This window comes from Hyaena hyaena, unplaced genomic scaffold, assembly GCF_003009895.1.
Source record: "Hyaena hyaena isolate Hyena2069 unplaced genomic scaffold, ASM300989v1 scaffold_2102, whole genome shotgun sequence".
NCBI classification, from domain to species: Eukaryota; Metazoa; Chordata; class Mammalia; order Carnivora; family Hyaenidae; genus Hyaena; species Hyaena hyaena.
In genome coordinates, this window is record NW_024082734.1 from 1 (window position 1) to 104,784 (window position 104,784).

General features: G+C 41.1%; 2 protein-coding genes across 5 annotated transcripts; both read left to right on the forward strand.

Annotated features, from left to right (window-relative positions):
• The first annotated feature begins 23,361 nt into the window (after nt 1-23,361).
• Nucleotides 23,362-48,007, forward strand: FMO1 (flavin containing dimethylaniline monoxygenase 1). Its single transcript, XM_039225374.1, has 8 exons — nt 23,362-23,493; nt 33,657-33,845; nt 37,080-37,242; nt 40,567-40,709; nt 42,905-43,104; nt 43,942-44,297; nt 44,821-44,893; nt 47,146-48,007. The coding sequence occupies exons 1-8, from the start codon at nt 23,362-23,364 to the stop codon at nt 47,486-47,488; spliced, it is 1,599 nt and encodes a 532-aa protein (XP_039081305.1). The 3' UTR covers nt 47,489-48,007.
• An 8,876-nt stretch (nt 48,008-56,883) lies between these two features.
• On the forward strand, nt 56,884-100,261 carry FMO4 (flavin containing dimethylaniline monoxygenase 4). 4 transcript variants are annotated; one of them, XM_039225370.1, is made up of 10 exons: nt 56,884-57,076; nt 59,041-59,180; nt 68,245-68,385; nt 70,376-70,564; nt 71,813-71,975; nt 91,711-91,853; nt 93,082-93,281; nt 94,600-94,952; nt 97,380-97,449; nt 99,639-100,261. In XM_039225370.1, exons 3-10 carry the CDS (start codon nt 68,254-68,256, stop codon nt 100,048-100,050), a joined length of 1,662 nt encoding a protein of 553 aa, XP_039081301.1. In that variant the 5' UTR covers nt 56,884-57,076; nt 59,041-59,180; nt 68,245-68,253; the 3' UTR covers nt 100,051-100,261. The 4 variants fall into 4 exon arrangements, with proteins under 4 accessions (XP_039081301.1, XP_039081302.1, XP_039081303.1 ...); XM_039225371.1 differs by having other exon boundaries at nt 68,248-68,385; XM_039225372.1 differs by having other exon boundaries at nt 59,045-59,180.
• The last annotated feature ends 4,523 nt before the right edge of the window (nt 100,262-104,784 follow it).

The window sequence follows — 104,784 nt, forward strand, 5'->3', positions numbered from 1 at the left end:
GGCAATGAGAAACAATGAAATCTGGCCATGTGTAGCCACATGGATGGACCTTGAGGGTGTTATGCTGAGCGAAATAAGTCAGGCAGAGAAGGACAAATATCATATGTGTGCATGTATAGGAGGATTAGGAGGAACTTAACAGAGGACCAAGGGGGAGAAGAAGGGCGGAAATGGTGGGAGAAAGGGAGAGAGGCAAACCATGAGAGACTCTTGAATGCTGACAAAAACTGAGGACTGATGGATGTGGGGGGGAGGAGTGATGGGCATGGAGGAGGGCACTTGTGGGGTTGGGCACTGGGTGTTATGTGGAAACTAATTTGACAATGAACTATTTGTAAAAAAAAAAAAAAGTGGAGAATTTTCAAAGTAACAAATACAGAGATAGAATAATAATAAAGATCTGCAATTATCCTTTTTAAAATATTAGAAAGTTCAGAGAATTTCAATTGTCATGAAGCTGAGTATGTATTATCCTTTCCTGGAATCATGAGAGAATAGGTGAGAAGGAAAAGATCTAAGACTCCTGGTTTTACCTAGATGATGTTTATAAATTCCTCTGAATACATGCAAATCAAAAGACCCATGGTCTTCTGCACATCAGCTCCAAATTAACTCTTAATACATTAAGAAATTCAATCTCACAGATCCTTACAAAGTTATTAAAGGTCTTGAAAATTTCTAAGTATCTTTATAGCCTCTTGCATTCCTCCCTGACCCCAGAGTTTAATTCGGCTCAACCAAAACTCACTGAATACTTAGCCTTTTGCTGAAACCTGGTGGAACAGAAAGCAATATAATTTTTATTATTTGAGAGAGAGAGAGAGAGAGAGAGAGAGAGCAGACAATTGGGGAAAAGGGGCAGCGGGAGAGAGAATCTTAAGCAGGCTCCACACTCAACATGAAGCCCATTGATTCCATGACCCTGAAATCATGACCTGAGCTGAAATCAAGAGTCAGATGCTCAATTTAGTCACGCAGGCACCCCTAGAGAGCAATTTAAACAGATCATTTCTACATACTAAGACAAATGCTTTGGTAGAGGAATGCGTGGAGGGTATGAGAAGAAGATAAAGAGTGTTTAGCAGCAAGAGAGTGGGATAAAGGAGGGCATGTGGTCAAGGAAAACTTCCTAGATGACCAGGTTTCTCAGGTGCAGAAAAGGGAATCACTTGAGCCAGATCACAGAGGCATGATGGATATGGAGAATTACCAGCTGTTTGTTGTTTCCAGAATCTGACATATGAGGCAGAGAGGGGTGAGAGATTATTCTTTCTGGAGAAGAGCCCAGGACACAGGAGCCTTGAAGGGCATGCTCAGAATGTTACAATATAAAACATAGAACAGCTCTTTCCAAATCTTGCTACATGTAAAATCATAAGCCTTCCTGTTCTTCAGGCTCACATTCCTTCTCCAGCCACTTCCCTTACTCCCTCCACCTCAGAGTTCACGCAGTAGCCTGTGCTCCCCTTATGGGCAGCATCACATAGCACTCAAGAAGAGCAGCACACCCCAAAGTTCAGCAACACAGCAGCCCTGACTGGCCTAACAGGGGTAAATGGCCAGAGTTTAATGGTAGGAATCAACTACTAGATAAATAAGGATATTGAACCAAACCCACTACTCAAACCAGTCTTTTGTTTCTAGGTTTGTGTACCTTGCCCTCGGAGAGAACTATGACGGCAGACATTATCGAGAGGAGTGAAAAAAGAATAGATCTGTAAGAATTTGTTTCTACTTCTTTACATAGAACAGTGTTTCTCAAAGTATAGCGATCTGACTACCCACTAGAACCACCTAGCTGTCTCGTAAACACTTCCTGGGTCATGGCCTGGACCAACTGAAGCAAAACCTCTGGATGAGACTGGAAATCTGTATTTCTATGTTCTCCTTAAGTAATTCTTATACCTATTAGTTGAAGAACCAGCTACATAAAGCTAGACCTTTTACCAAATCAGGACACTTTTCCTGGACTTAATTTTATTCCAGCTTTGTGTGATTCCAGTGTTCAATTCTATATCTTCTCAGGCTGCTCATTCTCTGTCGTTAGAGAGGCAGTGATGGTGATGATGGCCTGAGTGTCTCTTGAAGGTTAGCTATGGGGTGTACTATCAAACAAATTTTAAAAGCGGTTGGTGTGAAGTGAAAGTTCAAAGAAGCATGCTTTGTGAAAATGTAGAATGGGGTTTGATAGTGATCAAGCACCCTTGGACAGTTGACTTGGTAGAACATCACACATAGGGGTTTTCTCATGGCCAAATTCTAATTAATCTAACATTTACTGTGCATCTATTATATGCCAGCAAGTTTGCCAAGTACTTTAATAATTTAACAAGCAAATATTAAGAATTTTTTTCTGTGCAAGACACTGAGCTCAGTTTTCATCTTCATGAATCTTTGCAGCAATCCTGATTAGTTTGTACTTGCCTGGAGAAATGAAGCTACTCACTAAGGGTCAAGTAATAACCTTGTTTATAAACCTTGTCACCTTCCTAGAACTTCCATAACTTCATGCCTATTTCTTTCACGGCCTACTCTCCATCTGAGATTTGGGCCTTCTCATAGGATAAGCTCACACCTTCCACCGGAGATTTATTCAAAACTCATTTATTCATTCACTCATCCCTTCTTTCTTTCAACAGCTATCAGACATCTACTTAGTCCTTATGTAATTTATAACATTTTGTGAATCTGCCCTCTTTATATTCTTCATTAAGGTTTGGGAAAAGTCAGAGCCAGACACTGCAGACCAATTACATCGACTACTTGGATGAGCTCGCTTCAGAGATAGGTGCAAAGCCAGATCTCCTGTCTCTCCTGCTTAAAGATCCCACATTGGCTGTGAAGCTTTATTTCGGACCCTGCAACTCCTACCAGTACCGCCTCACTGGGCCCGGGCAGTGGAAAGGAGCCCGAAGTGCCATCGTCACCCAGAAACAGAGGATACTGAAACCTTTAAAGACACGGGCACTAACAGCTTCATCTAATTCCCCAGTTCCCTTCTTGTTGAAAATCCTGGCACTTCTTGCTATTGTTTTGGCCTTTTTTTTCCAGCTTCAGTGGTTCTAATCTGTCAGAGTAAAGATTCTGACTTTACTGTCAGTCAGCTCTTCTTTAAAAAAAAAAAAACTAAAAGAAAAAATATTAAATCTAGATTCTATGTATCAGAGTTGAGAGGAACAGAGATATGGTTGTAGAGAATTAGCAGAATTAGGTCCATGTAAAATACAAAAATGGCATCATGAAATTTCTTTGCCATTCCACCCTTTCCTCAAGTTCACCAGACTCTCCAAAAAAAAAAAAAACAAATAACACTGGCTGTGTACATAGTGCTGCCAGCCTTTACATAACAGAGTTGTATGAAAACAACAAAAACACACAGAATGAAAAGCAATCCCCACGGTTTAAAACATGGGAAAATTTCAACAGTGACTAATTTAAGCCCCTGCGAGATGCTTTTACTAGTCTTCTTACCAAGACTGTATTTGGCAACAAAGTCCTTGCATGTTAGGTCATGCTCCATTTGTTTAGTGGGGAGTCACTCAAAAATCCTGGAGACAAAAAATGAGAGGATAGACTCAAAAAACGACACCAATTATGTGACAGATTTCTAGTGCCTCCTGTTGAAAGCTAAGCCAATAGCCACATTTCTAATATTTTGACATAAACACTGCTGTAAAAATAAAAATAAACATGCCAAAATAGCTATATACATATTTAGTACTTATCATTGAGCAGACATTGTTCTAGATGCACATTATAGTATTAATTTCATTTAATTCTCATCATATTTTTGTTAGATGGGTGGGGCTATCATACTCATTTTTCAGATAATGGAACTGAGACTCAAAGCATTGGGGTAACGTGCCCAAGACCACACAGCTGATCTTGTCGTGGAGCTGGGATTTGAACCCAGTTTTGCTTGACTCTAGAACTGCAGATCATAACATTTCTGCAGAATCTACTTATTTACAAAAACCTTTATTAATGATAAAGTACTTATTAAAGGTTAATTTTATTTATAATCATATATATGTTGTTTTTGGAGGAATTTAACACAGATAATAGCACTCTTTTTGCAAATATGATCAATTAATTTTATTTTGAGAGAGAGGGAGAGGATACAAGTGGGGAAGAAGAGGAATAGGGGGAGAGAGAATCCTAAGCAAGCTCCATGCTTAGCTTGGAGCCCAATGTGGGGCTCAGTCCCACAACTGTGAGATCATGACCTGAGCTGAAATCAAGGGTCAGATGTTCAACCAACTGAACCATCCAGGAACCCTCCATTAATTTTATTCATAATATTTGGTTTATAGTCCGGCTCGATCTAAAAAGCATTTGAAGGAATTAACAGTGAAAGACATTTGAAATGGACAAGAACATTTCAAATAGTCACTGACATTTTGAAAAATAAGCATCAAAGAAGTATATGCCCCAAGTAGATGAAAAGCATTATAATGATTGAGTCTTGTATATAGCTCTAACTTTATAAAACGAAACAATATGTAATTTCCGTCATCTGACGAAAGGAAGCATACCAGTTTGTTAGGAGACACATTTCCTTGGAACTGAAATCTAAAAAAATACACAAGCAATTCAATGTCAATGGACTTTGAGCAACATAATAAACATCCAGTTTATCTGTTCACAACAGCCATTCTTTCCATGAAGTGTACTTTGGGAGATAAACTATGACCTAAACCCAGACCAACAACTTTTGAAGAAGGAAAAGGTTAGAGATTATAGGGTTAGGCAAATGTCTCTTCTTACTCTTCCAAAGCCTTTGTGGACACTGTTCTTTACTTGGGCCTGGATTTATTTCTGAAGTGCCTCAAGCAATGTAATGGCAATCTCTATCAGTGGGACCTTTATTTCTTTAAAGTCCATTGAAATAGCACCAGCATTTAAATGAAACTTTTGTTTTATTGCTCCTATAAGCAGTTTCCTTTGAAAAAAATTGCAGATGGTATGTACACTTCTTGATTAAAAAATGATTGTTTTGCATATATTGTTTTGCAAGCCATTATATCATTAATAATAAGAGAAGGTATAGGAAGCCTTTATAGCAAGAGTAGGTGAACTACTTCCTGTGGGTTAAATCCTGTGCACTACCTATTTCTATAAATAAAGTTTTATTGGAACACAGTCACACATACATTTATGGTCTGTGGGCACTAGCAAGCTACAATGGCAGAGTTGAGCAGTTGTGATAGAGACAATGTGACTTACGAACACTAAAATGTTTACTATCTGGCCCTTTACAGAGAAAGTTTGCCAATTTCTTCATTGCCATTATTTTTCATAACTTGCCTCATTCATCACTACCACTACCAGGGAAGTAACTATGGTTATTATCTTACTTTTACATTGGAATAAATTGAAGAACAAGTGTCACACTGATATTTAACAATTTGGTATTGAGATATAGCGGGAGGTTTTATGTGGTGAAAATAGCTCCATTAGGACAAAATTATTATTAAATGTATAACCTTGAAAATTTTAGAAAGAGGATGATCTCTTGAAATCTTTCCTAATATTCTGAGATTTTAATTCTTTTTTTTAATGTTTCTTTGTTTTTGAGAGAGAGAGAGAGAGAGCATAAGTGGGAAAGGGACAGAGAGAGAGGGAGACAGAATCCAAAGCAGGCTCCAGGCTCTGAGCTGTCAGCATAGAGCCTGACGCAGGGCTCGAACTCACAAACCATGAGATCATGACCTGAGCTGAAGTCAGACACAACCGACTGAGCCACCCATGTGCCCTTATTCTGAAATATTTTTTAAAACATAGTTTATTTCCAGAGTCTGAGATTGACTAAGGAATATTCATCCGAGTTTATTCTTCTGCCTCTATACATCCTGAAACAGGAAACTATCCCAGACAAACCACCTAGGATAGTTTGTTCCAAACTACAACCCACAGACTATCTCAGGGAGTTTATAGAATTGCGGGCTTTTGGAGGAGGAGTTAAGATGACAGGGAAATAGAGGGACCCTAAGCTTGATTCAGCCTTCTAACACAGCTAGATAGTTATCAAATCATTCCAAATACTCAAGAGATCAATTGGAGGTCTGAGAGAACAAAGCTGGAAGTCTACAAGTAGAAAAGCCACCACATTTTGGAAGGTAGGGGGTGTTGAGAGTTGATTTGGGAGAGATATAACTGGAGATACACCAGTGGGGAGACAGCCCTGCTCATGGAGACTACCACAAAGTATTATAAGCAGCAGAGAACAAAATCTGAATTTTTAGATGTTCACTACCATGAGGGACATGCCTGACTTAAAGGTGTTCAGGTGGCAAAATAGAGCAAAGTCCCAAGAGTGACAGTATGAACTGAGGATCCCCTGGGTCACAAAAAGAATGGGTGGCTCTAACTCACTGTGCTGTTCCCAGGCATAGGAGCAGGGACTCTGCTGAGGTCAGCTAGCTAGGGTGCCAGTTTTCTGCTCTGTTTTGTCATAAACTCTGAACCACTGCATGATCATGCGATCACCTTCCTAGCACAGGCTGGCAAACAGCAAGTGTGGCAAGGCCCTGCCCCCAGAGGAACAGCACTGGTCCAAGCTGCAAATGTTCCCAAAATTTGGAGTTTTGAAACTCAGTCATGCGCCTGAGATTTGGGGAAAAAAAAAAAAAAAGCCCAAACATGGGCAGGGACACAAGAGAGGTGACTGATTGCTCTTCTGTGAGGGTTCCCCCGAAGAGTGGGGGGCACGAACTTTCAGCTCCAGGGCTAAAGAATGGGGCATCACCATATTCATCCCATCCATCAGCACGGAAAGTCTTCAGGGAGCATTCGGCACCACTTGGTGGAGGCCTAAGTTACTTACACCAAGCCTCTCCCACCCTGTGCCTTGGAGGAGATGCATTTCTACTGAAACAAGACAGAATGAGAATAAGCACAGCAGTCCTCTCCCCCAAAAGACCAACACAAGCAACTCACTCACATCAAGTCTACTGATCATACTGTGCTGCAAGCTTCAATTCTAGGGGAAGTAGGATCTCACTTCCTTTTTATTTTTATTCTCTATTTTATTATTTTTTTCACTTATATTCTTATTCTTTTAATTCCTCTAGTTATGTATTATTATTATTTTAATTTTTATTTATATATTTAAATTTTTTGTTTCTTTTCCTTTAATTTTATTTTATGTACCTATTTTGGGGGGGGAGGGTGGGGGCAATATAGATTCTTTCAAAAAGCAGACCAAAACACAGTCAGGATCTAGATTTTTTACTTTTTTTCCTTGGTTTTTTTTTTTTTTTTTTGGTTTTGTTTTCTTTCTTTCTTTTCTAGACAAAACAATGAAATAGAAAATTCATCCCAAAAGAAGGAACAAGAAATGGATCTCATGGCCAGAGATTTAACCAATACAGATATAAGATGTCTGAACTATAATTTAAAACAATGATTATAAGGATAATAGATGGGCTGGAAAAAAGCATAGAAAACACTAGAGAATCCCTTTCTTCAGAGATAAAAGAACTAAAATCTAGTCAGGCTAAAATTAAAAATGCTCTAACTGAAAATGCAAACCCATAAAGAGGTCATAAAAACAAGGATGGATGAAACAGAGGAGTGAATCAGTGACATAGAAGATAAAATTATGGAAAAGAATGGTACTGAAAAGAAGAAAACAAAGGTAATCAACCATGAAGGCAGTCTTAGGGAACTCAGCAACTTGTTAAATGGAATAACATTTGTTTCATAGGAGTCCAAAAATATCAAGAGAGAGAAAAGGGGACAGAAGGTTATTCAAACAAATTATCACTAAAACTTTCCTAATCTGGGAAAGGACAGACATCATAATCCAAGAAGCAGAAAGAATTCCCATTCAAGTCATCAAAAGCCAACCATCGCCAAGGTATATCCTAATCACATTTACAAAATACACAGACAAGGAAAGAATCCTGAAAGCAGCAAGGGAAAATAGTTCTTAACCTACAAGGGGAGATAGATCAGGTTCACTGCAGATCTGTCCACAGAATCTTGGCAGGCAAGAAGGGAATGGTAGGATATATTCAACGTGCTGAATGGGAAAAATGTGCAGCCCAGAATTCTTTCCCAGCAAACCTGTCATTCAAAATAGGAAGAGAGATAAAGAGTTTCCCAGACAAAAAAATTAAAATTAAAATTAAATAAAAAATAAAGGAGTTTGTAACAACCAAACCAGCCTTGTAAAAGATTTTTTTCTTTTAATTTTTAATGTTTTATTTATTTCTGAGAGAGAGAGAGAGAGAGAGAGAGAGAGAGAGACAGCATGAGCGGGGAGGGTCAGAGAGAGAGGGAGATACAGAATCCAAAACCAGCTCCCGCCTCTGAGCTGGCAGTCAGCACAGAGCCCGACGTGGGGCTCGAACCCACGAACTGTGAGATCATGACCTGAGCCGAAGTCGGATGCTCAACCGACTGAGCTACCCAGGCGCCCCCAGCCTTGTAAAAGATTTTAAGGGGAACTCGTTGAGTAGAGGGAAAAAAAGACCAAAAGCAACAAAGACTAGAAAGGACCAGAGAACATCACAAAAAACACCAACTTTACAGGTAACACAGTAGCACTAAATTCTTATCTTTCAGCAATCACTCGGAATATGAATGGACTAAATGCTCAAAAGACACAATGTATCAGAATGGATTTTTAAAAAAATCTATATGCTGCCTACAAGAGATTCATTTTACTTTTTAAATTCTTTTTAATGTTTATTATTTATGTGTCAGAGAGAGACAGAGACAGAACATGAGTGGGGGAGAGGAAGAGAAAGAGGGAGACACAGAACCTGAAGCAGGTGTCAGGCTTCCAGATGTCAGCACAGAGCCTGATACAGGGCTTGAACTCATGGACTGTGAAATCAATGCTGAGTGTGGAGCCTTCTTAGGATTCTCTCTCTCTCTCTCTCTCTCTCTCTCTCTCCCCCTCTGTCTCTTGTCCTGCTTGTGGGCTCTGTCATTCTCTAAAATTAAAAAAAAGTACTACCCAAAGCAATCTACACATTTAATGCAATCTCCATCAAAATACCACCAGCATTTTTATCAGAGCTGAAACAAACACTCTTAAAATTTGTATGGAACCGCAAAAGTCTCCAAATAGCCAAAGCAATTCATAAAAAGCAAAACAAAACTGGAGGCATCACGATTCCCAATTTCAAACAATATTACAAAGCTGTAGTCATCAGGACAATATGGTACTGGCACAAAAACAGACACATAGATCAATGGAACAGAATAGAGAACTCAGAAGTGGGCCCACAACTATATGGTCAACTAATCTTTGACAAAGCAGGAAAGAATATCTGATGAAAAGAAAATAGTCTCTTCAACAAAAGGTGTTGGGAAAACAGGATGGTGATATGCAGAAGAATGAAACTTGTACCATACACAAAAATAAATACAAAATGATGAAAAACCTAAATCAGAGACAGGAAACCAACAAAATCCTAGAGAAGAACACAGGCAGCATCCTCTTTGACCTTGTCCACCAGTTGATGAATGGATAAAGAAGATATTAATCAGCTATCAAAAAGAATGAAATCTTGCATTTTGCATTGACATGGATGGAGTTAGAGTGTACTATGCTAAGCGAAATAAGTCAGTAAGAGAAAAATACCGTATGATTTCACTCATAGGTGGGATTTAGGAAACAAAACGATGAACACATGGAGGGAGGATATTAGAGGAAAACAAACCACAAGAGACTCTTAACAATAGAAAGCAATCTGAGGGTTGATGGGGGGTTTGGGCTAGATGGGTGATGGGTATTAGAAGAGCCTTTGTTATAATGAGTCTGGGTGTTATGGAAGTGATGAATCACTGGATTCTACTCCTGAAACCCATATTGCAAGAATGTTAATTAACTAAAGTTTAAATAAAAAGTAAAAAAAAAAAAAAGTACAGATTCTTAAATATGCAAAATTCAGACCTGCTGGAATCTTCAGTGTTTCTTTAAAAAAAAATTTAACGCTTCTTTATTTTTGAGACAGAGCATGAGTGGGGAAGGGGCAGAGAGAGAGGGAGACACAGAATCAGAAGCAGGCTCCAGGCTTTGAGCTGTCAGTACAGAGCCCCACGCGGGGCTCGAACCCACAAACTGCGAGATCATGACCTGAGCGAAGCCAGACACTTAACCGACTGACCCACCCAGGAGCCTCTAGAATCTTCAGTCTTAACAAACTCACTAGAAGATTTTTGTGCACATTAAATTTAAAAACCATTGGCTTGAGGTGTCTCAAAAAAACAACCACCAAAAAAAACTACTTTCCAAGATTATTCCCTGACTTTCTCCACTCCTCAGAGTCCAATCCTCCCTTCAGATCAGCCCTGGTGCTTCTTGTTACAGTCTACAATGTTCTTCTCCTATAAAGAATATTAACTGGTTACCACCCTCCTCCTAAATCTCTCCCTGTGATGGTCCATTTACTATCCTGTCATTTGAACTGCCCTTCTCTCAATGATAGCTACTTGGTTTTTCCTAGCAAAATCCAAGTATGTCCCATTTGCTCTTAACAAAAAAATTAAGATATTTTAAAAACTCTTGGGCCATGACATTTAACAAAATTTCAAAGGCTTAACCCAGCAAGAATCCAGCTTTCGTGTTACAGTGAAGATGGCAAAGGAAAAGTCCTTCGTTATAACATCCCTTCACCCTGGAAGATGCCGCTAAGGACCCACAACCCCCAGTGCAGAGCTATTGGCTATTTCCTGGAGGCAGAATATGTTTACACAGAACATAACTCACTTTCCTGTCCATTCTGCCTTATGACCAGATTATGGGTCAATGAGACTTTTTAAAAAAGGTTTCTGGGGGGGCACCTGGGTGGCTCAGTTGGTTAAGGATCTGACTTCGGCTCAAATCATGGCCTCAGGGTTCATGAGTTCAAGCCCCACATCAGGATCTCTGCTGTCAGTGCAGAGCCTGCTTCGGATCCTCTGTACCCCTCTTTCTCTGCCCCTCCCTCTTCTTGCCCGCTCTGTCTCTCTCTCTGGAAGAGTTATCAGAGAGCAATGCAGGTGTGACTCTGAATGACAGAGGGAGGGAAGGAGCCTTGGGTAGAAGCCTCCCTGACTGCTGTGCAAAGATGTAGCAGAGCCCCTGGGGAGCCCTCCAGCCATTGAAGAACCCTGACTATGCCATGCGATCTGCTGCAGTCTCTCTGCCACACTCTGTCTGGCTGACAGCAACTCATGGAAAGGTGTCTGAGCACAAGTACAGCAATGTGTCTCGGGTACAGCAGCGAAAGCACCTGGGTCAATTATGCAGCCTGTCGTTAGAGATCCATGAAGCACGTGCTCAGGTTCATAACATTGTTTTTGGGGTTTTTTTAATTAATCAAATTATAGGGTTTTTTTAATGTTTTATTTATTTCTAGGAGAGAGAGAGAGACAGCGTGAGCAGGGGAGGGTCAGAGAGAAAGGGAGTCATAGACTGAAACAGGCTCCAGGCTCTGAGCTGGCAGTCAGCACAGAGCCCGACGCGGGGCTCGAACCCACGAACCATGAGAAAAGTCGGACGCTCAACCGACTAAGCCACCCAGGCGCCCCTCAAATTATAGGTTTTAAATCAATGTACCTTAGTTATCTGTTTTCTCCATGGCCAACTTTAAGACATAAGGGTGTCTTCCCCTTAATCCAAAGCTTCCAGTTTGCCCAAAGCCCAGACCTGAAGGTGTGTGAGAGGACACCAACACAGGGGTACTGCAGGGTCTTCCTTTCCTGCTGACACTGTGCTCCTTTCTCAGACACCTGTGAGTGGCTCCTCATCACCTCCTTTGTCAGTCAGGATTCTCCACGTTAGCTGGAACCTACTTTCCAGCCTTACCTCCCACCAGTATGCCCCCATACCTGCTCTCCACCGAACCACCACCTCACTGGTCTAAAAGGTCTGCTTCCACTATCCACTATGGCCTTCCAGCCCCCAACAGCTGAGATACACCCTCCCTGAAGCGCCAGTTCAAATGGTGCTTCCCGTCAAGTTTCCTCAGTCCCTCCACCAGAATACTCTCCTCTGCCTCACTATTACCAAACCACTTTGTTTGCATTCTGTGACAATGCTTATGCTCTTGCCTTCTACTCTTGCATTACTTTTGTAGTCCTTAGAAAACTCATCTCAGCTTTCTGGGGCTTAGTTTTCTCATCTGAACATAAAAGAGGGGTCAGGTCTCTTCATATGTGTACGTCTAATAAGAGGATATAAAAGTGTACTGATGTCTATGTTAATAAATATTATATTAATTTAGATATTAAGGAATCTGAATGAAAATGGGAGTTGCATCTGTTTGAAAAATAGATACATCTGCACAAGTGTCTGGGGGGAAGAAAGAGTGACTTGAGGTTTGGGGCAGAATGGGGTTCTTCAGGAGAAAAAAGAAATGTTCAAGTTACTGAAAAGAGGAAGGAAGGAAAGAAAATATGAGCAAAAGGGAAGAATAGAGCCAGTGAGATAGCAGAATGTGATGGAAGGTGCAGTGTAACCTCTCCCTGAAAATTCGGTAAGGTCATTAAACACAGCAATTCTGGTGGAGGTGGGCTCTTTGTGGAATACGTGAGTTAAGCTCTGTACTTACACTGGTATAGGACAGAACAGTAACAGCATAGTCAGGGTTAATGCAGGCAGAGAGAAGGCAGAAAGGAAGCAGAAATCTGTGGAAGATCATGACACTGGGGACATGTGACTAGGGACAGGGTGACCTCCATCTGTTATGCAAGGTACATATATTATATTTCAAATAAGTTCTCAGGTCACCTAAGCCTTAGGGGAAAAAAATGTGTAAAACCACAGAAGACCCCACTTAGAGTCCTTATGCCTATAGCACTCATAACATCATTGGGCAAGCATGGTTCATTCACTGAGTGGATGTTAAGTGTCCACCCTATGTCAGGCATCATGCTGTCTGAGAATACCAAGATGAACAAGAAAAGCCAATGCCAACTCTGGAGGTTTAGATGGTTGACTTCTGGAGCACTTATAAAGCACTTTCATAACAATTATCTCACCCAATCGTCACCACAACCTAGTGTGTTAGGCCAACAAGGATGATTGCCCTTCATCCCACTATATTGTTCTAAATATGTCACCATGAAACTAGTTCCCATTAACTACAAACTCCTTGAGCAGTTATAGGATAGACCCTCTCGTGAGATGACAGTTTCTAACTCACTACTGCAGACTTTCTCCTCCAAATTCCCATCGAGCTGCAAAGACATTTAAGGGAAGTCTGAAAAAGTAGTTGCCCTTTGTTCTGGTTCTTACATGGTGGAGACTTGAGTCACCAATTCACCAGTGTTGGCAGAGAAAAGACCCATTCCACGTTAAATACTTGACCTTCAGTAGGCATGGCACCTTCTCCACCTGCCCTTTCAGTACTACTATTCTGCGGGTGTGTTCTCACAAAAAGAAAAATAATAACCTCAACACAAAAGGGACATAGGGAATTACCCACTCTTAAGAATATCAATCAATCAACCAATCAATTACCATCAAGAAAGACACCTGTGGAGCCTCTTGATGTTTTCTTCTGGGGGAGTGGGAGCAATGAGGAGTAGGCATTTGTGGTTGTCTTAACTTTCATTTTTAGAGAGAGAAAGAAAAAAATTGCACGGGTGGGTCTAATTTACAACCTGAACTAAAGCTAAGTAAATTCTATTCTCTTTCAACTCTGGGATTTTCTGGCTCTAGTTCTACATCAGAGCAGGTTGGGGAGGAAAGATGGGGAGGCTTCAGAAGATGATTTAGAAATACAGTGAAGAAGCCAGAAACATCCCTCTAGTGCATCCATCAGTAGAAGCTAGGTATGGTACACTACCAACCAATCCCCAAATCTCAAAATCTTGAAATAAGACAGAGTCTTCCTCTTTCATGTTATGTAGCCACTAGGGGCCAGGCTTTGCTCATATAGTCCCCCAGATATTCAGGCTAATGGAACAGACCAGTTGAAAGTAGCTATTGCCATAGTGAAGGAAAAGAATGTGCTCTTGCAATTAACATCTCTGAGCCCAGAAAGGACATATGTCACTTTGGCTCACAGTTCACCTACCAGAACTAGTCACATGTTCCCAGCCAAACACTAAGAGACCAAGAAGTTCTACCCTACCATGCACCCAGAAGGCAGAACGTCCAAAATATTTCCTAAAAAGCATTATTGTCTACCAATCTGGTTTCTTAGGGTTCAAAAAAAAGGGCCTGGATAGCTTTCTCCATTCCATGGCCTCAAGCACAGCTAATTTAGCCCTAAAAATGGCAGAAAGTAAAGATGTCACTGAAAGCCAGTTACCGCTACACACACACACACACACACACACACACACACACACAGAGAGAGAGAGAGAGAGAGAAATATTACTCAGTCATGAAAAAGAACGAAATCTTACGGCACCTGGGTGGCTCAGTTGGTGAAGCATCTGACTTCAGCTCAGATCATGATCTCATGGTTTGTGAGTTCAAGCCCTGCATTGCTCTTTTTGCCATCAGCACTGAGCCAGCTTCAGATCCTCTGTCCCCCTCTCTCTGTGCCTTCCCCCCCTTTTTCTCTCCCTCAAAAGTAAATAAACATTTTTTTTTTAAAGAACGAAATCTCGCCATTTACAATGATGCAGATGGAGCTAGACAAATATATGATTTCGGTCATATGTGAAATTTAGGAAACGAAACAGATGAACATATGAGAAGAGGGGGAAAAAGAAAGAGAGAAGCAAACCATAAGACAGTCTTTTTGTTCTTAATGCTTATTTATTTTTGAGATAGAAAGAGACAGAGTGCAAGCAGGGAGAGGCAGAGGGAGAGGGAGACACAGAGTCCAAAGCAGGCTCCAGGCTCTGAGCTGTCATCCCAGAGCATGATGTGGGGCTTGAACCCACAAAACACGGGATCATGACCTGATCCAAAGTCAGAAGCTTAACTGACTGAGCCATCCAGGTGCCCCTAACCATAAGACAGTTTTAATGATAGAGAACAAACTGAGGGGCTGATGGAGGGAGGTGGAAGGGGGGTGGACGAAATGGGTAATGGGCATTAAGGAGGGCACTTGTTATGATTAGCAGTGGGTCTTGTATATAAGTGATGAATCACTAAATTTTACTCCTAAAACCAATATTACAGTATATGTGAATTAATTAGAACTTAATTAAACTTGGGGGGGGGAAGGTAAGTGCCTCAATACTGGGGTTTGGAACACTAATTGTGGCCCTAGTTCTCAAGGTGTCCCTGACTCAATGTCAAAGATACTCCAGTTTTTAAAACCATTCTTGAACTAATAATAATTTTGAAGGCTTACTTTCTGGGTAAAAACTAAGCTTTGAAATAATTCAAATATCATCTTCACAGCTGCAGGAACTCAACACAGCTAACAACACTGTCTCCATGCCGAGTCTTAAATTAGCCAGAGCAAAGGCAAACTGAATGAGCCAGCAACAGACTGGGTGATACACAAGGCCCTCTAGATACAGAACTAAAGTGTGTGGTTATACCATAATGAAAATCAAGAAAAAGAGATTTATTCTTCCAGAACCTTCCCTCTGCTTCAATCTTACCAATCTGTCCTGATGTTTACTCTCAGTGTCTGTGGGAGTAATTTCAATATTATAAGTCAATAATCGAGACACTTTATCTGACCTGGCAATGATGTCATTATCACCTTCATTGCAGCCACCCAATGTTTACGATGTACAAGACTCTCTGCAAGAATTATCCCCATCTAATCCCCACCACAACCATCTGAGCTAGGTATTATTATGCCTTAAGGGCATATTATATTTATTTTAACTGAGTAAACTAAAGCTTTAAAAAGTTATATAATTTTCCCGAGATTATTCTGATAATAACTAGTGAAGATAGTACTTGAACCCAGGACCTGTGACTCCAAAGGTCATGATATGTTCACATATTTGTTCTATTTCCCAAATGTCTGGGCAATCATCTGTACTTAAAAAGGCTTTAAAAAATGAATTTAACAATGTGGGTGATGTATGGTTTAAAAATAACTATGTGAGGGGCACTTGGGTGACTCAGTTGGCTAAGCGTCCGACTCTTGGTTTCTGCTCAGGTCATGAGCTCATGGTTCGTGAGTTCTACTCCCACACTGGGCTCTGTGCTGACAGCATGGAGGCTGCTTGGGATTCTGTCTCCCCCCCTTCCCATCCCTTCCCTGCTTGCTCTCTTTCTCTCTCTCAAAACTAAATACATAAACATTAAAAATAATAATAACAAATAAATAAAAATAATGTGAAATGCATCAAAATTTTAAAAGTGAATCTTTGGTATAGCAGCCATTGACATGATTGTCTTACTTTATTTTCTCCCTTTGAAGAGTGAAATTGATGAGCAGAGAAGATACCACTGTGACTCCCTAAGTTACTTTCTATTTTGCAGGGTCAAGTGTGAGCCTTACGGGCATATCACGCACCAGGCAATGTTTTTCTCTTAGCATGATTATTACCATTAATCAAGTTAACAATGACTGACCTTAGGTCCCAAATTCTGCATAACATTTCTTATCTCTTAGACCCAGTTTATTCAGTGTGCTGGCCCTGCTAGGCCAACACTGGCTCGTCCTTATCCATTTCAGTTTCTGTGAGCTCTGGAGTCCAAACTGTGGTGGGGACTGTCGGGATTCCAAGTACATTAAAGTAAATACATGAAGTAAGTAACCAGATACAATCTCCGGTTTCTTTGAATTAGGGAGGTGGGGCCCAGAATTTTTCTGTTTTGTATTGTGCTTCAGGACAGAATCACCTCCCATTTCGCACAAGGTGGGAAAGATAAGAAACCCCCCTCTGGCATCTAATCTGTGCTAGTGTGTTGTCCTTTTTTTTTTTTTTTTTACAAATAGTTTATTGTCAAGTTGGTTTCCATATAACACCCAGTGCCCAACCCCACAAGTGCCCTCCTCCATGCCCATCTCCCCCCTCCCCCCGACACACACACGCATGAGTCCTCAGTTTGTTCTCAGCATTCAAGAGTCTCTCATGGCTTGCCTCTCTCCCTTCCCCCATCATTTCTCCCCTTCTTCTCCCCCACGGTCCTCCGTTAAGTTCCTCCTAATCCTCCTATACGTGCAAACATATGATATTTGTCCTTCTCTGCCTGACTTATTTCACTCAGCATAACACCCTCAAGGTCCATCCATGTGGCTACACATGGCCAGATTTCCTTGTTTCTCATTGCCATGTAGTATTCCATGGTATAGATAAACCACATCTTCTTGATCCATTCATCCATTGATGGGCACTTAGGCTCTTTCCATGTTTTAGCTATTGTGGAGAGTGCTGCTATGAACGTTGGGGTACATGTGCTCCTATGCCTCAGCATTTCTGTGCTATTGCTGGGTCATAGGGGAGTTCTAGTGTTAGTTTCCTGAGGAACTTCCACACTGTTTTCCAGAGGGGCTGCACCAGTTTACATTCCCACCAACAGTGTAGGAGGGTGCCTGTTTCTCCACATCCTCGCCAGCATCTAGAGTTCTCTGATTTGCTCATTTTAGCCACTCTGACTGGCGTGAGGTGGTATCTCAGTGTGGTTTTGATTTGTAGTTCCCTGATGAGGAGGGATGCTGAGCATCGTTTCATGTGTTTTTTGGCCATCTGGACGTCCTCTTTGGAGAAGTGTCTGTTCATATCTTCTCCACCGCAGCAACTTTTTACTTGACACATCCCCAAAAGCAAGGGAATCAAGAGCAAAAATAAACTATTGGGACCTCATCAAGATTAAAAGCTTCTGCACAGCAAAGGAGACAACCCACAAAACTAATAGGCAACCAATGGAATGGGAAATAGTTGCAAATGACATATCAGATAAAGGGTTAATATCCAAAATCTATAAGGAACTCACCAAACTCCACACCTGGAAAACAAACAACCCAGTGAAGAAATAGTGTGTTGTCCTTTTTCCCCGTTGTTAAAAGTGCTCCATTCTATGCATTCTGAGAAAGTTTCTGAGTTTCTATTGTCAGATCTCTCTTGTTCATCTCAGTCCTGGATGAATTCTGTAATTTTCAAAGGGTTTGGAATTCTTTCATAGATATCCAGCTTAATGTCATCTGACTTAAAGACGGTGAAACTGAGTCTCAGTCTTTCAATATTTCTTCATTTCTCCTCCAGCTTAGGGAACCTCTGTTGCCTTGTAACTGACGAAATAAATTTAAATCCTAGCCGAATTTTTCTTATGTAGTTAGAATGGGCTTGAGGAAGCGAGAAACAGGTGTTGGAATATAGGAATCACAGAACCAGGGACTGCATAGGAATCACAGAGCTCGGCGGGACTGCTCTGACTTCATTTTCTTACCAGTTTATGCTCATTTGTTCTATGGGGCTAAGTAGACACCCTCACCCCCTCCCCTAACTGCCATCCCTCCAGCTAAGTCTACTATCTCATATTAATGTTGAAATGTATAGCCCACTTAAGGATATTATATCACAGGGTACCTGGATGGTTCAGTCAGTTAAGGGTCTGACTTCAGCTCAGGTCATGATCTCATGGTTCATGAGTCTGAGCCCCACATCAGGCTGTCTGCTGTCAGCACAGAGCCTGCTTCGGATCCTCTGTCCCCTTCTTTTTCTGCCCCTCCCCCACTCATGTGAGCACGCACGCGTGCACGTATGCTCTCTCTCAAAAATAAAATAAACATTTTAAAAAAGGGTATTGTATCACTATGCACTCATGCTAATACCCAAGCACTTTCTGTGTAGTACTTGTTTTTTTAAACTTTGCAACTGCCAAAAACCCAGCTTTGCAAAAATATGACATCGTTTAAAGTAACACAGCCCTAACACAACCCAACTATCCATTAGCTTTGCTCAGTATTCAACAAACATGTACTTTCCTGGATATTTTAAAATAATTCACAGCAACCTCTGCACACCATTTGGGGAATGGCAGGCCCAGCCTTGTGTTCTGATATTAGGTCCCAGTAAATATTTGCTCAATTAATTATTTTATTAAAAAGGATGTATGATGATAAATTTATTCATTTTACCCACCAGGAAATCAACTCATTGCCAAGTATTTTATGCAACTACTAGTACAGACCAAGTGTGTCACTCACTATAGAAAATAAGAGAAGGAGGGCACCTGGGTGGTTCAGTCGATTAAGCGTCTGACTTCATTCAGCTCAGGTCATGATCACACAGTTTGTGAGTTCAAGCCCTACATCAGGTTTGTACTGACATCATGGAGCCTGGAACCTGCTTCGAATTCTGTGTCCCCCTCTTTCTTCTCCTCCCTTGCTCATACTCTATTTCAAAAATAAATAGACATTAAAAAATTTTTTTTTAAAAAAGAGAGAAGAGAAAGAGGATCACTTGGGTGGCTCAGTTGGTCGAGTGTCCAACTCTTGGTTTCGGCTCAGGTCATGATCTCAGGATTTGTGAGTTCAAGCCCCACGATAGGCTCTGTACTGAAAGCACGGAGCCTTCTTGGGATACTCTCTCTCCCTCCCTTCCACACTCACTCTTTCTCTCTCTCAAAATAAATAAACAAACTTTAATTTTTTAAAAAAGGAAGAGAAAGGGAAAATAAGAAATGAGTCAAAGAAAATGCCCTACTTTAGGGAAATGTATAGCCTTAAACAGAGAGAAGATTAACAAACCTAATCCAGTGATCAACACCGTGATAGTCTCCTCTTTTGGGGAACATGCTATTTCCTGTAGGTACAAAGCTCATTAAGGAGCTGAACAGTTGTAGAGGCATCCATGGACCATCTCTGGCTGCTACTTGCTGCCCCTGTGTCTTGAAGCTCGTTTCCTTCCCTCTTCTGCCCACTAGCATTCTATGCAAACTTCAAAACTTGAAGCAACTAGTGTTCCTCAGTATGGCTATCCTACCACCACAAAGTCACACTATGAGCCTCTTCCTTCATGCCCTTATTGCAGTGTGGACATAAGACATATCTCTGTCTCAGCACGTGACACAGAATATTGTAATGATCTATCATTCTGACTTTCTCGCCAGAGTGATAGCTACTCTAACGAAGGCATCACACCTTATTCATCTTTTGTACTCCCAATACCTTGCCTAGGACTTAGGATCATAGAAGCCCCTCCCTGAGTGTTTGATGGCTAAACTAATCCATGAATAAATCATGGAGTCTGAGTTGACAGAATCCTAAAGGCCATTTGACTCCACCCTCTACATTACCTACTATTCTCCTACTTACAATATTTGCAAAATAATCATCTTACAGACTGTCTGCACAAATATCAGAGCCTGAAATGCTGGAAAGTGCTTATATTGAGCTAAAATTTGCCTTCGTATAATGTCTTCAGTTCCACCATTGGCCATAAATCTAATCCTTTTGTTTGAAGTGATCCTTCAAATGTTTATGGGGAAAGGTTTACAGTACTAAGTCAGGCCCTTGGAGTAAAAGTTGATATGGTTATCCTTTTTTGCAAAGTGAGCCCAAGGCATTTGATTTCCTTGCCCAAGGCCTTCACAGTGACCTCACAAAGAGCCAGGTCCCTGGAGTGGACAGTTGGAGTGGATGCATTTCTCCTCCTCCACTTCCTCCTCCTTCTAAAATTTATTATTGAAATATATGTGATGGGTGCCTTTCTTCTTATAGAACCAGCTTGGTGCTTTCATTCAGCAACATGTACCTGAAGCTACAACCTCATAGTCAAAAAAACATACACACTGGTTCTTGCCATACCAGAAGCCCATTTTTCCTCCCTGGGTCACTGCCCTGGAAACATGGTAGGATATCCACAGTCTAGTCTTCCTCTCTCTGAGGAAGGTAGAGCGCCACCTGCTGACCTCTAGTTTCAGTTGGAGCCACGCTAGGAAAATTGCCCCACCTTTCTTCTCAGTCCAGTGAAGGGCTGCAAAGGGCTCTGTGTTCTCTCCTCCCAGAAGGAAACTGCCTTGTTTCCTGTCTCCTGCTGAGGGCATGAGTATCATCCCGTTATAATCAGACCTGCTATCTTTACAGAGCCAGCATCCTTCTTCACACAGCCACAGGCATCATAGTGACATATGCAATTCCTCTCTTTATTCCTAGAGTCAATTTTCCCATAAAAGTGGATACTCGTGGGGCTCCCTGGGCGGCTTCGTTGGTTGAGCATCCGACTCTTGATTTTGGCTCAGGTCATGATCTCACAGTTCACACGATAGAGTCCTATGTCACGCGCTGTGAGGAGCATGGAGCCTGCCTCAGATCCTCTCTCTCTCCCTCCGCCCCTACCTCACCCCGCCCCAGCTTGTGTGCCCATGTGAGCTCTCTCTCTCTCTCAAACAAAATAACAAAATCTTTTTAAAACGTGGACATTCTTCATTGAATGTCTACTATGTCCCACAAAAAAGAAGAGCATTATGCCCTGCTTTACAAATGAGGAAAGTGAGGCCCAGGGGTGCATTTTCCTATACACCAAGCTGATAGACCAGGAATTTGAAACAGATGTGTCTGGTCCCAACACCCATATTCATTTCATCAGCTGCCCCTCGAAATATAGGGTCATTTTATTTCTCTAGGACACAAGGCGAGGAAAATTGTAAGACGTTGTGAGTGGGTGGTATCCATTAGGATCTAGAGTGTGACTTACCCTAAAGGGGATCTACTAGCTCTCTCCCAGTAAACGAGAGCTAGTAGCTTCAGAGAAGAAACTAGCCCTATGACACCTTTACATAACACCTGATAATAAATGGGTCTTTCCATCTCATTCTATAACTATTTCTTGAGCGTCTGTTGTATTCTTTTCCAAGTACTTCCCTGGCCACTGGGGCCACAGCAGACAGTAAAGCAGATGATGTCTCTATAGTTGAGCTATTTCTCTCAGGATCCCAATCCTAAAAAACAAAAGATGCATATCCAGTTTGTGGAAAGAGCTCATCTGTGCAGCAAGAAAATAGCAAATGTTCAGGAAAACAATGCCTTTGGGGGCACTTCTTGCATCGACTCTGTGACCCAGGTGCTTTCAAAACTCACTAACATGAGGAGATACAATTCTCACAAAAACGTATTAGGGAACAACTCTAAAATCATGTGATTTAGTGTTAAGCAAGTACAAACCAGCCAAAATATATAGGAATTAAAAGAGCAGATGCTTACTGATGGGAAAGGCAGAGGAGGACATCAATTTGGGGAAATGGCTTTATAGTTATAATAGCTTATCTTTATTCCTGTTATGTGCCAGGAACACTTCTAAGTCAACTGACATGTGTTGACTCACTTGATCCTCACCAAACACTGCAAAGAAACTACCACTATTTCCTCAATTTTTATAATGCACAGAGGAGTGAAATGACTTGCCCAAGATCACATGGCAGTAACTGAGAGCTGAGCTTTAACCCCCAGCGATCTGGTCCAGAGCCTGGTTGCTTAACCAATATACTATATACTATAGTATACTATAGCTTAACCAATATACTATATATATACAATATACTATATTGCCTCTCAGCATTCTTGCACAGCCTGGGGACAGATGAACTTCTACCTGTGCCAGTGGGGACAGGGCCGTGTTCTCTGTGCTGCATCAGTCTCTGATGGGGAGAGGAGGGATGACTGTCCATACAGCCTCCCTGGCAGCACCCTCTCCCTTCCACTGGCAGCCGTCCATTGGCTGCAGCTAGAAGGATGGGCAGCTGAGCTGGGGCCCTGCAGCATGCTTGGGTCTGGGACTCTCCCAGGCAGCACTGCCGTGGCCACAGATCATAGCTTCTAGTCCCAACTTGGCTTTACCACTGCCACGTGGCTTTGTCTCATGCCACTGCTAATCAGACCTCCAGCTTCATATGTTTATTTTAAAAATGTGTTTGGGACACCTGGTTGGCCAGTCGGTTAGGCTTCTGACTCTTGAGTTCAGCTCAGGTCATGATCTCATGATTTGTGAGATGGAGCCCCACATCGGGCTCTGTGATGACACTTAGGATTCTCTCTCTCTCTCTCTCTGTGTGTGTGTGTGTGTGTGTGTGTGTGTGTCCCTCCCCTGCTCATGTTCTCTCTCTCTCTCTCTGAAAATAAATACATAAACTCAAAAACAACAACATGTTTGACAAGGTTATTGTTTCTGGCATGCCCTTCTGTGCCCTTCTGGGGCCCATGAGGGGAAGCAGGAGGCAGCAGCCCCAACCCAAATGCAAAACTCTACACAAAAGGGTTCAATTTCAGCCCTCTGCCAGAAGCCACCGTCTTGGCAACAACTGTACTAACATCAGACATGCGCTCCGAATGAGAGGTGGGGAATTGTCAAGCACAGGGTGAAACCAGGGACCTGAACACTTGTCTTCTTGCATTCATGTCACCAGAGACCAGCTACAGAGGATTCAAACAGAGCAAATTCCCTAACCTCCCCCATTCTTTTTCCTGGTTGGCGAGGGCAGCCAAGATGGGGTGGGGCTTTCACTTGTGAATAAAAGGCTCTGTTTTGCTTTCCCGGACACAGGGAAGCATGGCCAAGAGAGTTGCAATCGTGGGAGCAGGGGCCAGTGGCCTGGCCTCCATCAAGTGCTGCCTGGAGGAAGGCCTGGAGCCCACATGCTTTGAGAGGAGTGACGACCTTGGGGGGCTGTGGAGGTTCACCGTGAGTAGGGGTCTCAGCAGCTGTGCAATGTGTCTATTGGATGAGGCTGGGTGGTGTGAAGATGGGTTGAATTTCTCCCACACCGCTGGCTGCTCTGGGGCGGGAAGAGGGGTTAGAAGCATCTGCTGAACAGGGGCCAGGAGGGTTGATGAAATTGATAAAAGAAAAAAGCAGGACACAGTGTGAGCTCAGGTGAGGAGTGCATAAGTGACCCTACAAGCTTTATCTAAAGCCAAGAAGAAGAAAGATGCCCACAAAGGACAGGAAAGGATGGAATGGCTAGGGCAGGCCAGGAAAGCCCAGAACAAGGGGAGTGGGGGCAAGGGGTCTCTAGGGCTTGGGGGCCAATGTATGAACCCAGCAGCGTGGGGATATCAGCCTCTGCCTGCAAGACAGAGCTGCTCACCTGCTTATTTTCCAAGTCCTGCTCCACCTAATGGGACACAGGGCTAGCAGGATGAGGAGTTCTATATGCAAGGTGCTGCTGTCCAGCCAATCCCCATCTCTGCCAAGAACAGTCAGAAGTAAAGCATGTGAGTTAGGAGACTTTTTTGTTCCCTGAGCAAAAGAAAGGAATATCCTCAAGTCTCAGCAGGGCTACAGTCCAGACTGGAGAGGAGAATGGGGTAAGGAAGGAGAAGAGAGGACTCTACAGCCCACCTTTGACTTGCCCGGGCCAAAGGGGATCTCAGGGGCACTGCTGGGGCCACTGAAACCCTTTGAGTCCCATGCTGGGCCAGGAAAGCATTTGCATTAGAGCTCCCAAGGCTCCTCCTGGCCCTCCTTCTCTTTAAACATGCTGAGGAGAAAGCTGTCAGGAATAGTGGAAAGGTGCAAGGTGTCAGATATCAGGGCCTCAGAGCTCGTAATGGGCTAAGAAAAAGATGTGGCACTCTATTCTAGAAGAATGGAATTTGGAACTGGCATAAAGTCCACTCATTCTCTAACTGGGTAAGCAGAGCTCCCAAAAGGTCAAGGCTGCTGGTTAGCTGCCATTCCCCTAGCATAGGTCAGCTTGGCCCACATAAAGAACTGCAGGTGTCGAAATGTGACCATCAGTACATAGAAACCTCCCCCAAATGCACTAGGTGAAAGAGCACATCTGTTCCCATGTCTCAAAAAGCATACATTCCAATAGGCCAGCAGAAACTAGCATGGGTATTACATGCTGTAACTCTCCCCTCCTGTGACCACTGAAGACCTTGGGAATCAAGCACGATACACTTCCCCTGATAAGCCTCAGGATCCTTCTTAACACATACTCAGGATACATAGTAGTACGAATCTACTGCAGCTGGGAGTTGGCTTGCACAATGAAACTTCCCAGTTAAAAGAGTAAATAGCAGAATTTCAGTCAAAGCAAAGGTGAGTCCAGAAAAAAACAAAGTCCAGAGACCTGGGGATTATGGACCAAAAAAATGCACCTGAGGGGTGCCTGGGTGGCTCAGTTGGTTAAGCATCCAACTTCGGTTCAGGTCATGATCTTGCAGTGCGTGGATAGATAGCTTGGAGCCTGGAGCCCATTTCAGATTCTGTATCTCCCCCTCTCTCTGATCCTCCCCTGCTCATGCTGTCTCTCTCTCTCTCTCTCTCTCTCTCTCTCAGAAATAAATAAATAAATAAATATAAATAAATAAATAAATAAATAAAATTTTTAAAATGCAGGGGCGCCTGGGTGGCTTAGTCGGTTGAGCGTCCGACTTCGGCTCAGGTCATGATCTCGCGGTTCGTGGGTTCGAGCCCCGCGTCGGGCTCTGTGCTGACTGCCAGCTCAGAGCCTGGAGCCTGCTTCAGAGTCTGTGTCTCCCTCTCTCTCTGACCCTCCCCTGCTCACGCTGTCTCTCTCTCTCTCCCTCTCTCCTAGAAATAAATAAAAGTATTTAAAAAAAAAATTTTTTTAAATGCATCTGACATAGGTCACAGACACTTAATTATTAACATGTAAAATCACTGCTCTAAGAATCAAGAGACATGAGTTCCAGCTGTGCCCAACTGGCCATGTGACTTGGGCAGGTCAAACACCTATGCAAGAGCTCCATGGGAGACACAAAAATGAGAAAGATACACCCTACCGCCAGGTTACTGCCAGGGTAATGGGAAGAGAGTAGGATCCCACGAGTTAGAAATAGCACTGTAAGTATTTAACTGAGGTCAGGATTATACCCACTGGAGGGAAGTTAGGGAAGGCTTCATGGTGGAGATGGTGTGTGATGGACTTGGAAGGATTTCAACAGGCAGATGAGACCGAGTGGGAGATTACAGGGAGGAAACCAGTAAAGAAAAGCAGGCTTGGAAAATAAAAATAGCTCATCGGTGTCTGTGGTGCGTGTAAGAGAGATAATGGGAGGGGACAAGGGTGGCTGAATTTTCTGGCAAGGGATTGTTTAGAAAGCATTCGATAATGAGGAACGCAGTTAAGGAGGTATCTTCTTGTTATTCTATTGCTTTGCTTTTGTTTGCACGAGAGGAAGACCGTAACATGTTAACAAGCAAAGAGAAGCTACCTGAATCAGGGAGGTGGGGGTGAGCTATTGATTACTTGAGCCCAAACTGACACAAGGTCCTGACAGAAAAGGGAAGGAGTGTAGTTGTAGGCCCAGCAGAAGAGTTTGCCTCAAAAGGTGGAGAGGATTCAATTCTGTCAGGAAAATACTGCATCTGAGGGTGAAGAAGGAGTGGGAGTGGGGAAGGGAGTGGAGAAGTAAGAAGATAGAGAGGGTCATGAAAATTTATTGTGAAGCACATGACATCAAAGGAGGGCAAGGAGGATAATCCAACGGTAGTAGCCCAAGTAACAAGTCATTCCAGCCCCATTGCTTCATTTCTTCAATTAGAACACAGAACCAGTTTGAAAAATAAATAAAATCTAGGCTGCGGGGAGCTGGGAAAACCACCCCACTTCATGCAGCAGTACTCTATCGACACAGTGGCCTCTTGAGATAACTGTACCACCTTGAGATTTCTCTACAGCTTGAGAGAAAATCTCTAAACTAAGGTGCTATTAAAGGGACCTTTCAGCTCCAACATACTATGAGACACCTGAGTCTTTCTAGATACATCCCATTCTCCTCCTACCTCAGCATGCACACACACGCACACAAAGGCTTGGTTAGAGGTGTCTCTGCACTCAAAGCATGTGGCCAACTCAAAACTTGCAAATTGAAGTGTCTGCTTTAGGGCATGGGGACTCTCGATTTCAGCTCAGGTCATGATCCCAGGGTTGTGGGATTGAGCCCCACTTCAGGCTCCACGCTGATCATGGAGTCTGTCTGGGATTCTTTATTTTTCTCCCTCTGCCCCTCTCCCCTGCTCTGTCTCTCTAAGATATTAATTAATAATTAATTGATTGATTAATTAAATTTTAAAAGTAAAATTAAAAAGTGTCTGCTCAACCAAGGGCTGTGCTGACCCACCAAGCATAAATGGACAAGTCATTGGCAGAAATCCAAGAAAAACACATCTAGAGACTGCTTCCGTTTCCAAATAAGGAGACACTTCAGGATTATACAGATTAGAAATCACTGCACTTAATTAGACCCTCAGACACATGTGACTCTGGCCTCTTCCAACTACCACAGCCTTAAGCAAAGAGGAAACAGACAAAGGTTGGAATGAAAAAGAAAGGGCATCATTCCAGGGCGCCTGGATGGCCTAGTCAGTTAAGCGTCCGACTTTCGCTCAGGTCATGATCCCGTGGTTCGTGGGTTCGAGCCCCGTGTCGGGCTCTGGGCTGACTGCCAGCTCAGAGCCTGGAGCCTGTTTCAGAGTCTGTGACTCCCTCTCTCTCTGACCCTCCCCTGCTCACGCTGTCTCTCTCTCTCTCTCTCTCTCTCCTAGAAATAAATAAAACATTAAAAAAAAAGAAAAGAAAAGAAAGGGCATCATTCCTTGAGGTGGGAGAGAGGGGGCAATCGTTAAAAAGAGATAAATTGGTAAGAGTTGGATACATTGGTAAAGAGCCCACTTCTGTCCACTGACTCAAGTCGGGGCAGGAGGGATATATGGAAAGTCTATCTTACAACCAACTCTCTTAGGCTCTTGAGAGGGAAGGTAGGCTTAGGGCAGTATCCTTATATGTTGATTACCTCAATCATAAAGTAATTTTGAAGAAATAAAGTGTGAGAAATTGTCTCATCGCTCAAAATGAATTTTACTATTACAGAATTTTAGTATAGGAAGGGATCTTAGGCCTAAGAGATAGCCTTCCTGAAAAGCCACACTGATATCATCCAGAGGAAATTACACTATACTGGTAGAAACACAATCGGCTTCATCCTTCACATCCCTGACACATATTCCAGGGCCTAATAACCCGCTCTGGAATGATGTTCTGGCCTCCAGTGAGACTCCAACTCTCACTAGGGAGAGGAGGAGACAAAGAAAAATGGATTCTGGCTGCTCAAGGGAGAGGAAAAGAAGGCAGTAATTGTTCTTGGAGAACAAGAGGTGTGAATGTCCCGTACAGAGAGAATGTCTCTATTTAGGAGTGCCTTTTATTATCATTTTACATTTATTTTTAAAATGAGACAGCAGAGACCTCTAACCTGTCACAGCTTTCTTCCCATTGCCTATAATCTTCTCTGAAGGACACAAAGTTTGAGAAAGTAAATCTCCATAACAATTATAGGGGAATAATATGAGTAACAGTTAACATTTATTGAGCGCTTACCAGACTCTGTCCTAAACACATGGCAGCTATCATTTCAGTTTATCCTAGGGGATACACATTATTATTCCTATTTATAGCTGAGGAAACTGACTCTTGATTTCAGCTGAGGTCATGACCTCACAGATCCTGAGTTCAAGTCCACATCCAGCTCTGCATTGACAGTGGGGAGCCTAATTGGGATTCCCTTTCTCCATAGCTCTCTGCCCCTCCCCTGCTTTTGTGGGCTCTCTCTGTCTTTCTCAAAAATAAAAGAACTTTAAAAAAAGAATAAGAAAATTCCCAAGGTAACCCAGCTAAACCTATAGAACTTAAAGTTGAACCCAGTTGGTCTGAGTCTGGGTCTGTGCTGTTAAGAACTATACTTCATGCATGTCCAGAGTCTGGCTCAAGAATGAAGGCATGCAAATTCTGGATAGTTCATGGAGTCCTACCCAAGTGTCTTAGCAGATGACTGTGACCTTTCTATTCATTATATTGCAGGACCAAAGTGGACCAGGAAGTCAGAACCCCTCCATGCATGCTTTTAGCCTTTACTCTCTGTCTCCTTCCATCCCTCCTCCCCTCCCACTCACTCTTCCCTTCAAGACAAAAACCTTTCCCCTACGTGGCCCCACCAATTCATGAGGCATGTGACTTGGAGCACCAGGGCAATTGGCAGACCCACACAGGGATAATGTCAAGAGTGCCTACTACAGCTGGAGGTCCCAACAGACCCTGGGAATCCCTGGGGCTCTTGCTCACCAAGGCAAACACAGGAGGGGAGGGGTCAGGAGCCACTTTCAGAAGTACTCTGTACTTTCCCAGGAGGAACAATCAATGGGAACAAAGAAAAGAGCAAAGAGGTGGTTTTGGATTCCACCCCAAGGGCTGTTTCCACTCTAAACTATAGTTCCTCCTCAGCTAACATCTGTGATACATTATTTCAAGATAGGCTTCAGGTTTTCCTGGAATGCTTCCTTCTCCTTGCCAATTATCTCCCAGGGTTTTACAAAGCAGGGTTTTCATTGGGATTTTTTTTAATTTATATTTCTTTGTTCATCTGTTCTAAGGTCCCATTAATACACGGTTCCTGGCTTATCCAACTCCACTGAGCCCCATTATTCTCTGCTATTTAAACATGTCATTCCAACACATCGAAAAAAATTTTCAACCATTTTTATGGAAATCATTACATGTATTATGAACATCTCTTCCCCTATTAAATAGTATATATTCCTAACTTAGCCTTTTATTATTGTTAACTACAAATTGACAGTGTTAACCAAGTATTATTCATTATGTGATGCTTTCAGATGCCAGAGAAAAGTGAGAGAGCTTTGGCCTACTTGACCCCAAAACATTCATAACTGATGTTTCTCTTGTTATACTATAATTTCTTCCCCTACTGTTTGCTTTCACTTCTCCATATTACATCTCTGTATAGCTGTTCCTATTCTCTTTTTTCCTAGAACCCAGAGGACACTCACTTGTAATTAAATCAAAGCAACACTAAATTTTGCTCTAATACCTGGCTTCAATTTTAAAGCTCTACTATTCGATAAAGTAGCCAGCAGCTGCATATTACTATGGAATTGGTTGATGGGACTAAAAAATTGAATTTTTATTTCATTTCATTGTACTTAATTTTAATTTAAAACAATACTCAGTTCAGTTACTTGAGTGTTTTTAAGCATGTTTATTAACAATCTGGATATGTGAATCCTCTTTTTCAATAAAAATTTATCATTTGAATTGAGAAGTATAAAATATACACTAAGAGGCACCTGGGTGGCTCAGTCAGTTGAGCATCTGACTCTTGATTTTAGCTCAGGCATGATCCCAGGGTCATGGGATCAAGTCCTACATAGGGCTCCACACTGAGCATGGAGGTTGTTTGTGGTTCTCTCTCACTCTCCTACTGCCCCTGCTGTCTCTCTCTTTCTCTCTCTAAAAATAAAATGAATCTTTAAAAAATTATTTAAATAAATAAAAAATAAAAATAAATCTTTAAATAAATAAACTATAAAATATGCACTGAATTTGAAAGACTTGCTATGAGTAAAAGGATGTAATATACCTCATTAGTAATTTTATAGTGATTACATGTTGAAAGTATAAAATTTAATATGTATTGACTTAAATAATGCTGTTAAAATTCATTTCACCTGGTTCTTTCTACTTTGTTAAATATGACTGCTAGAAAATTTTAAAGTGCTTAAGTGGCCTCCACCAAATTCCTGTTGGGTAGGATTGCTCTAAAGCCTTGTTACTCAAATTATGATCTGTGGCCCAACAGTATCTGCAGGGGAATTTGCTCGAAATACACAATCTTGGGCTCACTCAGACCTACTAAATCAGTATCTACATGTCAATAAGATTCCCCAGGTGATTTTTATTTAATGTTTGTTTTTGTTTTTATATTGAGAGAGAGAGAAAGCCTGGAAAGGGCAAAGAGAGAGAGAGAGAGAGAGAGAGAGAGAGAGAGAGAGAGAGAGAATCCCAAACATGCTCTGTGCTGTCTGCAACCTCAGTGGACTGTGAGATCATGACCTGAACCGAAATCAAGAGTCTGATGTTTTACCAACTGAGCCACCCAGGTGACCCTCCCCACGTGATTCTTGACAAGATTTTAAGGAGCACTGATCGAGAGAACTGTGCTTCTCAAACTATGGAGAAAAAATCAGTTGTTTTGATGTTTAATCTCCAATCAAGCATATACAATTACATTTCTGAGATATAGTCAAAATGAACTATGAAAACAACAAAAATGAAGCAAAGAAAAATGTCAAAATATAATTTCAAACTTCACATGGAGCCAAAAGACAAAAAAAATTCAGCAAATGTCATTAAACCAATAAAGAAAACAGTTTCCAAAAGTGGACCCATTTTTCTTTGAATGTGTATATGTATGCAATTAATATAGAAAATCACTATTACACTTCTAGCTTTTTGCCAAGGAAACATTATGTATGAGAGAGCAGGTACACTCTTACTATGTACTGGCCATTTTAATATTTAAAGTTTTAATGTGATCATTAAACTGGCTTCTTGTTATTTTATCTAATCTGGATTGGAGGGATAACCATGTTCTTCTCAAGGGATAGTGTATATCTAAACTATTTCTAAGTTTTGCTTAATTTCACTCATAAGTAGAGAAACACGTCTCACAAAGGCACATTGATTGGAATGGAAGAAGAAATTTTAAAGTGATATCAGTAAGTTCCGGAAATTCTTATAACTGCTATCTAAAATGAAGCAAGTAGGGCTGTGTTTTCCAAAATTATCTTCAATCCTTTATCAGTGGCCAGTTCTGATAATTTATTCTTTAAGGTTATAACGAACCATCAGTTATATTTCTTTATTCTTTTTAAAGCTTCTTTTTTTTAAGTTTATTTATTTTGAGAGAGAAGCAGGGGGTGGCAGAGGGAGAGACAGAGAGAGAAACCCAAGCAGGCTCCACACTGTCAATGCAGAGCCCGACCCAGGCTTTAACTCATGAACTCCTGAAATCATCAAGAGTCAGGCACTTAACCAACTGAGCCACCCACATGCCCCCAGTTATCTTTCAATAAAGGAAACTAATGTTAATTTTTATGCATTTCTGGATAACAGTTCTCAAACTAATCTTAAAACATCAGTAATCCATGACTAGTACACACCTCAAACCCCACACCACTCATCACACGAGTTAATACAAACCTGAGACTGATCTAAGTCCCATCCAACACATAGAAGTCCACACGCTTGGATAGTTGACAATGTTGAAGTAGTGCTATCAAAGTTTCCAGATCCTTATTCTCAACTTCTGTACTTGTCATAGAGTGTTAACAAATAATCCAGTTCCATGTTGCTCTACCGAGCAATACGTCTTTGAGTAACACTGCTTTAGATCTTCCTGCAGAATAAAAGATCAGGATTTAAACAGTTGTCTTTCTCAGAAGCCTTTTAGATTCCAGTTTTCTAGATTTATTCCACCTAAAAGAGACCGACAGAGGTGAGGCCACAGACAAGCAAGATACAGCTTTCTCCTTAGTTGACGAGATCAGTAACATTAATTCAAACCACAAAGACATGTTTATAATTTTCTTCCTTTCTACCTTTCCCTTGGAGGGAACGAAATGAGCCCTTCTCCATAGGTGACGCTTATGTTCATCTTTCCACTTGTTCACACAAAGAAAATAATTTTTGTTTGGCAGAGAAAAAAAAGGAACTGTAGATATCCAAAATGGCAAATAATATTAAAATACTAAGGACCATGTTCCCATTAAATTAGAACAATCCTCCATAATATATCCAAAACACAGAGGCAATGTGTATTAAAGACTAAATACACCAAACTGCCTATTACTCAACCTGGTGGTAGTTATGTGAGACACTGACATTTGCTAGTTATTCATGTCAAAACTGGGGATGGGAAGTTAGTGTTTCACTAAAGCACACAGTTGTCCATTCTGAAAACCTCTGACACTCTTCTTCTCTCAGGTCCTAAATACAAACAGCTTCCCTATGCTGTGCATTCTGAGTTACTACTGCCTCACAAATCCCACCTCTCTGTTTCAACTGCCATGGCCTCGGCTCAGGCTGCCATTAGCAAACAAGTGTACTTGTATTTTAGACTCTTCACTGGTCTCCTTCCTTCTTTTCCAGATTTCTATTTCTTTTGTAGAACTGGAGTTATCTTTCCAAAATTTAATATAAATCACTTGTACATAAAAACTCAGAAGACTGCCATAACCTTCCTATAAAATCCAAATTCCTTAACTTTAGATGCAGACTCCTTCAGTAATCTGAACCCTCTTCTCCATGATCCTTTCAACAACACCCTGTGAAACCAAACAACCTAATAATTGTCCATCATCCAGATAGTACTTCCTGGCATTGGTCTATTTCCATATTTTCCTACATTTTGCAGTGATGCCATATGAATCTGGACAGATGAGTTCATCCTGCATTTATTTGTTAACATGTAATGAATTAAATTGTAATTCTGATCATAAAATTAAGTGTTTGGTGTTTACCTATCTCAAGTGCAGGATAACAAATCCCATTAGAAAGGGTTACCTTGGGAGGCTCCTGGGGGGCTCAGTTAGTTAAGCAACTGACTCAATTTTATCTCAAACTGATCTTATGGTTCATGAGTTCAAGCCCCACCTTAAGCTCTGTTTGGGATTCCATCTCTCCCTCTCTCTCTGCCCTTCCCCCATTTCAAAATAAATAAATAAACTTAAAGAAACAAACAAAAAAGAAATGGTAATCTTGGGGTGCCTGGGTGGCTTAGTTAAGCATCCAACTCTTGATCTCAGCTCAGGTCCTGATCTCAGGGTCATGAGTTCAAGCTCCGTGCTTTTAAAAAAAAATTTAAAAAAAGAAAGAAAAGAAAAAGAAAAAGAAAAAATAAAGCGTAACCTTAATCTTTGTCAATGTTTGAAATGTCTAAAAATCAAGATCCATTTCATGTGTGTGCGTGCACATGTGCAAATGCAAACACACTCATGTGCATGTACCATTTGTACAGGAACATGTTGAAGAAGGCAGAGCCAGCCTCTACAGGTCTGTGGTTTCCAACAGCTGCAAGGAGATGTCTTGTTACTCAGACTTTCCCTTCCCAGAAGATTATCCAAACTATGTGCCAAATTCTCAATTCCTGCAATATCTCAAAATGTATGCAAACCAGTTCAACCTTCTGAAATACATTCAATTCAAGGTAAGACACAAAAGATCAGTTGGTAGTCGGAAAGTATTTCCTACCTATTTCCTATTTCTCTCCACAGCCTAGCCCTTGGCTCTGCAGATGAGATCATGAACTGGCAAGATTGTTCCCATCTGACTGGATTCCTTTTCCCTTTGTACTCACAATCCTCTCCCCGCCCCCCCCCCCCCAGTAAATCTGGAGGTGGAGGTGAATGCTTTCTGTAAGGAGTCACATGAATAAATTTTTAGTTTGCAATAATTCCACCCAAGTACCCAAAGGGAACTAAAAATATCAGACCACATTCTCAGTTCGGAACATATGCATGCACTAGTGACATTGGTGACTCCTACCAGTACCTAGGCACTCTCTTCTTGATTATCCCTCTATAGGAATAAGTATGTGCAGTGGCCTACACATAAGAGAACCCCACACTCTGAAGGAAATCTTTTCTAGATATCCTTGGGAATAGAAAGACCTCTGAATATCATTCTTTATAGAAGCCTTACCACCTCCCTTCCCATTTCTGAGAACAAAGACAGAAAGAAGGTAGAAGGATGGGGATGAACATGTCTTCTTTCTTTTGTTTCCCTTTTTTTTCCCCTCTCCAAGAAACATGAAAAATCCATGTGTTTTCTCTCTCTTCTTTTCCCCTCTCTCTGCTATGGATGGGAATGGTAAGGAATGACCAACATTATTAGCAAATGAGATGCATATTCACAACCTTAAAAGTACTGACCTAAATTATACCACTATCTTGAAGAGATATCTGCACCCCCATGTTCACTGCAGCATTATTTACAATAATCAAAACATGGAAACAATCTGAGTGTCCATCGATGGGCACATGCATAAAGAATGCATAAGGAAAATGTGGCGCGCGCGCGCGCGCGCACACACACACACACACACACACACACGAATGGTATTCAGCCATAAGAAAAAGGAAATCTTGCCATTTGCAACAACGTGGATGGACCTTTAAGGTATTATACTAGATGAAATAAGTCAGACAAAGACAAAAACTATATGATCTCACTTGTATGTGAAATCTAAAACAATAAAACAAACAAACCTCATATAAACAGAACAGATTGCTGGTTACCAGGGGTGAAGAGTAGAGGTCAGGGAAATGGGTTAAGGTGATCTAAAGGTCCAGACTTCCAGTTATAAGCTAAATCAGTTCCAGGGATATGATACACAGCATGCTGAATATAACTAACTGTATTGTGTTGTATATTTGAAAGTTGCTAAAAGAATAGATTTTATAAGTTCTGATCACAAGAAAAAGAATTATAAATATATGAAGTGATGGATGTGAGCTAAACTTATTGTTCATTGTCATTATTTTGCAGTATATACATATACCAGATAATTATGTCATATACCTTAAACTGATACAATGTTATATGCCAATTATAACTTTTCTCCATAAAACTGGAGAACAGCTTTAAAAACTACTTGTAAAGAGTATTTTACCCCAATCCCTTATCTTGCAGGGGACACAGTAAAATTGAAACAGTATCATAGGGAATGGATGTAATCCACAGAAGTAGTTTTATGTATCAGAGCTCCTGAACCTGAAGCATTTCCTTTATTAGGTGCTGCCCCAAGTCTGCTTTAAAATAATTGAAATTTTGTAATGTTTTATTATTTATTTTTGAGAGACAGACAGACAGAGTGCAAGCAGAGGAGGGGCAGAGAGAGAGGGAGACACAGAACCTGAAGCTGGCTCCAGGCTCTGAGCTGTCAGCAAAGAACCATATGAGGAGCTCAAAGTCACAAACCGCGAGATCATGACCTGAGCTAAAGTCGAATGCTTAACCAACTGGGCCACCCAGGTGCCCCTTGAAAAAACATTTTTAAAGCTCGATGTTCACCAAAGTCTTGAAGTGCACACACAAGCAGCTGTTTATACGAGATTTTTTCCCTCTCTGTGCATTCCAAGTTTTTAAGTATTAACATTTCTTACTTTTAAGTTAAAAATAAACTCTACTTTGAAATTAATTTTAATTAACTGAAACTTTATATTTAAACAAAAAGGAAGAGTCCCTAATACAAATGTTGAAATCCAATAAGCACTTCAAACATTATAAACCAAATTGTTAACCCATGAGGTAAGACTTGAGACACCGGTCTTCTCTGAAAATTTAAAAGAAAGGCAGCAAAGTCTCTTGGCCAGTGAAGCATTTATGCTTTTAAATTTGACTTTTGGGGTGCCTGGATGGCTAAGGCAATTAAGTGCCCAATTCTGATTTTGGCTTAGATCATGATCTTATGATTTGTGAAATCAAGCCCCACATTGGGTTCTGTGCTGATAGTGAGGAGTTTGCTTGGGATTCTCTCTCTCTCTCTTTCTGCCCCTCCCCTGTGCACACAGTCTCTCTCTGTGCTTCTCAAAATAAATAAATAAGTAAATAAATTTGACTTGTAAATTCATTTTATATATTTTCTGAATCAGAACATAGCACCCATAAACATGTACATACTTGATTAAAACAAAAAACAGACTGAAATTTAGACTACTCCCAGAAGGTTTAGGCCATAAAATTAGTACTTTTCAATAGCCATCAAGATCTGGAACAATTTTAGCAGCATATGCTACAGGGCCTTTCATAAGGTAAAATACTTGGGACCAAATTTGTATTTCCAATTTATATTATCCATGTCTTTATTAAAGCACAGCTTTATGAGAGATATACATAACAGAAAAAAGAAAATGAAGAAGACTTCAGAAGACCATGATTCTTGGTTCTATCACTTACTATGAGAATTTGAACAAATCACTCAAAATTTTTGGATCTCATCAACTTCTCTTATATAACCCTCTACAACTCTTAGAATACATCCATCCAGGGGTGCCTGGGTGGCTTAGTCAGTTAAGCGTCCAACTTCAGCTGGGGTCGTGATCTCACAGTTGGTGAGTTCAAGCTCCACATCATCCAATTCTCTGCTTCCAGGATGGAGCCGACTTTGGATCCTCTGTCCCTCTTTCTCTCTGCCCCTCCCCCACTCGTTCTCTCTCTCTTTCCCTCCCTCTCTCTCAAAAGCAAATAAGTATTAAAAAAGAATACATTCATCCAGAAAATTATGGTTAATCTGACAACTTGATTCGATGTCTAAGTTTATGCTTATTGATTATGTTTAGTCTGTGCTCTAGAACATTTGAAATGTCAACTGGTACATTGGCCAGCAAGCCCTTACTCAAAGCTTGACAACAATTCATGGCGACTATGATTCTTTTTTCAGACTAAAGTCTGCAGTGTAACAAAATGCCCAGATTTCACTGTCACTGGCCAATGGGAGGTGGTCACTGAGCGTGAAGGAAAGCAAGAGTCTGCCATCTTTGATGCTGTCATGGTCTGCACTGGTTTTCTAACTAACCCATATTTGCCACTGGAGTCTTTTCCAGGTACGGTGTTTTCTGAAATTGACCTTCATTCGTCCCGTGCAAGCCATCCCGGTACTGGCTTGGTCCAGGAATGAATTTCTATGGTTCTTCCATTAAATAGTTAAAGTTGTAACAGGGATTTTTTTTCTAACCAGCACTTTCTGGCTAATGTTTGACTTTCTTTTATTCCAAACAATTTATAATGCTAAAGAGTAGAACAAATTACTAGCAAGCAGTTTTATGCTTCGCTGGGGTTCAATGTCCCTCTTTAAGTGATAGGCAACACTCAGAAAGTCTCCTAAGACATGGAAAGCTTACACAAGTTAGCCTCAGCAGTAGCATGCAACAAAAGCTGAGTTTAGAGGACACAGAGGTCGATCAATGAATAAAGAAAGAAAGATGTGTGGTTTTTGTTTGTTTGTTCTCTAGAGGTTTAGCTAGATCAGAGGTTTATGACACTGGGTCAGTAGTCAACAGGAAGAAGATCTTAGAAGGCAAGTTAAGTCACCTTTGAGTTCCAGTTTCCTTATCTGTTTTTTGCAAACATGATTCATGTTAATCTGTGTCAAATTTCCATTGGATTACAATGCAGAAAGAATAGAAAACACAATGATTTGGTTTATTTTATCCACAGTAAATTTTGGAAAATTTTCTCTTCATCATCTATATATGACTTGGAGTGATCTCAAGCCTCATCTTACAATAAATCACACACCTCCAATGCCCCCAGAGCTTATTCAAGTCCAGTCAAGTTAGGATAAAGCACTGCCATGGAATTGAATCTTGAATCAAAAAGCACCAAGTCCAGTCTTCACAATACAAGGAACTATTCTCCAACATCCTGAGAGAGGCTCAATAGCCTCTGGTTGAACAACTCAACAATGGACTTTCACTACCTCACAAGACAACCCAATCCTTTCTCAGCTCTGTCCACAAAGAAAATCCTTAAGTAGACGAGCCACTCCAAACTCCTAGGAAGGAGTGCCTGGTACAGGCACTTGGGGTACATTACCCCAAGAATCCAGAAAGTTCCATGACATAGAGAATACACAGAATGTATTTGGCACCCACACTGTATTACACAAAATGCTAAAAATACAAAGGTGGATAGGCAGGCATCATGTAGTCTCTATGGAAGGAATGGAAAGAGTTATACAAGAGTCCAGAAGAAGAATCACAGTCTACGTATGACCTGCAAATGATACCAAAACTCATTTTACAACAAACTCAAGTACATCCATTGGTGCTGGGTCTGCCCTCCAGATGCCATTCAAGTCAGGTCGGATTAGGATAAGGTGTACCCAGAAAGCAACTGAACCAGTGTCCTCAACTTGAGTAGGATGGGCTTGAGACCCAGGAGATACAGATTCTATACATGGCTAACAAGCTTTACAGCCTTGGGCCTTCCACTTAATCATTCTAAGCCTCTGGGTTTTTGCCCATCAGTCAACCACCTTTTCCAACAGCATACATCACAAATGAAGCAAACAGAGCTCTATGGGACTTGCAGACCTTTTCAATATCTCACCAGCCACTACCAATTGGCCATTTAAAATCCCTGGCTAGGTAACCATCAAGAAGCCTTTGAGCTCTAAAGTTTTGTGACTTTAGATTTGAAGAGTCCTTCAAATCTCACCAACTCTATCTCTGCCTCACAACAGACTTACTTAGTATGTACGTAATTCCTGGGGTCATAGTTAACTATTAAAAAAATTCAAATTTACTGAAGACATTCAAAAATATGTGTCTGGAGGCACATTATTCTTTTCTTGTTAAGTTTATTTGTTAGAGAGAGTGAGAACACAAGCAGGGAAGGGGCAGTGAGAGACAGAGAATCCAAAGCAGGTTCCACACCATCAGTGCAGAGCTTGATGTGGGTCTTGATTCCACAAACTGAGATCATGACCTGAGCCAAAATCAAGGGTCAGATGCTCAGCAGGCTGAGCTACCCATACACCTCAGGAGTCGCATTTTTCTGAAGTCAGTTCCAAAAAGTCTTAGTAAAAATAACAGGTAGCACAGAATAAATGCATAGCTTCTCAGAATAAATATACAACTTCCCAAAATACTTCTAATCATGCAAATATATGCATTCTGGTGTGTTTACTAACAGACCACATTCACCTTAAAAACGTGCTTGCTCTATCCTCCTGTGATACAAGAGGGGAAAATATTAGTCTGAGAGATGACTCAGACACAGAATCTCATTTTTGTTCATTTCTGATCTAAAAGAACCTGATCTGGAAAGAATTTAAGGTGATTTATCATCCAGGGATAATAGTTCTACGATTCTCCTTAGACTTGCCTAGCTTTGCCTTGTCAGCCATTCTCTGATCCATAATGAGTCCTGTCTGAATTACTATTTGAACTTGGCTGCATCACTGTTAAATTCTAAATGCCTGGATTTTAGTGGGTTTTAACTGAGATTCATGTCAGATTTCTAATGATTCAAGGTGAACTGAGGGTGAACTAAATCCTGATAAGGCTACTTACCACAAGCATGGATATTTATCCCCTGAGAATCTAGGCATCTTATCACTTTTTCTAGAAAAAACAAATAAATTCTTTGTAAAGCACCTCTTACTTTCAAATGCATTATGCAACTTTGAGAGTATTTTCTAAAACTCTCCATTCACATTTAATGTTCCAGTGAGACGTTTGGCATCAACTCCCTGAGATATCCTTTCTGGTTAGAGCAGTAGAGCTAAACCCAGTATGACTAACATAATCCCTTTTTCTCAGAGCCAACTCTTGCTGACTCAACAAACTCAGTCTGTGTTATAGTCCCTCACCAAGGTGAGCTATTGGTGAACATCCTCAACCCACATGGATCTTTTTGAATAGGAACCACATTTTATTTATCTTATTTCTCTAATATCAATTTAGCCCAGTGCCAAGCACAGAGATTGCAAAAAAAAAAAAAAAAAAAAGTTTGCTGAACAGAGCAGAGGACTCACAGTTTAACTTCTCTGCTCTCCTTGCTAGTGAGAAGCTCTATATAGTCAAATATTAGTAAATATATTACTGTCCCACTGATTTCTGCCAACTTCTAAATTGGTAATGATGGCTTAGTAAGTTTTTATGCCATGATATTTCAACTTAGGAGCAAATAAACCTAGAGGCCTATCTAGTGAAATGGAGTAAGTACTCCATTAAATAAATAATACTCACACTCATTTCTGTGTCTTACAGAGTCATATATTCACATTTTGGGTTTTCTTAAAACTGAACCTGCTGTTAAAAACAACCACAACAGTCCAGCAAAAAGATGTTATTAATGGAACAATACATATGTTTCATTTACTGATCCTATAAAATTCTTTCTTTAACTTTTTTTTTCTATAGGTATAAATACCTTTAAAGGTCAGTACTTTCATAGCCGACAGTATAAATACCCAAATGTGTTTAAGGACAAGAGAGTCCTTGTGATTGGAATGGGGAATTCGGGCACAGACATTGCTGTGGAGGCCAGCCACCTGGCAGAAAAGGTATCCTGCTTGATGTTACCTAATGAAAAGCTTTAGCTTAAGATGCATGCCTCGGGCAAACAGTGATGAAAGAGGAAAGAAATACAAATGCCTAAAATACACACACATACAAAAAAAACCAGATGTTTTTTAATTTTATTTTTTTAATGTTTATTTGTTTGTTTGAGAAAGAGAGAGAGCAGGGGATGGGCAGAGAAAGAAGGAGAGAGAGAGTCTCTGCGCTGTTAGTAGAGAAGGCAGATCTGAGAAAGCACAGGCCACTTTTGATCACTTTGTAAAACAACAGAAGCTAGAAAAGCTTCTCCGGCTCCTCAATCCTGCCAAAATATACATGGAAACTCTTTCCACAAAAATAATAAAATAAAGTAAAATGAAATAAAATAAAATAAACAAAGAAAATAATAATAAATTGCAGATAGATTAGCCGTGCTTTATAGAATTCTCCTCAAGCTGGTTCAAATCTGCCATTTCAACTTTATCTCCCACTATTCTGAGCCTTTTCTGATTCCGACATTTTCCCCTTTGCTCATACCACACTCTTCCCTTAAGTGCTCTTTTCTCCTAAATTACAATCCACTTGTACCTCCCCAGCTATGGCACCCCAACAAGGTGATCTCTCCCTAGTGAGAATTTATGTAATACTTGTAATTAATATTCCTCAGCTAGTTAACAACAACTATATATTAGCTGTTGGTTTCTGGTGTGGTGAACATTGTGCCAGGCACAGGGGGAATCACTGAGAAATACAATAAAAACAAGATTTCTGGGCACCTGGGTAGCTCAGTCAATTAAGCAGCTGACTTCGGCTCAGGTCATGATCTCAAGGTTTCTAAGTTTGAGTTCCACATCGGGTGAGCTCAAGCCCAGCTTCAAGTGAGCCCTGCTTCTCTCTCTCCCTCCACCCCCCGCCCCTCGCTCACTTGTGCCCTCTCTCTCAAAAACAAAAGCAAGATTTCTGCCATAATGGAGCATAGAGTTGAGGGGGACACAGATGCCAACTAAGTATAAATAATTAGATCATGGACACCCGGGTGGCTCATTTGGTTAAGTGTCCAACTCTTGATTTCAACTTGGGTTATGATCTCATGGTTCGCAAGTTCAAATCCCATGTAGGGCTTTACACTGACAGTGCAGACCCTGCTTAGGATTCTTTCTCTTTCTCTCCCTCTCCCGCTGGTGCTCACACTTGTGCGCTCGCTCTCTCTCTCTCGCTCTCTCTCTCTCTCTCCCACTCTCACTCTCATAAGTAAATTAATAAATAAGTAAGTAAATGCAAGAGTGAGGAGTGCCTGGCTGGCTCAGTCAGTAGAGCATGCAACTCTTGATCTTAGGGCTGTATGTTTGAACCTCATGTTGGATGTAGGGATTACTTAAAAATAAAATCTTTAAAAATAACAAGTGCAAAAGCAAAAATAACTATGAAGAAAAAGGACTTGGAGTGTGATTTTGATACTTCCTTTTGGGGACTTTCAAAAAAGGACTTGATTGACTGATTGAGCAATTGATTTGGAGAGACTTAGCAGTTTGGTGGAATCATCCTGAGAGAAGAGAAAAAAGGTCCTAAAATAAAAATTAACAGAGTCTCATCCACTACGACCACTACATGAGACGTATGGGTAGCATATTCTATTTCTATTCTTATTATTTCTATTTCTCTTATCATTTGGAAATTTCAAACTCAGTCACCTGGGAAACTCAAACAGCTAATCTGTTTTAAAAAAAATTTTTTAAGGAATTCCCCAAAACTAATTGTGTTACTGAAATTTATTGTCAGTTCAAACAATGGTTTATGTTGAATCTCTTTGTAGACAAATTTCACCTGCTGTTCTTATTACCTACAATTATTAGTATACAAAACTGTACCCACCTGCTCACTGCTTTTTAGCATGAGACTTTGAGCTTGCCCTGAGTTGCCACAATATCTCATTCACTGCGGTGTCTAGCACTGTGTCTCACAGATAATAAGTGTTCAATTATATGTTCAAAGGCATTTTAATACTCTAAGTATCAAACCATTATCTCAAATGAAAAACTTTCAAACGGAAGCTGGAGGAGCCAAAACTTTCTTGTTGGGGATGTATTTTGAGGGTGACAGACGTTTTGGCGCATTTCTAATGATGACAACTTCTTGACTCTCTGGCAAATCCAACCCGGTTCACTGTGTCAAACTGAGTGGCCTCTTTGATTGCTTCCAGGTGTTTCTCAGCACCACTGGAGGGGCATGGGTGATAAGTCGAGTCTTCGACTCAGGGTACCCGTGGGACATGGTATTCATGACTCGGTTTCAGAACATGTTCAGAAATTCTCTCCCAACTCCGATTGTGTCTTGGCTGATAGCAAGAAAGATGAACAGCTGGTTCAATCATGCAAATTACGGCGTGGTACCAGAAGACAGGTAAATAGGGTGTATCTGCTGAGGGCTGTTAGGAAGAAGAAGCCTCTGTCCTTTCACTGGCATATCCACACCAGGCAATAACACAACATATTGATTGACTGATTGATTGATTGATTGAATATGAGGGGAAACTTTGTACAAATGTATTTCCTAATAGCTATTTTCAGTTCTTGGTAAGTGAAACTATGTATTTAATCTTGTCAACAAGATTAAGTAAAGGTAAAGTCTTAATCTTTTTATTGTGTGTAAACTGAGGAGGCTTGGCAAAGATCGGTCACTTGCCCAAGTTAGTAATAAGTGACCTCTGTGGCCTAAGCAGATGACATGAGTAAGAATGATGTGTCTATGACTTCTTTGATAGAAGCAACACACTTGGCTTGTTTGTCTGTGTGGGCAGAATCAAATGCTGTAGTGACCCCTCACTATCTCTCCAACAGCAGTGCCTTCTTGCCCTTGTCAAGACGACCTTCACCTCAGTCTGTCCTTAATTCAGTCTGTATCTGAGTTACAGCCTACAACTTGCCCCATTAAGAAGAATTGATGGGTTTACTTTCTCATTGAGGCTGTACAAGGATACTCCATTCTCAGGGTAGTATCGTAGCCCAGAGATCTCATCTGATCTTCCTCCAGATTCCACTCTGGACAACATAGATCAGGTGGCACCTAAGCCACCACTGATGGCACACAGCCCTCTACTGAGTGACACTTCTCCCAAGACTGGCACTCCCTGCCTGGCCAAGGAGAAAGTCCCAGCATGAAGAAGGGAAGGGAAGGAGAAGGAAGGGCCAGCCATACCAGTCACTAGCAGATCTCTTCCTTGTCCATGTTTCTCTTTAGGACACAGTTGAGAGAGCCTGTGCTAAATGACGAACTCCCGGGCCGTATCATCACTGGGAAAGTGCTCATCAAACCAAGCATAAAGGAGGTAAAGGAAAACTCTGTCGTATTTAACAACACCCTAAAGGAAGAGCCTATTGATATCATTGTCTTTGCCACTGGATACAACTTTGCCTTCCCCTTCCTTGATGAGTCTGTAGTGAAAGTTGAAAATGGCCAGGCATCACTGTACAAGTATATCTTCCCTGCACATCTGCCAAAGCCAACCCTGGCTGTTATTGGCCTCATCAAACCCTTGGGCTCCATCATACCCACAGGAGAGACACAAGCACGATGGGTTGTTCGAGTCCTGAAAGGTACGAGCATGAGAAACCACAGGGCATATGTTTTCAGTTTACCATGTTATTTTTGGAAACTTTGAGTGTCCCCAGCTCCTAACTCAGACAACAGAATCTTTAAAAGCAAGATTCTTTCCGTTCTTCATGGAATTATACTATCATGATGAATTTGAACCATTACCAGCACAAAAGATAAATTGGGGATCAAAAAATACAAGTTGTGTCTATCTGTTGTTTTTGCTGAATCAATAAAATTTTGCTTGTCCAATTAAAGTATAAAATTTCAACTGAGTAACAGAATTCAGTTCTGAGGTTATGGTGTCTCAGATAACTAGTGAGATGACTAGATGCTTATAACTTTTTCAGCTGGTAGTATTATTACCAGGAGCTTACCATCAATCCACTTAGGTGGCTAATTTTTTTGTGAGGAGAACAGATGAGTCGCTGGGTACTAGGAATAAAAGATGAGCAGTAATAAAACACCTTCACCCACTAAGCAAGCAGGCCTGAAGTTAAATCGCCTTTTTTGTTTTTTTCATAGGTATAAATAAGTTACCACCACGAAATGTCATGATTGAGGAAGTTAATGAAAGAAAAAAAAACAAACCCAGTGGGTAAGTTAACTTAGTTAACTCCTTATGCATCCTTTTAAATCATGACTCAAGTTGGCAAAACAATAGCAGAAAAAAATGAGGCAACACCTGAGACTTAGAGGGCAAAAAAATGAGGATAACCTGTTAAGGAGAGTGGGGAGACGAGGAATTGAAAGTTTAAATGTCCCAAAATCATCACTTCAGACCATGATTACCTAGTGGCACATGGAGTCTGAATTCCAAGCCAAATATAACTTATTCTCTTCTACCAGATACATTGTTTCATGCCTTATTCATAGTCAGCAGGCAAAGAGTTGTGTTTAAGCACTCTGATGCTAGAAGGGTCAGCTTATTCATACATTCAACCGATCTTTATTCCACTCTGTTGTTTTATTTAGATTGCTACTCTAGTCAGGATTCTGCAAACTATCGGCTGCGGGCCAAATCTGCTGACCACGTGAACTTTTCTTTTATGTTTTTAAACAATTGGGATAAAAGAATATTCTCTCTCAAAAAGAGAGAGAGAGCAAGAATGAACAAAGGAGGGGCAGAGAGAGGGAGGAAGACACAGAATCCAAAGCAAGCTCCAAGCTTTGAGCCATCAGCATAGAGCCTGACAAGGGGCTTGAGCTCACAAACCATGAGATCTTGAGCTGAGCTGAAGTTGCACACTTAACCGACTGAGTCAAAGTCGGATACTTAACTGACCAAACCACCCAGGCACCCCATATGAAATTTAAATCACAGTGGCCATACATGAAGTTTCATGAGAACATAGCCACACTCATTTATGTACGTATTACATGTAGCTGCTTTTGAACTATAATAGCAGAGTTGAGTGTTTGAGATAGAGCCCTAACATGGTCTTCAAAGCCTAAAGTACTTACCATTTGGCCTTTTGCCAGAATAAGTTTGTTGACTCTGTTCCTTAGAGGAGAAGTTTCCACTTGTGCTCTGCTCTTTGGCTAGAACCAAGGGCCAGGGATAACAGAAGGGAAGCAGCCAGCAAAGAACAGAGTCTTGCTCCCCCCAACACCCACCCATCATCACTCCTAACCCAACTAAAACTTCTCTGGTTTATCTGTTTTACTGTTAGTCTGTTTGGGGCTTTAATATAAATTTTCACTTGAAAAATGCTTTCTGAGACCAAAAGGAAGTTTTTAAAATAACTGCATTTAAACATTTTTATCACTGGGGCACATGGGTGGCTCAGTTGGTTGAGCATCCGACTTCACCTTGCGGTCTGTCAGTTGGAGCCCTGCTTCAGGCTCTGTGCTGACAGCTCAGAGCCTGGAGCCTGCTTCAGAATCTGTGTCTCCCTCTCTCTCTCTCTGCCCCTCCCCCACTCACACACTCTCTCTTTTTCTTTCTCAAAAATAAACATTATTAAATAATTTTATTTTTATTTTTTTATTATTTTATCACTTCTCTAAATACATTTCCAAACATCATGCTGACCTATCCTTGTTAAAGTGCTAAATCTAAAAATCATAAAAATATTTTATATGTCTCTTTCACCTTCAACCTGGAATGTGATTTCATCTCCATTATGGAGTTCCGCTATAACATAGATAATTAATCAGAGCTGCACAGTGGAAAAGCTTCTTGTCACATAGGTCAGGTGGTGATTTTAGGGACTAACACCAGCATTACAGGAAATTCCACCCTATTAATTCTTGTGGACTTTACATTAAACAAATCTAGCAATAATTGAGTTTTAGAAAAATTTAGGAATACTGAAATCATGTAAAAAATGTATTTCTAGAAATTGCTAATTATTTGACAAAAGAACCAGAGAAACACTAGATGCATTTGGAGCATTTGGAGCACCTGACACATAGAGTATCTTGTCAGGGAGCTCATCTTATATTTAAAAAAATTAAAATACAATGAACCCATTAGATAGCTATGGGCTTGGAGAGAAGAATACGAAAACCATTTCAGGGGCACCTGGATGGCTCAGTCCATTGAGATCTGACTCTTGATTTTGGCTCAGGTCATGATCCCAGGGTTGTGGCACTGAGCCCCACAGCAAGCTCTATGCTGAGTGTGGAGACTGCTTGGGATTCTCAATCTCTCTCTCTCTCTCTCTCTGCCCTTCTCCTCAGCTTCTCTCTCTCTCCCTCTCTTTCTGAAATAAAAAAGAAAGAGAAAAAGAGACCATTTCAAATTTTCTCACATCATTGTTTACTTCTGGCATGTTGACTTGTTCTGGGTTATCATTATCTTATCTTTGTGTCTTTCTCTTTATCCCCAATTTTCCTTTCATAAAGGTTTGGCTTGTGTTACTGCAAAGCTTTACAATCAGATTACATCACATACATAGATGAACTCCTGACCTACATCAATGCAAAGCCCAACCTATTCTCTATGCTCCTGATGGACCCACGCCTGGCCTTGACGATCTTCTTTGGCCCATACACACCATACCAGTTCCGTTTGACTGGCCCGGGGAAATGGGAAGGAGCCAGAAATGCCATCTTGACCCAGTGGGATCGAACATTCAAAGTAACCAAAACTCGAAGTGTACAAGAATCCCAATCTCCCATTGCAAGTTTACTTAAACTCTTAGGCCTTCTGGCTTTGTTTATGGCCATTTTCGTAGTTTTCCTGTAAACAAAAAATTGCCCAAATGGCTTGTCAGATGCACATCATACATATATAGTGCTCTGTTCTGCTACTGACACAACATTGCATTCACAGCCATAAACAATGTTTAAGTGGTGTAAGCCACCTCTTGTCCCTCCCTGCTGGTCTTCCTGGGTCTCTTGCAGTGCCACCCTGCTTCCAATGCTAGAGGCAGATAACCAAGATTTTTGTGCATTTGAAGGCTGCTGGAAGGTTTCAGGTTCATTTTATAAGAGAGCTATTAAAGACAGCCCTCAGAGCCTTCCTACCTCTTTCTCATATGAACTATTTTCATAGGCCTTAACTAAAACTCCCTACTACACAAAAGATTTGGTTGTGCTAAAATAATCTTTTTGTGCTATCAAATGATTAAAAATAAAAAGAAAAGAAAAAACCCTAGAAATTGATTGTTTCAAGTGGTCTTTTAACCTCATTTTCCAAGTCGAGGTAAAGGTGGAGGGAAAGAGACAAGGGGATGAGATGTCTATTCATAAAAACCATAAAAGAACTGGGTGTTCAGTAAACTGACTGGAATGTTTCTAAATGAATGTAATAGAGAAAAACAAATACCATATGATTTCGCTTGCATGTAGAATCTAAAAAACAAAATAAAGAACAAACAAACAAAACAACAGCAACAAAATCCAGAAACAGACTCATAAATACAGGTAGTTGCCAGAGGGACAGGGGGTTGGGGGAAGGGACAAAATTGGAGAAGGAGATTATGAGGCACAAACTTCCAGTTATAAAATAAGTAGGTTGTGGGGATACAGGATGGGGAATATAGTCAATAATACTATAACAACTTCACATGCTGACAGATGTAACTACACTTATGATGAGCATTTTGCAACATATTCAATCATTGAAACACTATGTTGAAAGATGATTTCTTAAAAATAAAGGGATATTCTTGCCTCTGAGTGCTTATTCCCCTAAAATGCTCTGTGCAGCAAAACTGGGGTGCTCCAGCACAATAACCATGCAGATCAGATCTACCCCAAAGAAAAATACCCCTCTCCACCAATGCATGGAACCAACTTCCACGAAATGAAATTTCCATAAAAACTCCAAAGCATGAGATTCAGAGAGCTTCCAGATTATTGAACACAGAGAAGTTTGGGGAGAGTGTGCCCTCAGAGAAGACATGGAACCCTTTCCCACTGTCTTTTTTTTTTTTTAAGTTTATTTATTTTTAGAGAGAGAGAGAAAGCAAGCACGTGAGCAGGGGAGGGGCAGAGAGAGAGAGAGAGAGAGAGAATCCCAAGCAGGTTCTGCACTGTCAGAGCAGAGCTCAATGCAGGGTTCGAACTCACAAACCATGAGATCATGATCTGAACTGACATCAAGAGTCAGATGCTTGAGGTACCTGGGTGGCTCAGTTGGTTGAGTGTCCTACTTCAGTTCAGGTCATGATCTCATGGTTAGTGGATTCAAGCCCCACATCAGGCTCGGTGCTGACAGCTCAGAGCCTGGAGACTGCTTTGGATTCTGTGTGTGTCCCTCTCTGTTCTTCCTCCATTCACAATCTGTCTCTCTCTGAAAATAAATTAAAAAAACATTAAAAAAATAAAAATTTCTTTTTAAAAAAAGGTCAGATGTTTGAGGCACCTGGGTGGCTCAGTTGATTAAAAGTCCAACTCTTGATTTCAGTTCAGGTTACAATCACATGATTTATGAGTTTGAGACCCGCCTTGGGCTCTGTGCTAACAGCACAGAGCCTTCTTGGAAGTCTCTCTCCCTCTCTCTCTCAGCCCCTACTCCATGTCCTCCCTCTCTCTCCCCCAGAATAAATTTAAAAACTTAAGATAAATTAAAAAACTTAAAAAAAAATAAAGAGTTGGATGTTTAACCGACTGAGCCACCCAGGTGTCTCTCCTTCCCACATATCTTGCTCTATACATTTCTTCCATCTTATTTTTCCTTAGCTATATCCTCTTATAATAACCTGATTATCTAGCAAGCAAAATTTTTCTCTGAATTCTGTGAGCCACTATAGCAAATTAATCAAACCAAAAGAGGGGTTATTGAAACCTCCAATCTATAGCTGATCTGCAGAAGCATTGGTGACAACTTGGGCTGGTAACTCAAGTACTGGGGGCATCCCTTAGGACTGAGCCCCTAACCTGGTCAATCTGATGCTGTCTCTGGGCAGGAAGGATCAGAACTGAGTCCAGTTGTAGGACACCCAGGTGGTGCCCAAGAATTGCTTTGCAGTGTAGGGGAAAACCTCTCACATACTTTGGAATTGGGTGCAAAACCCTTAATATAGAAACATAATGAAAAATTGCTCCATTGAATACTCTCCCAATTTAGGAAGATTCCCAGGGAAGTTGTAGACAACAGAAAAACACAACACCCTTTAGGGTTGTCCTGTCCTTAATAAGATAGAATACATTATTTAAGAATAGTCTAACCTTAGGGACACCTGGGTAGCTTAGCCAGTTAGGTGTCCGACTTTGGCTCGGGTCATGATCTCACTGCTCATGGTTTGGAGGCCTGCATTGGACTCTGTGCTGATAGCTCAGAGCCTGGAGCCTGCTTCAGATTATGTGTCTCCCTCTCTCTCTGCCCCTTCCCTACTCTCACCTGCGCTCTTTCTCTTTCTCAAAACTAAATAAACATTTAAAAAATGAACAGTCTAACTTCAGAACATTTTGATTTTTTAGTCTGCACTTAGCTCTTTCTCTATAAAAAAGAACTTGATTAGACATTTGAAAGCAAACCTAACAAGTTTAAGCTAAAAGGAAAAACATGAGCTGATCAGCTTGTATCAATAGGATAAGACAATTGATCAAATTTCCCTATAGAGTTAAGTTTATGCTATTTAAGTCTGTGATACTGTTATTTCTGACATCTGTTTCCATGAAAGTGCAAGCAGCCTTTATAAAGAGAGTGGCTGGGATTAGAGCTCTGGCAAGATGAGTGAACAGAGAAAAAGCAAGTGAAACATGTGGTTGGGGAAGGAAGCTGAGTGTCAATGTCATCAGGGAAGACAACGCATGTCACCAAATGCTCTTCTGTAAATGATCTTTATAAAATCCAGACCTAGAAAAATGCAAAGGGAGACATCGCAGGACATTAGAGGAGGAAGGTGGTGATTGTGGAATGAGAATGTAATTAAGTGCGTCTTGAGGCATCCTGGCAGTATTTACCAAAATTTTAAATGTGCATATCCCTTGGGACAGCAATTACACATCTTAGAATCCACCCTGTAGAAATAGTCATGTGTTCAAAGATAAGTACACAAAGATGGTTATCACATTGTTCGTAACAACGGCAAAAAGACACTGCAGTGGGAGTGGCGGAACAGTTAAATAATTCATGGAACATCCGAACTGTAAGAAACAGAAACTCGACTCAAACTGACATAACAAGAGGAATCTGTAACTCATGTAATCAGAGTCCAACAGTAAGACGGGCTTCCAGGTAACTGAAACCAGAGGTTTCCTCCTCCTCCTCCTCCTCCTCCTCCTGAAACCAGAGGTTTCAGTGGCAGCTCTCCCCGGTTCCCTGACCTGCTCTTATCCCTAGGCCAGCGTCACCCTCAGCACGATGAGGGGGTATTGGCTGAAATTCCAGGATACCACCTGTAGAAAAGGAGAGAAGAGCTTCCAGAATTCTTCCAGAAGCAGAAAATGACAGACAGCGACTTGTATCCACAAAGTCAGCTTCCCTCCTCTTGCTGGTCATATGCCCACCTTTATGTCCTCGCAGCTGGTGTGGCCATGTGATCAAGTTCTTGCAAAGGCAACATGAATGGAAACCATGTGTGTCATTTCTCCCTACTTTATTTACAAGGGAATTGCTTACTTTGAGGAACTCCTTTCTGCAAGAGGGTATCATGGGCATAGAACATGAAGCAACTCAGCTTAAAACATAACAAGTAACAAGACAGGAGCAACAAGCTTCCCTGAAAGACCCAGGCAACAAAGCTACCTTACCAGCCTAGACTGCTCTGATTGTTACATGGCAGAGAAATAAAATTTTGTCTTATTTGTTTCATTGTGCATAGGAGCCTCTGTTAGGTCAGCTTCTCATTTACACTAATAGGCATATATCCTAAAGTCACCAGTGAAACTCTCCTCGTGTCTCAAGTCCTCATGGCCCTGATTTCATCAGAGCCTCCTTCCAAGGCAATCATTCACCCTGGGTATAGGATTGTCCTTTGACCAAAACACCCACATCTGCAGCTGGAGGAGGAGCCAGCATTCTCAGGCCCTGAGCTGCATGGAAGAATAAACAGATCTCTGACTCAATGTCTCTTCTTCACCATTACTTTTCTTTTAATTCCAAGTGATTTTAAAATCAAGCATGTAATCCTTCCCTGTCCTGTTCTCTCTGTCTCTTAACCCGGTTACCTCTAACGATCATACCCTCCACCTATCTCTGCCACTCACTACTATGTTCACACTCTAGACGAGTGCTGTCCAAGAGAACTTTCTACCATCATAAAAATGTTTCATCTTCAGTCTCCAATATGGTAGCCACCAGCCTCATGTGGCTGTTAGAAACTTGAAATGTGGCTAGTGCCAATAAAGAATCACATTTTTGATGTTCATTTAAATCTCAACTTAAACAGCCATAGATGGCGAGTGGCTATTGCATTAGCCAGTATAGGCCTTGGCTTTGTCATTCTTAGCAAGAGCAGCTCTCCACAGCCTGAATTACAAACATCCCATTCTCCACCAATCATGTCATAGTCTTCTAGCCAACTTCTTCTAATAAATATTCTCTGCAAACTTCTGGGACTTCCACTCTAAACACCCTGCCATCTTTCACTTTCCACCTCCCTGCATTTTCTTATGTCTTTCATTATCAAGCTTAGACTTCATGATTCTAGACTTCATGATGTCACATTTGCATGTGCTCTCAACTCATTGTCCTCTCTCATTCATTCATATTTGCGTGGCAGAACTACAACTCTGGTCAAAATCCAACTCCCTACCTACTTCAAACCTCTGCTTGAGCACTTGACCTTAGACAGAGGAGGAAAACTCAGTAGTACCCTAATTGACCACTTTTCAATTCATGCCTCCACTACTGCCCTCAAATCCTGCTAGATTTCCCTAATTCCTTCACTCCCCAATCTGGTCTCCTGGATGACTATTTATATCATCTCCTCTCACCACCAACCTCCACCACTTCCTTCTCAGTTCACTGTCAGATGATAAAATAGTAACAATTCGAGGGGAACATCATCAGATCCCACCACCACCACACTTCCCAACACACCTGCCACTGTGCCCATAAACTCTCTTTCCTGTTGCTAAGGGTGACCACCTGTACTCTAAAGGGCACTATCAGCTAGTGTTTCTGGATTCCATCCTTTCATACTCACCCAAGAACGTCTCTCCTACAATTTGTCCAATTTCCCTCCCAAGTTGTTGATCATTCTGTCTCTCCTAGACCATGATCCACAATATATAAATATGGTATAATATTCCTGTTTGTTGAAAACCCTCCCTGACCACACATTCAGCAAATGCTTTTATGTATTAGAGTGACATGATCTAATTTATGGTTTTTAAAAGGTCTTTCTGGAGAACAGACTATAGGGGAGCAAATGAAAATAAAGGAACTAATTAAAATGCTATTTCAGAAGACTAGTTTCAGTGGTAGCAAACTAGATAATATTGACCCATCTTAAATTGGACCCTTTCAGGCTGGAAGACTGCTACAGAATAGAACAAACTAAAGAAACCTAACAGGTAAATGCAATTTGTAAACTCTGATTGGCTGTTTAATCTGGGAAAAAATATACCTATAAAGAGTGGTAGGTAGGTCAACATATGTAAATCAGTTAAAGTGATACTCCATATTAACAAATGAAGAATAAAAGTCACATGGTCATCTCAGTAGATGCAGAGAGAGGATTTGACAAAATTCAACACATGTTCATGATTAAAACTCTCAACAAACTAGGTATAGAAGGAATTTCTCTTAACATAATAAAGGTCATATATGACAAGCCCATAGCTAATATCATACTCAATCGTGAAAAACTGAGAACTTTTCCTTTAAGATCAGGACCAAGGCAAGGATGTTCACTATTATCACTTATATTCAACATAGTACTGGAAGTACTAGCCACAGCAGTTAGGTGCTAAAAAGAAATAAAAAGCATCCAAACTGGAAAGAAAGAAATAAAATAATATGTTTGCAAATGACATGATTTTACACATAGGAAATGCTAAAATTTCCAACAAACAAAACCAAAAATGCTATTAGAACTAATAAACAAAACTACACTGATTAAAACAAAATAGTGCTGGCATAAAGACAGACATATAAACCAATAGAACAGAATCGTGACCCCAGAAATTAATCTTCAACAAGGCTGCCAAGAACACAGAATGGTGCTGGGAAAATTGGATATCCATATGCAAAGGAATTAAAGGAGTGAAATCAGACTCTTATCTTACACCACACACACAAAATCAACTTAAGATGAATTAAAGACTTAAATTTAAGACCGAAAATATAAACCCCTAAAAGATAACATAGTGGGAAAGCCTCTCTTTATTATTTATTTATTTATTTATTTATTTATTTATTTTAAGGGAGAAGGGGGAGGAGAGGGAAAGAGAGAGAGAGAATGAGCAGAGGAGGAGTAGAAAGAAAATGAGAGAGACAGAGGTCCTTGATGTCAGCTCAGAGCCCCATGCAGGACTCAAACTCACAAACCTTGAGATCATGACCTGAGCTAAAAACAAGAGTCAGGTGCTTAACTGACTGAGCCACCCAGGTGCCCCAGAATAAAAGCTCTTAACAATGATCTTGGCAATGATCACTTGTATATGACACCAAAGGCACAGACAATAAAAACAAAAATAAATGAGAGGGACTTCATCAAACCAAAAAATTTCTTTATGGCAAAGAAACCAATAAACAGACTGAAAAGTCAACCTACAGAATGTGAAGAATATCTGCAAACCTTATATGCTCCATAAGGTGTTAGTATCCAAAATATATGGGACTTCTACAATTTAATAGCAAAACAAAGCAAATAACCCTATTTAAAAATGGGCAGAGCATTTGAATGGGCATTTCTCTAAGAAAGACGTACAAATGGCCAACAGATATATAAAAAGGTGAGGTATTCAGCATCACTACTCATCAGGGGAATGCAAATCAAGAACACAATGAGATATCATGTCACACCTTGTTAGGATAGCTATTATCAAAAATAATAAAAGTAACAAGTTTGATAAGGATGTGCAGAAATTAGAATCCTTGTGTACTGTTGGTGGGAAAATAAAATGGGGTGGCTGCTATGGAAAGTTGTAGGCAGGGTCCTCAAAAAAAAGAAAATGAGAAGTAGAACTACCATATGATCAAGCAATCCCACTCCTGGATAATTATCCAAAAGAATTGAAATCAGGATCTTGACAGATGAATACATAAAATGTGCTATACTCATACAATAGGATACTATTCAGCATTAAAAAGAGAAAGAAAGAGGGCACCTGGGTGGCTCGGTCAGTTAAGCGTCAGACTTCAGCTCAGGACATGATCTCACGGTTCGTGGGTTCCAGCACCGCATCGGGTTCTGTGCTGACAGCTAGCTCAGGAGCCTGCTTCAGATTCTGTATCTCCCTCTCTCTCTGACCCTCCCCTGCTCACGCTGTTTCTCTCACTTCTGAAATAAATAAAACATAAAAAAATAAAAAGAAAGAGAAAGAAAGATGAAAGAGAGAGAGAGAGAGAAAAGGAGGGAAGAAGGAACAAATGAAGGAACAAATGAATGAAGAACGAAAAGAAAAAATTCCTGCCATATGGGACAACATATGGCATTATGCTAGATGAGAAGAGCCAGCCACAAAAAAAAACAAATCATATGATTCTTCTTCAAAATAGTTAAACTAAAAAAAAAAACAAAGAATAGAACAGTGGTTGCCAGAGACTGGGGGCAGGAGAAAATGGGGAGTTAGTTGTTCAATATATATAAACTTTCGGTTCAGCAAAATGAATAAATTCTGACAGTCTGCTGTACAACACAGTGCCCATAGTTAAAATATAAATGGTGCACATAAAAATTTGTTAAAAGAGTGATCTCACATCAAGTATTTACCAAAAACAAACAAATGAAAGGGTGTGAGGACACTTAATGAAGGTGATGTGTATGTTTCTTATCTTGATTGTGGTGATGGTTTCACAAGCATATTGCCTATATCCCCTCCCCCCCGGCCATCAATTTACCTTCATTAAATATATGCAGGATTTTGTGTGTGTATATATCTTGGTAAAGCTGCTAAATGTGTTTAATGAAATGTGAAAGTAGACTGGATGTGTTGAATAATATCATTGAGTTTATATTGATTTTATCTTGTGAGATATATGCTGAAATTCTGGTGGCATCCTGTTATTTAAAGACTACGCTCAAGTGTGTGTGTGTGTGTGTGTGTGTGTGTGTGTGTGTGTGCACGTGCGCATTAGCATTAACAAAACTGTTTTTTCAACTTTTCCGTGAGCTGAATATTTTTAAAAAGGAAAAATTAATTTGTGACAAACAGAAGATACCATATAAAAATCTGGATTTTTGTTTTCTATTGAAAAAAGCCTAATAATGCAATTTTTGCTCTCAAATAGTACCATTCACCAGAAGCTAACAGACAGGAGATGTGCTTGCTGATCAGTCTTACCTGGCCTTCTTGCCTCCACTGAGTTACCTTCCTGACCACTGTGGGCATTTGCATTTGAGCTCCGGGTTCCAGAAACTGTTCAGTGAACTCAAGATGGCCTTTTATGCTAGCTTCCAAGCACTCAATGGACAAGGGGGAAAAAAATAAGAGAGAAGAGAGAGAGAAAAAAAAAGAAATAAAAAGATGGTCCCTATTTAGTATTCTATTCCTGCTTCTGGAATTATTGTTTTATTCTGCCCTAGGCTAATATCTAAAACTAATTTTGTGCTTTCTCAAATTCATTTTACCAGCTCTCTCTGTTGACCCTTCCTGAAAAGATGACACTATTTAAATTCCTTACAAGTTCAGGATTTTAAAATCACATTTCTGGAATTAGAGAACTGTAGACATGAAAGTACGTGAAGAGATGATGGTCACCGAAATGACTCGTTTGGACGGTTCAGGGAACTAATGATACACAAGAGCTTAGCAAGCCGAATGCCTGTTTCATGCAGGTCTGTGATATTGGCTGTGACTCTGGCGCCCTCTAAAGGCTGTCGTGAGAAAAGCAGCTGCTTACTACGGGCTTTTCCTTTAAGTTTTGTGCTTTGCCGGAAGTGTGACGTTTGGGAAGGCTAGGTCAGGGGCGGGGGAGAAGGGGAGAAGGGCAAAGGTAGTGTATGTTCTTCGAATCCAAAGCCAGTAATTTAACTCGTCATTTAGCCCTCCCCTAATATCACGGAAATAACACAACTTTTTATCCTCAGTGAGGACTATACTCTCTGCTGTCACCAGCGTGACTAAAAACAGAGAACTTGATCAAAGTCAGCATTCCTGTGTTTTTTTCCTCTTAGAACAGAGTTTGGGTTTTCGAATTTTTTAAAGGCAAACACTATCTTGTCTATTTGCTTTGAGAAATAATTTTTCAGAGTATCTGCTCCGTGCCAATAAGGTAAGTGTGCTGGGCTGTTCTTCGTTGACATTGTCCTTTTCTTTTTTTTTTTTTTAAATGGGGAAATGTTTCCAGAAACTGCTTTTGCAAAGGATGAATATTCTCCTTGCAGAGTGCCTTCCTTAAGGATGCATGTGATTCTCTTCAGGAGCCTCTTGATCAGGGTGAAAGCAACAAAATTAAGGAGAAAATCGGAAAGCAAAGGAGCATTGTAAGGAAACAAAGTTATGCTGTCGGCAGCAACCATCTGAAAGAAAGCTGTCAGTGAGAATAACAGGGTCATGAGACTTTCTGTAATTTTTGCCCCTCTGATTTCATCTTACAATTGACATGGGAGGGCCAAGCAATGGGAAACATAAAATACTCCACAGGTTTCAGGAAATACTATAACAAAGTAACAGCATTGATGGGTGACAATAAGAGATATAAACAGATCAAATTCCAAACTCAAATGAGTCATAGTCAATTGCATGATTTGCAGATCACCCAAGACTCTCCATATTTCAGAAATGATTCCTACATTTTCTGATCTGGCAGGTATGGGATGGGGGTTTTCATGTCATTCAAAAGTCCAGTTCAGTAGATTATGGCTCATTTACCAAAGAATTCCAATTCTAAGCAAGCTTTGAGCTACAGAGGACCCTACAGTCATAGCACATTTTAGAGATTACAAAAAGTTGGGGCGCCTGGGTGGCTTAGTCCGTTAAGCGTCCGACTTTCGCTTAGGTCATGATCTCGCGGTTCGTGGGTTCGAACCCCGCGTCGGGCTCTGTGCTGACTGCCAGCTCAGAGCCTGGAGACTGTTTGTCTGTGACTCCCTCTCTCTCTGACCCTCCCCTGCTCACGCTGTCTCTCTCTCTCTCTCTCTCCTAGAAATAAATAAAATATTAACAAAAAAAAAAGATTACAAAAAGTTTACACACACCTTATGTCCCCCCACTCCCCTCAGCCCTTCATGCCTGAGGAATCTCTCCTACCTTTCAATTCACATCTATTCTGGTACCAATTACTTGGCATTTGGACATAAAAACAATTCTCTTGGGCTGGAAGAGAACGAAGAGAAAACTACTAGAACCTTCCATTTTACAAATGTAAGAACAATCTCACAGGAAAATAATTTTGTTTAAGTTTATGCAGCCGGTTAGAGGCAGAGGCAGAACCAGAACCCAGATCTTCCTGTTTCTAGTTTCATTGACTTGAAACATATTTTTTATGTTTATTTATTTATTTTGAGAGTGTACATGTATGTGCACACAGGAGGAGAGGGGGCATAGAAAGAGAGAGAGGATATTAACCAGACTCCATGCCCAGCTCAGAGCCCGATGTGAGGCTGGATCCCACAACCCTGGGATCATGACCTGAGCCAAAATCAAGAGTCGAATGCTCAATGAACTGAGCCACCTAGGGATGCCCCCCCTTTTTTTTTAATTTAATTTTTTAATTTGAAGCATATTTTTAAAATGACTGCCCCCACTCAGAAATTCATAATCTGCAAGTGTTGTGTAATTTTAAGAGGTGTAAATTCTTAATTTGTTTTTGCTGCCTGTACAGTTTCTTAAGTGGGTCTATAAAGGACAAGGTGTTTTGCCCAGGAAAAACACAGCCCACTCTGTGTCTCTAATCTGGTCTCCAAGCATAGACAAACAGCCCAACAGGGCCTGCAAACGTTTGTACATGAAGCACAAAACCATTAAAGCAATGTACCACATGATATCATGTGTGTCCACATCCCGCCATATGGTGGCATCTCTTGTGGAGAGCCACTAGGTCTTTTTTTATTACTAGTATTTAGTCATTGGGCCTTAATCATCTTTGGGTCCCTACACGTGGCTCTATAACTGCATTCGAGGTCCCAGGGTGCATCTGTTGAATGAATAACTTTGCTGCTTGCCTGTTCACTGTAGCACGTTTTGCACTTTACGAGTTCAATTAGCAACCATTTCTTTTGTGTTTTTATTGCAAAGGCAGAACACAGCTGAGATCTACCAACTTCAGCCTTCTACCTAGTGGCTTGGAAATTCCAGTGTTCTCATTGGCGGAGGCCATTTATTTCTGATCGAAAGCTGTCTAAAACTCCTACCCCTCAACCCAAAGGAAACTACAGGTATGTATGCCTCCTTATTTCCAAACTTGCTGATTACTTTTGTCTGTATGAGCTGTCTTTTCTAGAGAAAAGAGAGGAAACGAGGGAGATGATAAGGAGGTAGGGAATGAACACTGATAAATATTTGGTGCTAGGCACTTTTGTGTGAGTAATGTCACTTCGTTTAAAACTTGAACAATTCTTCCATGTAGCTATTTTTCTTATTTTATAAGCAGTAAACCTTAAGGTGTTTAAGTGGGTTGTTTGGAGTCACATGACCAATCAGTTGCAGAGAGAGGGTCCAAACCCGGTTCTGCTGCCTCCAAATCCACCCTGATTGCAGCCTTCCTAAGCTCTTTCAATTCAATAGAGACTCGTAAGTTAACCAAAAGTCTAAGGGGAAAATGTGTCAATTTTGTTGTAAATAATGGAAGCCAGACACGGAGGCCTCAACCCTACAAAGGGCAGGTTGACAAGTAAGCTTTGGAAACAGCCCTGAGAAATCCCTCTGTATCTCCTTGCAAGTCCCTGGATCTGCTCCAAGACCAGGTGAGTTCGAGGGCCCAAGGGCTCAGCTCTAGATCTGATTTGATCTAGAAGGCAAGCTGCAAAGGGATAGAACACATTTCCCCAAGACCGTCACAGAAGTGTGGCAGCAAACCTGAGCACAGGTGAGAGAAGAGATTTACTAATGAGAATCACAGAACACTTTGGCCTCTCAGGCCAAAGAGATGTGTACATCCAACCTCAGAGTCAGAGACCTAGAGTCACTGCAGACTCAGCCTCTTATTAGCAGTGTAGCTGCAAACCATGTCGAATGATAACGCTATTTGTCTTCTCATTGACTGGTGCTCAAGGATCAATAAATATTTTTTCTCTTAGTTTCCCAAGGCAAATAGAACTATAATAAGTGGCATCACACTATGAAAATCACATAAGGGTTACACAGCAAGATCTCCCCTCAAAAAAATACCATGTCTTCAAAGGCAAAAGCAAATCAATTATACATCTATATTTTTTAATAAAACAAATACTTTGAGGTCTCAACTACTCTGTATGTCTTTTGGACTGGCCAAGGGGGTTGAGGGAAAGGCAGCACTGGTTACTGAATCTGCCTGACATGTCAAGGGGCCTCGGCATGACATCTGATTTGCTGGAATTAACTGAGTGATTAGCCCAGCTATCAAAACAAAAGCTATGTTGATGTCTGCAGAAGCCTAAATTATAGTACCAAGAAAAACTGGTTCTAAATCCCTGTGATGCATACTTCCTCCAGCCTTGACTAACATGGACATCCCCATTTCCATCAGACCTCATGTAGGATGGACCATCTAGCCTTCCTTGGGGACTTTGTTCTGTGTTATAGCCAGTCAATCTTGTCTCTGGGCAAGGTTAAGAAACCCCCCTCCCCATCAATTCATGTAATATCATTATTGCATGATAAGGGATGGCCAGCTATTCTTCAAGATTCTAGATGCTTTGAATAAAAACTAATATTTTTTGCCAGCTGCAATTCCTAGGGTCCAGAGGGACAAGGTGAAAGGGCATCTAAAGTCCCCAGGGCATCAAGGTCCTGACTATACTAGTTAATAATAAGAACCAAATTTAGAAGGAGGGGGCAAGATGGCGGAGAAGTAAGGAGCTCCGTACTTGCACTCGTGCACATACATCACACGGAAAAGATCTGAAGCCATTGGAAACCTTACAAAACCTGAGAGACTGGGAGAAAAAGGACCCAGAATCCACTGAGAGAGACTTCTAATGTGAGTGTGAACCGGGGAAGATAAAATCGGGCCAGGATCGGAAACTCCAGGGTGGGAGGCGATCCCCCTCTACCCTCAGGCGATTCCCCTGAGAGGGGAAAAGGAGAGAGTCCGAAACAGAAAAACCTCCACTCGGTGGGGAAAAACCTCCGCTCGGTGCACAAAAAGACCGTACTTGCCGATTACCTGCACACCAGGTCCCCTCGCGCCAACTGGTCCCGGGGGGGGGGGGGCTGAGCACACAAACTGCTTCTTCGTGCTGCTCCCAGCGGCTGGACTTCAGAGCGGTGGCGCGCCTGCCGCCATTGTAGCTCCCGGGCGGCTGGGGCCCCTGAAAGAGCCGCGCAGACACCGGGCGTCCGCGCCCCTGGCAGGCTGGGACTCGAGAGGGAAGGCAAGGAACTAAAAACTGGGAAATTAGCCTGTGAGTTCGTGTTTCGGGTGACGAGCCATAGAGGGACCCGGTTTTCCTCACTCCAGCGGGCTCGGGCTCAGAACACCCTGCGGGCAAGCCCCCGCCCCTGCACACCAGCCCGACCCAGAGAAGGAAGCAGCGATTCTGACTCCACCCCCAGAGCTCGGCAGGGGGCCTGGAATTGCCCGAGGGGGTTGCCTGGGAAGCTGTGTCTAAGGCAATTTCAGCGGGGCGCGCGGACGGGGATTTGGAGACTGGAACTGCCCTGGGTTGAAGAGTGCAACCAACTTCGGCTGCGCCCCTGGTACGGGGAGTTTACACCCCCAAAAGAGTGAGGAGCAGCGCTTGCTTCGAGAAGGGACTGGAGCACCGTCACTCTCCTCCCCACAACTGCCGAGGCAGAGCTCCCGCCCGAGGCATTGGATCCCGCCACGCCCATCCCTGCCTGAGAGGTGCCCTCCTCCCTTTTTTTTCCTTTTTTTTCCTTCTTCTTTCTCTTTTCTCTCTTTTTTCCCCAGACCACTGACCTGATTAACTCTGGTCGCCAGCTTGCTTAAACAATCACCAGTACATTGTGTAGATGTAAATTCTACACCTACCAACATTTTCATCTCTTTCTCTCAGGAGTAATTAGACTATATAGTTTCTCTGGATATTTCCAGCACCCTTCTCTCACCTATCCAACCATATTCTACCCTTTACCTCTTTGAAAAAAGCGTCTTATCCCTTCTGCCTGTTCATTCTATTTCCAATTTTGCCTCATCCCGCCCCGCCTTCTCTCTCTTTCTCTATGCTCTTCAACCAGCACTGCATACACACGGCTATTTAACTATAGCTAGGAAATCCAGGTATATGCTTTAAACCATTCTTTGTCCATCGGTTTTCTTCTTTTTTCCTTTTCTGTTCCCCTTTTTGACCCTTTTATGTATTTTATACTCCCTATTATTCGCCCTCCCTCCCCCGTCTTTTCTCTTAACTTTTTTGTTTTCCCTCTCGCTTTGCATGTTAGTTGAATTAGGCTGTGCGTTTGTGTGCTCCTGCTCCCTGTGTGTTTGTCTGTCTGTTTTCTTTTCCAGGGCTACCTCAAGAAACAAGCTAGAGTACACAAGGTGGAGAGTCCCAAATATCACTACGAATAGGAAAATAAAATAACCAAGGTCCAAACAAGAGAGACCAAGAGATAACATTCAAAAAACAATCTCTGAAAGGATAGGCCATGGAAAGTCAAAGAGTCTTCTTGGATATAGCAGCGCTCATAGAAATAGAGAGCATAACAGGTCTTCAAAACCAACAAGAGCCGGAAAGCTAACTAAAATGACGAAACGAAAGACCTCTCCTCCAAAGAAACTCCAAGAAGAAATGACAGCTAATGAACTGCTCAAAACAGCTATAAGCAGCATAACTGAACAAGATTTTAGAATAATAATGATAAAATTAATAGCTGGGCTTGAAAAAAACATAGAGGACATCAAAGAAACTATGGCTACAGACAGAATGGAAAATAAAAATAGGCATGAAGAATTAAAAAATGCGATGAATGAGATACATAATAAATTAGAGGCCTCCAATGCACGGATTGAAGAGGCAGAAAGGAGAATAAGTGATTTAGAAGACACCATGATAGAAAAACAAGAAGCTGACAAAAAAAGAGACAAACTACCCAGGAACAGGAAAGAAGAATTCGAGAGCTCAGCAACATGGTCAAACACAACAATATCCGTATCATAGGAATCCCAGAAGAGGAAGAGAGAGGGAAAGGTGCTGAAGGCGTCCTGGAACAAATTATAGCAGAGAACTTCCCCGACCTGGGGAAGGAAGTAAATGTGGAACTGCAAGAGGCTCAGAGAACTCCCCTCAGACGTAACTTGAATCGATCTTCTGCACGACATATCATAGTAAAAATGGCAAAATACAAGGACAAAGAGAGAATTTTGAAAGCAGCTAGGGAGAAAAGGGCCCTAACATACAAAGGGAAACCTATCAGAGTGGTGACAGACCTATCTACTGAAACTTGGCAGGCCAGAAAGGAATGGCAAGAGATCTTCAATGTGATGAACAGTAAAAATATGCAGCCAAGAATCCTCTATCCAGCAAGCCTGTCATTCAAAATAGAAGGAGAGATAAAAACCTTTCCAAATAAACAGAAATTGAAAGAATTTGTCACCACGAAGCCAGCCCTACAAGAAATCCTGAGGGGGATGCTCTGAAGGAAAGGTTGCAAGGAACAAAGATACCAGAGACACCACCACAAACATGAACCCTACAAAAGATACAAAGACTCTAAACCCACATATTTCAATAATAACACTGAATGTAAATGGGCTGAATGCTCCAATCAAAAGACATAGGGTAGCAGAATGGATTAAAAAACAAAATCCATCTATATGCTGTCTACAAGAAACTCATTTTAGACGGGAAGATACCTTCAGATTAAAAGTAAGGGGATGGAGAAATATATATCATGCTACAGGAAATCAAAAGAAAGCCGGAGTAGCGATACTTATATCAGACAAACTGGACTTTAAATTAAAGACAATCACAAGAGATGAAGAAGGGCACTACATAATAATTACAGGGTCCATCCATCAGGAAGAACTAACAATCATAAATGTCTACGCACCGAATATGGGAGCACCTAAATATCTAAAACAATTAATCACAAACAGAAACAAGCTTATAGATAAGAATGTGCTAATAGCAGGGGACTTTAATACTCCGCTTACAGCAATGGATAGGTCAACCAGACAGAAAATCACTAAAGAAATAATGGACTTGAAAGACACATTGGACCAGATGGATCTGACGGATATATTTAGAACTTTACATCCTGAGGCCAGGGAATTTACTTTCTTCTCAAGTGCGCATGGCACATTCTCCAAGATAGATCACATACTGGGACATAAAGCAGCCCTCAATAAATATAAAAGAATAGAGATCATACCATGCACACTGTCAGATCACAATGCTTTGAAACTTGAAATCAATTACAGGAAGAAGTCTGGAAAACCGCCAAAAACATGGAGGTTAAAGAACACCCTTCTAAAGAATGAATGGGCCAATCAGGCAATTAGAGAGGAAATTAAAAAATATATGGAAACAAATGAAAATGAAAACACAACAATTCAAAATCTATGGGATGCGGCCAAGGCAGTCCTAAGAGGAAAGTACATTGCTCTCCAGGCCTATTTCAAGAGATTAGAAAAAGCACAAGTCCAAAATCTAACAGCTCACCTAAAGGAGCTAGAGGCAGAGCAACAAGAACGCCCTAAACCCAGTAGAAGAAGAGAAATAGTAAAAATTAGAGCAGAAATAAACAACATAGAGACCAAAGAAACAATTGAACAGATCAATGAAACCAAGAGTTGGTTTTTTGAAAAAGTAAACAAAATTGACAAACCTCTAGCCAGGCTTATCAAAAAGAAAAGAGAGAGCACCCAAATAGACAAAATTATGAATGAAAATGGACTTATTACAACCAACCCCTCAGAAATACAAGCAATTATCAGGGAATACTATGAAAAATTATATGCCAACAAATTGGACAACTTAGAAGAAATGGACAAATTCCTAAACACACACTCACTACCAAAATTCACACGGGAAGAAATAGAAAACCTGAACAGACCCATAACGAGTGAAGAAATCGAATCAGTGATCAAAAATCTCCCAACAAATAAGAGCCCTGGACCTGATGGTTTCCCTGGGGAATTCTACCAGACATTTAAAACAGAATTAATCCCAATTCTTCTCAAGCTATTCCAAAAAATAGAAGTCGAAGGAAAACTCCCGGACTCATTTTATGAAGCCAGCATCACTCTGATTCCCAAGCCAGACAGAGATCCAGCAAAAAAAGAGAACTATAGGCCAATATCCTTGATGAATACGGATGCAAAAATTCTCAACAAGATCCTTGCAAATCGAATCCAGCAGCATATCAAAAGAATCATCCACCAAGATCAAGTGGGATTCATTCCTGGGTTACAGGGCTGGTTCAACATTCGCAAATCAATCAATGTGATCCATCATATCAATAAAAGAAAAGATAAAAACCATATGATCCTGTCAATAGATGCAGAAAAAGCATTTGACAAAATACAGCATCCCTTCTTAATAAAGACTCTCGAGAAAGTTGGGATAGAAGGAACCTACTTAAACATCATCAAAGCCATCTATGAGAAGCCTTCAGCTAACATCATCCTCAACGGGGAAAAACTGAGAGCTTTCCCCCTGAGATCAGGAACACGACAGGGATGTCCACTCTCACCACTGTTGTTTAACATAGTGCTGGAAGTCCTAGCATCAGCCATCAGACAACAAAAGGAAATCAAAGGCATCAGAATTGGCAAAGAGGAAGTCAAACTTTCACTCTTCGCAGATGACATGATACTCTACATAGAAAACCCGACAGACTCCACCAGAAGCCTACTAGAACTGATCCAAGAATTCAGCCAAGTTGCAGGGTACAAAATCAACGTACAGAAATCGGTTGCATTTTTATACACCAATAATGAAGCAACAGAAAGAGAAATCAAGAAACTGATCCCATTCACAATTGCACAAAAAACCATAAAATACCTCGGAATAAACCTAACCAAGGATACAAGAGATCTGTATGATGAAAACTATAGAAAACTTATGAAGGAAATTGAAGAAGACACAAAGAAATGGAAAAACATTCCATGCTCATGGATAGGAAGAATAAATATAGTTAAGATGTCATTACTACCTAAAGCACTCTACACATTCAATGCAATTCCAATCAAAATTGCACCAGCATACTTCTCAAAACTAGAACAAACTATCCAAAAATTTGTATGGAACCACAAAAGACCCCGAATAGCCAAAGTAATACTGAAAAATAAAACCAAAACGGGAGGTATCACCATCCCAGACTTCAGCCTCTACTACAAAGCTGTCATCCTCAAGACAGTATGGTATTGGCACAAAAACAGACACATAGACCAATGGAACAGAATTGAGAACTCAGAAGTGGACCCAAAAGTATACAGCCAACTGATCTTTGACAAAGCAGGAAAGAATATCCAATGGAAAAAAGACAGCCTTTTTAACAGATGGTGTTGGGAGAACTGGACAGCAACATGCAGAAGAATGAAACTAGATCATTTTCTCACACCATGCACAAAAATCAACTCAAAATGGATAAAGGACCTGAACGTGAGACAGGAAACTATCAACACCCTAGAGGAGAAAGCAGGAAACAACCTCCTTGACCTCCACCGCAGCAACTTCTTACTTGACACATCCCCAAAAGCAAGGGAATCAAGAGCAAAAATAAACTGTTGGGACCTCATCAAGATTAAAAGCTTCTGCACAGCCAAGGAAACAACCCAGAAAATTAATAGGCAACCAACGGAATGGGAAAAGATAGTTGCAAATGACATATCAGATAAAGGGTTAATATCCAGAATCTATAAGGAACTCACCAAACTACACGCCCGAAAAACAAACAACCCAGTGAAGAAATGGGCAGAAGACATGAACAGACACTTCTCCAAAGAGGACATCCAGATGGCCAACAGACACATGAAACGATGCTCAGCATCCCTCCTCATCAGGGAAATACAAATCAAAACCACACTGAGATACCACCTCACGCCAGTCAGAGTGGCTAAAATGAGCAAATCAGAGAACTCTAGATGCTGGCGAGGATGTGGAGAAACGGGCACCCTCCTACACTGTTGGTGGGAATGTAAACTGGTACAGCCCCTCTGGAAAACAGTGTGGAGGTTCCTCAGGAAACTAACAATAGAACTCCCTTATGACCCAGCAATAGCACTGCTAGGAATTTACCCAAGGGATACAGAAATGCTGAGGCATAGGAGCACATGTACCCCAATGTTCATAGCAGCACTCTCCACAATAGCTAAAACATGGAAAGAGCCTAAGTGTCCATCAACAGATGAATGGATCAAGAAGATGTGGTTTATCTATACCATGGAATACTACATGGCAATGAGAAACAATGAAATCTGGCCATGTGTAGCAACATGGATGGACCTTGAGGGTGTTATGCTGAGCGAAATAAGTCAGGCAGAGAAGGACAAATATCATATGTTTGCACGTATAGGAGGATTAGGAGGAACTTGACGGAGGAACAAGGGGGAGAAGAAGGGCGGAAATGGTGGGGGAAAGGGAGAGAGGCAAACCATGAGAGACTCTTGAATGCTGACAAAAACTGAGGACTGATGGATGTGGGGGGGAGGGGGGATGGGCATGGAGGAGGGCACTTGTGGGGATGAGCACTGAGTGTTATGTGGAAACTAATTTGACAATAAACTATTTGTAAAAAAAAAAAAAAGAACCAAATTTAGGGGCACCTGGGTGGCTCAGTCGTTAAGCATTCAACTTCAGCTCAGGTCATGATCTCACTGTTCATGGGTTTGAGCCCCATGTCAGGCTGTGTGCTGACAACCAGCTCAGAGCCTGGAGCCTGTTTCCGATTCTGTGTTTCCCCCTCTCTGTGACCCTCCCCTGCTCATGCTGTCTCTCTCTCTCTCTCTCATAAATAAATAAAACATTTAAAATAATTTTTAAAGAAAAAATGAACCAAATTTAAGTGAGCACTTACTACATGGGGGACACACTTCTATAATCCTTCCAACACATCAATCATTTAATTCCATAACAAATATTGAAGAGCTCTTATTATTATTTCCATCCCCACTGCACTAAAGAGAATACTGAGGCCCCGAGACCCCACAAAAAACAGCCAGCCTGAGGTCACACTCCTAGGAAGTGACACTAAGACTTCAACCAGAACAGTCCCATTTCAGAGCCCTCCTTTTTAACCAGACTATGAGTCTGCCTCAGCTCAACAATGACAAGAGGGTATTGATGCCACTATAAAAGTTGAGTTCTATGACAGGGGGCTCCACCCTTCCTCTAACAGAGTACCATGGCCAAGCGAGTCGCAGTGATTGGGGCCGGTGTGAGCGGCTTGTCCTCCATCAAGTGCTGCTTGGATGAGGACCTGGAGCCTATCTGCTTTGAAAGGAGTAATGACATCGGGGGACTCTGGAAGTTTACTGTGCGTAGCTCATACCATCCCACCTCTATCAATCAGCTTCGTCCCTGCTCAGGCATGGTGGCTTCAGCCTATCTTGGGGACCATATAAGAAAGCAGCTCACTGGGTGGGGGGCGTGGGGGGTGCAGCCTGGGTGGCTCAGTGGTTAAGCTGGCTGACTCTTGATTTTGGCTCAGGTCATCATCTCATAGTTTGTGAGTCAAGCCCCATGTCAGGCTCTAGGCTGACAGTGAGTCAGCACGGAGCCTGCTTTGGACTCTCTCTCTCTCTCTCAAAATAAACAAATAAACATTAAAAAGAAAGGAAGGAAGGAAGGAAGGAAGGAAGGAAGGAAGGAAGGAAGGAAGGAAGGAGCTCAGTACATCACAGGGTTGTGCATGATCAAATGCTAATACCGTGCAGGATACAGTCTGACAGGTGATGAACCTGGAGACTCAGCAGGGTTGGGACACCTGGAGGAGGGAAGGAGAGGTGCATCTGATACACATAGTATTGGAAGTTACAACGATTTCTAGACCCCAGGCTTTCTGAGGCCAAGGAACAGTGTCACATAGGTTATCTGAATGGCATGCTCCATTGAATATGGAGCAGATGACACTTTTGGAAGGACTGAAGTTGGCCTCAGGGAGTGGCACTCCAGCTCCCAGGCATTGTTCGGGCCTCTGGGAAGAGAACTGGCAGGAGTGAGGCAAGAATCCAGACCTTGTCGGGTTGGGGGGCAGGTGGCTTTCACATTATCAGAATAAAAAATGTTGGGGCACCTGGGTGGCTCAGTCGGTTAAGCATCCGGCTTCGGCTCAGGTCATGATCTCACGGTTCGTGGGTTCGAGCCCCGCATCGGGCTCTGTGCTGACAGCTAGCTCACAGGCTGGAGCCTGCTTCAGATTCTGTGTCTCCCTCTCTCTCTGACCCTCCCCTGCTCACGCGTCTCTCTCTCTCTCAGAAATAAGCATTAAAAAAAAAATTTTTTTTTTAAAAAGTCAAGACACTGATCAGTCCTAAGGAGAGAAGTTTGCCCTATAAGGCTACAACAGCTACCGGAGAGAAGGTGTCTTCTGGAGATTGACAACCAAGAAAGATACTTAAAAGAGAAATAGAGATTAGCTTCCGCCACCAGAAGTTCATTGAGGCCTTTTTTTAGAGAGAGAGTGAGAGAGATTAATAAAGCATACAAGCTGGGGAGAAGGGCAGGGGAAAGAGAGAGAGAGAGAATCCTAAACAGCCTCCATGCCCAGCACAGAGCCTGATGTGGGGCTCAATCCCATGACCCTGGGATTATGACCTGAGGTGAAACCAAGAGTCAGACGCACAACCGACTGTGCCACCCAGGTTCCCCCACTGGTGCTTTTAATATGCATGATTTTGTTTTGTTGGTATGTTTCTTGAGTGTGTGAGGTTGAGACAAGACAGCAGTGAGTTGAGTCCATGAGAAAATAGAGACTGCTAGTGGGTGATGATTTTTTTCGTGAAGATTGAGATAGACACAGAGAGACAAGACTGGAAAGGGATATACGTTGAAAGGGAGTGTTGCTTTGTTTTTAAAAATTAGAGTCTTCAGTATTTTAAGTGCTGATGGTAAAGAGCCAATAAAGAGAGAGTGATTCAAAATATACATAGACAATAAATACAAAAATCAGTGAGTTCTCTGGGTAAAGGCAAGAGGAAGAGGTCTAGGGCATGAGGGAGTGAGGACTGCAAAGAAAAAAAGATAAGTGAGGGAGACCAGATATCCCATGTTCATGGGATCCCTTAATGGCATTCTTAGTCTAGGAGAGCCCTGTTAAAGTTTGTTAACTTCTTTGTAGTTTGATAAACAGTGTTTAATAATTCCAATCCACCAATGATTTCTGATAACTATAGCATGGAGACCCAGTGCTTCATTTCTGTGGAACTCTTTGGAATTGTGAATGGAACACTGACTGCTAAAGATTCTTTTCTCTTCCTCCTGCCTCCCCCACCCCACCCAGCTAACTATGTATGCTCTCACCACAGGAAACTTCTAAAGATGGAATGACCAGGGTCTACAGGTCATTAGTGACAAATGTCTGCAAAGAAATGTCATGTTACAGTGACTTCCCCTTCCAAGAAGATTATCCAAATTACATGAACCATGGAAAATTTTGGAACTATCTCCAAGAATTTGCTGAGCACTTTGACCTTCTGAAATACATACGGTTTAGGGTAAGACACTTTGGATCACAGAAGGTTGATGAGTGGGAGGGCTGCCCACTCAGCAATCTAATGGAAATGGGATATTTAAGTAAATTCAATTCCTGATTTTATCTCTATATGAACAAGGCAGATAATAAAGGCTCCTCACTTCTCCTGCTTCTCATGTTTTACTCAGTCATTAAAATACTGAATTTCCTGATTCCTCTTCTGAATCCAAAGCCTTATTGAGGATGACATTTAGAATTTTTTTCTTTTTGAGAGGAAAGGAAAAATAAATTTCATTCATGAAACCCACTGGGAAGAAGTGACTAGGAATCTGGACCACAGAAATTATAACTCATCTTCCTATGTTTTCCCAAGGCATTCAGTGTTGTAACTCACCTCCTTCTCACCGGAAATAAAAACTGAATGTTTCTTCCTTCAGTGAAGGAATTCAGATACTTTGGAACCTGCTCTCTATGACCACTTTTGAGACTTTGTACTAGTTACTTAATTTCTTTTTTTAAATGTTTATTTATTTATTTTGAGAGAGAGTGAGAGTGCAAACAGGGGAGAGAGTGGGTTCTGCCCTGTCAGCACAGAGCCTGATGCGAGGCTTGATCTCATCAACCATGAGATCACGACCCGAACTGAAACCAAGATTAAGACGCTCAATCGACTGAGCCACCCATGTGCCCCAAGTTACTTAATTTCTTTAGGGGGAGAGAAACCAATATTGGCAGATCTCCTGTCCTGAGACTCACTCGGCCCAGCTAAAATAACAAATATGGTTACCATACCAGTCATTACATGAAAGTGATTGATAGAAAGTGAGTGTTTGAGGCTCTGTGCTGACAGCTAGCTCAGAGCCTGGAGCCTGCTTCAGATTCTGTGTCTCCCTTTCTCTCTGACCCTCCCCTGCTTACGCTGTCTCTCTCTCTCTCTCTCTCTCTCAGAAATAAAAAAAATAATAATAATTTTTTTAAAAAATTTTTTAATTAAAAAAAATTAGAAAAAGAAAGTGAGTGTTTGAAGGTGCCTGTGTGGTTCAGTCGGTTAAGCATCTGACTTCAGCTCAGGTCATGATCTCACGATTCATGAGTTTGAGCCCCACATTGGGCTGTGTGCTGACTGCTCAGAGCCTGGAGCCTTATTCAGATTCTGTGTCTCCAGCTCTCTCTGCCCCTCCCCTGATTGTGTTCTGTCTTTCTCTCTCTCAAAAATAAATAAACATTAAAAAAATTATTTTTCAAGTGAATGTTTGTCTTTTACTTTCAGACCACAGTATGCAGTGTCAGGAAGCGTCCAGACTTCTCCGAAACTGGTCAGTGGGATGTTGTCACAGAAACAGAGGGAAAGTGGGACCAAGCTGTCTTTGATGCTGTCATGGTTTGCACTGGACATTTCTTGAGTCCCCATTTACCTTTGGAGTCCTTTCCTGGTGAGTCATTTCTACCTGAGATCATGCCTACTCTTCTGGGTTCTCCTAGAAGGAAGTTATTTATTTGTCATTGGAAAAAATCCCTAATAATTATAGGTGATTTGTGTTCACCCTCAGAAAAAAATATGTGCAAAATAATTCTAAAAGGTCAAAAGCACTATGGAGGTGTCAGGCCTTATTATTTACTTATTAATAGAAATGCTGCTGTTATTATTTAAGCTTTATCATGCCTGACCTGATTCAAGTTCAATGATCACATAAGACTTGATACTCTCAGATGTGTCATAAAACAAACAAACAAGCAAAAACAGGCCTTTGAATCCTGTCATTGGATTACAGGTCATTTGTATCAGGAGTTTATTTAAATAAATAAATAAATAATTAAATACATACATACATACATACATACGTACATACATACATAAAGTGAGAATATAAAGAAACTTTACAGATTTATTTTTAAGAAACAGAGCAGTTGGGGCACCAGGGTCAGTCGCTTAAGCCAACTTTGGCTCAAGTCATGATCTCACGATTTGTGGGTTCAAGCCCCACACCGGGATGTGTGCTGACAGCTCAGAGCCTGGAGCCTGCTTCAGATTTTGTGCCTCCCTCTCCCTCTGCCCCTCCCCTGCTCATCCTCTCTCTCTCAATAAATAAATAAATAAATAAACAATAAAAGAAATAGAGCAGCAATTATACATCCAAAGAAATATTTTCACCCTTCAAAATAGTCATCACAATAATAATCCATACACTGCTAATACCAGGGCTGTCACTGCAAAGGAGTTTTAGAAATTCCTTTTGCAAATGCGTTTGATTCCAATAACACATTTTTTGAAGGGTACAGTTGGCCCTTGAACATCTCAGCGATTAGGGGCACTGACCCCCTGCATAGTCTAAAATCCCTGTATAACTTAAAAAAAAATGTTTTTAATGTTTATTTACTTTTGAGAGAGAGAGACACACACACAGAGCATGAACAGGGGAGGAGGAAATAGAGAGAGGGTGGACCCAGAATCCAAAGGAGTGTCCAGGCTCTGAGCCATCAGCACAGAGACCGATATGGGGCTTGAACTATGAAATTATGACCTGAGCTGAAGTCAGATGCTCAACCAACTGAGACACCCAGGAGCCCCTGTATAACTTTTGACTCCCCCCAAAAACTTAATACCCTACCATTGACTGGAAACCTTACTGGTAATATAAATATATAATTTAATATAAATATTATTTTAAATATAATATAAATGGTTTATAAACTAGCCTTACTGGTAATATAAAACTGGTAAAAGAAAAACTGATAATATAAAATATAAAAATGGTATATTTTATAATATAAAATATATATACCAGTAATTATAGTTACTGATAAATATAAATATAACTGGAAATATAAACATAAATATGAATAAGTGTTAATATAAAATTAACTGTATTCCTAAGATAAAGTAAGCTAGAGCAAAGGCAATGTTACTAAGAAACTTGTAAGGAAGAAAAAATACACTTATGGTACTGTATGGTATTAATTGAGAAAAATCCACATATCAGTGGTCCCACATAGCTCAAAACTATGTTGTTCAAGGTGCAGATATATTCATGATTGGCAAATTTCCATCTTTTGAGATCAAAAAAGGATTACTACGACATAGTACAGCTACTCTTCTTCTGTCCCTTAGAAGTGGATTTAAAGGCAATTGAGTAAGTGAAGATTTGAAATTTCTTTATGGAATTAAAAAAAACTATCAGTGCGCATGGGTGGCTCAGTCAGTTAACAGTCTAACTCTTGGTTTTGGCTCAGGTCATGATCTCACGGCTTGTGAGTTCAACCCCTGCATCAGTCTCTGCACTGACATGTTTGGCTTCTCTCTCCCTCTCTCTCTGCCTCTCCCACTCTCTCTCTTTCAAAATAAATAAATACACTTTAAATATATATATTTTTAAAAAAATAAAGAACTCTCAAGGAAGACTATGAAGAATAAAGCTTGCAAACCAGGGCTAAAGAAGAAAATGAAATGTTAGGGGCCCCTGGGTGGCTCAGTCAGTTAAGTGACTTCGGCTCAGGTCATGATCTCACGGTTCGTGGGTTCCAGCCCCGCATCAGGCTCTGTGCTGACAGCTAGCTCAAAGCCTGGAGTCTGCTTTAGATTCTGTGTCTCCCTCTCTCTCTGACCCTCCCCTGCTCTCTCTCTCTCTCTCTCTCTCAGAAATAAATAAAACATTAAAAAAAAAAAAAGGGAAGAAAATGAAATGTTAATCTTAGAAATATAATCTCATTGTAAACAAATTAACAAAATATCTTATTCAAAAAAAATACCTTAGGGATCCAGTGAGACTTCAATGCATAATTTTGCAAAGGAGCAACATTGGAAATGTTGGTCCAGCTCCAGCTTACAGCTAGCCTGGGGGCTTAATTCACAATGACACAGCACTAAAGAAATATAGAACTTGGGCGCCTTAGTGGCTCAGTGGTTGGGCATCTGACTTCGGCTCAGGTCATGATCTCACAGTTTGTGACTTTGAGTCCCACATCGGGCTCTGTGCTGACAGTTTAGAGCCTGGAGCCTGCTTAAGGTTCTGTCTTCGCCTCTCGCTGCCCCCTCCCCCTCTAACCGCCACGCTCATTCTCCCTCTCTCTCTCTCTCAAAAATAAACAAACATAGAAAAAGAGAAATATAGGGGCGCCTGGGTGGCTTAGTCGGTTAAGCGTCCGACTTTCGCTTAGGGCATGATCTCGCGGTTCGTGGGTTCGAGCCCCGCGGCGGGCTCTGTGCTGACTGCCAGCTCAGAGCCCAGAGCCTGTTTCAGTCTGTGACTCCCTCTCTCTCTGACCCTCCCCTGCTCACGCTGTCTCTCTCTCTGTCTCCTAGAGAAAAAAAAAAAAAAAACATAAAAAAAAAAAAGAGAAATATAGAATGGCTAGTTATGTTTCTGTTATGTTTCCATGGGGAAATGTGTACCAAGATCAAATGGCTAATATTTTTGGAAGATAGTATCTTGTCAGGTTTCGGTTGGCTTATCCTCGGCTGTACTTAGACTCTGACTAAAGGTGCTATTTCGAAAGATAAGTCAGGAGTGAGAGGCGAGGATCCGTGCGGCAGTGTAAAGTACATTCTCTGAAAAGAGACTGGGCAAACACAAAGTAGAATCACAAGGCAGGTTGGGATCATTTCAAGAGCAAACATTTTTACATACCTTAATTATCTCTGGGCTGGAAATGACTGCAGTAGAAATATTGGCGTGCCCTTCTTTTTGCCACAAAGCCAAGATTGTGGAGAAGGAAGGAATCCACACACACAGACTTCAGAGACTCATCCTGAGGGAATCTTAGTTTAAGACAAGGCTTTAGAAGGATTTGTCAGAGGAAGACACTGGGACAAATATTCCAGTTCCCTCTGTGTTCCTCGTCTGAGGTATCTCAGTGAATGGACACAGAATCGTTTCCAGAGAGTCCTGATCTGCTACAGTCCCCTCAGGGCATTGGCCCTTGGCAATAAGTGGCATTTAACATAAAAGTTATAAACAAAGTTCTTTTTTTTTTTTTTTTTAAGAAGGCTTCACACCTAGCCCAACACGGGGCTTTAACTCACAACCCTGAGATCAAGACCCGAGCCGAGATCAAGAGTCAGACATTTAACCGACTGAGCCACCCAGGTGCCTCTAGGAGCAAGGGTCTAAAGTCTGGTGGCCTGGACCGCATGCCTGCCCGCCTGGGTAAATGTAACCAAGCGATTCCATTTCAGAGAGTGGTTTAAGAATTAAACGAGATCAGGGTTCCTGGGGAACTTAGTTGGTTAAGTGTCTGACCAGCTCAGGTCAAGATCTCACGGTTCCCGAGTTTGGGCCCAGCGTCTGACTCTGTGCTGACAGCTCAGAGCCTGGAGCATGCTTTAGATTCTGTGTCTCCCTCTCTCTCTGCCCTACCCCCACTCATGCTCTGTCTCTCTCTCTCTCAAAAATGAATAAACATTAAAAAAAATTTTTTAAGAATTAAATTAGCTCATCCATGTAAAATACTTACCATGGGACCAGACACAAAACACTCCATAAATATTTGCTACTGCTGCTGTGACTCATGATCAACTATGAGCTGTTACCTGAGAATAGTTCAGAGAACCTGCTTCTTAAGAGGCATGTGATTTTTTTAGATTAAGAAATATTCACCCCTGTTAGTCACATTGTTGCAGGATTCTCGCATAGAGAGTTGTGACACCGAGGCTTTTCTTTCCAGGAAGCAACTTTATTCGTGTCGGCACGGCTCAGTTGGGTTCGTACCCAAAGAACCAAGCGGCCCACATCACATGGCATGGTTTTTTAATGCATTTTCTATTTCTTTGTCTCCCATATATGGTAACACACATAAACATGCAGTCTGATTAAGTTGTCTCAGTTTACAAGGTCATGGGGGATGTAGGCACCTGGGTGCATATCTAGGTGACCTTGAAGGCCTCTCTCCTCTCTCCTTTTTTTTTTACTCTCTCCTTAGGGAGGGGTTCCTACCACAACATTATCACTGCTGCCTCAGAAGCCATTCCTCCTTACAGTGCCAGCCCCTCCTGGATCCCACGTGTCAACCCCCGATGGGTAACACAGAGACTGTTCTGCAGCTTACCCCTCTTCATTCCTCTCTCCAACACACACGAGTGTTTAAGAGGAACTCTTTAAACACATATCAGTTGTGATCACTAGTTATAGATTAGTGATCTGAATGCCTAATTACGTTTGATCAATTCTTAATCAATGTTCTTACACTTTGTGAACATTGTAAATGGAGTTCAAGTGCCTGATCTTCCTTTCCCTAAGGTTGTTGCTAAGCCTTTCCTAACACATAACATTGGGGCAATAAGTATAAGATGAATGAACCACAGTAGCAAAATGCTCCAGAGATATTTGGTGACAAGGCAAACTAAGTCCCTTGCCCTTCAACAGCCCCTGAGGGTGTGGCTATATAAGAGAACAATGCAGTAATTGAAGGTTAGAAAGGTGGCCTTGAATTATCAGTATGTTCTACTTTTAGGTTTTTTTATTGTTTATTTTTGACAGAGAGAGACAGATAGGGTTCAAATAAGAGAGGGGCAGAAAGAGAGGGAGACACAGAATCCGAAGCAGGCTCCAAGCCCTGAGCTGTCAGCACAGAGCCCCATGCAGGGCTTGAATTCACAAACCCTGAGATCATGATCTGAACCAGAGTTGGGTGTTGAACAAACTGAGCCCCCAAAAGCCCCATGTTCTACTTTTAGGACAGAAAATGTATAATACATTGCAGAAAAGACTTCTATTTAAAACAAAAAGCAAAAAACTTAAGAGTTGGATGTTTCTGTGCTAAATCGCCCAGTTGTCTAAAAACTGCTGCCCCTGGTTGTTACATTTCATGAGCACCACAAGGGATGAATTTATTATATGGCATCAGACTTCCCCCAAGTGAAGGGGTGGCACTCTGGAAGTGCTCGGTAGTACCCAGTTTTCTGGTTTCGGACCCAATCCCCACTCAAGGATGTGAGATTCAAAAAGGAAAATATAGTAAAAATGAAAGCTGAACCTTGAAGTAACTCATTGTGACATTAGTATATGTTTAATATGGACCTGTTGATTGAAATCAGATGCCTCACAGTCTTTGTGAAAACCGTCTGAAAGAAAAGAACTGGTGTAATGATAGATGTAGGCTATGGCCACAGCCCAGTGTTTCCCAACCACTGCTGAGTCCTGAGCTGCTTATTCTAAAAGCAAGTTGATGTGGCATGTATAGAATAAGAACCTCTCATGGTGGGCCCTGGGAATCCTAATGTTGAACAGACTCCCCCAGCAACGTGATTCTAATGGAATCAGAATCTAAAAGCCCACGTGGAGGCAGCATAGTCCTGTTTACCATGGGGCTACCTTTAGATTTTGCCTCTGACATTCGTTGGCACATGGGCAGATCGTGTGTCCTAAGTCCCTATTTCTCCACCTGTGAGATGAAGGGCTCATGGCACCTTCTTCCTAGGTCTGCTTTTGGATGAAACCAAAGGACCTAGCACAGAGTGTTCAGGGGAATTCAGCTCCAGATGTTGGTATGAAAGAATTCTGCCCTCTCTCTTGCAGAAAAGAAATGGGAAAAAAGTTACTGGTACCAAATTAAATATAATTATTTGCTATTTCCAAGGCAAACACAATCACTTAAGTCACTTGAGGGAGAAAAATAGCTGAAATGTAAGCACAAATTGGGAATCAAAAACCCAGAATTTAAATCCTGCCCCTGGCACTTATTAGTTGTATGGCCTTAATTCACTTGGCCTTTCTAAACTCTAATGGATTTACCTGTAAGATAAGGATGAATCACGGCCACCTCCAGGAGGATTGCTACAAGTCCAACTCGAGAGAGTATTTTCATGTGCTTTGAAATCAGATGCCTCACAGTCTTCTGTGAAAACAGTCTGAAAGAAAAGAACCAGTGTAATGATAGATGTAGGCTATGGCCACAGCCCAGTGTTTCCCAACCACGTGCTTTCACGTGATGAGCTGAGCACAGTCCATTAAGATTTTTTGTAAAATGTAGCTTTCTGCCAAACTATAGTATGAATTCATCCTTTGAGTAAACCGACAATGCAATTTACCATGTGCAAAACGATGACAGGATGATACTGTAAGAGAGATGGGGAACGGTCATGGATCCTAAAAGTCCAGGATCTTGGGGCTCCTGGCTGGCCCTGTTTGTTAAGCATCTGACTCTTGATATTGGCTCAGGTTGTGATCTCGTGGTCATGAGAAAAAGCCTTGTGCTAAGCTCCACGCTGAGCATGGAGCCAGCTTGGGATTCTCTGTCTCCCTTTCTCTGCCCCCCAATATAAATAAGTAAACTTAAAATAAAAAGCCCAGGATCTTGGATCATAGTGCTTGCTTGCATTTCAATTCCCAACTCCCTACTCATTGACAAGTGTGATCTCACAAAAATCACATAATCCCTCCAAATCTCAGTTTCCACATATGTGAAATATGAATACAATTAGTATAGACTGCAAAAGATTATTCCAAGAAAAATCCATGCTCTATCAATGTTATTAAAACTGCGATACAAAATGTCCCTTGGGTCTCTTAAAGTTTCCCAGCCCTCCTTTTATTCTGAGAGGAAAAGATTATAATCTCTTTATTTCTAAAATGATCCCCGCTCCATGCAGAGACAGCATTAAATCGAAGTTCCAGCTCCCTGAATTTAGAAGTTATTCACAGTGTTAAAGTTTCTTATTGCTTTGGTTTAGAAAAAGGAGAAGATTATATATACACTTGGGTCATGGCTGACATTGCCTTTTTTCTGAAATAATAGTACGGGTGCATTGTCCAAAAAAGGCCCCACTCTGCATATACATACACTGAAATGCATGTGTCTGTGGTATAAGGGAGAGAAGACTTACTCTCTACCCTCCTCGGTTTGATAACCGGGTTTGTGAAATAAACTAACAACAGGAACTGAAGAGGGGGGAAAGGTATACAAATGTATTAATTTTTAATATTAATGTGGGGGTATCATAGGAAGAAAATGAATACCAGAAAAAGTGGTGAGATGTGAGAGTTTATAACATCTTAACAGGGAAAGGGGAAGAGGGTATCGGCAATCCAGGGGAGAGCAAATGTTTCTAGAAAGATGAATGGGACCCTCTGGAAAGTAGATGGGAGATATGACCGTTTGTGACAAAGTTAGTCTAAGTATAGACTTCTACTTTCCTTTCCTGTGATGGAAGTCAATTTTCCCTGGTTGATGAAACTACCAGGAAGGAGATTATGACCATGAAGTTAGTTTTGGAGGACTGATCTTTAGGCAGATGTGGGGATTTCTGAGAAAACCTCTCCCTGCATTTGCTGCTTTTCAAGTGCCTTCGTCTCGAAATTACCAGCCTATCAAGACAGCATGTTTTGGGTGGCATGTCCTAAACTCCTTTAGCATGTTAAATATTCAAACATGACAGCAATCCAAAATAATAACAGCACCTAGTCATACAATTTCCTCAAGTAAACAGCAAGGCATTGGAAGACAAAGCCCTGGCCCAAATTAGAATAGTTTCAGAATAAATACATAATTTCTGTCAGTCTTCACTTATACCAGAGTGCAAGAAAGCTACAGCTGTTTGAGTAATGATTTAAAATGCTTTCAACTTCTTACTTGACACATCCCCAAAAGCAAGGGAATCAAGAGCAAAAATAAACGATTGGGACCTCATCAAGATTAAAAGCTTCTGCACAGCAAAGGAAACAACCCACAAAACTAATAGGCAACCAACGGAATGGGAAAAGATAGTTGCAAATGACATATCAGATAAAGGGTTAATATCCAAAATCTATAAGGAACTCACCAAACTCCACACCCGAAAAACAAACAACCCAGTGAAGAAATGGGCAGAAGATATGAACAGACACTTCTCCAAAGAGGACATCCAGATGGCCAACAGACACATGAAACGATGCTCAGCATCCCTCCTCATCAGGGAAATACAAATCAAAACCACACTGAGATACCACCTCACGCCAGTCAGAGTGGCTAAAATGAGCAAATCAGAGAACTCTAGATGCTGGCGAGGATGTGGAGAAACGGGCACCCTCCTACACTGTTGGTGGGAATGTAAACTGGTACAGCCCCTCTGGAAAACAGTGTGGAGGTTCCTCAGGAAACTAACAATAGAACTCCCCTATGACCCAGCAATAGCACTGCTAGGAATTTACCCAAGGGATACAGAAATGCTGAGGCATAGGAGCACATGTACCCCAATGTTCATAGCAGCACTCTCCACAATAGCTAAAACATGGAAAGAGCCTAAGTGTCCATCAACAGATGAATGGATCAAGAAGATGTGGTTTATCTATACCATGGAATACTACATGGCAATGAGAAACAATGAAATCTGGCCATGTGTAGCAACATGGATGGACCTTGAGGGTGTTATGCTGAGCGAAATAAGTCAGGCAGAGAAGGACAAATACCATATGTTTGCACGTATAGGAGGATTAGGAGGAACTTAACTGAGGACCATGGGGGAGAAGAAGGGGGGAAATGGTGGGGGAAAGGGAGAGAGGCAAACCATGAGAGACTCTTGAATGATGACGAAAACTGAGGACTGATGGATGTGGCGGGGAGGAGGGATGGGCATGGAGGAGGACACTTGTGGGGATGAGCACCGGGTGTTATGTGGAAACTAATTTCACAATAAACTATTTGTTAAAAATAAATAAATAAATAAATAAATAAATAAATAAATAAAATAAAATAAAATAAAATAAAATGCTGTCAAAGCCCCTCTGGCATCAGGCTAAGGTTTGCACATTTTGAGATGCCTTTTCTGCTTTTCACTAATGAAGAGTTTTAATACCAATGTAGAACATGTTTTACCTGGGAACATAAACTTTTCTTTGTAGAGTAAATATCAGGGCTATTTCTACCCTATCTATCAAAAAAATAATAATAATTCATAGAAAAGAGGTGTGTCTATAAGGTTCCCTTCTCAAATATACAGTTATAAAGAGCCTGTCATTTTCAAGACATTGGATTAGGTAATATGAAAGACACAAAATCCATGAACCAACCTTGAGGCCTCCAGAAGCTTCTCTCCAGCAAAACCTCAGTAAATAGCTAGAAACCCTTTTCTCTAATGCAGTTATCACATGTGCTGGTCCCCCTTCTCTGAACCCCCTTAGCGCTCCCCTTCTCAAATTCCTAATCGTCCTTCAAATGTCATTCGGCTTTTTTAAGACTTTTTTTTTTTTAGAGGAAGAGAGAGAAAGCACGAGCGGGAAAGAGGAGCAGAGGGAAAGAGAGAGAAAGAGTCCCAAGCAGGCTCCATGCTCAGCACAGAGCCCAATGCGGGGCTCTAACCCATGACCCTAGTATCATGACCTGAGCCGAAATCAAGAGTCGGATGCTCAACCAACTGAGCCACCCAGACTACCCTCAAATGTCATTCTTTAAAAAAAAAAAAAAAATGCCTCCTCCAGGATGACTTCCTAAACTCAATCTAGACCAGATGCCCCATTGAAGCCATTGCAACAGCTCCTGTTCTGGGAGGCAGTAGACCATCATGCTTGACAGCTAAGCTCCAAACTCAGAGGACCTGAGCTTCTGTCTGGGCTCTGCTAACTACTGTTGTGACCACAGACAAGTTGCTTAACCTCTCTGTACCTCACTCTCAGTCATAGTAAATCTGAATAATAAAACTGTCCACCCATGGGGTTGTTGAGGTTTAAATTAATTAATATTACAAAGTCCTTAGAAGAATGCCTTGGACTTGCATAGAAAGGGCTGAGTCAATGTTAGCTGCTGTCTACTTACCTCTTTCGCATTGGAGGACAGACTCCTTGAGAACAGAGACTGCCTTTTCTCATCTCAAGCCCTAAGCCCAAAACAGTGCCTCCAGGTAAAGGAAAAGCCAGGTATGTAAGGTGCATCTTTTTTTTTTTTTCAATGTCCGTGCAGATCTGCTCTGTGGGGCTTGCCATTCCACTACCTCTCCGTGCAATCCTGGGCCATTCCCACTGCTTCTCTGTCAGATCATAGCAAGTCCTCTCATCGCTTTAAAATCACCAAAAAAATTTTCATTTTTATAATGAAACATCTTGCCTCGTGGAATAGTCAAAACCTGCAGCTACATGGGATGGTGGAGCTTTCCCTCCCCCAACTAGAGCCTGCTTTGGGCTGGACGGCCCAGTGGGAAGAATGGCGTGCATGGCTTTCTCCCTTCCTCTCCCAGTTCCTCCTCCCACCAAACCCGACACCCACCAGCTACAGTCTCTAATTTTAGACCCTTCTGGAATTGGAGTCACAGGGGCAGCAAGGGTCTTTTTTTTTTCATGATTAACATTTAATTAACATTGTTAATTAACATTGATTTTTTAAAACTTTTTCAGCTGAAGTACAACACTTAACATTGACCTTAACTTTTTTTAAAAAATAGTTTATTGTCAAATTGGTTTCCATATAACACCTAGTGCTCATCCCCACAAGTGCCCTCCTCCATGCCCATCACCCTCCTTCCCCTCCCTCCCACCCCCATCAGCCCTCAGTTTGTTCTCATCATTCAGGAGTCTCTCATGGTTTGTCTCCTTCCCGCTCCCCCACTATTTTTCCCCTTCTTTACCCCACGGTCCTCCGATAAGGTCTTCCTAATCATCCTACACATGCAAACATATGGTAACTGTCCTTCTCTGCCTGACTTATTTCACTCAGCATTACACCCTCAATTTCCAACCATGTTGCTACACATGGCCAGATTTCATTCTTTCTCATTGCCATGTAGCATTCCATCGTAGAGATAAACCACATCTTCTTGATCCATTCGTCTGTTGAAGGACACTTAGGCACTTTCCATGTTTTGGCTATTGTGGAGAGTGCTGCTATGAACATTGGGGTACATGTGCTCCTATGCCTCAGCACTCCTGTATCCCTTGGGTAAGTTCCTAGCAGTGCTATTGCTGGGTCATAGGGGAGTTCTATTGTTAAATTTTTGAGGAATCTCCACACTGTTTTCCAGAGGAGCTGTACCAGTTTACATTCCCACCAACAGTGCAGGAAGGTGCCCATTTCTCCACATCCTCGCCAGCATCTAGAGTTCTCTGATTTGCTCATTTTAGCCACTCTGACTGGCTTGAGGTGGTATCTCAGTGTGGTTTTGATTTGTAGTTCCCTGATGAGGAGGGATGCTGAGCATCATTTCATGTGTCTGTTGGCCATCTGGATGTCCTCTTTGGAGAAGTGTCTGTTCATATCTTCTGCCCATTTCTTCAATGGATTATTTGTTTTTCGGGTGTGGAGTTTGGTGAGTTCCTTATAGATTTTGGATACTAGTCCTTTATCTGATATGTCATTTGCAACTATCTTTTCCCATTCTGTCAGTTGCCTATTAGTTTTACGGATTGTTTCCCTTGCCGTGCAGAAGCTTTTAATCTTTTTTTTTAATGTTTTTATTTATTTTTGAGGGAGAGAGAGAGAGAGAGAGCGTGAGCAGGGAAGGGTCAGAGAGAGAAGGAGACACAGAATCCGAAGACAGGCTCCAGGCTCTGAGCTAGCTGTCAGCACAGAGCCGAACATGGAGCTTGAACCCATGAACCATGAGATCATGACCTGAGCCAAAGTCAGACGCTTAACCGACTGAGCCACCCAGGTGCCCCAAAGCTTTTAATCTTGATGAGGGCCCAATAGTTCATTTTTGCTATTGATTCCCTTGCCTTTGGGGATGTGTCAAGTAAGAAATTGATGCGGTTGAGGTCAAGGAGGTTGTTGCCTGCTTTCTCCTCTAGGGTTTTGATGGTTTCCTGTCTCACATTCAGATCCTTTATCCATTTTAAGTTTACTTTTGTGTATGATATGAGAAAATGAACTAGTTTCATTCTTCTGCATGTTGCTGTCCAGTTCTCCCAGCACCATCTGTTAAAGAGGCTGTCTTTTTTTCATTGGGTACTCTTTCCCACTTTGTCAAAGATTAGTACATTTGTGGATCCAATTCTGAGTTCTCTATTCTATTCCATCAGTCTATGTGTCTGTTTTTGTGCCAATACCATACTGTCTTGATGATGACAGCTTTGTAGTAGAGGCCAAAATCTGGGATAGTGATGCCTCCCGTTTTGGTTTTCTTCCTCAATATTACTTTGGCTATTCGGGATCTTTTGTGGTTCCATACAAATTTTAGGATAGTTTGTTCTAATGTTGAGAAGTATTCTGGTACAATTTTGATTGGGAGTGCATTGAAAGTGTAGGTTGCCTTGGGTAGTAATGATATTTTAACTATATTTATTCTTCCAATCCATGAGCATGGAATATTTTCCCATTTCTTTGTGTCTTCTTCAATTTCCTTCATAAGGTTTCTATAGTTTTCCTCATACAGATCTCTTGTATCCTTGGTTAGTTTTATTCTGAGGTATTTTATGGTTTTTTGTGCAATTGTGAATGGGATCAGTTTCTTGATTTCTCTTTCTGTTGCTTCATTGTTGGTGTATAAAAATGCAACCGATTTCTGTACGTTGATTTTGTACCCTGCAACTTGGCTGAATTCTTGGATCAGTTCTAGAAGGTTTCTGGTGGAGTCTGTCGGGTTTTCTATGTAGAGTATCATGTCGTCTGTGAAAAGTGAAAGTTTGACTTCTTCTTTGCCAATTTTGAGGCCTTTGATTTCCTTTTGTGTCTGATGGCTGATGCTAGGACTTCCAGCACTATGTGAAACAACAGTGGTGAGAGTGGACATCCCTGTCGTGTTTCTGATCTCAGGGGGAAAGCTCTCAGTTTTTCCCCGTTGAGGATGATGTTAGCTGAGGGCTCTTATAGATGGCTTTTATGATGTTTAAGTAAGTTCCTTCTATCCCGACTTTCTCGACGGTCTTTATTAAGAAGGGATGTTGTATTTTGTCAAAAGTTTTTTCCGCATCTATCGACAGGATCATATGGTTTTTATCTTTTCTTTTGTTGATGTGATGGAGTACATTGATTTGCGAATGTTGAACCAGCCCTGTAACCCAGGAATGAATCCCACTTGATCTTGGTGGATAATTCTTTTTATGTGCTGTTGGATTCGATTTGCAAGGATCTTGTTGAGGATTTTTGCATCTGTGTTCATCAAAGATATTGGCCTGTAGGTCTCTTTTTTGGCTGAATCTCTGCCTGGCTTGGGAATCAGAGTGTTGCTGGCTTCATAAAAAGAGTCCGGAAGTTTTCCTTCAATTTCTGTTTTTTGGAATAGCTTGAAAAGAATTGGTATTAATTCCGTTTTAAATGTCTGGTAGAACTCCCCTGGGAAGCCATCAGGTCCAGGGCTTTTATTTGTTGGGAGATTTTTGATCACTGATTCGATTTATTCACTAGTGATGGGTCTGTTCAGATTTTCTATTTCTTCCCGTGTGAATTTTGGTAGTGAGTGTGTGTTTAGGAATTTGTCCATTTCTTCTAAGTTGTCCAATTTATTGGCATATAATATTTCATAGTATCCCCTGATAATTACTTGTATTTCTGAGGGGTTGGTTGTAATAAGTCCATGTTCATCCATGATTTTGTCTATTTGGGTGCTCTCTCTTTTCTTCTTAAGAAGCCTGGCTAGAGGTTTGTCAATTTTGTTTATTTTTTCAAAGAACCAACTCTTGGTTTCATGGATCTGTTCAACTGTTTCTTTGGTCTCTATGTCGTTTATTTCTGCTCTGATTTTACTATTTCTCTTCTTCTACTGGGTTTGGGGTGCTCTTGTTGCTCTGCCTCTAGTTCCTTTGGCGAGTTGTTAGATTTTGCATCCACGCTTTCCCTAATTTCTTGAAATAGGCCTGGAGTGCAATGTACTTTCCTCTTAGGACTGCCTTTGCCGCATCCCATCAAGTTTGGATTGTTGTATTTTCATTTTCATTTGTTTCCATATATTTTTTAATTTTTTCTCTAATTGCCTGATTGACCCATTCATTCTTTAGTAGGGTGTTCTTTAACCTCCATGGTTTTGGATGTTTTCCAGACTTCTTCTTGTGATTGATTTAAAGTTTCAAAGCATTATGATCTGACAGTGTGCATGGTATGATCTCAATTCTTTTATATTTATTGAGGGCTGCTTTATGTCCCAGTATGTGATCTGTCTTGGAGAATGTGCCATGAGCACTTGAGAAGAAAGTGAATTCCTTGGCCTCAGGATGCAGAGTTCTAAATATATCTGCCAGATCCATCTGATCCAATGTGTCATTCCAGTCCATTGTTTCTTTAGTGATTTTCTGTCTGGTTGATCTATCCATTGCTGGAAGTGGAGTATTAAATTCCTCTGCTATTAGCACATTCTTATCCATGAGATTGTTTCTGTGTTTTTGTGATTAACTGTTTTATATATTTAGCTGCTTCCATATTCGGTGCGTAGATATTTATAATTGTTAGCTCTTCCTGATGGATGGACCCTGTAATTATTATATAATGCTCTTCTTCATCCCTTCTTACTCTCTTTACTTTAAAGGCCAGTTTGCCTGATATAAGTATACTACTCCAGCTTTCTTTTGACTTCCAGTAGCATGATAGGTATTTCTCCATCCCCTGACTTTTAATCTGAAGGTGTCCTCCAGTCTAAAATGACTTTCATGTAGACAGCAAATAGATGGATTTTGTTTTTTTTTAATCCATTCTGCTCCCCTATGTCTTTTGATTGGAGCATTCAGCCCATTTACATTCAGTGTTATTATTGAAACATACGGGTTTAGAGTCATTGTGTCCTTTGTGGGGTTCATGCTTGTGGTGGTGTCTCTGGTGTCTTCGTTCCTTGCAACATTTCCCTCAGTGAGTCCCCCTCAGGATTTTTGTAGGGCTGGCTTAGTGGTGCCAAATTCTTTCAATTTCTGTTCACTAGGAAAGACTTTGATCTCTCCTTCTGTTTTGAATGACAAGCTTGCTGGATAGAGGATTCTTGGCTGCATATTTTTACTGTTCATCACATTGAAGATCTCCTGCCATTCCTTTCTGGCCTGCCAAGTTTCAGTAGATAGATCTGTCACCACTCTTATAGGTTTCCCTTTGTAATAGGGTCCTTTTATCCCTAACTGCTTTCAGAATTCTCTTTTTGTCCTCATATTTTGCCAGTTTCACTATGATATGTCGTGCAGAAAATCGATTCAAGTTATGTCTGAGGGGAGTTCTCTGTGCCTCCTGGATTTCAATGTCTGTTTCCTTCCCCATATTGGGGAAGTTCTCTGCTATAATTTTTTCGAGAACTCCTTCAACGCCTTTCCCTCTTTCTTCCTCTTCTGGAATTCCTATGATACAGATATTTTTCCGTTTGATTGTATTGCTGAGCTCTCGAACTCTCCTTTCATGCTCCTGTATCAGTTTATCTCTCTTTTTCTCAACTTCCTCTTTTTCTATAATTCTGTCTTCTATATCACTTATTCTCCTTTCTGCCTCTTCAATCTGTGCATTGGACACCTCCATTTTATTTTGCATCTCATTTATAGCGTTTTTTAATTCATCACAACTATTTTTAAGCTCCATACTCTTTGTAGCAATAGTTTCTCTGATGTCTTCCATGCCTTTTTCAAGCCCAGAGTTTAATTTTATGACTATTGTTCTAAATTCTTGTTCAGTTATTTTGCTTATATCTGTTTTGAGCAGTTCTTTAGCTATCTACTCCTCCTGGAATTTCTTTGGAGGAGAGCTCTTCCGTTTCATCATTTTGATTAGCTTTCTATCTCTTGTTAGTTTTAAAAGCTTGTTATGCACTCTCCACCTATGAGTGCTGCTGTACCAAAGGCTCTTTGACTGTCCAGAGCCTGTCCGTTCAGAAGGTTTTCTTTGAATGGTGTCTCTTGGTCTCTCTTTTTGAGACCTTGGTTATTTTATTTTCCTACTTGTAGTGGTATTTGGGACTCTCCACCATGTGTACTCTCCCATGTGTACTTTGGCTTGTTTCTTGAGGTAGCCCTGGAAAAGAAAACAGACAAACACACACGGAACAAAGGTACACAAACGCACAGACAAATCCAACAAACACTCAAACCGAAAGGGAAAAAAGAAAAAGAAAAAAGGAAGAGACACATACAAAAAAAGAAGAAGAAAGAAAGAAAAGAGGAAGTAGGGAAGATGAATAATAAAAATACATAAAAAAGGAAAAAGAAGAAAAGAAAAGGAAAAAGAAAAAACCCAATAGACAAAGGACAGTCTAAAGCATAGAACCAGAATTCCCAGACACAAATAAATAGCCAGGTGTATGCAGTGCTGGTGGAAGAGCATATACAAAGAGAGAAATGACAGGGCAGGGAGGAAGCAAAATTGGAAATGAAATGAGCAGGCAGAAAGACTAAGAGCCTTAATTCAAAGAAAGAAAGGGGAATATGGTTGGAGAGGAGACAAAAGAAATGACGATAATGCTACTCAGAGAAACTACATATATTCTGATTACTCCAGAGAGAAAGAGTTAAAAAGTAATGGTGGAGGTATAGAATTTACATCTAGAGAATGGATTAAAGTGACTGTTTAAGCAAGCCAGTGACCAGAATTAATCAGGGCAGTGCATCCATGTTGGTCTTGCCCCAGCTCCAGTAAAAAAAAGAAGAAGAGGGCAGCTCTCTAGCGGGGATGGGCGTGGTTTGGTCCAGTGCGTCCTGCGGGGGTCTTGCCTTGGTGGTTGTGGGGAGAAAAATGGTGGCGCCCCAGTCCCTTCTCACACCAAGTGTTGCAACTCACTCTTTTGGGTGTGATCTCCCTGTGCCAGGGGCATAGCCAAGTTGGGCTGTGCTCTATATCCCAAGCCAGGCCTCGTTTCCAGATCTCAGTCCACACACCCCATTAATATTGCCCAAAATATAAACTTACAGGCGAGTCCCTCAGAGCAGTTTCAAGCTTGTCGCCTTCCCCCTGGGGATAGAGCCGGAAGCTGCTGCTCCCGTCCCCTGCAGGTCGGGCTGGCGAGCGAGGAGTATTTTCACCAGGGGTCACCTGGGATGAGTGCATCCTGCCTCTGGTCAGCTGGACAGCAGGGAACCGGGTACCTCTGTATCCCAAGCACAGATTTTTCTTCTGTGCTTCTCCAGAGACAGGGACAGTGTCTTGAACAGTTTTGGCCACTCTTTCTTTTTTCCCCTAGACTCACCACAGTTCCCCGCAAAGGGGGATCCCTCCTCCCTCTGGGTCTCCAGTCCCGGCCTGATTTTATCTTCCCCAGTTCGCACTCACGCTATAAAGTTTTCTCAGTGGACTCTGTCTCCTTTTCCTCCCAAACTCCTGGATTCTATAAGGGTTCCTATGACTTCAGGCCTTCTCCATTTGAGAGATGGGGCGAGTGAAATGTACAGAGCTCCCTACTTCTCCGCCATCTTACCTCCTCTTTAGCAAGGGTCTTTTTTGACCAGCACCAATCAGCTGCTAGTTTTCTCTGGCCATGGAGATGCCTAAGATTGACACTTTGTGAGGTGTTTTCATAGGTTCTGCTTCCGAGAGACATTCCATGAAAGAGGATCTGTCAACGCAGCCCCTTATTATGAGACGCACCCTCTCACTGGCCACATACAACTCCTTGAACCCTAGCTCCTCCCCCAGGCATCTCCACCCAGACTGTCTTTAGGGTCTCATTGCCTGGGCAGATGCCTATGTCATGCAAAGTCCCTTTCAAATGGTGTCAGCAGCACTTAGGTGGCACAACTGGTTAAGTGTCTGACTATTGATCTCAGCTCAGGTCTTGATCTCAGGGTCATGAGTTCAAGCCCTGCATTGGACTCCACACGGCATGAAGCCTCCTTAAGCAAAAATTGGCATCGTAAGGCTCCTGGGTGGCTTAGTCAGTTAAGCATCTGACTCTTGATTTTGACTCAGGTCATGATCTCGCAGTTCGTGGGTTCAAGCCCTACATCTGGCTCTGTGCTGATGTGCTTGGGAAACTCTCTCTCTCTCCCTTTTTTTGCCCCTCCCCTGCTCACCCACAGTGTCTCTCTCTCTCTCAAAATAAATCAACTTAAAAATATATATATATTGTGCTATACATAGTAGCTCTTCAATAAATATTGAGTAAATGAATCAATCACTGTAATAGAAGATTCATATATTCTAGGAAACAATTTCATTTTTTTTAGATTAAAATTTCAAAAGCACTTGAAGTAGTGGGCTGAGAGGCTTTTAAACTCTCTACACTGCAGGGCTTCCTTTCAGATTCTTTGTCAGAGTTTCATCTCACTGATGGTCACTGTCCCTGTCACTCTTTTTCCTCTGCCACCTCATAATGTCGATTGCTGCAGCTGCCACTGGAAATATCTCCACTTCCACTGTTTCTACCAGTCTTCACTTATATGAATTTATGGTTTGTGTCTTTTCTACATGCCAAGGAGATAATTGTCAAAAATAAATCAAGAGAAGAAATATCTGTATAAAGGAGCCCTTCTCCTGTATATAAATACCATAAAATTGATACTTGTATAAACAGTGTTCCGAACTTGAAAAATCAGCCAGTACAACAAATATAAATAACATAAGAATAAGGTAAAAATAAGCAGACAGTATAATAAAGCATTAAGCCTATAATAAAGAATAAAGTTGGGCACCTGGGTGGCTCAATAAGTTGAGCGTCTGACTTTGGCTTGGGTCATGATCTCTTGGCTCATGGGTTCGAACTCTGCGTTGGGCTCTGTGCTGACATCTCAGAGCCTGGAGCCTGCTTCGGCTTCTGTGTCTCCCTCCCTCTCTGCCTATTTCTCTCTCTCTCTCTCTCTCTCTCTCTCTCAAAACTAAATAAAAATTGACAAAAAATGTTTTTAAAAAGAATAAAGTAAAATAGGCATAAAGTATAAGAAGCAAGCCTAAGCCACAAAATAATTATGTATAAGAGAACTTGCCACAAAATTTTTGTGGAAAATTATAATTGAATTAAAATTCACTTGTAAAAATGTTCTATATACAAACCATATTCTTATAGGATATATCTGTTGGGTAAAATAACATGCATCAGCAATCAACTTCTTGCTTAGGAAGTTTGGGGTCATGCACGAGATGTTTCTTATGGTCTGCAGTGACCTTGATTTCCCCCAAGTAATTGCTTTAAAAGGGAGCACTTGTGTGGAATTTACCTTCTATAGTTTTAAATCTCCTGCAAGTTGTACTAAAGCTATATCCAGGCTCAGAGAATTCAATGGGAGAGAGAAATGATACATAGCTTCTACATCCTGCGTATAGCACTAGGAGCAAAAGGCTGACATATTTCTGGAACTTTTCTTTTCCTACAGACCCTATGCGTGCATACTAAAGAGTAATAAAACTTTAGATACTTCTGATTTTCTGATCCCTCCCTCCCATCAGGTATTCATAAATTTAAAGGCCAGATCCTGCACAGTCAGGAATATAGGAGCCCAGAAGGCTTTCAAGGCAAACGCGTGTTAGTGATCGGTCTTGGGAACACTGGAGGAGATGTGGCAGTGGAACTCAGTCGCACAGCAGCCCAGGTACACCAGGGTCAATCCACACCCCAGCCCCATCCTCGTTTCTGTGGGCTGGACAGAGGGATACAAAATCACAAAACACATTGGCCAGCTGCTAAATCATGTGGACACAATATGAGTGAAAACAAAATCCACACATTACAAAATTGAACCATCTCTGAAAGGGGTCAGGGAAACTGTGGATGCCAGACCATGAGGCATTTTTTCAGACGTACTGTTTCAGGAATGAGACAGAATGGACAAATTACTCCACCCAGACCAATTATCTTTTTTTTACACTCTATCTTCATAACACTGGCAAAACCGCAGTATACAAATAAGAAAGGGAGGTTGTTTTCTGAACACGTCCAAATTTTCTATTTGAAGTTACAGTTAGAATCTGTTGTAAGATAAAAACAGCCTTTACTTTGCCCATGAAGTGTGCAGAATGACTTTAGAAAATCCAACCATAGACTCACAAATTAGAAATCCGTTCCACTGTAACATAAATTATAGGACAATTAATTAGATTTGGAAATGAAAACTTTAAGATTTTTATTGAACTCAGTTAAAATTGCTTTCTCAAAACTCCACTTTAAATTCTACATTATTCACATGTAGAAATTGCCAGATCAATAGTCCATATATCTGCTATTACTGTAATTCTTATAGTGAACATGATAGAAACACTTAACAGATATGCAGATCAGGTAAAATTGATTTATAAAAGAAAAACGAAAAGAAACAGTCAGTGGTAGATCTCTGCACAAACTCATAAGTTAAAAACAGAAGTTATGAATGAAATCTTGCCATTTGCAACAGCATGTATGGAATGAGAAAGTATAATGCTAAGTGAAATAAGTTAGTCAGAGAAATAAAAATACCATATGATTTCACTCATATGTGGAATTTAAGAAACAAATGAGCAAAGGGGAAAAGAGGCAAACCAAGAAACACACTCTTAACCATAGAGAACCAACTGATGATACCAAAAGAGAGGGCGGTGAGGGGATGGGTGAAATAGGTGATGGGGATTAAGAAGTGCACTTGTGATGATGAACACTGGGTGATGTGTGGAAAGGTTGAATTACCATGTTGTACACCTGAAACTAATATAACACTGTATGTTAATTCACTGAAATTAAAATGAGAGTTTTTTTAAAAAGGACAGATGTTATAAGAACATTTGAAACACATCAAAGAAAAATACTACAAAATGATGTACATATACTTATCCTTCCTGACCTTTTAGGTACTTCTCAGTACTAGAACTGGTACCTGGGTTGTCTACCGCTGTTCAAATGGGGGTTACCCCCATAATATGGTGATTACAAGAAGATACCTTCATTTTATGGCTCAAGTTCTGCCTTCATGTGTACGAAACTGGATTCAAGAGAGGCAACTGAATAAAAGATTTAACCATGAGAATTATGGATTAAGTATTACAAAGGGGTACTTAAAATTTTTTATTTAATGGGAAAATTATTGAATCAGTAATTTTAGGGCACTTAGGTGACTCAGTCAGTTAAGCATCCAGCTCTTGATTTCAGCTTTTCAGTTCAGGTCATGAGATCAAGCCCCTAATTGGGCTCCCTGCTGACAGCATGGAGCCTGCTTGGAATTCTCTCTCTTCCTCTCTCTCTGCCCCTCCCCTGCTCACTCGGACACATGCATACACTCTCTCTCTCTCTCTCTCTATCTCTCTCAAAGTAAACATATTTTTAAAAAACAATAATATTTTTAGAAAACAATCAATAATTTCTAATTCTACCTTATTCAGAATTCAAATATTCAATAATTATTAAGCTGCTTTTATTTTTTTCTGAGCTCAGTTCCTTAAGACCATGTCTATCAGTTACCTCAAATAGGAATATTCTCTGTCTGGTAACAAAAGTAGTAGAATATAATGAAGGATAGAATATAATGAAGGATAAAAACTTTTCATTTCTAGCTTGAAAATCAGGACATTAAAATTGGCTTTGAAGAATCTTCAAATGCATACCATGTACAAATGGAATATTTTCAGCATCCCAAGTACAAATGGCCAGTTCTTGCTAATGATTCTCTGGCTGAATGATTGAGGATGAATTTCCAATAAGAATTCCTAAAATTATGCATTTTAATACACATCTGTATGAAGCTGTACATGGCAAGGAAAAGAAAACTTTTGAAATGAATTTAAGGTCATTAAATGTGACCTATTTTATGGTTGACCCAATTTTTTTTTTGGTAAGACAGCTCTCAACCTGTCAAGAAGATTAATGACAATGGATGATTTGATATGTCTATTTTATATCTGCTGTAATTAGATGGAATGATGTTTGTAATAAAAATATTTATCAGCATAACTTGATTCAGATTTTTTAAAATTTTTATCCAAAAAGTTTCTTGCCAATTTCCTCTTTGCTTCTTGTCAATCCTTGGAGGCCTGGGTGATGTGAGACCTAAAACTGATTCTTAAATGGATAGTTGTATACTTGATCCTAACTCTTCAAGAAAAGCATGGCTCTGGAAATGAATTTCAGGAGATAGGGAATTTTAAACCCCAGGCAGGTAAGAATAGGTTTAGTCATTTCCCACATGCCTTCTACTGGAAGCAGAAAAACAAAAGATGTTATTGAAACATAAGTTGGGTAGACAACTTTGAATTAGACATTGGTCAATTCACTCCCTTGTCTTGGCAGATCAATTCCCCTGAGCCAACCAAATAATTTGCTCAAGCGTCTAACAGATACAACTACAGTGAATAATTTTCTCTTCTGTGTCAAAGGGAAAAACCAAAATTCATTGTGAATGATGAACTGCCCACCTGTATCCTATGTGGGACCATCACTATGAAAACCAGTGTGAAGGAGTTCACAGAAACCTCTGCTTTCTTTGAAGATGGAACAGTGGAGGAAAACATTGATGTTGTGGTCTTAACAACAGGATACACATTCTCTTTTCCCTTTCTTGAAGAACCTCTCAAAAGCCTTTGTACAAAGAAGATATTCCTGTATAAGCAGGTATTTCCTTCAAACCTGGAGAGGGCGACATTAGCCATCATTGGCCTCATCAGCCTTCAAGGATCCATCTTATCAGGCACAGAGCTCCAGGCACGGTGGGCCACAAGAGTATTCAAAGGTACCTTGACTCTATTTAAAGCCTATGTGATCAAGTGAGTTTCATATTAGTGTTTTGTGATTCAGCCAAAATGGAACAGATGTGAGCTAAAGTACCATAATACTTTAAGTTTAATAAATCCTTAATTTCATGCGTGTGCTTGTGTCACTAAAGTGACAGTGGAAAAAAGGTTTTGAGTGTGTGGATGGGTTCAGCTTGCGCAGCAAGATATAATCATGTATCTCAGATGAAATTATTGGAAGCTTTGGGATCCTATACTCTGTTCTACTCTATTTACTTCTGAATCTTTCCATTTATTTCTAGAAATAGAACTTTATATCCTTTCCAAAGAAAGTTTCTGGAATAATGCAGACTGTGAATAAAGTTGAGTTCTGAGAAGATGGTAACCTTTCAGTAATGCCTATAAAAGATATTTTAGGGGCACCTGGGTGGCTCAGTCTGTTAAGCATCCAACTTCGGCTCAGGTCATGATCTCACGGTTTGTGAGTTCGAGCCCTGCATCGGGCTCTGTGTTGACAGCTCAGAGCCTGGAGCCTGCTTCAGATTCTGTGTCTCCTTCTGTCTCTGCCACTCCCCTGCTCGCATTCTGTCTCTATATCTCTCTCAAAAATAAATAAACATTTAAAAATACATTTTAGACACTGGGCACTAACTGCTGTCAGTTTTCACAGTAAGAATGCAGATGACGGAGTCAGGGCTACCAGCATCTGACACCAACTCTAAAACTCATTATCTTTGTGAGGACCTCTCCGAATCTCAGCCCCTTTATTTGTAAAGTGGGGATAATAAAAGCTCTTTCACAAGGATTTTATGAGATGGATAATGTCTGCCAAGCACTTAGCACAGTACTTGGCACATAGTGAACTCTATTAATTGATAACTGTCGTTCTTACTCTTGATGTTACTATTAGACCTCTCTAAAGTAGGGCAGGTTTTAGATTAGTAAGCATTTTAAATTATTGCATTTGTACAATTTTTAATTTTTTGAAATATTTTATTTTATTTTATTTAGAAAGGGAGAGAAACAGCACATGAGCAAGGGAGGGATAGAGAGACAAGGAGACACAGAATCTAAAGCAGGGTCCAGGTTCTGAGCTGTCAGCACAGAGGCCGATGCGGGGCTCAAACCCACAAAATGAGAGATCATGACCCGAGCCAAGGTCAGACACTTAACCAATTGAGCCACCCAGGCATCCCTGATTTTTTAATATAAAAGCAATCACAATGGAGCCAACCAGGTGTTCTTTAGCAGAATTGTGTCATGGATGAATAAAAACAATCACCAGTAATTTACAAATAGTATATAATGCAGTACTAAGTAGTGTAGACTTCACTCACACTATACAAATGTAATAGACCTCAAATTCTTCACATTTTCATTAAATGATCATGAATTTTTGTTTCTTTAAGGCCAATTAAAGTGCTTTCACAACATTATCTGATTATATTAAAACCTCAGAAGAATCTTAAGTACCTGGTGGTTTTTTTAATGTTTTATATATAATGAGCTCAAAGATGCTCACCAGCATGACAGAGCTGACAAAATGAAACTCAATTAGATCACTCCACAGGCTTAATTTGCACACTTCTCCAGAGAGCCTCCAGAAGCGATCTGAGAACCACTAAGTAAAGTCTTGCTCACTTTTTACAGGATAAAGTGACTTGAGAGGCAAGTACACCACAGGGCTAAGTCAGCCCTATCTCCAGTAGATAGTAACCCCACACCCTGGGGACAGTACTTGGCTCCCGTCAGAAGAGCAGAGTCCAAGCGCTGAGACTGTCTAGGAGAGAGACTGAGAAGGAGCACATCCCCGCAAGAGGTTAGAGTCTGGTCTCTCTGTGAAGATGAGAGACAACCAGGCACTTCCACAGTTGAGGCTCCCGGTATAACAAAAGTGAAGATGTGTCAAAGCAGGGTTATAAAAATGAAGTCATTTTAAGTAGTTACATTTAACCAACGAAAAGCTTTAATACACACTTACAAATACAAACAGGGGTATACAAACAATGCAATACAAATAGCACATATAAATGTAGGTAATGTGTGAGTAGGTAAATGAGCTGTAGCAGGTGCTGATGACCAATGGGTCAGCACAGTTTGAGGCCTGGGCTTTGGGGCATCCATCCTCATAATTCTGGCAGTAGAATGCCACCAACCCTGGTTAAGTGGGTTTGGAGGGGGATTTTGCCTCCAGATGACAAAAGAAACTCAACTAATTGAGGCTTAATTTGCACACTTCTCCAAAGAGCCTCCAGAGACGATCTAAGAACCCCTAAGTAAAGCCAAAAATTACCTCTAATTCCAGTCTCAGCTTTGACTCTTACACATTCTAAGGGTAGACAGTAGGGGGCCAGAAATGAGGGAGAAAGAGCACTCAAAGGAAAAGACACATGTGATGTTGATATTGTTTCCAACGTTTCTCACAGGACTCTGTAAGATACCTCCATCCCAAAAATTGATGGCTGAGGCTACTAAAAAGGAACAGCTCATCGAAAGGTATGACAGACATGACATGCAACTTCTTCCAGAAAAACCTATTAATATATTTCCTTACCAACAAACCTGCATTAGAGCCAGAAGAGTTATGTTTTGTTTTGTTTTTAGATTTTTTAAAATGTTTATTTGAGAGAAAGAGAGAGAGAGAGAGAGAGAGAGATACAGAGTACAAGTGGGGGAAGGATACAGAGAGAGGGAGACACAGAATCTGAAGGAGGCTCCAGGCTCTGAGCTGTTAGCACAGAGCCTGATGCAGGGCTCGAACTCATGAACCATGAGATCATGACCTGAGCCGAAGTCAGACGCTCAACTGACTGAGCCACCCAGGAGTCCCTGGAAGAATATGCTTTTAATCCTAACTGTTTCACCAACTAGATTTGTGGTCTCCGATGTGTCAGGTGGGGGTACCAGTTCCTCTTAGCAGAGCACAGAGCCAAGGCCCCAACCTTGAGCTCACTTGGTCCCCAGAACCCCCTTGAGTCTTTATTCTCCTTTTGTCTCTTAGGCTGCCATTTCCCTGCAGTTACTGCTGTCACCTCTTCCTCACTCCTAAAAATTGGTGAACTCCAGCCTTAATCCTCAGATGCTTTCTCACTTCTATGAACACTTACTCCTAGGTGGCCTCACCCAGGCCTGTGGCTTTCAATTCCATCACATAGTCATGGCTCCCAAGTCTCTCCCCAGAATTCCAACTCCTAATCCAAGTCCCTCTAGAGATCTCCACTTGGATACCACTTAGGTATCTCATATTTATTATGTCTAAGAACCAACTCTCACCCTGCACCACCTGCCCACCCATCCTGCCCCCGGCCTGTTCTGAATCTTTTCTTCCCCTTCTCAGTCACTGGCTACTCACTCCAGGTGATCGGCCGAAACCCCTTTGTTCCTCTTTTTCTCTCCCTACCTTACAGCAGCAAATACTGTCAGCTCCTACCTCCAAACAAATACAGATTCCAAAACCTGTATTCCTACCCCCCCAACCACCCCAGACCAGGCCACTGTCACCTCTTACCAGGACACTTGCTGTCACCACTTATCCGGTTTCCTCGCCTCCTCTTTGTTGTTCTACAGAGAGTGCCAAGTTTTGACACTGTGGCAGAAGTGAGCAGCACCACGTCGTTTTTGTGTTCAAAACCCTCCAATTGCTTCCCATTTCACTCCCAGAAACTTCCCTGGGACTCTATAATGCTCCAGAACAGCCAGTTATCACTGTGCCCTCACTGCCTACTATTCTCCCACCTCACCCATACTGCTCCAGTCACTGCAGCCACCTCCCTAGTCCTCAAACACGCCAACCATAGCCCCCTCAGAACCTTTGCACTTACTCTTCCCTCTGCCTGGAACGTTCTCTCCTCTCCCCTACCCATACCTTCAGGCTCATGCTGTCCAATATTGCCTCCTAAGAGAAGCCTTCTCTGACAACACTGTATACATATGGTGGCCTACTCAATCCATTTATTGCACCCTCCCTCCCCTCTTCTATATCGCCTCATTATACCTATTACCACCTGACCACCTGATTTATTACAGATTTGTTTGGCTGGGAGGGGGGGTGGTTAGAGCCGGTTAATTTCCTCACTAGAAGGTAAGCTTCTTGACAGCAAGAACTTTGTTTTATTAAATTGTTGGACTCCTGGCACCTAGAATGATGCCTGTCATGTGATGGACACTTAATATTTATTTATTGAAGGACTGAATTAATGACTGTCATTGGGACATTATGAAAGTTTACGAACAACAGAAATAGGTAGGAATAAAGCTTTCATATAAAGATACCCATATCTGTGTCATGTTCAGTGCCCCATGTATGGCTCTCTCGACTCACAATTAACATCAATAACAATAATTTAGGTGACCATATGTGTGATGCTTTCTGATAATGTTTGTTCAACAACTGTTGTATTGAGGCTGGATGAGATTTTATTCTTATATCAAACTCAAGAACCTAAAGCATTATCTAGAACTACTCTTTCCTGCTCTTCTGATTGCCTCCTTTTACCATCTCCTTTAACAAAATTAATTACCCTCCCAAATACTTTCTGTAGATAAACTCCTCTTATTTTTTTTCTTTGCAACATACAAAAACATTCCCCAACATGGTTTGACTGAGATAAAAAGAAACAAAATAGCAGGAGGAAAGGTGACTTATAACTTGAAACTGAAAAATGATCCATCTTCTTCCCCCTCAGGCGTGTGATGAAAGACATCAGTAAAGACAAACTTGAGTACATTGCATACATGGATGACATCGCTGCATGCATAGGCACGAAGCCCAGTGTCCCATATCTGTTCCTCAAGGATCCCAAACTCGCTTGGGAAGTTTTCTTTGGACCATGTACTCCTTACCAGTACCGCCTAATGGGACCTGGAAAATGGGATGGAGCCAGAAATGCCATCCTGACCCAATGGGACAGAACACTGAAACCTTTAAAAACTCGAATTGTCTCTGATTCCAAGCCTACCTCCATGTCACATTATTTAAAAGTCTGGGGGGCACCTATCCTACTTACCTGTCTTCTACTGATCTGTAAATCACCTTTTTTTGAAGTTGGTGCAAGAATTTCCTCTTACCTAAAAAGTATTTGGGGAGGACGAATCTGATTGGTTACAAGAGTTGACCCAAGCCATATTAATTCTAACTCCAAATACTTGTGCATTTCTCCTCTCCTCTCAATCATAACTCCATCGTAAATGATAACTCCATCGTATCATTCAAATCCAAGCCCAGTCATCTCTTATCTGAATTATTATACTGCCTTTCTCTGTGGTCTCAGTGCTTCTTTTCTTGCCTCTGTTTCCAATATATATTCTACTCTACTACCTAAACAATTTTCCTAAAATAAAAATATTGTCATTGTTTTCATCAAAACCCTCTAATTGAGTCGTTTGGTGGAAATTTTATTTATTTTTTTAATAGTATATTGTCAAGTTGGTTTCCATATAACACCCAGTGCTCATCCCCACAAGTACCCTCCTCCATGCCCATCACCCCCTTCCCCTGTCCCCCTCCCCCATCAGTTTGTTCTTCGTATTCAAGAGTCCCTCGTGGTTTTCCTCCCTCCCTCTCCCTATTACTTTCCTCCTTCCCCTTCCCCATGGTCCTCTGTTAAGTTTCTCCTGTTCCACTTATGAGTGAAAACATATGGTATCTGTCCTTCTCTGCCTGACTTATTTCACTTAGCATAACACCCTTGAGTTCCATCCATGTTGCTACGAATGTCCAGATTTTATTCTTTCTCATTGCCATGTAGTATTCCATTGTATATATAACCCACATCTTCTTGATCCATTCATCAGTTGATGGACATTTAGGCTCTTTCCATAATCTGGCTATTGTTGAAAGTGCTGCTATGAACATTGGGGTATATGTGCCCCTATGCATCAGCACTCCTGTATCCCTTGGGTAAATTCCTAGCAGTGCTATTGCTGGGTCATAGGGGAGTTGTATTGTTAATTTTTGAAGAATCTCCACACTGGTTTCCAGAGTGGCTGCACCAGTTTACATCCCCACCAACAGTGTAGGAGGGCGCTCGTTTCTCCACATCCTTGCCAGCATCTATAGTCTCCTGATTTGTTCATTTTAGCCACTCTGACCGGCGTGAGGTGGTATCTAGTGTGGTTTTGATTTGTATTTCCCTGATGATGAGTGACATTGAGCATCATTTCATGTGTCTATTGACCATCAGGATGTCCTCTTTGGAGAAGTGTCTGTTCATGTCTTCTGCCCATTTCTTCACTGGATTATTTGTTTCTAAGGTGAGGAGTTAGGAGAGTTCCTTATAGATTTTGGATACTAGCCCTTTATCCAATACGTCATTTGTAACTATCTTTTCCCATAACATCAGTTGCCTATTAATTAGTTTTATTGTTTCCCTTGCCGTGCAGAAGCTTTTTATCTTGATGAGGTCCCAAATAGTTCATTTTTTGCTCTTGATTCTCTTGCATTTGGGGATATGCCAAGTAAGAAATTGCTGCGGTTGAAGTCAAGGAGGTTGTTTCCTGCTTTCTCCTTTAGGGTTTTGATGGTTTCCTGTCTCACGTTCAGGTCCTTTATCCATTCTGATGGATGGGCCTAATTCTGAGTTTTCTATTCTATTCCATTGGTTTATGTGTCTGTTTTAGTGCCAATACCATACTGTCTTGATGGTTACAGCTTTGTAGTAGAGGCTAAAGTCTGGGATAGTGATTGCCTCCCATTTTGGTTTTCTTCTTCAATAATACTTTGACTGTTCAGAGTCTTTTGTGGTTCCATACAAATCTTAGGATAGTTTCTTCTAGCTTTGAAAAGAATGCTGGTGCAATTTTGATTGGGATGCATGGAATGTGTAGACTGCTTTTGGTAGTAATGACATTTTAACCATATTTACTCTACCGATCCATGAGCATGAAATGTTTTTCCATTTCTTTGCGTCTTCTTCAATTTCCTTCATAGGATTTATATAGTTTTCGTTGTACAGATCTCCTATATCTTTGGTTAGGTTTATTCCTAGCTATTTTATGGTTTTTGTGCCATTGTGAATGGGATCAATTCCTTTATTTCTCTTTCTCTTGCTTTATTGTGGGTGTATAAAAATGCAACCAGTTTCTGTATGTTGATTTTGTACCCTGCAACTTTGCTGAATTCATGGATCAGTTCTAGAAGGCTTCTGGTGGAGTCTGTTGGGTTTTCTATGTAGAGTATCATGTCATCTGCAAAGAGTGAAAGTTTGACTTCCTCTTTGCCAGTTCTGATGCCTTTGATTTCCTTTGTTGTCTGATGGCTGATGCTAGGACTTCCAGCACTATGTGAAACAACAGTGGTGAGAGTGGACATCCCTATTGTGTTCCTGATTTCAGGGGTAACTCTCTCAGTTTATCCCCATTGTGGATGATATTAGCTGTGGGCTTCTCATAAATGCTTTTATGATGTTTAAGTAAGCATCTTCTATCCCAATTTTTTCGAGGGTCTTTATTAAGAAGAGATGCTGTATTTTGTCAAATGCTTTTTCTGCAACTGTCGACAGGATCATATGGTTTTTGTCTTTTCTTTTGTTAATGTGATGTCTCACATTGATTGATTTGTGAATATTGAACCAGCCCTGTAACCCAGGAATGAATCCCACTTGATCATAGTGGACAATTCTTTTTATGAGTTGTTGCGTTCAATTTGCAACGATCTCTTTGAGGATATTTGCATCTGTATTCATCAAGGATATTGGCCTGTAGTTCTCTTTTTTTCCTGGGTCTCTGTTTGGTTTGGGAATCAAAGTGATGCTGGCTTTGGAGAATGAGTCCAGTAGTTTTCCTTCCGTTTCTATTTTTGGAATAGCTTGAGAAGAATGGGTATTAACTCTGATTTAAATGTCTTGTAGAGCTCCCCAGGGAAGTCGTCCAGCCCAGGGCTCTTATTCGTTAGAAGATTTTTGATAACTGATAAATTTCTTCACTGGTGATGTGTCTGTTCAGATTTTCTATTTCTTCCTGTTTGTATTTTGGTAGTGCATGTGTGGTTAGGAATATGTTCATTTCCTTTACGTTGTCTAGTTTGTTGCCATATAATTTTTCATAGTATTCCCTGATATTTGCTTGTATTCCTGAGGAATTGGTTGTGACAGATCATTTTCATTAATGATTTTGTCTATTTGAGTGTTCTCTCTTTTCTTTTTGAGAAGCTTGGTTAGAGGTTTATCTATTTTGGTTTTTTTTTTTTTTCCCCAAAAATCAACTATTGGTTTCATCTGTTCAACTGGTCTTTTTATTTTTGATTCTATATTGTTTGTTTCTGCAATGATCTTTATCATTTCTTTTCTGCTGCTGGATTTGGGCTGTTCTTACTGCTCTGCTTGTAGTTCCTTTAGGTGTGCTGTTAGATTTTTTATTTGCACTTTTTCTAGTTTCTTAAAGTAGGCCTGGATTGCAATACACTTTCTTCTTAGGGCGGCCTTTGCTGCATCTCAAAGATTTTGGATTGTAATATATTGATTTTCATTTGTTTCCATATATTTTAAAATTTCTTCTCTAATTGTCTAATTGGCCCATTCATTCTTTAGTAGGGTGTTGTTTAACCTCCATGTTTTTAGAGGTTTTCCAGACTTTTTCTTGTGATTGATTTCAAGTTTCCATAGCAATCTATCCATTGCTCTAAGTGGAGTATTAAAGTCCCCTGCAATTAGCACATTCTATCCATAAGATTGTTTCTGTTTGTGGTTGTTTAATGTATTTGGGTGCTTTCATATTTGGTGCATAGACATTTATAATTGCTAGCTCTTCCTGATGGATAGACCCTGTAATTACTATATAATGCCCTTTTTCATCTTGTCGGAGGCCGGCTCTGACAGGTCCAGGAGTCCCTGAAGGATGGACAGTGTCACCAAGAGAGAGAGTGAGAGAGCCCCGAGATTCTTTCTGATCACCAGGCAGCCATCTCTGCCCTGTCGGTTTTGGCGTCTTTATTTAAAAGTTCAGCAACAACATGAAGTCAGAGAAAAGAATTTCTTACAATGGGAGGCCTTTTGTAATATAAATTGCAGAATTATTCCGACCAAGGAAATAACAGAGTGTTCTTAGTGAAAAACAGGATAACATACAAGTTAAATTGTATATAGATAAGCTAGGAGTCATTCTGTCTGGCTCTCAAGAGGATGAGTGTTACTGAATTGGTTTGTTTGTGGAAACTAACATGGGGCCCTAAATGTGTCAGTCTTTGCACCTGGGTTTATGTTTTAGCTACTCTTATCTATCTTCATCCCAGTTGCCAGTGTAAGGGAGGGTGTTTGTGGGACCTAGGCCTTGAAGAAGGGACTGCCATGCTTCACCAAGTAGCAAAGATATATGTAGTAACTATGTTTTGCCCTAAACCCCAAATAGGCTCTTTGTCTCGAGGCCAGGCTCAGTTGTAACTCTGGTGTTCTAAACCCCCTTTATTATCTATGTCTTGGGTCTGCAAGGCCCGTAGGAAGAACCTTTTAACAATCACCCATAGAGTTTTCATCTAAAGTCTCTTTTGTAAAGGCTGGAATATGCTTTTCCTTATGAGGTATCTGTGTTCAGAATATGGGTCTGGTATGGAATATTGTGAGGCCTGGTCAATACCAGCAGGCTTATTCCAACATGAACCAGTAGTAGCAGAAAGAGATATCAGTTTTCGTTTCTCATGGCAGGAGCTGTGCAAACACTGCCATTTCCTTGCTGTGACTGCCATCCAGAGAGGCCGGTGTGGCTCCCAGCACCATCTCTTGTTGCTGTCTTTACTTTAAGTCCAGGTTGTCCGATATAAGAATGGCTACTCCAGATTTCTTTGGACTTCCAGTTGCATGATAGATATTTCTCCATCTCCTTACTTTCAATCTGAAGGTG

Bases quoted from the DNA above. Each gene is read 5' to 3' on its own strand.
- FMO1 (XM_039225374.1), top strand. From the start codon at position 23,362: ATGGCCAAGAGAGTTGCAATCGTGGGAGCAGGGGCCAGTGGCCTGGCC. The intron at 33,846-37,079 runs GTAAGACACAAA...TTCTTTTTTCAG, and splicing joins TGAAATACATTCAATTCAAG to ACTAAAGTCTGCAGTGTAAC. The intron at 43,105-43,941 runs GTAAATAGGGTG...GTTTCTCTTTAG, and splicing joins GGCGTGGTACCAGAAGACAG to GACACAGTTGAGAGAGCCTG.
- FMO4 (XM_039225370.1), top strand. From the start codon at position 68,254: ATGGCCAAGCGAGTCGCAGTGATTGGGGCCGGTGTGAGCGGCTTGTCC. The intron at 68,386-70,375 runs GTGCGTAGCTCA...CTCTCACCACAG, and splicing joins GGGGACTCTGGAAGTTTACT to GAAACTTCTAAAGATGGAAT. The intron at 97,450-99,638 runs GTATGACAGACA...CTTCCCCCTCAG, and splicing joins AAGGAACAGCTCATCGAAAG to GCGTGTGATGAAAGACATCA.